General features: G+C 39.1%; 12 protein-coding genes, 1 long non-coding RNA gene and 1 pseudogene across 25 annotated transcripts; 8 read left to right on the forward strand and 6 right to left on the reverse strand.

The window, feature by feature from the left end:
* Window positions 1–243: 243 nt before the first annotated feature.
* LOC103991090 (GDSL esterase/lipase At4g26790-like) lies at window positions 244–2,351 on the forward strand. Its single transcript, XM_018828973.2, has 3 exons — window positions 244–925; window positions 1,477–1,969; window positions 2,045–2,351. Exons 1-3 carry the CDS (start codon window positions 554–556, stop codon window positions 2,236–2,238), a joined length of 1,059 nt encoding a protein of 352 aa, XP_018684518.1. The 5' UTR covers window positions 244–553; the 3' UTR covers window positions 2,239–2,351.
* A 1,559-nt stretch (window positions 2,352–3,910) lies between these two features.
* LOC103991088 (uncharacterized) lies at window positions 3,911–6,098 on the forward strand. The gene is made up of 3 exons (XM_009410449.3): window positions 3,911–5,253; window positions 5,344–5,623; window positions 5,705–6,098. The coding sequence occupies exons 1-3, from the start codon at window positions 4,438–4,440 to the stop codon at window positions 5,839–5,841; spliced, it is 1,233 nt and encodes a 410-aa protein (XP_009408724.2). The 5' UTR covers window positions 3,911–4,437; the 3' UTR covers window positions 5,842–6,098.
* A 1,049-nt stretch (window positions 6,099–7,147) lies between these two features.
* LOC135643406 (probable plastid-lipid-associated protein 2, chloroplastic) lies at window positions 7,148–9,422 on the forward strand. Its single transcript, XM_065160300.1, has 3 exons — window positions 7,148–7,616; window positions 7,689–7,887; window positions 8,983–9,422. The coding sequence occupies exons 1-3, from the start codon at window positions 7,207–7,209 to the stop codon at window positions 9,286–9,288; spliced, it is 915 nt and encodes a 304-aa protein (XP_065016372.1). The 5' UTR covers window positions 7,148–7,206; the 3' UTR covers window positions 9,289–9,422.
* Window positions 9,423–12,215: 2,793 nt separating this feature from the next.
* Window positions 12,216–17,612, reverse strand: LOC135643639 (pyruvate dehydrogenase E1 component subunit alpha-1, mitochondrial-like). Its single transcript, XM_065160850.1, has 8 exons — window positions 16,835–17,612; window positions 16,671–16,750; window positions 15,563–15,640; window positions 13,203–13,298; window positions 13,040–13,111; window positions 12,870–12,923; window positions 12,709–12,774; window positions 12,216–12,479 (listed from the first exon to the last, which is right to left on the reverse strand). The coding sequence occupies exons 1-8, from the start codon at window positions 17,595–17,597 to the stop codon at window positions 12,435–12,437; spliced, it is 1,254 nt and encodes a 417-aa protein (XP_065016922.1). The 5' UTR covers window positions 17,598–17,612; the 3' UTR covers window positions 12,216–12,434.
* A 3,028-nt stretch (window positions 17,613–20,640) lies between these two features.
* Window positions 20,641–33,164, forward strand: LOC103990541 (dynamin-2A). Its single transcript, XM_009409725.3, has 22 exons — window positions 20,641–21,126; window positions 21,338–21,388; window positions 21,484–21,604; window positions 21,730–21,822; window positions 23,352–23,413; window positions 23,515–23,632; window positions 23,785–24,127; window positions 24,914–25,061; window positions 25,269–25,370; window positions 25,463–25,582; window positions 25,920–26,003; window positions 26,108–26,235; window positions 26,820–26,904; window positions 27,054–27,186; window positions 27,997–28,073; window positions 28,173–28,229; window positions 29,242–29,383; window positions 29,453–29,610; window positions 30,225–30,338; window positions 30,431–30,498; window positions 31,971–32,143; window positions 32,522–33,164. The coding sequence occupies exons 1-22, from the start codon at window positions 20,986–20,988 to the stop codon at window positions 32,767–32,769; spliced, it is 2,766 nt and encodes a 921-aa protein (XP_009408000.1). The 5' UTR covers window positions 20,641–20,985; the 3' UTR covers window positions 32,770–33,164.
* A 632-nt stretch (window positions 33,165–33,796) lies between these two features.
* Window positions 33,797–41,850, forward strand: LOC108953411 (uncharacterized). 10 transcript variants are annotated; one of them, XR_010497989.1, is made up of 8 exons: window positions 33,797–34,502; window positions 38,384–38,557; window positions 38,686–39,033; window positions 39,274–39,377; window positions 39,920–40,051; window positions 40,159–40,296; window positions 40,443–40,699; window positions 41,641–41,850. XR_010497989.1 is itself a non-coding variant. In XM_065158706.1 (2 exons), exon 1 carries the CDS (start codon window positions 33,977–33,979, stop codon window positions 34,475–34,477), a length of 501 nt encoding a protein of 166 aa, XP_065014778.1. In that variant the 5' UTR covers window positions 33,797–33,976; the 3' UTR covers window positions 34,478–34,502; window positions 36,812–38,377. The 10 variants fall into 10 exon arrangements, 1 of the variants encoding a protein (XP_065014778.1); XR_010497986.1 differs by having other exon boundaries at window positions 38,686–38,809; window positions 38,896–39,377; XR_010497984.1 differs by having other exon boundaries at window positions 38,686–39,377.
* A 2,080-nt stretch (window positions 41,851–43,930) lies between these two features.
* On the forward strand, window positions 43,931–49,971 carry LOC135643453 (probable receptor-like protein kinase At5g18500). Its single transcript, XM_065160433.1, has 8 exons — window positions 43,931–44,476; window positions 45,711–46,394; window positions 46,498–46,602; window positions 46,855–46,977; window positions 47,306–47,476; window positions 47,553–47,682; window positions 48,498–48,707; window positions 49,498–49,971. The coding sequence occupies exons 2-8, from the start codon at window positions 45,730–45,732 to the stop codon at window positions 49,630–49,632; spliced, it is 1,539 nt and encodes a 512-aa protein (XP_065016505.1). The 5' UTR covers window positions 43,931–44,476; window positions 45,711–45,729; the 3' UTR covers window positions 49,633–49,971.
* Window positions 49,972–52,631: 2,660 nt separating this feature from the next.
* Window positions 52,632–70,475, reverse strand: LOC135642016 (protein MODIFIER OF SNC1 1-like). 3 transcript variants are annotated; one of them, XM_065157775.1, is made up of 9 exons: window positions 70,274–70,475; window positions 67,435–67,513; window positions 64,487–64,561; window positions 64,357–64,401; window positions 64,063–64,223; window positions 63,569–63,665; window positions 58,395–58,472; window positions 56,643–58,273; window positions 52,632–55,588 (listed from the first exon to the last, which is right to left on the reverse strand). In XM_065157775.1, the coding sequence occupies exons 4-9, from the start codon at window positions 64,388–64,390 to the stop codon at window positions 53,222–53,224; spliced, it is 4,368 nt and encodes a 1,455-aa protein (XP_065013847.1). In that variant the 5' UTR covers window positions 64,391–64,401; window positions 64,487–64,561; window positions 67,435–67,513; window positions 70,274–70,475; the 3' UTR covers window positions 52,632–53,221. The 3 variants fall into 3 exon arrangements, with proteins under 3 accessions (XP_065013847.1, XP_065013846.1, XP_065013848.1); XM_065157774.1 differs by having other exon boundaries at window positions 63,848–64,223; XM_065157776.1 differs by lacking the exons at window positions 64,063–64,223; window positions 64,357–64,401; window positions 64,487–64,561; window positions 67,435–67,513; window positions 70,274–70,475 and adding an exon at window positions 63,830–63,991.
* Window positions 70,476–73,928: 3,453 nt separating this feature from the next.
* LOC135642020 (transcription factor JAMYB-like) lies at window positions 73,929–75,215 on the forward strand. The gene is made up of 3 exons (XM_065157789.1): window positions 73,929–74,157; window positions 74,335–74,464; window positions 74,566–75,215. Exons 1-3 carry the CDS (start codon window positions 73,986–73,988, stop codon window positions 75,080–75,082), a joined length of 819 nt encoding a protein of 272 aa, XP_065013861.1. The 5' UTR covers window positions 73,929–73,985; the 3' UTR covers window positions 75,083–75,215.
* Window positions 75,216–75,642: 427 nt separating this feature from the next.
* On the reverse strand, window positions 75,643–77,776 carry LOC103991086 (probable glycerol-3-phosphate acyltransferase 3). The gene is made up of 2 exons (XM_009410447.3): window positions 76,735–77,776; window positions 75,643–76,651 (listed from the first exon to the last, which is right to left on the reverse strand). The coding sequence occupies exons 1-2, from the start codon at window positions 77,395–77,397 to the stop codon at window positions 75,800–75,802; spliced, it is 1,515 nt and encodes a 504-aa protein (XP_009408722.2). The 5' UTR covers window positions 77,398–77,776; the 3' UTR covers window positions 75,643–75,799.
* Window positions 77,777–78,144: 368 nt separating this feature from the next.
* On the reverse strand, window positions 78,145–80,837 carry LOC103990536 (uncharacterized). Of its 2 annotated transcripts, XR_010498118.1 has the most exons (3): window positions 79,829–80,837; window positions 78,734–79,525; window positions 78,145–78,406 (listed from the first exon to the last, which is right to left on the reverse strand). It is a non-coding gene; the product is annotated as an uncharacterized LOC103990536 (long non-coding RNA). The 2 variants fall into 2 exon arrangements; XR_010498117.1 differs by having other exon boundaries at window positions 78,734–80,837.
* A 3,149-nt stretch (window positions 80,838–83,986) lies between these two features.
* On the reverse strand, window positions 83,987–87,116 carry LOC135642850 (ubiquitin-conjugating enzyme E2 32-like; annotated as a pseudogene).
* Window positions 87,117–87,724: 608 nt separating this feature from the next.
* On the forward strand, window positions 87,725–111,702 carry LOC135643371 (lon protease homolog, mitochondrial-like). Its single transcript, XM_065160220.1, has 20 exons — window positions 87,725–88,244; window positions 89,759–89,824; window positions 95,719–95,907; window positions 96,003–96,068; window positions 96,146–96,187; window positions 97,136–97,258; window positions 97,992–98,090; window positions 98,337–98,402; window positions 98,497–98,583; window positions 99,267–99,306; window positions 99,424–99,595; window positions 101,048–101,172; window positions 102,553–102,683; window positions 102,788–102,892; window positions 102,994–103,107; window positions 106,735–106,902; window positions 108,625–108,726; window positions 109,437–109,679; window positions 110,042–110,560; window positions 111,165–111,702. Exons 1-20 carry the CDS (start codon window positions 87,906–87,908, stop codon window positions 111,342–111,344), a joined length of 2,976 nt encoding a protein of 991 aa, XP_065016292.1. The 5' UTR covers window positions 87,725–87,905; the 3' UTR covers window positions 111,345–111,702.
* Window positions 111,703–111,955: 253 nt separating this feature from the next.
* On the reverse strand, window positions 111,956–114,628 carry LOC135643372 (DNA-directed RNA polymerases II, IV and V subunit 9A-like). Its single transcript, XM_065160221.1, has 4 exons — window positions 114,485–114,628; window positions 114,310–114,385; window positions 112,625–112,783; window positions 111,956–112,243 (listed from the first exon to the last, which is right to left on the reverse strand). The coding sequence occupies exons 1-4, from the start codon at window positions 114,511–114,513 to the stop codon at window positions 112,163–112,165; spliced, it is 345 nt and encodes a 114-aa protein (XP_065016293.1). The 5' UTR covers window positions 114,514–114,628; the 3' UTR covers window positions 111,956–112,162.
* Between the last annotated feature and the right edge of the window lie 2,383 nt (window positions 114,629–117,011).

Below are 117,011 nucleotides of genomic sequence, written 5' to 3' on the forward strand. Positions count from 1 at the left end.
TTTCTGACACATGAAGAGGGTGCTAATCACCACCAATTTGTGGGTGATGAGGTTGGAAATAATGCAACGGAAGCAATTTGCTCGTTAGCTTGAAATCACTTCGAGTGAGATGTTCGATGCAACCTGCAACTGAGAAGACTAAATGCAAAAAATATACGTTGGATCTTCCCGTATCAGTCGGTGAGAAGGAAGCTGGGAGATTATAAACATCAACGTCTGCAACACTGTGCCAACAAGTACCACAGACTTGAAGAGAATTGAAGCTTCATCGAGAGATGGAATCGACTGGGCCATGCAATGCAATGGAGTTTTACTGAGTTACTAGCGAAGCACTTGTGCTTTGCACCAGCTCGAGGAGAGACACTGAAACATAACAGTCCAATAAATTACTTCCCTGTTGTGGCACAGTCCTCTCCCTCTTCTTCCCTGTTGTGGCATTCCCAGCTTCATTAAATGACCAACCTCTTAAGACAGCAGCAGCAGCAGTAGCAGCAGCCCTTTCTTTACCAGCTAAAGCCACTCGATTTCCCCCCTCCTTGCCGCGCCTATCGATATGGCCACCACCAGCTTCCCCAACCTCTTCCTGCACCTCCTCCTCTGCCTCTCCTCGCTTGCCGCGGCCTCCGCCCGCGTCCCCGCCGTCATCGTCTTCGGCGACTCCACCGTCGACGCCGGCAACAACAACCAGATCAAGACGGTCCTCAAGAGCAACTTCCTCCCCTACGGGCGCGACTTCACCGGCGGCCTCCCCACCGGTCGCTTCTGCAACGGCCGTCTCGCCACCGACTTCATATCGGAGGCCTTCGGCCTCCCGCCGCTTGTTCCCGCGTACCTCGACCCGGCCTACACCATCCGAGACTTCGCCAAGGGAGTTTGCTTCGCCTCCGCCGGCACCGGCCTCGACAATGCCACCTCCGACGTGCTAGTAAGTCGGTCCACTTGTGCATGGCATATTAATTTCTACATCTCAATGCAGTAACAGCAAAAATATGAGATTACACGGAGTGCCAGCAATCCGAAGTGGGCACATAGATCATCAATTTGGAGACCATTCTTCATGGCAGATACCATTTCTAGGGTGGTGTTCATGAGAGGAATTGCAGCGGCAGCCTTCAGATCTACAGTTTCGCATAGTATCTATCTATCTTATTTTTGTGCTTTCTGAGAGAGCATCCTTGTCAACATGGTTGCCAAATTAGTAGATGGATATCGCCTTTGTGAGAGCAGCCTACGGCAAGCGTTTGAATCAGGACGCCCGGCAAATGCCTGTGCCAGCCTTTAGTGGCAAATAAGTGCCGGCTGTCCTGTTAGGTGCTCTGAGTCAGTGGAATCCATGTGCCTCGATGCATGCCTCATTTAATGGCCATGAAGTCGAGCTTCCTCGATGAAGTAAAGTCGGTAGATCAACGACACATCCGTTTCTATCATCTGGAGATGAACTAAAGCAAGCTTCTTTTCTTGATTACTTGCATGCAGTCTGTGATACCATTGTGGAAGGAGGTGGAGTACTTCAAGGAGTATCAGAAGAAGCTAAGAAGACACGTGGGGAAGGCACGGGCGAGGAACATCGTAAGGGAGGCAGTGTACGTCGTGAGCATAGGCACCAATGACTTCCTGGAGAACTACTTCTTGTTGGTGACGGGGAGGTTCAAACAGTTCACCGTGGAGGAGTTCGAGGATTTCCTGATCGACCGCGCCGCCGACTTCCTCACCGCCATCTACAGGATGGGCGCCCGCAAGATATCCTTCACCGGACTCAGCGCCATCGGCTGCTTGCCGTTGGAGAGAACCACCAACGCCCTCCAAGGTGGTGGCTGCATCGAGGAGTACAACAAGGTGGCCAGGGACTTCAACGTGAAGCTGCAGGCGTTGATCGCCCGGCTGTGCGCGTCCTTGCCCGGGCTGAAGCTGAGATACTCTCCCGTCTACGACAGCTTGCTTCGCATCATTCGTAGCCCTTCTTCCTACGGTGAGTAATTGGGTCGTGCATCGGATCGACTGAGCAATGAAATCTAAGAGACGTGTGTGTGTGTGTGTCGTTCAGGGATCGAGAATGTGGAGGAGGGGTGCTGTGCCACAGGGAAGTTCGAGATGGGGTTTCTGTGTGACCAGTGGAGTCCATGCACATGTGAAGATGCGAACAAGTACATCTTCTGGGACGCGTTCCACCCCACGGAGAAGATAAACCGTATGATGGCGAAGCAGGCACTGAGGACTAGCTTGGCCGAGTTCCTATGAAGGCCCTCTTTCTTTCTGGTTTGGTTCGACATGGAAATGTATACGAGTACAATCGTTCCTTCACCTACATTTATATATCATTCATCAACCTGGAATCACATTCTTCCGGTACTGATACCGTATGCTCCATTTTGTGGATCTCGAGATGCGACGGCAGCTAATTATCTCGGTGTTTGACCTTTCGTTGAGCTCATGAGTTCACGCATGCAGCGAGGTCTCGATGCATGGCTTCTGTAGCTGACCTCCATCGAAGGACACGAAATGAAAGCCAGCCGAAAGCGGCAGGCAAAGCTTCTTGTCTTTCTCGATCACTGCAGACACGAATCCCTTTTCTCTCGGGCACTTTTAGTGCGGTTGGCGTCTCTATGCGTACGCAGCATGTCAAACAACATGATACGACCACGTATTCGTATGGTTTGTGTCACTGTCGATCGTCCCTTTCACCCGAAGCAACAAGCCATGGAAGGTTATGGTAGTGAGTTGGTTCCGTTCCACCAGGGGAGGCCTCTTCCGACGCCACACCCTCGTCTATCTTCTACTGTCTGATGTTTATATATATTGTCAAATGAATTCATCGTATATTCAAGCCATCAAACACCCTCCGATACAGTCAGTCATAAAGAGACTAAAAGGACGAGAACAGGACATGGTGGGTTGAGTTTCTTCAGTAATGTACACACACTTGTTCTTAGACATCAATGCAATAACTCTACTGATGCACTAAGATGGACACTTGTCTTATCCTTGTTGTCCTCTTATCAGCATTGAAGTGATTAGATTTGAACACACATAAGTGGAGTATAATTCCTATCTTGATTTTGAAAGATGTACACACATTATTTGTGCAGCACTATTAGAAGACAACACACTTTATCATATGAACTTCACCTTCCATGCATTAGAGTCATCAATATTGAAGACGAATCATAAAATAATACTCCATTTAATTCTCTAATATCACCTTCACCACCTATAATGTCTTAAAGAAGGAAAGATAAAGTAGGAAATATCTTAGACAAACAAAATAGATGGTATCATAGAGAGATCTCTTGGCAAATGATATATAGACAATTGAATTCAGATTGTACATGAATCATAAAAGAACTATGACAAGTCAAACCTATGATCGCGCGAACATGTCATGTGGTAGTATGAGATGAATGCTTTTAGATTAGGGGGAGTAGATTGAAACCAAGATATATTTCATATTTATACCAGGCAAGGAAAGAAAAAATGTCTAGATAAATCAATAGTCCAGTTCAACTAACATATTCACATTGTCACATAGCAACATCCAATATAATCCTATTTTAATTTTTTAGATTTTTTATTTTTTTAAAAAGATAAACACCGAAGATGAGATTTAAGTCTATGACCTAACGATAAACTATCAAGATCTTTATCGATCAAGCTGATTGAGACCTTCAAAATATGTCAGATTTGGTTTTAAAACCTCAACCCTGGCTAATGTCTAAGGTATAAAAAGAAGAAATAATATTCAGTTTCCTATATTGATTATGAAGAAGTAAAAAAGAAAAGAATAAAGAAAACGATTATTAAATTACAAAATAGGAATACAAACAAGTAGGAAAATTATCTAACAAGACAAATATATAGATTTATATATTCAAACTGCCACATAGACAACATCTCATACAATCCTGCTCTTATTTCAATAATAATTATAAAAATAACAAATAACAAATATGAAAGTATATCTTCTCGAAAGAAGACAAGATATAAATTAATGTTATATGTATATGTTTTCATCCTTGTATTTTCATCCTTTCTATTCTTGTACTTGGGTCGATACAAAGAGACTATAAGACCATAATTTTTCAAAGCCTTTCTCCCTGATTGACTCGGTAAGCATTAAATGTGCAATACCTTTTCTTTTATTACAAGAATAAGATTTCTCTCAATCGTGTTTTCTCGATTCCTCAATTTGTTTTTATCTTCTTTTATTATTACTACTTAATCCTTCTCTGTTTCTTCCGTGCATCAAAGATGACCGTTAAAGGTTGTCCTATCTCATGATGATTCCTTCTCCTTCCCGGGGTTACTAACAAGACGATTCAAATCAGTTTCTGTTTCTCTGTGTTCTTCTTCTTCTCCCCTATGTTGGCGATCGTTTCTCACCGTGCACAACTCAGAGGTCAATACGTCGAACACATCGAAAGTTAGGGAGTAACGGCAACGATGGAGTCGGAGCCAGCGGCGCCGCTCCTCCCGGCGATCGAGTCGCGCCGCGACGACGAGCTTTACTGGCTCCGGTCCTGCCTCAGGTGGATGTGTCAAGACCAGTCGAACGCCGTCCTCGCGGTGGTCTCGTGGGTGGCCCTCTTCGTCCTCGCCGTGGCCGTCCCAGCCATGGCCCACTTCATGCTCTCCTACCGCCGCCCCTACGACCTCGTCGTCCAGCTCTCCCTCACCGTGGCCGCCGCCCTCTCCTTCCTCACCCTCTCCGCCGCCACCCACCGCTATGGCCTCTGCCACTTCTTCTTCCTCAACAAGCTCCCCGGCCAGAGCGCCCGCGTCCGCCTCGCCTACGCCGCCCAGCTCCGTAGCTCCTTCCGCCTCCTCGCGCTCTTCATCGCGCCATGCTGCGCCGCCGAGGTCGCCTACAAGCTCTGGTGGTACTCCTTCAGCGCCATCCGGATCCCCTTCCTGGGGAACCGGGTGGCCACCAGCTGCGTCGCGTGCGCGCTGGAACTAGCATCGTGGACCTACCGCGCCGCGAGCTTCTTCGTGGTGTGCGTGATGTTCCGGTCCATCTGCCACCTGCAGATCCTGCGGCTGCAGGAGTTCGCGGTGGCGTTCCAGGCGGAGTCGGAGGCGGTGGCGGTGCTCAACGAGCACCTCCGCTTGAGGAGGCAGCTCAAAGTGATCAGTCACAGGTTCCGCGGGTTCATCCTCTGGGGGTTGATACTAGTGACAGCGAGCCAATTTGCGGCCGTCTTGGTCATCACCCGACCGCACTCCGACGACAACCTCTTTAACATCGGAGAGCTCGCGGTGAGTGGTTGATTAATTTATATAAGTAGTTGAATTCCACGGTGAATATGAGAGGAAACTTAAATATGCATTTGGTGTTCCTACTTGCAGCCCTGCTCAATTGTGCTTGTGACCGGCATGCTTATCTGCCTGCACAGTGCAGCAAAAATAACCCACAAAGCTCAAGCCCTCACAAGCCACGCCGCGAAGTGGCATGGCTGTGCCACCGTCGAGTCTTTCTCTATAGACCCCGAGGCAGCCTCTGAGGTCATCACCGGTGGCGACGGTGACTCCGACGAGGAAGAGGACAGCGAGGAGGACGAATTGGAGGACACGAAGATCGTACATCCTCATGTCCACACCATTTCGTTTCAGAAGCGACAAGCACTTGGTTGAGCTCATTTAAATCCCATCCTGCTTGTGGGTTTGATCACATAAAAATCTGACTCGATTCTTCTTGGATTGGTTGCAGTGACATACCTGGAGAACAATGGGGCAGGAATCACCATATTTGGATTCACGGTGGATCGCTCCTGGCTTTGCACCCTATTCACGCTTGAAATTTCTCTGTTCTTGTGGCTTCTGGGCAAGACAATTGGGATCTCCTGAAGCCATATCTTCTCCTTCATTCAGCTCCTTCTTGTTCTTCCTCTTTGTGTGTGTCTGTACAGTTTCTAAGGTCTTGTATATATAAGCTGTTGATCCATCCCTTAGCTGCTGTCCAGTTTCTCATTATGTTTACGACTTCTGTTCCTCTATGTGGTACTTGGAGTCTGTATACTACATTTTCTGAGCTGAAGGTTTTATACATGTAAATATATACCAGTTCTCACTAAAATATACAATATTACTCGGTCCTCACACAACTTACTTCTTGACAGAAATGGGATTGGCATTACTTCTGATATACATATATCATTTGGATGTTTAGTTTTCGAATTTCTGTAAAATCTTTTTGTTCTTGAGTTGTTCTAGTCATTTATATGGAGAGAGTAGCAGAAAGTAATTATTAGGTAAATATGTAAGTTAGTATATAATGAATATCATTTAATTTTTATCTCATACGATAAAATTTATATTTAAAATATTGGTCTAGAAGTAAATAAATCATGTCCATCTAATCAAGATTAATGATTTGAATCTTATTAAAGAGAATGTCATCCAATTCAGTTAGTAAAAATTTGTGACTGCTAATATAATTTTGAAGCTTGGGTTAACATTGGGTTGGGTGGGACTTATGCACATTATCAAGTCCAGATAAGGATGAAATGTGGATTGGATGAGATCTACACACACACACACACACACACACACACACACACACACACACATATATATATATATATATATATATATATATATATATATATATATATATATATATATATATATATATATGTGGATTGGATGAGATCTACACACACACACACACATATATATATATATGTATATATATATATTTATATACATATATATATATATATATAACCAATTTGACTTAAGTTTCATAAATAAATAATCAACATGATATGACAAATACAAATCTTACCTCATTGTATTTCTCAGTTTTCAGGGTTGATGCCTCACGTGAGCACGTGCGCCGCGAGATGTTTCTAGAACGATCGACTTCAGAAAATATCCGCCCCGACCGATTGCGTAGCGTCCTGCCACCACCCAAAACAAAGAAAAATATAAAATTAGCTTCCGGTACGTTTATCTACACGTTTATACTCCGACCATTGTGAAAGTCGACTCATAGTTGGGTCCCGCACAGGCTCCAACGAATCAGAAAGCAGGTATTCAGAACGTACGTGTAGGAAATAATTGTTTTGAAGTACTCGTTACCTCCTTCCACGCGTTGCGCAGCTAGTGGATGTTAAAAAGTTAATATAACAACCCACCCGTATCAATCGCCCAACGAAGAAGACGGTAAGGCGAGACCGCAAAGGCGGTCGGCGTTTCAAGAGTTGCTCCATGTCTGCGGTGGCGTCTTGGAATCTCTTGGCCATTAAGGCTCCCTTCTCAGTGGTGGCTGATGGCCGCCCACACCTCGCCCCCAGTGTCCTCCACCTGAAAGCCCCCACCTTGAGGGGCATCGGGATGCAGCTGCTAACCCCAGCCCCGTTCCGAACCCGCGCGATGGTCGACGACGACGAGCTGGGCGAGGAGGGCGGCGTGGCGGTGGCGCAGCCGCCGGCAGTGAGCGAGGCTGGCGAGCTGAAGAAGAAGCTGATTGATCTGCTGTACGGGACGGACCGGGGGCTGAAGGCGTCAAGCGAGACGAGAGCGGAGATCCTGGAGGTCATCACCCAGCTCGAGGCCAAGAACCCTACGCCCGCACCCACCGACGCCCTCGCCCTCCTCAACGGCAAATGGATCCTCGCGTAAGATTCCAGATCTTGGATGAAATCCTTCTTCTCGCTCATTCTCATCGATCAATTTGGTCGCGGACGCAGTTACACTTCGTTCTCGGGATTGTTCCCCCTTTTGTCGTCGGGGCGGCTGCCGGAGCTGGTGAAGGTGGACGAGATATCGCAGACTATTGATTCGGAGAGCTTTACGGTGCAGAACTCGGTGAAGTTTTCGGGGCCTCTGGCGACAACCTCCGTCACCACCAATGCCAAATTCGAAGTCCGTAGTCCGAAGAGAGTGCAGGTATCCTGTCTCCGACACTCCCCATGCCATCCGCAGCCTCCTAATTCTGCAAAACATTGCTCCTTACTTAATGATCTGCAAGAGTTCAATCATGTCATCAATGATATGTCTGCCAATCAAGAACGTTTAGGTCCCAATTGCTAATGAGAATTTGATTTGGGAGAAATCTCACTGGAAATTATCTCTAGCTCAATTCTTACAAGATTTAATGATAAAATCGAGGGCATACTATATTTCTCCTCCTCCAGATGTCAAGCAGTTCGCTGGATTCTAATTGAGATGGTTGCAGAATACTGCGTTCCCCTGTTCTCTGACAAAATCAATCAATTAGTAGCAGATAAATCTATAGAACAATAAATGTAGAAATGGAAGAATTTTGAACTTTCTGTGATTTACAACAACAAAGGGGGCCTGCATCTTCTAAGAAAATCTTCTTCAGGTCAGGAAGTGCAAATTAGGGTTGTTTTGTATTATCAGATCACTGCTTGTGTAAAGTTGGTATTATCAAACTGTTTATGACTAGTTATTAGTGTTCTTTGGCTTTGTAGAATGTTCTTGCAATTAGCAGTACCTGTAGTTAACTGGGTGAATCCTCAGATATAGGATGGAGATCCAAGTTCTTTCTTTGAAAGCACTTGACTAGATTAGGTTTCTACATCATTCCCCTACCTTCCCTAACAACAAAAACAACACCGAAGAAGGAAAATAGGAGGGTAAAAGAATGTACTGGGACATGCAAGAAACCAAAAAAATAAAAGCAAATTATATCTTCTCATAAATGTTTTAGATTACTCTTAATGAAGGCCTTGACTTGTTAGATCATAGGACGTGTATTAAAATGTATTCATGAGTATGTAGTTTTTTGCTTGCTACCAATTGATGTGGGCTTTCTCCTTATCCTCCTAGGTCAATGCTAATCCTCTTAAGTCTACACTAGTGTGCAGCTTGAAGATTTAAACCAATGAATTTTGACTCACTTTTACATACCATCAGAGAAACAAGATTGTACCTGATATCTTGGATGTTATTTTCTTGTTGCCTAGTTCCACCTTGTTATATCATGACTCATGTTGGCATGTTTACTGCTGTCTCCAGATCAAATTCGAGGAAGGCATAATTGGAACCCCACAGCTAACAGATGACATCGTTATACCTGACAAAGTAGAGTTCCTGGGGCAGAATATCGACCTCTCTCCGTTCAATGGCGTCATCAGTTCCATCCAGAATGCAGCAGCATCTGTGGCTCGGACCATCTCAGGACAGCCGCCGCTAAAAATACCAATAAACAACACTAATGTTCAATCCTGGTTGCTAACCACCTATCTCGACGAGGAGTTAAGAATCTCAAGAGGCGACGCTGGCAGTGTCTTTGTGCTTACCAAAGAAGGCTGCTCACTTTAGGCTTGTGCAAGTGTGTTTATGGTGCATGGAGTTTGGTAGACTATCTAACACAGATGCTAGTGGGAAAAATAAATGTGAACAGGATATATGCCCTTTCAGTTAATAGTACAAATTAAATGTGCATGGTTTTGATATGATGGAGCTATAGATAATAATGTTGTGGATTATGACTCGAGGCAGCGCAGTTGTGAAATATATGTATGTTAACCAAAGCCACAGGGACATGCCTCGTACTGAAGAACAATAAGAAAGACATGGTGGTATTTTGTGCAAAAAAAGTTTCCAAGGATTAATCTATCAGGTGATCTAAATAACTTCATAAATTATGCTTAAGACTTGTCCAACAATCTCATGTATGGTGTTAACAATACTGGTATGGAATTTGTCTCTAAATTTCTAGAGGAAAATACACCATGATAATCCATGATTCTAAGTTCTGAGAAGTCACTGGATTAGTAGTCAAGTTCAAATTCAAGTAAAATTAGTGCAGTACCCTATATTTATCATCGTGCCAACTATTCCTTGTTATGTCAGACGCTAAACACGGACTTACCTTTGCTATGAAGAGACAGAAAGAAACATCAAGCGGACGAAGAATACGAACCTCTCACTTTGATCCGGACGTGCTCCAAAGCTGATAGCGACCAGACGAATCCACCTCTTTGCTTCATCTGCAGTCCTTATGTCGTTGTCTCCGACCACCACACGAGACATTCCCCTGTTGAGGTAGGCCATTTGTCATCTCGAATCCACCCAAGTAACATGAAGCCAACCTAATGGACCTGTAAACGTTACTCCTCCTGCACGAAGCAATCACGAGAAGGAATAAACGCACCCCTTCCATATCTGAGGTTACTGCACCCAACACCTCTCAGCTTTTTGTATGCTGCTCGTATGTATGTGTCATTATACCCTGAGTTGGGTCCCTCTCGTTGCACTCGTGAAGCATCTCTACGGATGTTTGTCTCGAGCCGTCTCTTTTTCTCCGAGGACGCCACAAAAGTAAAGCCGATCCGTGATCATCCATAAGAACATACCGAGGAGATATGCAATCATGTCCGATTCCCACGTCATGATCAATGGCACCATCTGCGACCCTCCTGCCGAAGCCACTTTGTGAACTGGAGCAGTTAGGCTCACGTACAAGGCAGGACTAAAAATTGGGAGTCATAATAGCAAACACCTTGAGGGCGCTCTCTCTGTGGCTTGCGGCACAAGTTGAAACCGATAACGGCGCACCCCACGCTCATCATTGAATGTTACTATTACTCGGGCGCGGGCATACGCAACGCAATTCCCCATCAATGATTCCTACGAGGCGGATATATAAGCCTTGGGCATTCCCCTTCCACTGCAGATATCCCTCCGAAGCCCCAACCAAAAACACCAGACGAGTGAGTGAGCTACTTACTACTCATGGCCAGGCGCAAGCACGCGTCCATGCGCGAGAGATCGACCGCCATCTCCGGCAACGTGTTCAAGGCCTCGGTCCTGGCGCTCGCCAAGATGGCGCTCGGGACGACCCGGGCGGCGCCCGCGAGGATCGCGCCCGGCGCCCCGCTTCCGCCTCCCACCGCGAGGGCCATGAAGCTGGTGGAGCCCGAGAGCCGCTGCGCGAACTACTTGATGGAGCCGGGCGACGAAGGGGACGGCGTCGACGGGAGAGCAGAGGCCTACATCACGAAGGTTCGGGCCAAGCTTTGCTCTGATAGCGGTGGTCGTTCCCCGCCTCCCACGGCCATGTATGCCGCTTACAGTGCTGGGTAGTTATAGGTAGGGGAGACAGGATGCCTGTGTAGTTCGTTCCGGTCGCTGCTGTTCGTGTCACCTTGTTTACCATATCCATGTCGTCGCAGTGATGTGGTAGGACGCCGAAGCTTTATGCTGTCTACTGATGTGTGTTTCGACTCTGGTAGTAATGTTTCCATGTCTGGGAAAGTATACCTATCTGTCGCACGTGTCCCGTACACGTTTTATTGGTGCAGATGCTTCCGGCTTGGCGTCTCTCCCGAGTTCCATCACGAGAGGGCACTTTTCCCACGCCACATACAAGTGACAAGGAAATAGAGCCCCTGAAAAGTAAAGTTCTTTATCTGTCATATAAAACTAAGCAGGAATTTTCTTTTTTGTTTAGGAAAAAAGTATATACGACACGAGATAAATCTGGTAAGTGGAATAATTACCATAATAAAATTATATCAATTTCGCCATTTCCAATTACCAGATTAAGAGTCGGTGTCAATTTTTCGTTTGCTTCGAAGGACCAGCCAATCACCGAGCTAATACGCCATCCATGAAGCGGAAGCCTATATGTAAATTGACGAGCCAATCTTTTTGGGGTGAACTCTCGGAAAACAAAAAATAAATCATAAGTTTAAATTTTTTTCAAATAATATCTTAATTTTTAAAATTCTCTCAAAATATTTTTTAAATAATCATTCTACTTTTATCGATAACTATCCTTATGGAGACGAATAAGATTGACATGAATGTTCGTGATATCCATGAGATTTGATAAGGGTATAAAGATGACAACGACACAAAGAGGAGGTACCAATGGTCCAACGAAGATAAAAATAAAATGATCTTTTCACATATCCAAAAATGCTTTATGAAAATTCTTTAAAGTTAAGATGCTATCTAAAAAATTCTTAAAAACAAAAGTTTTTTTTTTCAAAAATTTGCTCATCCTTTTTTTATAATTAGCATGAAATTTATACAAAGTTAACAAGAAAATATACTTAATTTAACAAATAATTTCACGTAAAAGCACAGATAGAGAGAGAGCCAGAGAGAGAGAAACCAATATAAGATGCCTTGCTTCCCCTAGAAGGGCTTCCGCTGAGAGAAATAATCGTCGTTCTTGATTGTCCAAGCCAATAGGAAAAATAGTTGGAGGTACATCGGAAGTATAAAAAAGATCATCAGGAAGTAAATCTAGCACATGACTGTAAATTAGCTCAGTTTCAAGAAATCTTGACATCCACAGATGGGTTATAATTGAAGAAATGCACAAGGAATGGATACATCTAGAAAAGCTCTGTTGGATGCCGAAATGCACACCAATCAGAAAATTTCAGTTTCCTTGTTTATTTTTAAGAGCTTTCATGAGAAAAGAATCTTCATTGTATCAATGTTTGCTTGATTCATGGAAGAACAGCTTTCACCTCCTTCCTATCAGCACCAAACACCTGTAAGCAAAACGCAGTGTCAATCCAACTTTGCAGCCAAAAAAATATTGCTAAGAAAATGCATATAGAAGTTAGCAATCTTACAAGATTGATTATATACTTGTAAATAAGTTTCAATGAGCTAATTTGTGCCACAATGACAATAAAGATGAACTAATACCGTCCAAAGCTCACTCAGAGAAATAATAAACACTAATTCCTTCAGACAACTACAAGTATGCTCACTCACCTCTGCACCAAAACCCTTTACATATACATTGGTAAATAGCTCAGAAGGATCAGGCATTGGGATTTCCTGAAAATTGGAGTAAGAGAATCTGATGAGCGGAAGGAAAATGTTATTTTAATCTTAATCCAAACATTATAGCCGAATTCCAATATAGTAGGCACCTTCGCTTGAGCAATGGCATCGTCTACTTCCTTCCTGACTTCTTTCTCGATATCCTGCACAAACATTTGTAGAAGAACATATTGAATATTCCAGTGGTGAGAGGGAGTATGACTAGCCCTTATTTTGTGTAAAGGCTCCTTTAGAAAAATGTTATAGGGATATGTACTACCTTGAGATCAGAGGCAGTGGCTACCTCATTGGACAATATCAACTTCCTGATTCTTTCAATAGGATCACGCTCCTACGAGTGGCATAATCAACATATATTGGTAAAAGACTTGCATGAGAGGAATCAATCCCATGGATGGCTCCAAAAGTCGAATCCAACTAACCTGCCTCACGCCAGTGATCTCATCACGGGTGCGATAAGTGCTTCCAGGATCTGACATGGAATGACCGTGGTACCTGTACGTGTCCATCTCAAGAATCTGCATGACGAAACAACAAATGAGAAAAGAAAAAGAAACAAATCATCTCCTTGAATGAATAAAAAAAGAAGCATAAAACTTTACATACAACCTCTATGATTACAGTACATGTTTTACAAGCTATGATCTCGTACAAGAATGCTAGCCAAAATTTCTAATCTGCAAATGCCATCATGTGAAACAACTTGTTTCCCAAGTATGTTAATCATGTATCTGTTGACTGGTGACTAATATTCATTATAAAAAAAGAAACCCAGATGATCCCTGGACAAACAGGATATCCATATTTGTTTCCCTAGCAGGTGTGAAATATAACATGTCCATGACTATACAAAGTACATAATAAATACGTGTAAAATTCCTCACAAAGTAGCTTAAGTGATGTGGATCTTGATAAATGGAATATTCTTTCATGGCTCATCGAGGCCTTTGGTGCAAAAAATTCTCACCTGTCACATCACTAGTATCTCGGGCAAAATCATGAGTTATACAAAAATACATAGTAGCACCACTTACTTCTATTCCTATGATACTTCAGTATTATTTGAAACTGAGCATAAAGGACACACAGAACACAAGCATTAAATGTTCTTTGCTTCTGGCAACACATCAGGTCTTATTCATGATTTTCGCTTTATGTCTATGAGGACAGCACACGAACAGTTCTACTAAAGGAGTGATAAAATACAGAAATCTAGGTACTCGGGTCCAAGTAAAAAGAATAAAATGAAAGAAAACATCCTAGATCAAAATGCTAACTCACAACCAGAGAATCCTGAACTAGAATATAGAAACTTTTACATACTTTCACTAGTCTGTGCAAGGATGGATCATCAGGTGAGCAAAAGTGTAATCACTTAATATTACATATTTTGAAGGTCTTGCAATGTCAATGATGGAAATTCATGGATTGCATTATTCATTAAATAATTGTATCTCTTTGATTAGATGGTATCAGTTCTAGTAAGTGGTGTTGCACTTTGATGTAGCCGGGGATAATTCTTCAAGTATGATGTGTATAGCTTGTGAACATCATCTCTCTCTCTCTCTCTCTCTCTCTCTCTCTCATGTTGTTTCAAAGCTCTTTTCCCCATCTAACAAATATCGATTTCATTCTTTATCACAATAGATGTTGATTACCAAATATTCCTATTTATGGCAGCTCATCCAGATGTCATTGATTATACAAGGTGCATAATGAATCGATCCTTCATGCCTTTGCAAATTTACAATTATTTATAAATCATAAAAAAGGTTTTGGATGATTATGATGACAATCAAAATATTACTACTTATGTCAATACCAGTAATAGGAATGATAAGTTCAAAATACCAATCTGGTATTGATTGTGGCAATCTATTAAACCAGTAAGTAGTGGTCAATGAGCTTCAAAAATAAAGTTAAAATATTCATTGAAGTTCATGTGCTACATGGCATGCCAACATATTAGTCCAAATTAGGACCACTAGGCAATAGAAACCATTAGCTGTGTTGGTGCCGGCATTAAGATTTGATGTCTCAAATAAACAACACAAAAGTTTAGCAACTTGGTTACATGTAAGCTTGAAAGCTCGCATACTTGAAAGCCAGATGGGAACAACTAGTTATTCAATCCTAAAGAAGTTGCCCTAAAAAAAGAGGAAAAAGAATAAAAGATGCACTAACAAAACAGTATGTATGAATAGACTATTGAAACAGTATGTATAAATATGTAGGTGAGAATATCAAAGGGGTAAATTTCCATTTGGCTTGTGAGTACCTCCAGTTCCTCAGCACTTGAGACCAAAATTACATACCACATTCTTCAATCTTCTAAACTAATTTGTCCAATTATAAATTCTAGTAAGACCAGAACATGTCTCTGACAGATGATACATCTTCAAATGATGAAGCAGTAGAATGGGAGGAAGAGAAACATGTGCCATAGAGAATAAAAAAACATCAGACCAACTTCCTGAATACATAGTCAGAGAGATTATGTCACAGTTTTAAGTTTCATGAATATGACAATCAGAAGATTAAATGGTAATACACAGATAATTGTTGTATCTGGAAGCTTCAGAATCTATCACCTTAATGAAACATTAGTGTAATTATCTTTATTACTCATCATTCTCTGTATGTACATTAATAGGTCCAATCTGAAACAATAAAAGATGCTTCCAAGTCATAGAAAAAGAAAAAACCATTTTTGAAATTGATCTCTAAACATGTGGAAAACTTCTAGCTGAATGAGAGTTAAATTTAAAAGGCTAACACTCACAATGGGTCCATTTTGCAAAGCATACTCCTTTGCAAATTTGCATGCTTGCTTAACAGCAAGAACATCCATTCCGTCAACCTGTTCAGGAAAGCACTGTATTATGAGAAGATAAACTAATTTTAAAACATTGATTCTTTTCAAGTAATATACTCTTAGTTTTAATCCTGACAGCCCCTTTGATGATAGACACTAGATATGCCATTTTCCTGCACAGCACCTAAGACACTTGTGATCTATTTTCAAGGCAAACATATTTTGCAAAATATAGAATCTGACTTAAGTCAACCAAACAGACAAAATGTGCTGACTACATGTAGTAATCATAATCAAACATGTGCAAAAAATTGATGTATACTGATCCTGAACTACTGTGGACACTAATGAGGACGTTATACACACTATGATATTTCTGGTGTGCTCAATCATGTCATATACTTAAGTGCCAGTTCCAACACCACCACCATGTTCTTCGGTTTTGTGTCATGGAATCTGGGAACAATAGGCACCAGCATGGACCTATACACCAAGACTTGATCGTACACGCAATAGAGATCCCTCACATCACCCTATCCTCTCAGGACTCTAACCCCTGCTTATCTCTCTTTTTGAAAATGTATAAAATATATATGCTCAAAGAAATCAATAAACCATGCATGGTTAAGAAATAGCACATTCATCCTTGCTTTTGATGACATATAACAGAGCTCTCTCCATGCCTTGATCTCACATAGCAATTACCATCATTATATTTGTTTGAATGCCTTTTTGGATAGTTTACACTCTCTTGTTATATGCAATTTGTCATCATCACCAACTCCTGTTTCCTTCTTAACCCGATATATACACTGCTGTTCTACCAAACATGAGAAAGAAGCGAGCGAAAATGCTAGTTCTCATTGCACCATTTATTAGTTCTTAGTAAGAAGTAGAATCTCTTGCAACATAAAACGAATTTCTGATCAAGCAATGAAATCTTATATATCTACAACCGATTTAATTTTGATTGATATATTAACACAGTCTAACTTGTGACATCCAAGGGCATATTTCATTTATGATATAAGATGAATGATGTAATAGAAAATAACGAGGATTTCATCCAAGTCACCTTCAAACCAGGGACGTAATCCCCTCTTTTGTAATAGGCAGGGCTCTTCGCGGCCCTCCATTCGGCTGTTCCCATTCCATCTGCAAAAGTACAAACGCAATTAGCTCATCAACAAAGGAAAACCTCGTTTTCCTTCCACCCGCGCCTAGTCATCTCGTACTCACAGTGATTGTTCTCGCAGACCAAAATGACCGGCAAGTCCCAAAGCGCCGAGATGTTGAGGGCCTCAAACAGCTGTCCTTGGTTCGCAGCCCCGTCACCATACAACGCAAAAGAAACGGTCCCCTCCTTGGTGTACTTCTGGGCGAAGGCAAGGCCGCATCCAAGCGGCACCTGGGCGCCAACGATCCCGTGGCCACCGAAGAATCCCGAATCCTTCTTGTAAAAGTGCATCGATCCGCCCTTTCCCTTGGAGCACCCGGAGCGGCGGCCCATGAGCTCGGCGTAGGACTCGACGAGAGACCCTCCGCGGGCGAGGAAGATGCAGTGGTCGCGGTAGGCGGTGATGATGGCGTCCTTTTTGGTGATGGCCGCCTCGAGGCCGATGGCGACGGCCTCCTGGCCGTCGTAGAGGTGGCAGAACCCGCGGATGAGCTTGGACTTATAGAGAGAGTCAGCGGCGATCTCCATGCGGCGCATCAAAGTCATGTCGCGGAAGAAGGAGAGCAGCTCGGAGGGTGTGGTGTCGACGAGGCGCGAGGGTGGCTCGATCTTGTGCCCAGTGAACGGGACGCTGGTCTCGACGGCGATCGGGGGCTGGCCGCTAGCGGATGAGGCGAAAGGCCGGAGGAGGAGGTGATGGTGGCGGAGGGGGAGAGATGCTGCAGAGAGGCGGCGAGCGGCGGCGGCCATGGAGGAAGATGGAAGCCGGAGGATCTGCGAGGAAGGCGCAAAGAATGGAAGGTGGAAAGGCTTTTCTCTGCACATGGCGTCGTCAAATATCTGTCAACGGAAAGGTTGAGATGCCCCATCGGACGGCTGCAGTTCACCCGTCAACAATAGTCCTGTTACGGCAATAACGCATTTTGCACCGCAACAAATCACCAAAACAAACACTCAATCGATCCGAACCGTGAAACCTTGGTTTCTGGTATATCGTACGGTCTGCGTTCTTTGGTATTCTTTTGGGTGTCTGTGTTTTGTTTTTAGAAATGAGAGTCGAACAATGGTTTGGCGGCCTTTGGGAAGCAGTTTGGCCAGTTGAGACCGTAACCATAAGCAAAGAATAACCAAGTCGTATAGGCCAACCCCATTAATTGAGGTCAAATCAGGGTTTGCAATTATTTATGTTTTTTTCCTTTCCTCGGTGTGCTTTAATTTAAATAATAAAAATTTAATTGGGGCAATTACAATTTGGTAGCATTAAGACTTGCCAACTATTGGGCGATGGATTTAATTCGTTAGCTTTGGCAAATATGTCTTTTCATTTATTCTTTAATCATTGATTTTAAAAAATATTTTTAAATATCAAAAAAATAAATATAATTTTCTAATATTACTCTTGCATGTAATTTTTTTATGTAAGTCTTTATTAATCTTAGAACGAAGGGACACCAATAGCTATATTCTTGATATAGTTTTTTGGATGATATTGGATTGAATTCCTTGATTTCTTGATATCTCAATTAAAACATACTTAGAAGTAGACCTTCGTAAATGTCTTAAAAAAAATCATATCATATTCAGAGGCATAAATTACTAAGATTCAACTCTTCCTAACCTAAATCATAATTATCATCAGGAATAACTCATTCTTTATCCCATAATCTTTTACCTTTGAATGATTGTTTAACGACTTGGGAGTCAACCTTTTGCCACCTATCATTTCATAGTTGGTTAATTTTTTATCTACTATTAATGTTCTTAACCAAGCCTTCGCATAAGTTGAACCAACGAGAATTCCATGATTAGTCATAATAATATCGATTCCACTAGGATCTTGGTTATGACAAAACACTTTTGATGAGCTAAACTAGTATATTAAAAAACTCATCTCACCATAGGGAGTATTTAGACCACTAACTCTAATGAGTACACTGGACATCCCCCACAATCATAATTATCAGGAGAGAATAACACAGGTTGAAAGAGGAAGAGATTGAGTATTTAAATCGATCACGATGAAGTTTTGATTGTCATTTAGAATTATCAAATAAATCTTTATTAATATTACGAGTTTTATTTATATCCTATACCTTGATGCCTTCATAAAATTTAGTTAACCCTAAAGGACTTGTTATTGATCTACTCTACCTTGGTTAGCTTCACGAGAGACTCTATAACTTCCCTTAGGATCATCGACCTTTATGTCGGATTCAAAGCTTATTTGAAGACAATTAAGATAAGTATTTGATCATGGATGTCTTATCGATATAATATAATCGTTAGATATTTAATTGTCAATCGACTTTATGTAATGATGCTAATATACTACATGATCCTAAAGTTTTGAGGTGACCTAAGGAGGTACAAACAATATTATATGACTTTAATATCTCTTATATAAAATATGATATTATTAGTCTATCAAATAAATTTAAGAGGGCCTACACCTCGAAAAGTCCCTTATGGAGTCATTTGTTAAGACTCTTCTAGATCTAAGCCTATAAGATCACACAATCGAAATTAATGTTATTATACCATAAGAGCAAAGATATGAGCCTGATGATTTTTTATATAGTTAAACTCAAAAATATTTGCTCAGTCATCAAATAATATGTTTGACATTAATCGAAGAAGTATGTATGATACAACATCAACACAATATAAAACCCCACCATCATTCAATTCATCAAAATTCATGCAAGTTCCCCTTAGATTGCTAGTAGATAAATGTTAATGATTAACACATGATTTCATAACTTATTGATGATTGAGTGATGCAAATAATTGTTCTTAATATTTAACACAATCTTAAACCAATGATTATCCATCACACTATATAAAAACCCTCCATGTGCAAATTTAGAGGGTGATTAAAATCTTCAACTTCTTACTAACTTAAGTATTATATGAGTTTTATCGAATATACTCGATATAGTTTCTGTATTATATCTAAGTAAATCTTCCTAATCTTTTGACACATCAACCTAATGTATATTTGGAAGTAAATCTCAATTAACTTCAAACCTCTGTATGTGTTGAACAATCGGAATATATTACAACAGTTCAAACCAAAATTTAAACAAATTTTTAACCGAATAATTTTTTATTTATACATATATATATACATATATATTATTGTGATAGAACAACTTAGGAAAAAAAAAGCTTGCCCGTCAACAATTAAAATTTATTAAGAAATTGTGGTAACTATTTTAAAGAGCAGAGTCTAAGATATATAGGTTCAAACACGTGTGTCAATTTTGGTCTAGAACTAATATAAGATATATTAAGAAATTAGTCTTAAATATCTGCTGATACTATTAGAATTGACTATAAATCAGAATTCAGCTAAAGAGAATGAACAGTAAATTAGAACTAACAACTATTTCTAACTCCGATATCGAGAAGCATACCATTCTATTGTCGATGAAGTTAAGCCAATGATGTTTCTCTTTTATTATTATTTTTTTTAAAAATAAAATATTTTAAAAAATAAGCTCCCATTTTCCTTTTTTCCTAAAAATAATATGTTACATGGCAATGTCTCATTTTTATAATAATTTATGATGCGATATTACCTCAATCATTCAAAAACATGATATGCTGCCACGCGTGTAATTTTACCCTATCCTGTTCAAAACAATGATACCAGCCTCCACGTGGCCGTCAGGCTTCTGTTGGCTTCCGCCCTTCGATACGGCGAGGGAAGGAGATCTCTCCGTCCACAACACTATAGGTTGCTATCAAGCTCAATTACGAATCTTAAAGCGTTTTGGACGCCGTCCAACTCCATGTTCTCTCGTCGAAACCCCGTGTTTCGTCTAATTAGTCGCACGGTCCGGTTTATTATTGACCGTGCGCATCGCTTCTAAAACCGACCCCCTTCTCTCATTCTTTCGTCTCGATTCGACCATCGAGGAAGGAAGAAGCTGTTGTGTGGCGGTGTCGCTGACGCCACCCTCCACCCTCCCTCCCAACACCCGATCTCCCATCCCTAACGCGTGGAGGATTCAGATCTTGATCGCCCCCGATATCTGTTGTCTGTCTGGTTTCGTTCGGTTTGGGGTTTGAAATCGAGTTTCAGATCCGGATCTTGCCACCCGATCGGGGATTCTCGTGGATTCCAGCTCGAAATCCGTGAGCCCAGGGCCCGAGGGTTGGTCTTTGACCCATCACTGCCGAGATACGGAACTATCTTGCCTTGCCGTCGATGGAGGCAATGGAGGAGTTGAGCCAGCTCGCGGAGTCCATGATGCAGGCCGCCGCACTCCTCGCGGACGAGGACGTCGACGAGGGATCGACCAAGCGGAGGACGTCCACCTTTCTCAACGTCGTCGCTCTCGGCAATGTCGTAAGTCCTCCTTTCTTACCCTAATCTTTGTCGCTTTCCTTTTTTGGCCCTACTTCATTACTCTTACCTTAATCTCCCAAGAGGACGCACAATTATTTGCTTAATTTGGCAGTCCTTTGGTGAATTCCAATTTTAGGGTTCAATCTTAGTCTATGCTTGTTGCTTGTTTCTTTTATCTTTGCTTCTATCTTTCTTGTAAACGTGATTTCAGGGTGCTGGCAAATCAGCAGTGTTGAACAGTTTAATCGGACATCCCGTCCTGGTATTGGTGAATTCGAAATTAGAATTCTAGAGTTTTTTAATTGTTTCATCTTCTATTACCCACAGCCTGCTGTCAAATTAACGATCTTACTGCAGCCGACAGGAGAAAATGGTGCAACTCGGGCTCCTATAAGCGTTGATCTGCAAAGAGATGGCTCGCTGAGCAGTAAATCAATTGTTTTACAAATTGACGGCAAATCCCAGCAGGTTTCTGCAAGTAAGAACCCTTGAATCCGTCGAATGAACTTCTTAATTAATTTCGATGTTACAACTTGAGGAGTTTCTTCATTTGCAGATCGGCTATATAGTCTTAAATTTGACACAATATTTTGTTATTCTTAGGTGCTCTCAGGCATTCCCTCCAGGACAGGCTAAGCAAGGGCTCAGGAAGGAGCCGCACAGATGAAATCTATTTGAAGCTTCGGACTAGCACAGGTTTACCAATTTCTTCTTCCTTTGCTGTTGTTTTGTTTATACTCACTGTGCAGAACAGTTATAGTACTTTCTTTAGGTCTATTGGTGAATGGTTGCATTTTCAATCTCTTATTTATACTTTGAATGGTTGATTTATTGTGGCATAGGTACTTTTGTTGCACCACTTTATGCTACCACTGTTTATGTGTCAGCTTGAACATAGTGTATTCTTTCCATCACTCTTTACTTTCTGCTTTTAGTGAAAATTATTAACGTGGTCCTGCATATAGTTCATGTAATTTGTTTGCTCATGTGGTGATTAGTTAATTACTTCCAAGATTTTAATGTTTTCTTTCTTTTCTTTTTAATTTTTTGGTAAATGCATATGTTTTAGCCTTTCAATATATTTGAAGAAGCCTATGATGTACTCACATAGTGCATTCAACTCCAGTGATATTTTGCCTTGATTCTCTAAATGTCATTCGTCTCATATTGTATTTTCTACGGAGCTTGATGTATACAATTTTGAGATCTTGGTTTTGTACTTTTCTTTCGCTTTATATGAATTAATTTATATATACCAACAGTCTATGATATATATTACTTGCGCATGTATGTTATCAACAAGAGAAGGTATATGGTGCTACTTTGGGATGGTGGTCATCGTTTCTTGTTTGGTGTCGTCTGTTAGAAAATATCAATTTTTTTCTTGATGATATCATGCACTTATATGTGAAAAATTACAAATTAAAAAAAATCTATAATCACAGGTATATTTTGAATAACTAAACTTGAAAGTGTAACATGGAAAAAGTAAATAGTAAAAGTAAGCGGGGGCTAGTGTGAAAAAAGATTGGATTGATAATAAAATATCATATTTAGCAAGGAGAGGAGAGGGGCATTTTTCTGCCTCATCTATGTGTGGTTTTAGGACTGATATCAACTTTTGGCACTCAGAAACTCTGAATGACAGAATAGTTTTACAGAAAATTTAATTTGCTGAAGTCATAGTATATCAGAATTCTAGATGAACTTTGAGTGAAAATGCAGCTGTAGGTTGAGAGTAGAATTTGAAGGATGGTTTGTCTTTTAAAGAATTATTTCTTAATCTATGCTCAAGATATGGGTTACTGCTTTAATTTGTTTACTTTGGATTGGTATGTGGCCACTTTTCACAGCCTTCACTAGTTCACTGATAAATCGAGTTGATGTACAAGATTTGCATATTTTAGTAGATTTAGTGGCATAATATAAGATTTGAAACATTTCCTTCAATTATAAGAAGCAAGAGTGAACATCTTTAACTCAAAGTTTTGGCTTCATTGATTGTATTCTCACAATATTACTTTTACACCTTTTCCTTATTTGATCAGACAGGTTACATTTTAAATGTAATTTTCTTGTATGACCGGGGTCACAAAGTCTGCTTGCAACTTGCACTTTTTTGGGGATTCTTTTTAGTGTTATTTAAGATATTTCAGTCTTTTTTATTGCATAAGTTGTTCTTCAGTAAGTTATACTCACAGCTGACATGTTTTTTATTCTGCCAGCACCTTCGTTGAAATTGATTGATTTACCAGGCTTAGACCAACGGGCTATGGATGATTCTGTGGTAAATTGCTAGTTCCAATTGTATCTGCAACAAAAAAAAAGGCAGTGCTAAGTCTTCTTTTCAACTTTTTGGCGATGGGGTCGTAATATATCTCGTTTCAGGTCAGTGATTATGGGGCACATAATGATGCAATATTGCTTGTTGTAGTGCCGGCTGCTCAGGCACCAGATATTTCTTCTTCTCGTGCTCTTAGACTGGCTAAAGAGTTTGATGGAGAAGGTTACTGCTGCTTACCTTATAACTTCATTTTTTGTGGTCAAATTTTGAGCTTGAACTTGTATGCAAAGCCTGACCATAGGGCTTTTGTTGGGTTGTCTTCTTTCCTGTCTTAGACATTTGACCTGCATCTCATCTGCTTTCGTTTCTTTTAGGGACAAGAACAATCGGTGTAATTAGCAAGATTGATCAATCTGCCGGGGACCAGAAAACTCTTGCAGCAGTTCAAGCTCTTCTGTTAAATCAGGGGCCAAGGAGTGCTGCCGATATTTCTTGGGTTGCTCTGATTGGTCAGTCTGTTTCTATTGCTTCAGCACAATCTGGATCAGTTGGATCTGAGAGCTCACTTGAAACTGCATGGAGAGCGGAGACTGAAAGTCTTAAAACCATTCTTACTGGAGCTCCACAAAATAAGCTTGGCAGAATAGCATTAGTTGATACTCTTGCAAAGCAAATACGTAAAAGAATGAAGATCAGGCTGCCAAATCTTCTCTCTGGGTGAATCTTTCTTTGATATACTGTTACATATTTTTTGTTGCAAAATAAATATATGAATTTATTATTTTATACACAGATTCAGTTTTTTTCACAATTTTTTTAGTGCCTCATGAAAGTTGAGAAGCAACGTAAAAGATTCATGCATCATTTCTTCTGATAATATACATATTTTATTTATTGGAAACAGCAGTGGAACTGTGTGGATAAATCAATGGTTTCAGGCGTGTCAACCAAATATTTTTGTTGAAATTAATCTGTGAATCAGTGTCGATGTTGTTTTGCTTTTGTGCTGGTGCTAATATTTCCTTAAACACATATCATAAATGGAGAAAGCTTGTTCGGGTTCTTAGTAAATGGTAGTCTTTTTAAGCGTATTGGATATATTAATTTATACAGATATTAAATAGTTTGAAATTTTAATGCAGAAAGACACTGCACTGTATTGTCTGTCATACTCTTATTGTTGATATGTGACTGCTACGTCTCCATGTGTATCATTTAAGAAACTATGAAATCCTTTCCTTATGACATATTCTCATTATTTTTTGTCGAGCTATTCTATTTTATGATATAAATGTAGTTTGAGATAGTTTTTTTCTTTCATGTTTTTCATAATTGAATGTGACTGGTTGTGGACTTCATGAGACACAGTGCTGTTGGTTGATTTGTTCAGTTTTTGAGTTTAGTATTTTTCAAACATAATGCATTTTCTAGATATTTTTGCTGAGGTAAATACAGGTCTCATAGATGTATATGAAATATATTTAATTATCTTAATTCTTGCAGATTACAAGGTAAATCCCAGAATGTGCAGGATGAGTTGTTTAGGCTTGGTGAACAAATGGTGCAGAGTGCAGAAGGTACCAGGGCTATTGCCTTGGAGCTTTGTCGGGAGTTTGAGGATAAGTTTCTGCAGCACATTGCTACTGGTGAGGTCAGTGGTTGTGACATATGTTTGGTTCTTTCTTTCTTACTATTTTTTATGGTTTATCTTAAGCTTGTCTCTTAAAATCTTCTTTTTTATTTAGAAGGGTTTTTTGTCACTGTTTCAGCAAAACAGAAAGATGCAATTATTTCTTTATAAGATCATCAAGTAATTTCTTCTATCTATTACATAGCAAATGTTGCATTTCATTCACAGGGTGCAGGTTGGAAAGTTGTTGCAACTTTTGAAGGAAATTTTCCCAACAGAATAAAACAGCTTCCATTGGATAGACATTTTGATATCAATAATGTCAAAAGGGTAAGGTTGCCTCTTGGGTATTCTTTTATAATATTATTTTACTTCTATGGATGTAATCTTATTGCTCTGCATGATCCGATTGTATCTTCTAGATTGTGTTGGAAGCTGATGGTTATCAGCCATATTTGATATCTCCAGAGAAAGGTTTGAGATCTTTAATAAAAGGAGTTCTAGAACTTGCAAAAGAACCATCACGCCTTTGCGTAGATGAGGTACTGAGCAATATTTTTGGATAGTCTTTCTAGTTGGTTTGGCCATATAGATTTTACATGGCAAATCTCTTCATGCCATGATTAGAATTTGCTGCTTATGCTTTTGAGTTTTGTGGAAATTTATTTTGGTTTTATTGCAGGAACTTATGTGCATAGATTTTAATTTTTACTTGTTTTTCTTCATATACATTCTCCTTCTGCATTTTTTCTCTCTCTTAACAGTTTGCAGTTAGTTGTAATTGTTGAACTTGCTTTAGATGTAATTGTCTCGATAAGTTAATATCATGTCATTATGATGGCAACTTACTATGTTATGTTTAAAATGGCTGTCAAACAGGTGCATCGTGTTCTAGTGGATATAGTTTCTGGTGCAGCGAATGCTACCCCAGGACTAGGCAGATATCCTCCATTTAAGAGAGAGGTACTCTGCTATTACTTTGCCCTTCTGATAATCACGATCTTGTTACTTCATGGACATGATTATCATTGACTTTCTGTTGTTTGACATTTGTTCTTTCTTAAAAGGTGGTTGCAATTGCATCTACTGCATTAGAAAATTTTAGAAATGAGGCCAAAAAGATGGTGGTTGCATTAGTTGACATGGAGCGTGCTTTTGTTCCCCCACAACATTTCATCCGTCTAGTCCAGCGGAGGTTTGTTTGTTTCAATAATTTATTCATTATTGATTGGTGAAAAACAGAAACAACAAGTTAAAGATCTTCACTTGGGTGAACAATTTTGCATGTCAATTTTTAAGTATTACATATTACCTCTATTAAATTTTGTTATAATATGCATGTTTTGCTTTTATCAGTTAGAAGGCCATTTAAATAGCAAAATGCTAATTAGTGCTTGTCAAACTCAATTGCTTAATTTGACACATGCTCTTTAAATTAATTGCTTTTTCTTCAGTGAGGAGCCAATTTTCAGAGGTGATATATTATGCTTTCTTGATTGTAATAGGTTCTGCAGCTTCTTATGAAGTCTTGTTTAATAAATCTTCAAGCCTCCTATTTTTTGGAGAAATCTGCCTGGTTTTACTTTTTAAAACTAGTTACTGAGTAGATGATGTTGCTTATAGATAGTGCAAATTAGTAGCCTTTTTTATTTGAGAAAGCTCAGCTAGTCTTCTTGGTAGAAATCATGCTTGAACATTTTTACAGTCTCAGATTTTTTGAAATATGCACATATTTTTAATTATTTTTGAAATATTCTAAAATAAAGTATGTTAAATCAGAATGGATAGGCAGCGCAGGGAGGAAGAGTTGAAGAATCGATCATCGAAGAAAGCAAATGAAGCTGAGCAGGCCATTTTGAATAGAGTTAGTTTCTGGTCTTTTTGTTAAGAAGTTGGCATCCTCTAATGCAGGCTTATGGACTTTTGCATCTCAAATATTTGTGATTTCTGAAAAGTTTCGAGTTGTAATTATCATTTTTAATTTATCATGGCTACTTCTGTTGCATCCTCTAGGCATCAAGCCCTCAACCAGGAAGTCAAGGTGGTAGCTTGAAATCAATGAAGGACAAATCAAATCAACCAGAAAAAGAAACAAAAGAGGGCTCAGCCTTGCAGATTGCTGGACCTTCTGGAGAAATAACAGCAGGTTAATTCACAATTTTGTGGATGTTTGGCTTGGTCTGGGCAAATACTTTTTGCAGTTTATTGACAGACATCATAGTTTCACTTCTGGTCCATTTACATTTTACAGATTACATCATTTCAGGAGTTTCATGAGATTTTTTTTATGATGTATACCTCATGAATATTGCAGCTGCTTGCCAAATGTATATGATGTTTTTCTGAAAGAATTTGAAATATATATATATATATATATATATATATATATATATATATATATATATATATATAATGAGTTAATATTTAGATATTTTATATATAAATACAAGTGTACAACCAAGATCTTGTTCCAAATTGTAGCCGAGTGCTTACAATATCTGTTCTTTTTCCGTTAGTTCTTTTGGTTCTATTGTTGTTTGATTCAGTAAATAAATGATGATATCTTTTTGATAACAGTACTCATTGATCTAAATGTTCTACAATTTACTATTTCTCATCATCTTGGATGAACCAAATATTTTGAAATTTTCACATTTGCTTGTTACTTGTATGCCTTCATTTAGTTATGGCTGATATAACACCTTTCTGAAACTTAAACTTTAATTGACTAGTATATACACCATTATAAGTTATCTTTCAGCCATTGTTCCCATTGCTTTCAGATTCCCAATTTATTTCGTAACACAGATTGGATGGTCACTGTAATGTGATTTACATTTTATTAGCATTTCTTTATATTGACAACCTAGTTTCCAATCGTGCACAGCCTGAAGTGGTTTTTTTTCACATTGAATTCTGTTAAATCATTTAGGGACTAATTTTCATTTATCTATAGGGTTCTTACTGAAAAAAAGTGCAAAAACAAATGGCTGGAGCAGGCGATGGTTTGTCCTCAATGAGAAAAGTGGAAAGGTTCAACTATGAGCTTTATATATTTTGCTATTTGCTTGATGCATCTGCAAGTTTTATATAAATTTTTTTTTCTGATTAGATCAACATTTTCTTTCTTAGCTTGGATACACTAAAAAGCAGGAGGAGAGGCACTTTCGTGGGGTTATCACATTGGAGGTACTACTATTATCTGTATAATATTCTTATTTCAATTATAAAAGCAAGCTTGTCGATATCAACATTGACAAAATTGACAGCTAGAATCCACATATGAAAGTGCAAGTTATCTGTCAGGTTTAATTGTTTCGCTCTATCATTTAATTGCATGGTACTACTGATAAAATAAACTTGAATGATGTTCTTAATTTATTTTCACTTTTTTTTTTGTTTTACTAAATATCTTTAGTTGTTTAAATTTTTTTCTTTACTGGTAATGTCAGTCGCTTAAAATGTAAAATTAACATTTTCTACATGTAATTACATGTGTGGAATTTTTTTTGCATGATATAGGATATTGCTGTTACGAAAAACTTGAAGCAGACTAGTGCTACAGTATAAGAGTTTGGTGTTTGTACAATTACATGCTGCATTACATGTGACTAGCTTTTACAAAAATTCCTGATTATAAGTAATAACTTAAATATCCATATAATTTGAACTTATTCAAAAGAAATTATTTGCGACGACTCCTATACATAGAGATAATTACTGGAGGAAGAAATTTGATACTCTTCCAAGTCTGCTGACCATGGTTGAATACCCCTTAAATGATGTGAAGTGTAGATATTTAAGTCAACAATCATCACTAATGTAAATAACTAGTTTATTACAGAATTACCTGGGATGTATGCATCATCTGAGAATCATAAAATATTGGACTTTTATTTTCCTTGCAAAAAAGGTTTCTTGAACTGTATATAACCATCAATTTGGTACGAAAAGGCATATGTTATATCCAATTTTCTTAGATAAAAAAAATATTGACTAATGATCTCTGTTGCTCAAGTCATGTGTTCTGAAAGGAAGATTTCAGTTTTTTCCATGTAATTTACTACTTGTTTGTTTCTGATAAACATGAATGTAGTGCATTTCACTTCGTGCTAGATATGTGTAGGGAATCATGTTCTATTAGCCTTTAGGTTTGTACCTGTACATGTTATTTTTGCTAAAAAGTGAATATACTCTTCAGGAATGTAACGTTGAAGAGTTCTCTGAGGAGGATGAACCTCCTAAAAGTTCGAAAGACTCCAAAAAGGCAAATGGACCAGAAAAAGACCCAACTCTCATCTTTAAGATAACTAGCAAGGTTGCATACAAGACTGTTTTAAAAGGTAACTATGTTGTGCTTATCCTAATTTGTGTTATTTTTGCTACTAATCATGATTTTGTTGTGTTTGCAGCCCACAGCACTGTAGTGTTAAAGGCTGAGAGCATGGCTGACAAAGTTGAATGGGTGAATAAGATACGAAATATTAGTGGACATTCAAAGGGAACTCCCTCGAAGGGGGCTAGTGATTCTGAAGCTGGTCTTAGACAAAGCCATTCTGATGGTTCACTAGTAAGTTCTCCAAGGATGCAATACCTACTTTCCCAATTAGGGAGGAAGAAAGAATTTATATAGAGAATTCAAACACCATGCAAACTGTGAAACATCTATTATCAGGAAATTCTAAACTTGCTAAATTACTGTAAGCAACTTTATATTTTTTCTCTGTCTCTATCTATGGATGGTGAAGCTACCTTGTTTTTAAGGTTTTTGTGTTGGATGATGATATTGTTCTCAGACATGCATAACACTTAAAATCTGGCCATATCAGCATTTTAGACTTAGTTTTCTTGCATGCTGTGGGTGGAAGCTTGGTACATCGACATTTTTTATATTTTAATCATTAAAACAATGCATAGTCAAAATTGGTATATTTCTCTTTGTGTTTTCATGTGTATTTGCGCGCCTAAAAAAAAGTGTGAACCCAGTTCATATTTGCTTCCCTGCAGACATGAATTTATGGGCTTATGTTTGTGCTTATTGGCCTGTCATTTGAATGCCTTTCCTTATTGCTGATTAAACAATTGAAGTTATGCCTAGACCTAATTTTGCACTTTAAATGCTTTTGCAATACATCAGTAGTTGTGTCGAGTTTTAGGACTTAAACTAACATGCGGATATATTAGGACACAATGTCTAGAAAGCCGGCTGATCCAGAAGAAGAACTTCGATGGATGTCTCAAGAAGTTCGGGGTTATGTGGAAGCTGTCTTGAACAGCCTTGCCGCAAATGTTCCGAAGGTAAACTATATTGCTTTTTTGGCCTGTTGTCCACCAGCTTAACAATTTAAAGCATTGTTTATTTTTATATTATGTTTGTGTGTGTTGAGCAGGCTGTTGTGCTTTGTCAAGTTGAGAAAGCTAAGGAAGATATGCTAAATCAGCTATATAGCTCTATAAGGTTGGTTTCTTGCCATTCTTTTAGCATAAGGTTGGAGTATATGTTCATTAATTAGATTGAAAGAATATAGTATTATTGGGGTAAATTATACCACTACTCCGTGAGCCCTGGTGCTGGTTTTAATTGGGTTCCTGAACTTCATTTTTTTGCTATTTGGCTTTCAAAACTAAACCAGTGTTGCGATTAAGTTCTACTGCTACTGCCAGCTTGTTCTCAGAATCTTTTAACGGAAAGATGTCCTGGCTGCATGGTAAGATTGACCAGCCAACCTGGCATACGTTTGAGGAAGAAAAGTTGTTCAATGTATCCGTACTGCTTGGTATGTCAGGCAAGTGAAGCCTGACATGCCGCAGGGCTTGGTTCTTGAACCATATCAGTTTGGGTTGAACAACTTTTCTCATTGACATATTCACCAAGTTGGCAATTCAAATTCTACTATGCAGCCAAGTCTGCTTCAGAAGTTACGACTTGATTGAAAGCTGAAAGCCTGAAACAGTAATTGATGTTTAGGGAGTCAACTTTTAATTAATCATAATAAGAATTGGATGTTTAACTACTTCTGGTTTGTTGTAAAAAAAGGTTGCTGTTGCCTATTTTGATGTCGAATCTATGCTTTTTTTCTAGTCTTATTATTTAGTTTTAGTTTTTCAAAAACAAGAAAATATTATTAAGTTTGGCTTCACTCTAATTGCCATATTCAGCAAACAACAACAATAAGAATCATTGGTCCTTGTCATTCTGGTTTCATATGCTACCAAATGCAAGAAGTTAATCGTTATGTTTCCTGCTTCTAGTATCTTCTACAACACTCTCAAGCTCATGTCACCTATTTGCCTGTTTAGGGGGTAACCTCCTAGGTTTTCTCCCTACTTGCTTGATGAGTGTGTGACTGTTAAGGTAGGTTCCTATGTGTAACAACATGTTCTGCTTATTTTTTCCTCGAATTGGAGTTTGGTGCCAACTCTGAATCTAGCTTACAGCTGGTTAAAAAAAAAAAATCTTTGATCATGCTTTTTTACTTCTCACTTACATTATCTCTATGGGAATAAAGTTTGGAATGCTGACGATGGTAGCCAGTCTATATATGGTGGAGCTCTTTTGGAACCAATAAACTATAGACTGTTACCTGAAGATCCATTCAACTTTTCTGTGATTTTCTCACTGTAGGTTTAATAGTTACAATCAAGATTAGACTTATGGATTCAAATATCATTATGCCCACCATACTAGTTGTAGGTTGGGCTGGTTTGGTGCTATTACACTGAACTGTATGCCGACTTATACCGTCCATTATGCTGAAATAACAACAATAATAAAATAATCCTACATGGCATTATTTGAATTGTATACACTGTTATTGGTCCTTTGTTTGACCGGCATTTTAAACAATAGTTGTGCTTGTACCTCTCAAATTCCGCAACTTCCAGAATTTATTCATCATATATTTTATAATGGGATTGTTCTTTGTTTAGCGCTCAAAGCACAGCAAAAATTGAAGAACTAATCCAGGAGGACCAAAATGTGAAGCATAGACGAGAAAGGTTCCAAAGGCAGTCATCTCTTCTTTCAAAACTTACACGCCAGCTAAGCATCCATGACAACCGTGCAGCTGCAGCTAGCTCTTCAGATGGTAGCACTGGAACAGGTAATATTTCATAGCATCTGTTAATAACTGCTTTGCTTAGCCCAAAGTTGATACATAAAATAGTTCATTACTATGGGCCCCAGGCCTTGCTTCGTGAAGAGGTTTAGTAGCTAGCTCTTCCTAATTAATTTATTTTCTTGTAACATAGCTAACTCATTGTGTATCATGAAGATTATTGTAATCAGTATCGAAGAAAACACTGCAAAATTGATCTTTTGCTGTAATGAATTATGACCAAAGTTTAGTGTTAAATTTCATTACCTATAGAATATTGCCTAATCTGGCCAATATTTATTTATTTCCTAATACGAAATTCACTTTACATGCTGGACAGACTGAGATTGGAATGTAAATATGCTGTGTCTGTATCAATTGCAGAAAGTAGCCCAAGAACCAACATTTCTTCAGGCGATGATTGGAGATCAGCATTTGATGCTGCAGCAAATGGATCTGTTGATGGCTCATACACTGGGTCATCAAGATCCAGCAGCAGCAATGGGCGGCGCCATGGTAATCCAACCCAGAATGGCGATGCAAGTTCAGGCGCAAACTCTGGTAGCCGTCGGACACCAAATAGGTTGCCACCTGCTCCACCACAAGGCGGTTCATCATCGTATAGATACTAAGTGGCTGGTGGTGTGATTGGGATTAGATATACTATCCATCATTGATGAATGCAAATTACCTATGTGCTTTGGCATTCTTTTCAGCTGATTCAAGCCACAGAAGATCAAAAACAATCTATCGTGCTACCCCCGTTGGCTATGGTTCCATTCCGTATGCAGAAGCCTTTTATCTATCTGAAAAATACACGATACACCGACCACACCGACCACCGGATCTTCCTGGGGTAGCCTGTTTTGTCATAAGATTGGCTTTGCTGTTATTCTCCCACCTAGTTATTAGTTGTAATAATTCATTGCAGTCTCGAGGTTTTGATTGTCTGAGCTCGTGGTACAATGCATTGTATCTAAAAACGTCCTTTTTTGAGAAAACTTATTATTCATCTGTTACGTTTTTATTTGGGTTTTCGTTATGTTTTCATTCTTCATTGTCTCAAAAGTTTCGGCCTCTACAACGGTGGGATGGGCATCCAGCATACGTAGCAAACTATGTACATCACCATTGTTCTCTCGATCAGCATCAGGGTGTGGTCTCATCTAGAAATCTAGACTCAAATGTCACATATAACTTTGTTAGATATGGAATCCACTGTAGCTATGAGACAAAACAATCTAGTATTTAATCAGCCTTTCCATTACTCGTGTATCCGAGAGGTGATAACCCAGCAAAAAAACACTGTAGACGTTTTTTCTGTAAGAATCAAAGACAGGTGCAGTCGTGTTCCGTATTTGAGGCATGTAAACGACGCACCTGGGGAGACTGGACTGAGTCTTATCTAAGCTAATAAAAGAAAACAGTTTAATATTTTGTGCTGTACCCATCCATGTCCTCGTTGTGGCCTTGTAATGAATGAACAACGGTCGGTCTCAGTAGTAGCATACAGAAAACAAAAAAGCAAAATCACATTCCTCTCATAAAATTTGTATTATTATACTATTAACTATAAATTTAGTCATAGTTGATTGGCGAAATCTGCGGAGGTTTCGCGGGTCTGCCTTCACAGATAAAAACACCGTCCTCTCGTCCTCCGCTCCTCCATTCGTTTCCACCCCATCCACCCGTTGCGACGCCACCATCACCCCTCCTACAGCTGTTTCCATCTCCTCCCTCCCGTTTCACTCCTTTCCGCTTCTTTTTATCCCCACCTCCCCCCTCTCTCCCTCTCTTCAAGAGAGGAGAGAGGGGTGGACCGCCGTCGTCGCTGATTTCATGGGCTCGGCCAACCATTCGCCGAGTTCAGACAATGCAGCGATGGCCACGGCGGACGAGATGTTCTCCAAGCGCGGCTGCTGCTGCTTCTTTGTGCCCTGGCCTAACAAGGCCTGGGAGAGGATAATGCCCCCGGCGTCGGAGCGGACCGACGGGGTCTGCCCCGCGGCGAGCCGGCGGTGGTGGTGCAGAGGATGGAAGGCTATCCTCAAGGTGCGGGAGTGGTCCGAGCTCGTGGCCGGCCCTCGGTGGAAGACCTTCATCCGCCGGTTCCGCCGCCGGCCCCGGAACGGCGGCGGAGGCAAGCCCGGCGGCAGGTTCGGGTACGACCCCATGAGCTACGCCCGCAACTTCGACGAGGGGCAGGGCAGCGACTCGGACGGCGACACCGTCCGGCGGGGTTTCTCCGCCAGGTACGCCACCCCGCCCGCGTTGGCCAAGTCGTCGATGGACTTGGGGGGCCTCAACGACGCGCCGCTCCTCGTCGGCTACGCCCACTGAGGAGGAGGAGGACGCCGATTTTGAGGTCGGAGGAAGGAGAGGAGTTTGTTTCTTGGTCGGCTGATTATTCGTTTTCGAATGCGATTTCTGTTCGTTATTTGTGTTTGGGTATTATTTATTACGTGATGATTGGAGGGGAGAAAAATAAAAGCAGCGATAGGTTTAATGGGTGTGATTTTTTTTGCTTTTCCCAAGGAACAAAGGGTCTTGTAGTTTCAATTAAAACACCACTCCTCACTACTTATTCCATGAATTTTCTTTTATTCGAGGGTCGAAATGTCTTCCCTCCTTCATGTTCTTTATTCTTTTCATGGTTTTCTAAAATAGCTCGTTTGGTTTTACATTTTAAGGAAAGATTGGACAGTTCAAATGGAGAGGAGAGGTGAGCTCAAAGTTTTGTTTAATCATAATACTTTATATGGATCGTATGAGTGTTGGGTAAATGAGAAGGTTTAATTAGATATATAGAGTTAGCAAGAAAGATAGAACAAAAATTATTTATAAAATTATTAGGTGGAGCTATAATAGGTGTTAACATGTGATAGGGAGACTATGTGGGTAACTACGTAGATGATGTAGTTAGAAGAAGAGAAATAATTACAACAATATAAAGAGCGATAAGAAAACATTTAAAGAGATTTTATTAAAAATTATAAATAAAAAATTAAATATTCTTAACTTAAGTTAACGATATAAATTTTTATTGTGGTTTATGTTTTTTTTTTTTTTTTTTTTTTGCATAGGCATGTGGTTTGGTATAGCTAAGAGTTAAAAACTAATAACGAATATATATATCACTGATCATATCTCGTCAGGTGAGTTAACAGAGGAGAGTAGACCCCAACCAGCAATATATTTATCACTAATCATCCTCCTCCTTCGAACGTTGGCTCTCATGAAGAGTCTTTTATTGGCCGAAGATGAGACTGATGTGGAGGAATATATTTAGACATGCCTTGTCAACAAAATAAGGTAGGGCAACAAAAGTCAGAGGGACTTTTGGAACCGTTGCTAATACTATAAAAGGCCATAAGAGATTATTTCCTTAGACTTCGTATCAAGCTTGTTGGCGGTAGGTGGACTTAAATCGATACTCGTGATGGTCGATTGGTTTTCAAAGTATACAAACATTTATTGTTGCACCTCTATACTGCTCAGTAAAGAAGGCGGTCAAGTTGACGATGAAGAATGTGGTAATGTATTAGGGAGTTCCACACAAAATCATCAGCAATCGAGATGTGCGATTCTTAAGATGATTCTGGATCGAGCTATTCAAATGGTTGGGATCCAAGTTATGCTTCTCCATAAGCCTCCACCCTTAAATAGATGACCAAACTGAAAGAATAAGTTTGCTCCTTGAGCAATATCTTCAGCACTACATGAGTGCCAACCAATAAGATTAACTGAATTTGTTGGACATAGTCCAATTCTTCTATAACTTACAGCGGAGCTCCACATCCAACAAGAGCCCCTTTGAGATCATTACTAGATAGCAGTTGTCAACTCCTTACACCTTAACGATCGATTATACTAGAAGTAGCTCATCAATGTAACACTTTACAAAAGAATGACATCGAAACATAGATATTCCCGAGTACACTTGGAGAAGGTGACCAAAAAGATAAAGAAGTAGGTAGATCTTGAAAAGCAACCATACGAGTTTAAAGTCAACGACTTGGTGCTGGTGAAACTACCACCAATATTATTGCAGTTCTTTAGCCATAGAGTGCACAAGGGACTAGTGTGTAAGTATGAAGGGCCCTTCCCAATTATCAATAGGGTAAGCAATATCTCCTACAAGTTGCAATTGTTAGTGTGCATTAAAATTCACAATGTCTTCCACATAAGCAACTTGAAAGCCTATCACTTAGATCCACAAGATGCTTCCTGAAATGTTTTAACTTGGCTACCCCACCAATGCCTCCTACGAAAAACGAGTCAAAGTAATTTTAGTGGATTGCAAGATAAAGCTACCCAAAGGAGCAGAGCAGATCAAATGCTTGGTGAAGTGGCGAAAGCTTAATTATAGGATCGTTTGTAACTTAATTTGGTGAAGTTGGGAGTCTAAAGACACCTTGTGACACGAAAAAGCAATCCTTAAAGCCTACCAGCAAGCCTCAACAAGGGTGTCAATAGTTTAATTAGGAGATCGTTTATAAATTTTGTTTGCTTGTACATATGTTTGGCAGTGTGTTTTGTCTTGTTTATGTATGTTTTTGCTTGAAAAATGTGAGCAAGAACAGTTTACAGAGCTATAGAGCAATCGCTCATCAAAATGGGCAAAACTATTCCAGAATGGCTCAATTTTTACATATCATGGCCTGTTTTTTGCAGGTTGTGGTGTTGTCATCAGCCATTTTAGTTCCCTAGCACAACTCGACACAAGGCTAGATGGGGGTTTGGGATAGTGTTGAGCATCGATTGGATTCAGAAGTTTGTACCCTAGAACCAATGTGCTCAACACCATGTGAGCAATCATTTATGGACTTGCAACTATTCATTCTAAAGTTATTGTTTTCGCTTTCCTCTCTTTTTTCTCTTGCACACCAAATGCTTGCTAAATTACTTATAAGGCTGCCCTCTTTGCGAGACATTGAGACTTGTCCACCACTCGTTTTCTGAAATAATTAATTTGCTCTTTTACAGGTCCTTCGGGACCTGAGAAAGATTACAACTAGGCTAACCCTTTGTAGAAGGATAACGCAAGGGTGCTTCATGACTTAGGCAATTCCAACTAAGTTTGTGACAGTCCGATGAACTCCTAAGCCACTTCCTCGGCCACATCAAACTCTTTGCGGGAAGCAGCCTAGAATCAAGTTGGGCTGATTCGGACATCATCGATATCCACCACATCATAGACCAAGCCTTCTTTTTCCGAACTCTTTTGTGGCGAATGAATGCAGTGAACACAGGCTATGCAATGGCAACTAATAAGAATTGGATGAAAGCCTAAAACCAAGGAAGTTGCAGCCTGTTGTATGCATACAGACAATGGAAATGAGGATGTGAGCACACAAATTATAAGATCGAGGGAGTATGTGCAATTGGTAATCATGATGTTTCTACCATTAAAGCCATACAAAAAAGATCCAGGGGAAGGTTGACAGGAAATGATACCAGTGGTACAAAACTGCAATTGACAGATCCTACTGGGTTCTGTCCTTTCAAACACAATTATCAAAACAAAAGAGAAGAAGTTCAAACTAATACAGAATGCATTTATAGAAATTAGATCTTCTTGGGCTACAAGAGGTCACAGAATTATGACAGATAGCTGGAAGGATGTGCAGATAAACATGATAAATGACTTCCTGGTATCTGGCTCAAGAGGAACATTCTTTTTCTTTGAGTTGATACTTCTGATGAAGTAAAAGAAATGCTAACAAGACCTTTTAAGATATTGGGCAAAGTTATAGAGGCAGCAGGTGGGGGAAGGTGGCACAGATACCAAACTGATTTTGTTTTCAACATTTTCAGATCTTTTTGGTAGATGAACTGGAATTTTCTGTTCCCAAGTCAAGAATAATCTTCTGCTGGGCTTATGTGATAATCACAGAAAACACTACATGCTACAAGGCTCCTGGGAAACTGCTAGAGGAAATGAGAACAAGTTTATTCTGGACACTTTGTGCTGCTTATTCCCCTGTTAAAATTCTGGAGGATTTTACAAATTTAGAAGCGGGTCAGAGAGCGCCTTGAGAAAGGAAAGAAGATAACTAGGCACATACCAACCAAATCTGGTTGTTAAATCTTGTGGAAAATAATTTACAGCTGCCAATGGATTTCTTAAACCATTTTTCAGAAGGTTTATGACTAATTTTCTACTTTGTTATGATGCTAGATCATCAGTCTGCTTCCAAAAAAAATATTCCACTTTAGTAAGTGTATTTCATCCTGATTGGGCAGATCAGATGGGGGAAATGGAGTTCAACATTTTGGAAGAAGCAGATCTGTAAAGAAGCCTGTGAACCACCCTTCACAATAGTTGAGCAATGATATGTTGTCCATACCATCACTCTATAATGACACCTACCGAACTAAGCTTGCTGTTGAACCTGTCTGTGCTGGTGATGAGCAGAAGTATGGGCCATTTTGCAGTGTTTATGGATGATTATTCACATGAATTACTTTCTGAATCCATCATACTGCTACTGTCCACTTATGATGCTTGTGTTATACTTGTTTTGTTTACATTTGGTACATTCCAGAGGTCCTTCATGGCTTGAATGAATGCGTAACCTGACTGGAACTAGATAATGGAAAGTGATTTATTTCTGCTGCACAGGTAATTGATTTGTGGATATTGGTCAACCAGCCTTGCAAGATGATGAGGTAACTCATGGTTCTTTCTTTCTTGCTATTTCTTCTGTTGTCACCATTATCCACCATTTGAATTTGTTGCTTAATTCTGGATAAAGATACTCTCTATAACGATATGGAGCAAGCAGTGGCACAAGCGAGATCAACAAGTTTGAGATCTTCAATGGAGAGTCAAAGAAGGTCTACACAGATGTTGCATTACCTGAAATGTGCTGCAACCGATGAAGATGACACTGGTTTTTATTTTCTTCATGTTAATTTGGAAATGAGATTTTGATGAACTCTAATTGGCCATTACTGACTGAATCTTACTGCTATGGATTATTGTTTAGTGAGAGTAATAATGTAGATCATCTGCTAACCATTAGCTCGATGTAATTCTATCAGATTAGAACTTTTTAGAAGAAATACTCAGTTTTCTTTTCCTCCATGTCGGTCTTGCTCCTGATGTCTGTGTTTTGGATGGTTAATACAAGGTTGCTCCAGGGAAATAGAAGGTTAAACACTTAAAATACACTCTGAAGTTTCTGATACCAGAAAACTGGAGGGTAGGATTTTGAATGATGAGGGCTTCTAAAAGGTAGTGCTCTGCTGCTTAGCAACACATATCACTAATTTCTGAGACTTAAATCAGATTTTTGTACCAAGAAAAAAAAGGAAAAAAAATTAAAGAAATGAGCTGGTAAAGAGCTGCAGGTTGTCCATAAATTAGATGCTTTCAGGTTTCATACCACTTCTGGTCCCAGTTTTCCACACTTTTATAACCAAGTACATCCATTTAAAAAAAGGGGGAAAAATCAAGCTAAAGAACTGTCCTATTCAAGTCCATAGGGTATGTTTTAATCTGAACTGTAGAAGAAACTTTGATCTCCAGAGTCTTTACCTCTGGAACTGACCATAGGATAATCATGTGTCACGGATTCTATAGCATGATGCTGAAATTTTGGCACTTCACAATCTTGTGACATGAGAACTGTGGCAAGGTCTTGTAGCACTGCTCTTTCTCCCATCTCCTTGTTTTCTTCTCTCAATGTCATAATCCTTTCATGGCCTCTTATTAGCTTTACTCTTTCTTACTTGTAGACTGAAGGTGATGTATTGTCAGTGCATTTCTTCTCTCAGGATACTTCGATAACATCATATACTTGGAGGATAGAAGCTGCTGCAACAAGTCAGCTTTATGCACTCATCAACAGAAATGCACATGCACCTCTTTTTCAGCCAAATGGGCTCACTCTATATAGTAGCAGCTTGGTTGGCCTCTTGCTCTGTCTCTATTGTCAATAATCTAATGGTCCCCATGGTTGTTGCTCAGCTATATTTTACTGCACTTAACAATTTCATGTCCTTTGCTGCTGCAGTTGCAATGAAGCTCATAATTTAGCACCTCCTCCTGGCTGACAAACTTTGAACAACCTATCCTGTACTTTCATGGATGCTGGAAAATATTGTGTAAGCAAACTGAAAGTTTGGTGGCTGAATGAATCACAAAGAAGTAGGTACATGTTTTGATGACCTTCTGCTGCTCTGTCCTTAGCCTGAAGTGATGTTGCTAATAACAGCCCCTTTTTTTTTATCTCAGTGTGCAATGAACTGCATCCTGAAATCATATCCTTTTTCTGCCGCTGACAGTTTCTTGCTGCAGGGTCTGTGGTTGGTTGTAGCCATTAATGATTCCAGTATAATCTGTAGCTGGTGTCCTCTGTAATAACTATTCAAGCTCAGTTTGATCCACAACCATAAAGAGTGCCACCTAATGCTCAACAGCCAGCAACTGTGAAATGAACTCTATCTGCTTCCAGTAATCATTTTCAGAATCTCTCTGCCCATAAATTGTGAAATGGATGGACAAAGTAAAGAAAGCCTGAAACTGTGAACAGAGACCAAGTCAAACAAACTATGGTAAGCCAACTTCACTAATGCATATATTTTTGTATACAAGTTGCATTTGCATAATTCGACATCATAATTTGTAAAAATTATGTTGCAAGATTAGATTAAAAGGGTAAAAAAATATGAATACATTTTGGATGACTAATTTTCACTAGTTAGATGAAGAATGCGCATATCGCGTTGTGATATCAATAGCTTATTGTTTCTTAAAGAACTATCTGGTTTCCAAGTTTAAATTGGACTGCTAGAAGGTCTGAGTAGAAAATAAATTTGTAATTGTAAAATTGCAGTGATCAGAAAACAAAGAAATGGTTTTTTTTTTCTATGATTTTGGTAATAGATAGTATAATCATCATATCTCATTACTTGTGTGCCATTACAGCATGAGATAACACCACTTACATCAACATCAAGATCTTCCTCCATATAAACTACATAATCTGGGCCAGCAAGTCAACAATGGCTTACTTGTCACGCACCATATACTAATATGGGAAGTTTAAAGATTGGAAGCAATCCTTTTCTCTTCTTCTCTAAAGATGCTCACATCATCTATTTTGGCTCTTTTTTCTCCAAGCTGGAGAACAAGATCATGGGAATCCATCATGCTGGGCCATCACTGTCTTCATTGCTTTGGACGGCAAAGTATTGTGTTGTTATGCCTGTTTGGAATCCACTATGTGATAAAGCCATGTTTAGAGAGGGCATGATTTGTGGCACCCAGAAGACTTTGGTATTGCTTACTTTTAGATGTTGCAATTGGTACATCCAAGGGACAAAAAGACCCACACCATCTTAATCCATAACATACTGGTGGTTGACCATTATTCTTCACTGAAATATTATCCATGATGGCATAGAGTAAAGATGTTCCAATTGTGAACATATCTTTACTACAGAATGATTGCATTCCAAAGTTGAGATATGATTTTTCTTTTCTTCTTTCTCAGGGCCCTGAAAGGTAAAGGTGGAACAATTAAATAAGCATGACACTGTGCTGCCCCAGGAACTGCTGCACCAGAGCAAGCTCATTGAAACTTCTTGAGAGGGATAAACCACACACATCATGCTCTAATCCTCTATTGTTGTGTTTGCTTAAATACTTGCACAGTATGACAACTTTAGCTCATGTAGGTGCAAACTGCTCTTTTGTTATTCTACACTGCAGTCTCTTGAATTCCATGCATGCAAATACATCTCTTCAGGTACATCTTCCTAAGAAAGAAACCCCATCCTCTCTGGCTGACCTAAGAATGATGTGTGTTGACATGATGTATCTCTGTTAGCTAGGTCCTTCTGTAGGTAAACTGTAGTGGTAGCCATACCTCTCTCTCTCTCTCTCTCTCTCTCTCTCTCTCTCTCTCTCTCTCTCTCTCTCTCTATAATTGAGGAAGGAAACAGAGTTTGTTGACTCATGAGACTTGCAGTTGTCCCAACAAATCATTCAAAAGATGGATTACTAAGCATACATTTAAGGATTCATCTTCCAAATGATTTGGTCTCTCATGATTCATGTCCAGCACCACCACTCAGAGATTTCTGCATAGATGTTCATGATTTTTTTTTTACTTGTTATTGAAATCAAGCATCTGAATCAAATTCCTTGAACTTAGTTGGAGAATTCTAAATGCTCTTTGTCATCAACACTGCATACAAATTGTTCCATAGCAATCCTGCATGAAAGCCACACTCAACCTACTTGACCTGTTCATCAGCTCTACATTTCAAGTTCATATGCAAGATTAGGTGAGACTAATGGCTCATTCTGCTGCTAATCAACTCCCATCTACCCCACCCCAGCTGAATAAAATACCCATCCGACCAACCAACATCAACACCTTCTCCATCCCCCACTCTTCTTCTCCTTTGGGGATTAATTAGCCAGTTCATGACCACTCTTGGCACTTCAAACAATTCATTCCATCAAACAGATGGCGAGCGTGGAACATATGGGTTGGGTACAAAGAACTCAAAAGGAGTAGCTGACATTTCAAGATACATTGCTGTCATATGCTGGTACTACTTCTCAATCCTTCACCATCCTCCTCTCCTCTCCTCTCCCTTTGTTAGCTCCACCCTTCAATTCCCCCAGAAAAACACAAAAATAACATATAATATGAAAACGAATCCAAATCAAAAGTCAAATGCTAGCATTAAAACCTTGGCAATTATAATTAGATACTCGAAGGATCCAATTTAAATCATAATCAAATCCCTTATTAAATCAGACACTGATTTCTTCTTAATTAAATTATAACGAGATATTGATGGGAAATTATAATGGTAGAGCGTGATATCGAGTGGGGATTACGCAAGAGATCTTCGAATTAAATGAAAATGATCCATCTATTTTGAATTTTTCTGATTTTTTTTTCTTGAGATGTGTGTTGTGCAATTATTAATAACATGCATGCATGCCATGCCCTCTCTTATAGCAATCAGCGTGGGAAATTAATTGCGTGCTCTTTCAGGCTATCTTATTTGAGTTTTACTTTTATTTTTTTAATATTTAGTTCGATAATTTTACCACAAATTGATAGGGATGAAAATAAGTAGGAAAATTAAGGTGGAGCCATCTAATATTGTTTTGATTTATCAATAATGACAACGAATTAAAATTAAAATTTGCCATCTCTCTTATATTGAAGAATTAGGGTTTAAATCCCATTTATGCATTATATATATATATATAGCATTTCCATGCTATTTATTTTTCTCAAGGCTTCCAATGACTCAATAAAAAAAAGAACATAATATTAAAAAAATAACAGAAAAAAGGAAAATGCAATAATTTTCTAAATTGATTAATTTTAAAAGTTCGAAAAATAATTTTTAATCTTGTTTATGTTTAAAGCTACTATAAAAAATATAATATTAGAAAACATTAAGATGATGATTTTACTCTTTAATATATCATGCAACACTACTAAATGAGGGAGGAGAAAGAGAAAGAGAAGGTGAAAGTCATGTGACACCATATGATGGGGCGAATATAACGATATAAAATGATAGAAGAAAGGATATTTATATAATTATAAAAATTAAAGGTACTATATATATATATATATATATATATATATATATATATATATATAGAGAGAGAGAGAGAGAGAGAGAGAGAGAGAGAGAGAGAGAGGGGTATATATGGAAAAACAAAAATAGAATCTTTTTCAGAAAAATCGTCTGTATATGAATTCCAAAAAATAAAAATAAAAAAAAGGATGACAATTCCATGTCACCTCTTCTGCCAACTCTTTTACTGCAACCAGAAGCATCGCCTCCTCCTCCACTTCCTCCTCCCTAGTCTCCTCTCCACCTCTTCCTCCTCCTCCACTTCCATTTGCCACCTACCGTTGACAACTCCATCTCTCCCTCTCCCTCTCCCACCTCCTTCCTCCTCCTCCTCCTCCTCCTCTCTCTCTCTCTCTCGCTCATGTGTACCATTCCCCTTTCCTACTACAAATCCAAGGCGCTACCTTTGTTCCTGTGCAGCTTCTCCTAGAGCTAGATTCAGGGCTAGGGTTTCAGGGGAGGAGCTTCTGTAGCCTTCCAAAACTCTATTCCGGCTTAGATCTGAGGCGCCGCTTCTTTCCGACAGCTCTGTGAATCGTTTCTTGAAGCCTCTCTGTCTCCCGGATCTGATTCCCTGAGGCAAATGGTGCCGTAGCTTTCGACATCTCTGGTGGCGCAGCTTCGCTCCGTCGGCTCGCTTCTTGGCTGAACCTTTCGGAACGGGGGACGGAAGGGCCGAAAGATTGGATCTTGGTGGAGATCTGGAGATACAAGGTATGTATGAGAGTCGATGGACCCAGATTTGTCGTGCCCTGGCTTGATTTCGTGGAAAAAAAATTATTGCATGTGGCGTATGGGATAAAACCATGTTCTTTTCTTCTTCTGGGTGTTAATTTGTTATTGTGGTGCGAGAATCTAGATTTGGAGTGCCTGTTTGGTGTTTCTGTTTCCTTACTGATGATGCTCTTGGAAGCAGTTAGTAGTTCTTTATTGAGTTGAACTTGCTGGTAAACTTGATGCAGGAGTTGGTTAAGGTGGAGTGGTTTCTCCATCTGTGATTTTATAAGACTCTACAAGACTGAATAATGGGAGAATGTTAATATGTACATTGAATTAAGTAAGGAATATTTCTTCTCGCTTTTCTTAATTCTGAATTTAACAGTATGGAATACTTGCAGATTCTGGTAGGTCCATTTTGACCAAGTTAAAATGTTCTGGAAGTTGATTGTGCACTCAATTGTTGTGTACTTCTTTTTAGTATAGGATAAAAGAATAAGAGCTCACATTTTAAGAGTGATCTGTTATTTCAGCTGGGAGTTATGTGTATGTGTGTCTGTGTGTGTTTTGTGCTTGCTAATTTTTGTTTCCTTCTTTATATGCTTGTCTCCACTTTTGTGTCTTTGCTTGTCACCCTCTCTTATAAGAGGGTCGGTACGATTATGGATATCTTCTGAGCATTTGCCGTGCTATGACTGTAATGCTTGCCTTAAAAGTTCGTATCTCGTGGAAATAAATGATAGTCTTCTCATCCCTATTTTAGGCCCTGTTGTGATAGGTAGCCTATGTTTTGTTTTTTCTTGAGTTCCTGAATATTTTCTACTGAATAGATAGCTTAAGCGTGTGATTTTTTTTTTTTAGTATTCATATGTTCTCCTTCAGTTTGTGCAACTTGAATCCATGAGAACTGTCATGGTTTGTACTGGGTTTATAGGATACTACACAGACCATGTTGGAAGTCTCCTAGTTATGATGCTGTAGGATGCTTCTGTAATTACTTTCATGATGTAGTTCCTTCTTTCTTATTACTATTCAATTGGAATTCGTGTATCATAAATTTTTTATGGGTTGGATGAAATATTTTCAGTGGATATAAACAGTTGTACTTCTATAGCTGCCTTGAAAGGACATTTGCATAAGTATAAACCCCGCATTTTTTATCATTTATTTCAAATAATTATCTGAAGTGGTTGGAGTTTTACGCTTCATATTGGATTTTTTTCTCTTGCAGGAGCTTTGCTATCAGAAATATGTCATCTCTGAAGGAACATTTATATGATAAAACATTTCTTTTTGGCCTCAAGTTGTGGGTTGTAATTGGGATAATTGTTGGGGTCTCCATATTGGGTGTTCTTTCCATTCTAGTTATATGCCTTAATGCTAGGAGTCAAAGAAGGTCAAGGAGGGCTTCCAACAATCTTCCAGTTAGCCAAATACCACCGGTCTCAAAGGAAATTAAAGAAGTTAGGGTTGAACAAGTCTCAGCTAATGATTTTGTTGCACGTGATGGTATTCTGCTTACAGTTCATGATAAATCCAATGAAAAAGAAACGGACAAGGTTATGGTCCATTTGGGCTTGGGCAAATCAAGGCATGCTGATGAGAACAGTCATTCAGGCTCATTTCATTATATAGATAAAGATGGTAGTTGCCATTCTGGTGATGAAGGAAGTTCAGGGACAGTTGCTGTACATAGACAATCTTCTTACCGTATAACTGCTCCGTCACCTTTGACAGGCCTCCCAGAGTTTTCTTACCTTGGCTGGGGTCACTGGTTTACCTTGAGGGACTTGGAAATTGCAACCAATCGTTTTTCAAAAGATAATGTACTTGGGGAGGGTGGTTATGGTGTTGTTTATCGAGGACAACTCATCAATGGTACTCCAGTAGCAGTTAAAAAGCTTCTTAATAATCTGTACGCCTTCTTTGCATAATATTCTTTAAATTTGTAACATGTTTTTTTCATTTTTGATATTATGTTACCGCTTGAAATTTACCTCTTGGGTGTTTGATGACAGAGGACAAGCAGAGAAAGAATTCAGAGTTGAAGTTGAGGCCATTGGTCATGTCCGCCACAAGAATCTAGTACGCCTTCTTGGATACTGTGTAGAGGGTACTCAGAGGTACATTTCTGTTAAAACCCTTTATTCTATGGTCTCTACTGTGTTCTACGTGCTGCATGTTACATATGTGGTTCACTTCTGTCGGTTCCAAGTACAAGCCGCCATTTTTCATATTAAATGTCAATATTTTGTAACTAAATTACCCAATTTTAGACAATGTTAGAGTCTGGAATTGGATGTTAAAACTTGCTAAAACTTTTCAAGAATGATCATCCTAACTTGTCGTTTTGGTTGTATTTCTCAACAACTCAGGATGCTAGTTTATGAGTATGTGAATAATGGAAATCTAGAACAATGGCTTCATGGAGCTATGCGTCAGCAGGGTTCTCTTACCTGGGAGGCTCGCATAAAGATTCTTTTGGGCACTGCTAAGGCGTGAGTTCTTTTCTTTCTTTTTTCCTTCAGTTGCTGCTATTGCTACTGTGTTATTGCTACTGTGTTCTTTCACTTTTAAGTAATATTTCATAGTTCTAGTAAGGATGACTCATGGCCTTGTTTTTTTTATTTCTTAATATGCCAGATAACTTTAGAGTCCTAAATCTACTTCCTTATTGCATCATATTGGGCTTGACTTTTATTTAAGCTTTGTTTTTAGTTTTTGAGCATTAGAACCTTCTGGTTGTCTTAACTATGTTTTTTGGCATAATATGAAATGCCATTTCTTGCATTTCTAATCTAGTCAGAGTTTACATGTTTGTGACAGTCTTGCTTATTTACACGAGGCCATTGAACCAAAAGTGGTGCACCGAGATATCAAATCCAGTAATATATTGATTGATGATGAATTCAATGCTAAAATATCTGATTTTGGTTTGGCCAAGCTTCTAGGAGCTGGTAAAAGTCATATCACTACTCGGGTTATGGGAACCTTTGGGTAAGTATTCTTCACTGTTAAAACCACCAAATTATTCATTTTCATGGCTTAGCCTTATGGATTCTCCTATTTGCAGTTATGTGGCGCCAGAATATGCAAACACCGGACTGCTAAATGAAAAGAGTGATGTATACAGTTTCGGTGTTGTTCTTCTAGAAGCAATTACAGGGAGAGATCCTGTAGATTATGGGCGCCCCGCAAATGAGGTATTTATGGGCGACTGGTCATTTCAATCATGTTTAGTCATTACGAACAAGTTAAGATGGGTTAACTCCACGTGTTCTGCAGACTGCTGATAGTTTACTCATTGATCATTTCAGTTATCTGCATTCATTGGGCTCTATCAATCTGATTTCCCTACCTAATTGCTTCAATTTTAATGTCTGGATGTGACAGCTATTTCACTTAATCAATAATAGTCATTGAATTCTTTTTGTATTTATCAAACTTTCCTTTGTCACTTCTATTTAAAATCAGTTGTGCTAGACGTGTTTTTATAATTTTTTTTCGCAAAAATTGTTCATCTTTTCTACACTTGCTGGTCTTGTTTAAATTTGACTGATATTATGTCTAATTTTTTGACTATTTTCTAAGAAGATGAATGGATAGGTTGAACTATCATTAGACCCTGTTGAACAAGGGATACGTGAATTGATTTTTAGCCTTCTGTAATATGACCAAGTTCTTCCAGTGCACTGATTCATAATATGGAAGTTCAAGCTTTTCCTACGATATCCTCCTTTAGTTGTGCACCCAAATTTAAGACCCATAGCAAAAGTATCATGCTCATACTTTTATGCTTGCATTGGATCTCAAGGAGATTTTCTGATGGATAAGGTGTAGTGTGTGCAATTAAAGAGGTCAAGAGTTCAAATCGTGTAGCGTCGTATACACATATTATGTAATGGTTGATTGGAAGAACCACATTTAAAAAAATGTGCATTGGTAACGCAAACATTTATGCATGGCATTATTTTCACTGTGCACTTTTCACTTCAAGTTATGCTTATTGTTATTGCAGGTAAATCTAGTTGACTGGCTCAAAATGATGGTTGGGAGTAGGCGTTCAGAAGAAGTAGTGGATCCAAGTATAGAGACAAGACCATCTACAAGAGCACTTAAACGTGCCCTTTTGACAGCTTTGAGGTGTGTTGATCCTGATTCGGAGAAAAGACCTAAGATGGGTCAGGTTGTCCGAATGCTGGATTCTGATGAGCCAATACCTCGTGAGGTATGATTATGTCGGCTTTATGTTTGATTTAGTTTTTACCATTTGCGAAGCAAAATCGTGGCTTTTAGTGTAATTATCTATGCAATGTGATAAAATAAGTGGAAATGTAAACCTCTTGCCACAAGGTTTGTGTGACTAAGCACATTTTCAGAAGAATGACCTTTGTATATTGTAAATATCATTTTACTGAAAGAGAATTTAACAGCACTCTTTGATTAAGGTCTGATGGTTTGAGACCCGATTGTGATTATATTTTTGGACCTCTCATTCTTAAAAGGCATTAAAGTAGTTTCAAAACGGAAAAAGCAAAACTAAGACCATGGCAGTTTTGTTGAAAGGAGACAAATGCTGTATTGTGCATTTCCATGCATCAAAGATATTACAGGACAATGCCATAGTATTCCTGTGTATAATCTACAGGTTCTCATGGTTGTTTACTACAAGTACATTTGAGTAAGGCTGCTAACACATGTTGCTTTCTGACTACATTTTAAACAGCTCAAATTAGGCATGATGTTAAAAAGATTAACATGCTACGTTTTGGTGCTTGAATCTTGTAGTGTGCCTATTACGTAGTTGGTTGGTGCTATATCCAGTGGTGGTAGTGCGGGACTCTGGTCTCCGGTAGTATACAATGATGATGTATGGTTGCATGATCAAGATGCACAATGATCTGTAGGGATGTTGGCATGAATTTTAATCGATTAGAAATGCATTTGCTTTATGTTAGTTATGAAACTTTTGTTATGACATGGAACCATTTTAGTTAAACGTACTTGGGAATCTGCAGAATCGGAGACATCGACGCAACCGTGCTGGAAGCATAGATATGGATTCCCAGAGGGAGAGTTCTGACACAGATAAAAGTGACAACCCAGACTCCAAATACAGCAGCAGAAGGAACAGATCATCTTCAACCAATTGAGATTCTGTAATCTCGGAAAAGATTATCTCTGCCTGATTGCTTACATTCTTTTCACCAGCTGCTTCCCCAGACTGCAACAACTAATCATTTCTACCACTCTGTCAACAACGCCTCGAATTCAGATCAAGGCAGCTGTATTATCCATGTATTTTCACCTTATTTCATATTTTGTTGAAGGGAAGATTGTATTGTTGTATGTATGATGCTTCACAAGTACTTTAAACAGTATGTGTACAGGGTTTTAGCTTCTCGAGGGATGTGTGACCTTTTCCTGAAAAAGGGAAATGTTTCTTTGAATTGATTGCTTTGAAGAGAACTAATACCTCCTGTTTCATTTCAGGTTGTAGAAGTTTGTTTCTCAGAGCAATTATCCAAAAATACTAGAAAACTGTGATTATTCTTAAGTTCAGCATTCCAGTTGCCTAAATTTACTGCATGATGATGCAAAAGAGCAATGTGATTAATGTCAATTATGATCTCTAGATCATGGTATGTAATTTCGAATAGTACTGTTCAATACAGGCAATAAGTATCGGTCTGATGGCTATCGATGCGCGGGCCGTCGTTCGTTACTGAACATTTAAAAATAAAATATTTAAAATTATTCGATAACAGTGGTACAATGCTTCAACGATCAATTTGAACGATCATATCAAATTGATCGTTGGAGCCTTTTTCTCATAATATTTAAATCTCTTTTTTTCTTCTATTTCATTTCATTACATTTTTTATATTCTCTTAAACTATCTTAATTTTTTTTTTCTCACGTTTGTGATCTTCTAAATTTTACAAAACAATGATTTGTGAATTGAATCAAAACTAAACAAAACAATGATGAATTGAATCAAAACTAATTTGGAAAGATTAAGAGGAAAAACTTTCTAATCTTATCTTATGTTTACATAAGGACATTCGTAATGGACTAAAATACGAATCTTGCACAAGATATTCTTCAAAGCCCGAAAAAGATACCTAATTTAATGTTATGCTATTATTATATTTATTTCTAACTTAAAAATCCTATCCTAATTTTTTTTATTTTCGAATGATTTTATACCTAAATTAGGTGTACCACTCAGTACGCCCTAGCGTACCGCTCGGTACACGGTATCATACCGTACCGAGCCAACCTCAAAACATCGGTAGGGTATAGGTATTGTATACATTGCTTTAGACTCCATTTTATACTGCACATAACCTATCAGACATATGTTGTACCTCAATGTAATCATGGATTCACCTCATGATGTAATTAAGTACATCTGTGACACATTATGCAATTAAGTATTTTTCTGAAATTTCAACAGTAATATCATGGATTCACCTCATGATGTACTGCGTAGCATTCGAGGTCTGTGGCTTTTGATGTCTAAAATGAAGTTGCATAAATGTTGAACATGATATATGATATTTGATTTAAACAATAACGATGTTGGGGACAACAAAAGTTCAAATGTTATTCACTTATTTGTCTCGACAACAATTTACCCATTCAAAATCTTGAAAGTTTCAGATGATTTAATCGGACCAGTAAAGTCCCGACGATGGTTTGTCTTTAGCCCTATTTGTTTAAATATGAATCCTTCCGAAGTTTGGAATTATAGTATATTATAATATAATGAAATTATGTTATAATATATTTATTTAATATTATTAAATTTTAAAATATTATATCATAATCCAAAAAAACCTGTGAAAAAAAGAATTGATTAGTTCAAAAACGAATAGCAGACAACTCTTAACGTCTTGAAGACGAAAGCTTTACAAATAATTCAATAAGCATTTAGCGTGAAAAAAAAAAGAATTGAAAGAGAAAATAAGTACTTTACGAGGTAAAGTAACAATCGTAAATCCTCAAAGGAGATTGCTTATCAAATATCGATGGAAAGTTCTCGTAAGCTGTGCATGCAATTTTATCATTTTCTTTTTGGTGATGAATAATGGGTTTGATCGCATGAGTTTACCACCAACTCTGTTGATATCTTCCCAAATATATGAGATGAGATTTCAAAATCTCAATACTTAGTAATAAATGAGTCGTATGGCTTTTCGTTATCCCTACTGAAAATTCCAAATCTGATGACTCCTAGGCACAGTAACTTAACCCAAGTGAATTGCTTGGCTTGACCATGGTTATAACCGATGATTCCAATCCTACGGTAAATGAAATCAAAATCCAATTTGTTCCGAGCGATTTTAATTTTCCGATTTCTATCCCATCATTTTTTTTTAATTCTTATTTTGTATTTTTCCCATTAACACATAATTTTCATTTTCATTTTTCAGTCGATTTAACATCTAATATTTAATATTGTATTCATGGAATAGAGTATGAATTTAATTTTTCAGTCATTCATGAATTTTTATTTTTCAGTCGATTTAATATTTAATATTTAATATTTATAACATTTTTCAGTGGGTTGCGGTTCTTTGGACGGCGCGGTCAGACTGACTATTCATGAAATAGAGTAGAGAAGAATAAAAACAATCGAAGAATGAAAGACTTCAGTTTTGAAATAGGAGTCAACTAATTCCAATAGTCGAGTCGTCTAAACGTAACAAATCTCGACCCAATTGCATCACCAAAATTCCTTCTTCAATTACTAAAATAAAGAGTAGCCGTTGACTTTGAAAAATTAATCACGTGCATTGCACGATCTAACCATCCAAACCCCCTGTGTACGAGCAGGTAATCCCCGTCATAACAGGATTCAGAATTCAAGTAAAAGCTTTTGTATTCTATAAATCATAGCTAAGAAAATGAAGTGACACCAACCAAGTCATAGATACGACGACCACTCTCGTTTCCTTATTCTCATCATACTTCCTTCTCTTCGGAACTAGGATTACTAACCTACTCTCTTCCAACACACACACACACACCATATGCATGACAAGCAACACATGTATCTAAGTGCGTCAACCAAAAGTTCTGATTGATAATCTTCAAAACAAGTAGTAGACTTGATCCTTACTAGCATCAGTAATCCAACTATTCATAGCAGGAGAAAAAACGTTGGGTAAAGCTCTAATGCAAAAAAATTACAAAACAAGGAAACACAACCCAGTCATTTAATCTAAAGGCCTATTGCTGTACAAAATTCAGCATCAAAAAGTTCACACATATTGGACGAACAGTAATTAACAGTAGAAGTGACTAAGGGCCACAACAGGCTTTCCCATGGAAACGAATTCGCCTTACCTCAACGAGATTTGAAGTGGCAACAAGTAGCAGAACCAAAATCAAGTCGCCGGTGATCCATGCAATCTCATTGTAAGACAGCCTGCTCCAGCTTCATGGCACTCCCAACCATGTCAAAAGACTAGGCGCCAAACCAAGACCAACCATATAAAGCATCCAGGGAAAGAACAACCAACTGGATGCTTGGTGCCTATGAACTCTGATTCACATGTCACTTACCAAGCCTTCAGCATGCTGCTCACAAGAATAGGATCGACTAAGACTGGATATCACTCAAAACACCTGAAGTTTATCGCTTTAAAATATTGCTTACAGACAAGCATATAGGTGGAAAATTTTGGGGCACATTAAAGTGGTTATAAACCCACTATGCAGCCATCACACGTTTCACTCTTCACCAACAAGAGCAGTTGCACCAGTATTCTGCTTGAAGAAGTGACTACGGTTTCTTGTTTGACTCCGAACTTGTTCCCTGTACCTTTGTTTGGAAACACGATGAACCAGTGCTCCTTGATCAACACTGAAGTTTGACTGGCATAAATCACTTGGCTCACTAGAAGAACCAATTGGCTTATATTCAAGATGTGCATTGTTCTTTGGCCTTTCTTCATTTATCTGAGCATTTAATTTTCCAGTAACTTGTGCCAAGTCCTTACCCTTATATATTGCTTCCTGCACTCTGTTAAAATGCCCATTGTGGTGTCCACGTTGGTGCGGAGGAGATACCTTACTTTCATGCTGAGCATTTCTATTTCCTGGAGGTACATCATTATCTGCAGCCATCACCACGTGAGAACCATCATCACGTGAAGGATCAGTTTTGGAGCCTGGAGAAGTGAATTTCTCAGTCGTACCATTATGACAAGAAATTCTTTGTCCACCAGTGTCCCTATTTTCCTGCTTTTGATTTCGAAAATAAGGCCGAGATTTTGGTTTCCAGTGACTATGAGCTCTGATATGCTCACCACCTATATTCTTACCATCACCTGCCATAGAAGTTCTTCCATCAGTGTCATTTAGATCTGAGATGGGAGTATTGACACCACTTCTATCATCTGTTTCACTCGGCAAATGGCCATGATCAAGAGCAACATAATTGCTTCCTGCAACTCTGTGAACTTGCTGATGTCTTTCCCTGCTTTTCTTTCCTTGGTCCTTAGTCACAACAGGAAGGACAACTGAATCTTTTAAGACAGAATTCCTGCTACTCTCCGGTCCAAATTGTTCTGGTAATTGAAGATGCTGATCAGAAGGCTTGTCAAAAAGCTTAGTAGCATCAGAAGAGTTTAAGCTTTCATTCAAACTCTGTAAAGGTAAAGTTGATTCAGTTGAACTTCTCTGACGCCAAGAGGCATGTGCCATCCCTTGTTTGGTACGTTTATTCTCTCTGTTCTTTTTATCAGCAATGATGTCTGTTCTCCTACCTGATGACCCATCCGATTTACTCATCCCAGCACCTTTAGAATCTAAGCAAGGCTTCTCAGGCATGTCACCTGACTGATTAACATCAGATGAAGATTTTTGTGTGTTTTCTTGCTGCAATAGTTCTTTGGCTACTGGTCTAGGAACATATCGCTCCATTTCAGCCCTCTTTGTTCTTGCACCATTCATATCATGCTCATTCCTTTCTGAAGACTGATGGTCACTTCCTATAATACCACTCTGGCTGCTTTCCTCATATTCTTCATTCTTGTTTCGAGGCTTTATAGGTGCCCAGATGACAGTCTCACTTCCATGGACCTTATCCATAGGCCTATGAACTTGCTGGTTTCTTGCTGGTCTTCTGGGAGCATGAGGCTTCCAGTGGTTGCTCATCCTACCATGAGCTCTAATAATTTTAGAACACACTTGGTGAGAATGTATACCATCCTTGGAGTCTTGACTTTCAGCATTTCCAGCAGCAACTTGGGCAGGAACAAATAAAGTTTCTGCAACCAATGCTGGGGAATGAGACTGGGAACTTTCACATAAATGTTCTTCAACATTTTCATCAGAATGTGCATAAGAAATTAAACTAGAGCTCATCAAGATGTCATCCTTGTTCTTATTCCTTGGGTTTCTACTGCTTTTCTTCTTATACTGAAGATAAGGATCCTCATTGTTCAGCAACTTATCATTAATTGGTGCAGGTGTATTACCCTCAGAAGAATTTTCTGAGCTTCTCTCAAGCACAACCTCATCTAGATACTCCGAGTCCATATTTTCCGCCATGATTGGCTTCTTATCTGAACTTTTCTCCAGTGGGACTTTCTGCCTTCGTCTGTAGCCCATCTGCTTGTGCTTAGACACACCACCAACATGAGACTCTGTACTAAAATTTTTGTTTGTAACATCTGTAGTCTTTGTCTCATGCTGCAGATCCAGTGGCGGCCCATGAAAAATTGCAGAATCTTGGGAAACTTCTCTTGGGGTACTTGAAGCAGAATTCAAGTGCAAAGAAACTAATGTTCCATGTTTTTTGTTCCCACTATCAGTTGCCAGTACCAATGTCTCAGTCTTCCCCACAATATCACCCGGAGGGTTACTAGTTACAACATTAGTTTGAGAAGCAATATCAACTCCAGAATCTTCTTGATGCTGCACATTACCTTTTCGTGATAAGGAATTCAATTTTTGTTTCATGTTTTGTGCCACTAAGCATCTGTTCGGTTCTTCTAAATTTGCAAGACCTTTTGCCTTTTGTTCCCTCGTCCTTTCTTCCTCCTTTTGCAGCTGTTTTGCGCATTGAACAGCTATCTCCTTCACTTTAGCATGCTAAAAGAAAAAAAAAATCCAAAAAATGACTATATCATTGACCCAAACAATTAAGACCACAAAGAAACAAAAAATAATTGAAAGAGGAAGACACGTCTTTTCCATTTTCATCCAGATTTAACCAAACTGTCATCATAGATAACATTATTCTATGCAGCATTTAAAATTTATTATATAACAAATGCTATGTGATGTCCTTTTTATTTAAATGCGCTTAAGCTACAATAGATTTCTTTTGCAAAAATCATGCAATAAATACATTACGAACAAGCCAGACATGAACATACAAACTGCAAGTCGCCAGTGGAATCAAACTAGTCAACTTACTGAAAACAAGATGTATTTTCGCTTGTCCGGAAAACATGCACAAAGTATCCATGACTCTATCTAACCAGAAACTGCAGTTCAGAATGTTGTTTCTTTTTAACCACTTTTTCTTTCCTATATCAGGTAAAACTTGTTATGAAAATGCTCAAATAAACAACAGTGTTTTAAAAAAAAAATGATAAAGCTTCTTCTTTCTCACAAAATTTAACAACACAGTAATTGAGCTTGATTTACCATCAGATTCATGCATATCAAGGATAATCTTACAACCTTGATCACAATGAGTTTCATTCCATTAGGACCAAGAACATATCCTCCTTGCAAGGATGATTACTACAAGCAAAGTTTATTTTAGTACAGTAATGTGCTTTTTAAAACCATATGCATTAACTGCTTTCTAATAAAACAGAGCATAATAAGACAGCTGCTCTTCAAGCAGGCAAATCTCATGTATGCATGTGGATATCCATATATGAATTGTTAAATTGTGACAATAAAAAAATGTTAAAAGGCTTGAAAGAGAATGTTCTCTATGGTGCCTAAACCTCGCAGTTGGAATAAAAAAGAGGAGGAAAAAAAACATCTTCTTTGAGGCAACACATGAACTTTCATTTGGCAATTAAATGGAAAAACTATCCAACTTAGAAATGATAGTTGTTATAAGATGGTTATCCCCTTCTTTACATTCCAAACAATTACCCTGCACAAGCCAGGGAAAGTTACATACCTGGACCTTGTGATCAATTGAATCTGATGAGAATGACAAAATGGCCTCCTTAGAAGGATTATTATCAAGAATCCCTGTGACTGGGCCATCCACAGCCAATTTCTTGGGAACAGCAGAGGAACCTCTACCAGGTGGTTTTCTTGCGGATCCAGTATCAACTTGACTATCTGATCTCGATATAGCATGATAATCACCCCTAGTTCGTGTAACATGGATTCTATTTGGAACATGAAAATAAGCTGCCTCATCAGGTACCCAATAATCAGGCTTCACCACATCAATATCTTGTAATTCTGCTGGGCTAGAGACAATTGCTGAGTAAACAGATAGCTTTGGGCTACAAACTACAGTTGAGGAGCTGTACTTAGAGGGAACAGGCATTGCTGTAGTACTTGGTGTAGGAAAATCTGAAGAACTCTCCTCAAAAGAAACAGGCTTAGCAGAAATGATGGACGTAGAAGCATTTTCAGTATGTGCAGCATTAACTTCTGCAGAATATTCGGGTTTGGCATTGACGATCTTTGGTTGTTTTGCTCCCTCTTGTCTAGATGGCACCTGTCCAATTTCAGTGAAACTAGTAGCATTTCTAACTTTGTTATTTAAGCCTTCTATCTTTTCAATCAGCACTGAATTCTTTTTTATGACTGGATTATGTTTCTGATCATGAACCATTGGAACTGCAGTATCTGGTTCTCTCTTCAGTATGCCATTAGATGTTCCGCATGGATTTTCTTGTAAGTTAGTCATGACTGGAGTTGAAGTTTGGCATTCACAATTATTAGCTGGCTTGGATGGAGCTTGCTGATCAGTTTCATTCTTTCTGCTAACTGTAGAGTGCTCGCCCTTCTGCTTGGAGTTGGAAATTCCTGGTTTGCATTTCACATCAAAATTTGCTGGAGTGAATTGCTCTTCTTGCAGGTGATTACTTTCCAAGTCACCATGTTGTTTTACCAAAACCATGTTGGTTCCTTGATGAGGAACACGAGCTGTAACTGATAACATCTGCTCCCTGGTTGTTTTTGAACCATCTTCACAAGGACTGTTCTGAGACTCTCCTGAGTTAAAAGTTCCATTACGATTAGAATGTTGGTTATAGACACTAGGTTGAGTAGCCAAACCCGCTGAAGGGAACTGTTGTCCACCAGAACTGTAAATGCTTGTTTGACGATAATTATAAAACCCATCATAGGCAGGAACCTGGTAAGGCCCAGGTCCAGATGGAACAATAGGATGACTAGGAAACATGTATGAATTAGGAAGCATTTGGGGATGATATGTCTCTCCATTGGTAGGATAGTAGTTAGCTGGTCCAGCTCCTGGTCTTAAAACAGCCTCAGAGTTAGGCGGGAACGGACAGCACACAAAAGGCTCAACAGGATAACTACCCCGTGGAGCTGCTGGCTGGTATGGACCACCTATTGTCCCACCTCTATACCAAATTCCATCAGTAGGGTGGACTGGAGGACCATGCCAAGAATCAAACTGATGAGACTCCATTTTTAAGCTTTGGGATGGCTGTGCCTGCTGTGGGTTATTCTGGCAATTCATATTTAGTCGAGAACCACCTTCAGCATACAAATTTCTGTTTGTCCTGAGAGTATTAACATTTTCATGATCCATGAAACCATCCTCTGGAATTCACAAAGCAGATACCCATTGTTATAAAAGGGTAAACAAACTACGAGAACATGAAAATGGATGAATAGAGCAGTTCTTTTAGGAAAATTGAACACTTATAGGATCTGAACTCACCATTGGAAGAAAGTTCCACCTTTATATTGGGTCTGAATTTACCAGAAGTTGCAGTAGGATGTTCTTGAGAACTGTGACCTGGTAGTACCATGGATCAAAATACCATATTGGCAATGCGGGTAAATTATACCACTCTACTTATAATTATTCATACAATTATCTTTAGCACCAAAAAATTTAAGCAAAGTATGCCCCATCATAATGCTCAATTTTAGACAAACAAATATAGAAAAAAAACACAAACAGAACACATGATGCAAACCAAAAAAATGCAAGCAGTTCTACTAAACACCCAAAGAGGATGTATCACAATTGATTCAAAAATTTTGATGTAAAAAAGATGAAAATAAAAGACTATCAGGATCCACCTTGATCTAATATTGTTGTGACCTACTTAATAACAAATCTTGGACTTCAAATTAGTCCCTGGTCATGTCCAGGTAGCTATAGTCTCAAACAATTCCAGTGTCATGGTGCGTTCATTCTACTGTCAGCACCATCTCCAAAACTCCCTTGTGACTACCCAACTCAATATCTACTCCAAATGTGCACTCTGTAGCGGCTATTTATTACATTTCTGCCAGATTACTATACGAAAAAAACACTGTTGATGTATACACCACTTGTGATATAGCAACTTTGCAGTTAAGCTTATAATGGTTTCTGTCATGACACTGTGCCACACATGTGAGATGGCTAATAAGCAGGTTACCCTGTCCAGTCACCTACTCGTGGCCTACAGAACAAATTGCCTTAAATTTAATCAGACTTAAAAATGAGAGATATAAGAGTAATTTAAAAGAAAATAAGCCCAATTAGTTCTTATTTCTATCATACTTCATGACATTGTAATTGCTTCTATTGCTATTAGATGAGTTAGCAACTGTCACTAACCACCAAAAAGGGCCATTGGAAAATAGAGACAAGAAACACTACAGCACGGAGATTTATCAAAAACATGACATCAAATAGCAAAAGAATCAAAAGGAGGAATGCATCTTACTGAGATCTCCCCCACCCCCCTCTCCCTTCTTCCAATTGTTTCCTTTACCCAAATGTGCTCCAATGGCATCTGAAACACAACCTAGGGCCTTCATGCCCATGTTCTGCAGTTTGCTGACAAGAGGTGGTTGACAAAATTGGTAATGTGCTACATACGGGCATCTCAAGGGTGGGAAACAAAGCAATGCTTCATGAATGGTCAAATTGCAATTTTTACTTAAAAAATAATTTTTTCCAGTGTTCTCATTTCAAAAACACTTGACTACCAATCATCTTTTAAAAAATTCAATCAGAACTATGAAGAATGGTTCATTCAATTTCCTTTTAACTCATGAATCAATCGGCAACACTATAAACAGCAATTTATTTTTTTGTTTTTACTTGTAACCTTATGCACAGTGCACATTCCAAACAGCTAACAACAGCTTCAATCATTCAAGTGGTTTTTTGTTAACTCATATCTGTCAAATCAAATGTTACTTGGTTGCTTTATAAATTTTTAGAACAAACACATACAGAAATCCCTGATGTAGTGATAATACCACTATCCTAGATATTATAGTGATTAGTGAGCAAGGTATGCAATTTCGAATGGTACCGCCCAGTACGGGCGGTACATACCGGTCCGACAGCATACCGGTACGTGAACCGCCCGCTGCCGGGAGGAACGTTTAAAAGCGCCCCGTATCGGACGATACGGGATAATATCGGGTGGTAACAGTCAAAATAGCGAGACGTTTAAAAGCGTCCCGTATCGGACGATACGGGATAATATCGGGCGGTAACGATCGAAATTTTGACCGTTACCGCCCGGCACAGCTCGGTAACGATCAAAATCGACTGTTATCGATCGGTAACAGTGCTACGGTGCTCCAACAGTCAAATTGACCATTAGAGCTCTTTCTCATAGTATTTAAACCATTCTTCTCCCCTATTTCACTCCATTACATTCTTATACTCTCTTAAACTATCACAAACTCTTTTTTTCTCTTAAAAAATAGCCTAACAATTCAAATGATTTTTCTATAGATATTTTAATATTTACATAAGGACAATCCGTAATGGACTGAAATACGAACCTTGCATAAGATGTTCTTCAAAGCCCGAAAAAGATATGTGATATTATTCTTACCTAATTTACATTGATTTTGCTAAACTTATGCTATTACTATATTTATTTCTAACTTTAAAACCCTATCCTAACTTTTTTTTATTTTCAGGTATTTTCAGAGGGTTTTACACCTAAATTAGGTGTACCGCTCGGTACGCCCAGTACGCCATACCGTATCGTACCGAGCCAATCTCAAAACACCGGTACGGTACGGTATTTCATACCTTGCTAGTGAGTACCAAATTACTAATAGGACCACCAATAAGAATTGGATGACAAAGTATTCAGAACTAACCATTAATATGACTGGCTGTTGACTTTTATCTATCACTTATATTCACTCACCAAACTTGTTCCTCAGCATTGTACTTCATCAGAATTTCATACTATGGATAGTTGGATACTCCTGTTAACCACACTAATTCTCTGAGATCAAAATAATTCTTGTAAGTTATACAAACTAAGCAAAGGTCTTTATCAATATGCTTTTACATAGTTGCTGAAGCAAGTAGAGAACTTCCATTGCTAAGCACAGCATACGTGGAAGGCACCCAACAAAAAAAAAAGAACGATCATTTATGAAGTGCTTAGATCAGTAGTTGAATTAGAACTGGCTGAAACAAATATTGGACAACTTAAGAAGTTTATTTAAGTTTTAAACATATAACAGTTATAACAGAACATTACACAAAGATCTACCCTTCACAAATAAAAGAAAAATGCTTCATGCAGTTACATCAAGGTTGAATTTGGTAAAAGACTAGAATGAAAACACTAAAATCTGGTGAATCAGGTTATCGCTGAAAACAAGGATTGCAATTTTGGTCCGTACCAATGTACTGAGCCCTTCTCGATATGGTACGTACCAAGACATACCAACAATACACCAAAAATCATTAAAAAATCATCAAAAATACCTGAAAAATAGAAAAAAGTTAGATTAGGATTTTTTAAGTTAGAAATAAATATAATTTTAGTATAATTTTAGCAAAAATAATGTAAATTAAAAAAAATAGTATTACATATCTTTTTCGGACTTTGAGGAGTAGCTTTATGATACGTTCTAGATCGTCCTTCCGTTAATATTGAATTATCTACAAAAAAAAAATTGAATTGTTAGATTATTTTTTATATAACTTAAACTTTAAGATTCAAATGAATTAAGTAATTAATCGACGGATATACCTAGTTCTACTATCAAAAAAGAATGACGGGACTCCATGGGCAATGGATCGGAGACCTTGATCCTATGTATCTGCATATCAATATGATATGTTTGTCGAACCCAATCCTGAAATTGATCCAACGATATATTGTACTAATACATCGTCATTGGTGCATCAATGTGGTGATGATCATAGGCTGATCGTCGTGAACCACATGTGTCCGAGACGGCTCCTAAGTCATGATGAATGTGGCATGTATTGGTGCAAAGCATAATGAATGCCAGAACTTCTACTTTCACTACTGATCTGCTACTCTGTATCGTAAGATCGATCATCATACTATTGCTCGAAGAAGTATAACCAACTATCACCATACTGTTGTTGGTCGTAAGATTCTCCATAATACGATAACTGTGAATACGATGAGTTTCGCTCTGTGTCTACGTCATGTAGGCTCTGTCGCATCTGCTTAAAATCATCCACTAGCTTCCCTTTCTCGTTTCGTGCATAAACTTGACTTGTACCTCATCAAGCTCCATGATTTGACTCTTGGGTGGCATGTGTAAAATATGATTCCTTGATCCATGCACCACCCTCAAATTTTGTAAACGAGACCATCGACTCCCCAACGTCATCACCATCATCGGTCGAGGCACTGCTGTCCACGTCACTACCATGTCTGTGGACTGAGCGAGTTGGTGAATGCGATTACGAAGGTGTCTCGTCGCCCAACTTGATTCTTTCCAACGGTGCAGTTGATGCTACTGTCTTCCCTTTTACCTTTGCCTTTGCCTTTGTACGCTGGCGAACGACTGTGACAGTTAGGTGAAATGAGTTGAAAGCGGAGGGATTAAAAGATTTAAAAACCCTTTTCTAAGCCTCAAATAGGCAAAATTGACCGGTTTAAGTCGGTAACGATCAAATTTTGACCGTTACCGCACGGTACAAACCTTGTATCGTCCGATACAAGGTCAAGTGACCGATACCACCCGATAGAGGGTGGTCCACATACTATTATCCTATCGGACCAGTATATACCGCCTATATCGGGCGGTACGCATCAGTACAACAAACCATGGTTGAAAAGTAGATGAGTTCAAGAAAGTATCCTTTTCTTAAGGAGTTCATTATACTCTCCATTTGTAGTTGTAATATAGTAGGAAAGCTTGTTCTTGGTAGGTTCATTTGTAGCTGTATCATTCTTCCTTCACTTCAACTAAAAGTTAATATAATTTTTGACCTAGTTCAATGTTTCTTTAGTTTTACTATCAGTTGAAATTTGAAAGTAGAAAATCACATAGTCAAGTTATTATTCTTGAATTCTTTACCTTTTTTAGACGACATATGAAGTTGCCTAAACGAAAGCCGCAAAAAGGAATGACCTCTCTTAAATTAAAAACTTTCAAGCACATTCTGACCTGAAGAAAAGTATAAACAAAAACCCCTAGGGTACTTTACAAAATCGAAAATGAGGAAAGGCCTCATGCATGAGGCCCCCACCAATATGAGACCTGGGAAGAGTCATGATACATAATCTTACCCTTGAAAACAAACCATATGTCTTGACTATTTGGAGTCCACATGGAGTTTTTTTTCCCACCATTGAGATTTGTTAAGAGAAATATCAGAAATTTTGCATAACAAGTTATAAATTTTTTTAGGCAAGATGTATGTCAATGACGATGCATCCAGATACTACAAGAAGCCGTCCTAAGATGACATGAGAATCATTATAAGATTCGCTACTGTTACTCTAAAAGAATTCACTAGTGCATTAAAAAAAACTCAATTTAACAAGATACATAGCATACAGAATGTTAGGTTAAGATTTAATACACTCTCAATACCAATCCTTCTGCTCCAAAAGATTTGAAAGAATATAAAAAAATAATCACCTTGCTGACTGTGTGTCTCAGACTTCTTATCAGAGCCTAGTGTTGGAAAATCGCCAGAACTCAAGGAGAACTTGTCAGTCTTTGATGATGCACCTCCCTAAAAAGTACATTACATGCCAGAAAAAAAAGTTATGTGCCAGAAAAAAGATCAAGTCTGAATTCACGATACAGAAAAAAGATGATACTTCTAACATCATCTTTAAAGCACATATGCAGATGTGGCAGAAAAAAGCCTATCAGAAATTTGAGTATTAAACAGACTGGCTGTTAGGGGAATACGAATTTCTCAGCAGTTCTCGTAGGCCCCCATGCAACTGCAGGATCTGCTGAATGCTCTGCAAATCGAGAGAGGTGAGAGCTACCAGGCCTCGTCTCTGCACTTTGTGGACGAGCTGCCATTGGTGTTTGGTTTGATGGCAATGATCCAGATGCTGTAAATGGACGTAAATTTGAACCCCATGCATTGGGGGAAGGGTCTTGGGACCTATCACTACCTGCTGTTGATGGCCTCGTACCACTTCCACCAGATGATGGACGACCACTATAATGACTTGGTGAACCACTACTTCCATCAGTTTTAGGTGATAGTAGAGTTGATGAACTCCACACATTTGTACTTGCCGAAGATGGTCGGTTTCCCCAAGTAAGAGAACCCCTAAAGCGTGCAACAGAAGTCATTATTCAGGTCAATAAACTATTAAGAAAAACTCAATTGAGCATAAAAATTTACAAAAAGGCCACAACATGGAATACAAAAAGAATTCAATGTGATGAAGCAATAGGCTTACTTGGGAACGATTTCCAAGTTTGGGTCAACACCATTGTTCTCCAACCTTCATAGGTGATCAACAAGATTAATCAAATGTCACCAAGATGCATAAAAAGCTTTTGTCTCAAATACAATAAGAAAACTTTTACCTTTGACTTGGTAAATTGATGGGTTTTGGTACTTTACCCAAAATAGTCATGCCTGATTTTCGAGTGGAAGCCCATCTAACAAATAATCATAGAGTTTCACATTTAATAACCATAGCAAGAGATTTACTCATAATGATTACTGAAAAGAGAAACATCACAAGCTTCGGATGATGTATTTTAAGAAAACAAGATCATTTTGGTACCATGATGACAATATAAGTCAGAGGTAAAATATGAACAAGTCAGTTGAACATTTAATGCTGATTTAAGGTTGCATATAAAAGATATTACATATGGTCATGCTCTGAGAATATATTCAGACAAGGTACAGTACCGAGTAACATGAAAAAGGGGTACTTATGAGTTTAGGTTTTCAAATAGCATATAAAGGTTCAAATGCATGAGCACTATACCAACCATTAAGCATTCAAGGTCTCATCATGTAAACTTCAGTGACCAAAATAACACACCTCCATTAAACATACTATGTGCGGAAATGCAAATGCACATCCATATGGCATGAGTAGAAACACGTACAATATCTAATAGAAGGGTAGATCAATGAACAAGGCCCAAACAACAAAGAGTCTACAGAGGATCAACGTACATATCCTTACCCTGTAAGGCAAATGGAGATATTGGTTTTGTGACTCAAACTATGGTCAACCAGGTCACAAAAAAGGAACCTTACCACGACGCTAGACCTCACTCTCTAAACATGTACATTTCATATACATACAAAGTACAGATCAGATGCTCAACTAAAGAAGCTATGGATTTGCACAAAAAGCTACTGATTAGCTATAATAATTAAAGATACGAAAGATGGTGACGTCGATTAGTTGAACTCTGAGATAGCTGCTTCCGCAAGTGCTGTATCTTATTGAATGTGAATCAATCCAATTTGGTTGATTTCTCCACCTTACAGCCAAACTGGAGTCATTTGATGAAAACCAGCTGATATTAACCAAACTCAGCAAATTTAAACCAATTCCAGCTGATTTTCCATGTTATCAACCTCAAAGAAGGAAAGAGAGAGGAAGTTGGCAACTGCAACAGGAGGCAATCAACGAGGAGTAGAATAAGATGAAAGTTGAGAAACCAAAAGAAGAAAAACAAATTGTAATTACAAAAGGAGATATTGTTGAACTTGCCATCTGCAATTGTTATGTTCATAATTTGTCATCCACAGCCATGCAAGACAGAGAAAAGGGTGAGGAAGAAGGAAAGGACGACTCTTCACCTCTTGAAGAATTATGAATATCATAATAAGGGAGAGGTCAACGTGTACATATCCTTACCCTGTATGTGGAGGAGAGGTTTTTTTTTTACTCGAACTATGGTCAGCCAGGTCACAACAAGCAACCTTACCACAACACTAGACCTCACTCTCTAAACATGTACATTTCATATATATACAAATTACAGATCAGGCGTTCAACCAAAGAAGCTACTGAATTAGCTAAGATGTGGCCAATAATTAAAAATATGGAAGATAGTGAGGTCTTGGTATTTTTACATATATACACAATCCAATTTGCAAGTGCTGTAGTGAGATCTTGGTAAAAATACGGAAGGTAGTGAGGTCTTGGTATTTTTACAGAAGCAGCCAATAATTCTATTATACAGAGACATTACTAATCTGTGTTACCATCTTCCATATTTTTAATTACCAAGACCTCACTATATATATACCAAATTACAGATAGCTGCTTCTGCAAGTGCTGTATTTTATTGAATGCAGATCCTGGTACACATATGCTAACCCATATATATCAGCCAAGGCCAATCCAATTTGGTTGATTGCTCCACCTCATAGCCAAAATGGAGTCACTTGATGAAAACCAGTTGATATCAACCAACTCAGCAAATTTAAGCCAATTCCAGCTAATTGTCCAAATTATCAACCTCAAAGAAAGAAAGAGTGAGAGGTGGCAACTGCACCAGGAGACAATCAAGGAGGACTACAGGAGGCAATCAAGGACGAATAGCATAAGATGAAAGTTGAGAAACTAAAAGAAGAAAAACAAATTGATCAACTTGCCATCTGCCATTGTTATATTCATAATTTGTCATCCACAGTCATGAGAGAGTGAAAAGCATGAGGAAGAAGGAAAATATAACTCTTCACCTCTTGAGGGACTATGAATATCATAATAAGGGAAATGTCATAAGATTTGAAATCAACACCGAGTCTCACAAGAATTCTCTTTAAAGAAAGTCCCTATCTTTGCGTTCAAAGATCTACAAGGCATGAAAACCATAGTGGGGTCCATTGTTATTTTCAATTTTCGGGCATGTCTATTTTGAGAATTTTTGTGTAAACATACATATATACACAAGAATTATCTACTACAGTAATGTCTCTGTATAATAGAATTATTATTGATTTTCATGTAACAATTTTAAATAAAGTACACTCTGTTTTTTCTTCTTTATCATTAATATTTTGTTTTCAGTATTTATGTTTAAATTTCTTTTTTTTGGAAGTTGGATACTTAATAGAATATGAAAATTGAGAGGTTTTTTATAATAAATTTTATATGTCACATTCGTTTTATTTTTATAAATTCAATTTAAAATTCAATAATTTATTGATTGATCCTAGTCTTGCCAAACTGAACTGATCCAAACAATACCACCAAACCCAAACCAAAACATGTTATCCTTGTTGCTGTATATTTTAGAACCAAATATCCAAATAATACGTCTACAGAGCTTCTCTTAATAATTCGTGGCTCAAAAGTCCACATTTGCATGAGCAGAAAAGGTTCACTAATAACAAATTAATAGAATGCAAGAAACTGAAAAATGGCTATGCTAAAATTATCCAAGAACCATCATGGAGTTTGTTGGCAAATTAGTAATGCACAATACATGATACTAATGTCATGCAATATATAATCAAATATAAACAAAAATGATGATGATAAAAGTAAAACCTCAACCTTCGTTCTCCTGCCAGGATACTCGATGCCATATGACAATAAGAGCAAGTGGATCATCAAAACATATGCAAATCACTACCTGAAAAAATAAGTTTCCTGATAAGATAAACAAACTGAAGTATTTATTCAAGCTTACTCATAGGAATATCTCCAATCACATACTTGATATATCTTTATTAAAATAAAGAAAAGTCAAATAAAGCTTCAAAGTTTAGGCTGTTTAGCTAACCTAGTAATATAGTCCAAATTTTTTAAGAGGATACAGTAAAATTTTTATTTAACAAATCCCTCATTTAAGTATTGTTTTTTATTTAAAGAAAATTTACATCATCAACATTTTCAATTCGACATGCAAATCAAATCATAAAGGACAGCTAAAAATTATTCCTTAATGTTCAAAACCTGTAGCAAACTAAATCTTCTAGGTTGGTTATAAGATCAACCAATCTAGCATTAAATTTATACTGCTCTCCTAAAAAAATTTGAAAAGTAGTTTTCACGCATATATAGTTGCACATTTATATATAAACCATTGGAAACATAAAACTTCAGGCAAGCATGGATCCCAAAAGGATAATCCAATGTGTGCAATTCTAATAGTTGCATATTAGTCTTATAGGAGTGAAACTGGTTAGACATTGAACAAACCATGACCATATAAATGCTAATTAGTAGATGTAAGTTCACATACAAAAATCAAATGAGCATTATTTTCATTCAAATTAGCTCAAAAGCAGATAATAAACAAATAAAATGTGTGACAAATAAGGACTCGGACCAAGTTTAAGGCATATATAGATTCATCAATGATATATGTTGCCAACAATGATCGAGCACAAGTCAATGATATTAAAGAGTGAAAAAAATAGAAGAATTATATTCAGTCAGTTTCCAAAAGTCTAGATCCATTTACAAGATGGCAATTTGATTGAATTCATATATGCAAATTATCTTTAACGAGAATCTGCAAAAAAAATGTGGGAAAGAATCTGCCCTATGACATTCAAGTTGTGGATTCACAATATGATCAGAAAGTCACTTATAAAATGGTTCATCATAAATGTTCTGCATACAAGTTTGTTGGCCATTCTGATCAAAGAGAGAAAAAAATAATCAAAGAAGAATGGAAAGGAAAATTAAAGAAGCAGTTGAAATCGAGCCCATATATCCATAGAAAATGTTGATAGCAAAATTTCGATAAAAATATGGGTATATTATGGACACACATTATAACCATATCTAGTTCCAGGGATGATAGGGTAATGTGGATACCATCAAATCAACTCACTCATACTCAAAGACTATTGTACCACCCGAAATGGTATGGTACAGGCGGCACATACCAATCCAGGTGTGGGCCAGTATGTGGACTATCCCCTTTCAAACGATCCAGTTAAAATAATAAAAAAAACAGCAAGGAAGTAGCCTGATTCGCCTTACCAATCCGTACCAATGTACCGATCAGCTATTGGTACGATAGGTACCAAACTGTACTGAATTATACCAAACATACCGATACATGATACATAGGGGCGTACCAATGTATCACTCATACTGATCCTTTGTCAGACCAGTACATATCATCCATATCGAGCGGTACACTATGGTATGACGAACCTTAGGTAGTGGGGCCCATCCAATCCATCGTTAAAAAAAGAAAATAAACCAAATTAGGGCTCGCGAACACAAGCCCTCTTCTCACGTACGATGCCATTTCCTCGTCGTTGTTCCTTCTTCTTCTCGGGTACACTCCCACCTCTTCTCCTCCTCCTCTTCTTCCTTCTCCTTCTCCACATACTTCTTCCTTTTTCTTCCTCCTCCACCGCTTCCTCTTCTTCCTTCTTCCTTCCTCCTTCCTCCCTTTTCCTCCTTTGTTCCTCCACGGCCCCTTCCTCTTATCCCTCTTTTTCTTCCTCTGCAAAACACCGGCACATACTAGTGTACCATATGTCGATACACAAATACATGTCGGTATACCATATATCAATACACCGGTACCAACCAGTATTGTACCAGTCCAACATATCATGAGTCCAGTACCCGAAACAGCGAACTTGCACATACTTACAAAGACCAGAGCTTAAAGATATTTATGAACAAAAACCCTGAATAGCAAAAGTTAATTGTACAGATTGGTCTACATTAGATGAAAAGGACAGATTGATTTATATGCACACCTGGAGATGCATTATCTCCTGATCAGTAGGACAACAAATTAAAAAGATGAAAAGAAACAGGAAGTTGCGGGAATATCTGTATGCAGTATCTCCTGATCTGCACCAAGAGAACTATTGGCACCGCATTTCTACTCCCTCCATCAGTTATTAACAAGTTCTTGTTTCAAGACGAGTAGGCTCAAAATGCCTAATAATTAGTTAGAAATATTATGGGAATTTTGTCTAAGTGGCAGGATCTTTTCTTTCCTGACAAAAGCAGTAGGACCTAAACTACATGAACTTACTACGACAGTAAGTTAGAGTCAGATCTAATAGACAGAGCCACGGATGAAGGGACGAAGATCATACGAGAAATTCCCAACACTTGTTAAGGATAAATGATTCAAATTCACACGAAATAATAAATTGAAGAAAAGGACTTTGAATCTGCAACAAAATTTGATCACTGTAAGGACATCGCCACCACAGTTGCACGATTTCGTCAAGAACAACCGGCATCGCAGAAGATGATCAGTAGGACAAACACAATCAAAGATGATCAGAGGGAAGATCGATAATAAAAGCTGATAAACAAAGTCCAATCCTTCGTAACCTAAATCGTACGACAAATTCACAAAACGAACCGTTAACCCTAGAGCAGAAGAGGCATCGGAGACCCATACCTTGTCGAGCCGTTCGAGACGGCGAGAGTCGCTCGAGTTATCCGCCCCGCGGCGGGGGGGGAGAGGGAAGTGTGGGGGGCGGGGACGGGGTCGTCGGCGCGGTCGAGGAGGGATCAGAACAGCCGGCAGACAGCCGGAATCGCCGCCGAATGAGGGCTAGGGGAGACGAGGGAACGACAAGAAAGAGGAAGCGGGGTGGAGCGACGACGGCAGGGTGGGCTACATATAAAAGGAAGGATGGGCACGTGGAATCCATTTAGTGGTGCATCACCATGTACCGGCGCGATGCGGCATCATAAGATGGGCCTGTCTGCTTTTTACAGGCGCACGGGAAGCGCATGATGGGAATCCTACGGACCTTGTTGATTGCCACGTACTCGATGGCCCATGATGTGGGTTGGGACATTTCAATCTTTGAATTAAAAAAGAAAAATAAAAATTCTAATTAAATAAAATAACAAAATAAATAAATAGAAAGCGTATGTAATAATTTCATTAAACCTATCTCATCTTGAATTGGCCTACAAAATTTCCAACATCCACATGATCGAATCTGTTTTTATCATTAAACCAAGAGATTATAATTTCATTCGAGAATAATTTTTTCTATCAAACCGGATAAAGACTTTGATTTATTATTATAAAATTCCAATTATGTCTCGATGAAGTTATGTGTAAATTATCACATCAGATCGGATTACGATAATTGATAATGGATCCTAACACTATTTATGTAACGTTTGAGCTATGCGATGTATTATTATTAATTTTATCTTAGGTTTTTTAAATCAATGATCCATATCCAACGAAGTTATCTTACAACATCGAATTATGATAATTTTGAGAATTTTTTTATAAAAAAATTAGTATATGAAAACATATATTTTCTATGCACAAAATGTGAAAACATAAAACAACATATGGAAAGAAAAAGTAAAATATGATATTTTTCATGAGAAATCGCTGCTTTTGTGCGCCGTTACTATATAAATATGATAGTATGCATCACTATATAAATAAAAGAACAAAAAGGAAATACAAAATAGAGATAATAGAACTTATGTCATCGTAATGAAATAAACCTACAAACTTTCTGACGTATGCCATTTAGAATTTTTGGATCCATGTTGATAAGTGATATTTTGGTCCTGGCCACATTACAATCGACGTCACGCCATGCCACCGCTAGGTCAGCAAAAAGAGCACTCTCATGCGCCAAGCCAAGACTCATACCGAGGCATTCCTCGGTATGTCCTGTTTCGCGTGTTCCGGGATAGTGACCGCATAGAGATACCTCCTTGCCTCTGAAGGATCGGGCGTCACGTCAAATCCGTATATGATCGACCTCGTGTAGTATAAAAACCTTTGGTCGGCACTTGGCCAAGAGCGAGAGGCAAAAAAATAAAGAATCAAGCACTAACTCACTCATCGAGAGGCCAAAGTTAGCAACCACATGATAAGGGCTTTCCGTGTAGGAGAGCGGTCATCCACCGAGACGCAACCGTAGAGGCGCCTTCCTCCAGGTGGATCTGACATCTCGATCGGCGCCTAGGGCCTTCTGTCCAAGAGAGCAGACACCCCCGGAGCATGATCGTCCCGACTAAGAGACATCAACGAACATCCCCGCACCAGCATCCCGACGTATGGTCGATCAATCTCGGCGATCCGTTCGACTGACAATTTGACTCCCGACATCGATCCGTGGATCAGGCCGTGCTGACTCATCAGTCACGATACATCAGTTCACCAACACATGTAATGCCAAAATTTACAAATATATAAATATAGAAGTTGATAGTGAGGTCTTATAATCTAAACAACTATACAAGAAAACTCATTGCGAATGCATTTGAAAATATCAAGCTATTAGAAATCTATTTCAAACTAAAATAGCAATCTTCGACCTTCGTACGCTCGTCGATGTTTCGGTTGGGCCAAATGCAGGACCGGACCGGACCGGACCAAAAGTAATTGGGCTTTCGGCCCAACCAGAACCTGATTCACGTGCAATGCACATGATCGTAGCCATTTGATTACGGTTCAGTGTGGAGGTCTTTTTTGGATGCAGAAGTAAAAAACAACTTATGGTGGGTGATAAAAGTTTATTGATTGTACAATTAGTACATCGATTCGGAGTCAACTAATGTCTTACTCCACGTAGGTGGTGATGGGTGAGAAGATTCCGAAGTTGAGCTCTAAAGAATGATGATGAATCTTGTAAAATTATATTGGGCGTATTCATAGGATTCTTATTGAATCTCAAATTAGTTTTTTAATTTTATATATTTGGATAGTTATCAAAACCATAAACGCTAAATGTGTTAGAAGAGAGTCGAAAAAACATATTTGAAGAATTTTTTTATGGTTTAATATTGCCTTCGTTGACGTTTGATGAATCGTCGATAAGGTTATAACTTTCGAAAGGCGATAACATATTGATTACGCTACAATAAGATATTCAAAGTCATATAGTGATGAAGTGTTAATCATGTGAAGATGATGTATCGATCACATGATGATGAAATGTCTATCATATCACGATTAGATTGTTGACAATATTTATTTTTTTATAATATATATTTCAATTATACGCGATATCAGAACAACACATTTATATATACCTTTAGAATTCAGTGACTAATATAATTCATGGATATTATTGAAGAGCATTTGTATATACAGGAAGAGAGATCACGACGTGTGGGGCTTATCTCTCTATGTTTGACCCAATGGCCATAATTGAAGAACCCTAGCGCTCACAATTTCCTGGCCATCGTTCTCAGCTTTATGTGATTGACTTGGGGATATGAGACTTTGAGGCAGTCACTTGTTGGGCATCCCACAAGTAAGCAAAAACAGTGTCTATAATGACACTACTATCTCGTGCTAATTTTGCATAGAGAGAAATCTCCTTCCCTTGATCTCTAATTTGGTATCAGAATCAGATTATTCCTACAGCAATCCTTTAATTGAATTGGAAAAAGAAAGAAGAAGAGCCAGATTTTTCCCCAGGAGGAAATAAGAGTGTTCATTCACAACTGTAAGATGGGAATCATGAAGCCATTTAATCTTACTACAGCTGACTTTTCCGTGTCACTCGTCTCACCGTCACCTTCGTCCTTGTATAGCTCGCTTTTGGAGGTAGGGAGACCACGAAGCGTGGGTTCAAGCTTTCTATGTTTGATTCGAAGTCTCATGAAACTTTGAGGCACGCAACTCTGTGGCGATCGACCGCATGTAACTCGCTTTGTGTTTGATTGAATTGGAGAAGCAAAAAAGACAGGCCACGATCTTTATTCGAAAGGTCAAGGTGGAAAACATGGAAAACCATCATATTTTTGGATGTGCACATCGAAGAAATCGAAGGTTGTGAAAGAAAACAAGAACAGTAATGGAATGTGCGGAACGATGGGGGTGAGAAGAAGAGAAGATGAGGATACAAAAGGAAAGAGCCAAAGAGAAGTCAGAGTTAGAGACCTCCCCACACTGTTTAGCTTGTCGAACTGAGCCCTACTTGTTGACTAAACACTCGTCCCGTTGCCGCTTACTGCACGTCCATCACACACCTCGTTTCCCATGCTTGTATCCTTTTCATCTGATAACTTCGATCTTGTCCCCGTTCATCCATCATCTCTCTTGTTCGTCCTTGAACTTCCAGTCAAACTTATCCTTTGCTACGTAGTTATCAAAGCAGAAAGACCATGAATTAGGAATGGAGGTCCATAAAAGGCTGCTTGCTTGGGACGCAGAATCACCACCAAGCGAGGAGATGGAGCTAGAAGAGCTCAGAAGAGGGCCGTGGACTGTGGAAGAAGACATCGTGCTCGTCGAACACGTCACCGAGCATGGCGAGGGCCGATGGAATGCCCTCGCTCGTCGTGCAGGTACGTACCTCGATCAGCCTATTTGTGTTCGTGTTGTACTCGTTGAGCTTTAAGATAATGGAACTCTCTGTATCACTGGCATGTATCTTGTCAAGGTATTCATGATCGTAGAATGGCGTCTAACTCTCTGTTCCACATGCCCGTACTGATGTGATCTGCCATCCTTCTTTGGAGCAGGTCTGAAGCGAACTGGAAAGAGCTGCAGGCTTCGATGGCTCAACTATCTCCGCCCGGATGTTCGGCGTGGTAACATTACTCCGGAGGAGCATCTTCTCATCCTCGACCTCCACTCTCGCTGGGGAAATCGGTAAGCCATACTAACCTAATACATACAGCGTACATAAACACTGTATATACATCTATACGATATGTGTTACGCACTTATATGGTATGTCTATCCCCGAACAGGTGGTCCAAAATAGCACGGTATCTACCGGGCAGGACTGACAACGAAATAAAGAATTACTGGAGGACTCGGGTGCAAAAGCACGCCAAACAACGCGACGCCGGCGGCGCAGCGCGGCGTCGGTGGACGCCCTGCCTTCCCGAACCAATCCATGCGGCCTCCTGCGTCTTTCCTTCCGCCTCCTACGTCGGCCCCATCGCCGCCCCGGGCCATCCTCCACCGCCCTACTCGTTCGGGCAGCCGGAGCAGGCGATCGCGGCATGCAAGGAGACGGCTGCGTCGTCGTCGTCGTCGACGACGTCGAAGGACTCGATTCCGATCACTGAACAGGGCGGCGGGATGATCGAGGGTGGCGAGGAGATGCTCGGTGTCGGTGGCGGTGGGGATGGGTGGGCCGAGTCCCAGCTGCCTTGTCCCCTGAATCATGACGAGCTTGAGAACGTCGGATGGGAATCAGAGGGCTTGTTGAGCGGTGATTACTTGTGGGCTGTGGATGACAGTTGGTCCATGAATCAGTAGATCTAATTGGATCTATCGTTGCAATTCGTCATGGAGCTGACGATCGAACGAGACGATCATAAGAGCAGTTTTATGTTTGCTTAATGTTACCAGACTTAGCAGGAAGTCTACCATGGCCTCCGCCTGTTTGTCATATTGTCCGGCCGCATGATTCACCTGCATGCGCATCGTCTCCCATATGTGTGGATGTGATGGAAGTAGCAACGAGTCCCCACACACTTGAACAACAAGAGCACGGCATCTTGCACTGTCCACTCTCACAGTTTCTACGATTATCCACTCGTGCATGGGCTGGCGATACGCCTACGTGCTCCTGCACAGCGCTTGGCGTTTCTTACCGCCCACTTTCTACGCACGTTTGGGCTTCAAAGTGATTCGCGATGAGGTAAAATTAGTCAACAAGGGTTGACTAAGTATCAGCCCGATGGAGACGGATCCCAAGTCAAACATGAGCTTTGACCGATGGAATTATGAGGTGCCAAGTTGGAAACGTGCTTCTAAGAAGCAACGCGGGGCGTGACATTTGGTTCATCCGATATATTTTATAAGATGATAATTAATTTAGATCATAAAGACTTTGATGGTTTATTATATCGTTTTGATTCGATAATACATGTATTTTGTCTGCACAGTTGTCAACGTAAAAGTGTTTCTTTTCTACTACTGGTTATAGGGGGGGAGGGAGACGTGGAGCTCCATCGGCCCTTGGCGTCCCTCTCAAATACTCCCATCGTTGCTTGCGAGCATCAGATACTTATCTCTCCTGGTAAAGCTAGTGCATTCGAAACCCAAGAGCTTCCCAATCTCTCCCTGGAGATGATTGGCGATCTCGCAGCTGCTGCACTTATTCCCATCGATCCAGCCGGTGGCCACCTTATCCATGAGCTCCACCACGTAGCGAGGAAAGGGATTCATGAGGAAGCACAACGGGTCCAAGAACTTGAGCTTGCTGGTGCTCGTGCCGTAGAACATGCTGACACGGGACTCCAGTGCCACCGGCACGACGTCCTCGCTTACCTCCGCGAACAGCGGGCTGAACCGGATGAGGTACGGTTCGCGGCAGGTAGTGCCCTCGGGGCACACCACGAGCGCCCCTTCGTGGAGCAGCTTCTTCATCAGTCCTTTGTCCTGATCCCTGTTCCTCGTCAGCCTGACGGTCCTTATAGGGGACAGCATCTCGCTAATACGGCTGACACTGTACGTCGTTGCAGTGACATGGTGACCGAGAGCAGCGGAGATGTAGAGGGGATCGAGGAGGGTGCGGTGGTTGCTGATGTAGAGCTGGCGCCGCGTGGCTTGATGGCTCCGCGGTGAGGTGATGACCCTCGAGTGCATGCCCATGAAGCACAGCAAGGGGACGGAGAAGATGTAGGGGAGGAAGATGAAGATGGCAGCTCGCGCGATGGCGAGGAGGAAGGCGAGGGGGATCCACAGGAACATGCAGAGGGTGGAAATTGGGGTTGGTCTAAAGGCTATTCTGCCATCATGGAAGATGAGGGGCTTGGGGTACTCTGTTCTTGGTAGAACACGCCATTTTCTCTTGTCTGCTTCACTCACCAAGTACACTTCCTGCAACGAAACAAATGTGATTTAGTACGTAATAGGTTGTGCCGGTCGTGTCTTCGTGGAAGATCTTATAGGCTTCGTCTAACCTTGCAGTGGGAGAAGAGGGGAAGATGAACAGAGTTCGGATAGCCTCCAAATCCAATAACATCGGCTTCCCTTGCCTTCTCTCTTCCCAACAACACCTTTGAGGCCAGACTGTCCTTCTCCATCAACCCGGTGTAGTACCCACCAAACACCTTCAACTCCCTCCCCACCGCTACCTCCACCTCCAAATACTCCCTCAGAAACCCTTCCACCATAACCGTGGGCATTGCGCTGACGCACACCTTCCTTTGGCTCCTCCTCAGGATCTCAAACCCTTCCATGCCGACGTCCTCCAAGAAAAACTTGGGCAGCACAGTCCTCCCTAACTTGAACTTCTCCTTCCTCAGCCCACAGAAGCAGACCACTACCATGATCCTTAGCCTCATCTCATGGCCGAGACAGGCAATCACAGGGTACAATAGCAAGAGGAGAAGGGCCCTGAAGAACCCTCCTGCTTCCATGGCCACGAGCATGAAGTATGGGAAGATGGAAGAAGACCTCAGAAGGCCTCCCTCCATGTGACAAACTACGGTTTGGCCAGAGAGCTTATCAGGTAGAGGAGGCCACTTCTGAAACCTTATGTGGGTTGCATGGGCACTTCTGAGTCTCCGCAGAAGAAAACGATAGAAGTAGGCAAAGAACTTGGAGAAGGACTTCGATGCCATCTTCCTCTTTTCTCTGTGTCTTATCTAGCATGAGATTGACAAGGAGGCGGCTGGCATTTATAGAGCCATTCGGACCAAATGGCTGGCGAGTTGTTCAAACATGTCTACACTGGCCATCGCGGTTCTCTTCAGGGCCCTTTTTCCCATAGCAGTTGCAGCGAGAAGAGTCATCCATTGATCATCCACGGAAGCAATGCAAACATGACCCACCCCGACCTAATTCTAGTTAGGACATTGATGGCGAGTAGGACTCCGTGGAAGTCTCGGTGGCGAGACGTCCGCCATGAATCGAGCAGATCAAATGATTGTGATGTAGGCGTTAAGACACCTCCATGGGAGTTCAAACATGGAGAACGTGGTGTTACTGTAATTTATCTCTTGATCAACTACATCTCACAGGAAAGAATAATGGATGATGGCAAGGAAGGGAGAGGGAGATATTGCGCATAAGAATAAGAAAAAGATGAAGGCTTTGGCTCATAGGTTGATTGGTCAAACTGTCAGATATATATAGATCACATCAGTTATGTAATATGAGTTTGTAGCGTCAACATGAATTCTTGATAGTAATTGTAACTGGTCTTGCAAGCCTGTTCACAAGATAAATACAGAGCAGAATGAGAAACTTCAAAGGATGACTCTTTGTTGCAATCATCCAAACCTTGTCCTACTCTTTATATGAAATTTCAAATCTACTACACAACAAGATATCCCAAGGAATTTATTCCATCATTCATGTTGACTATAACACAGAAAAGTAGTTAGGCTTTTATAATTTGGAGCCCAGTTGTAGTTGAAATGCAGAGTTCTTCTTTCCAAAGTACAGGAATTTGGCTAACAAAGAGACACAAAAGTCCTGAACTTAAAGCAGAGTAACAAATCTGAGGGCTGTATTAGCGCTGGATTCTTGGATCATGCTCGTTACTCTCATCATCAGGCCATCATGTACTATCTTCATCTCTTGTGCTGGTTGACTTGTGAAGCCGGAAGTTACGAGGGAGTCATTTTCCTGCTGAGTTCAGAATTATGTTCATAGCCTAACTAAATACTTTCATAACAACTATCTGAAGGTCATGCCACAAGAGAGTAAAGAGCAAAGAAAAGAGGTGGAAAAACAACACAAGATGTGGCTTTCAAGAATGAAGGATTTAGTCAATGACTACTAACAACCTTGCTACTGATTAAAATTGTTTAAATTTCTGAAACATGAACCATTTTTCTTTGACACTGTCACATAAGCCACACACTTTGCAATATAAATATCATAATAGTCTGAATTTTATCATAGCAGCATTCCACGCTGCATAACCTGCAAGCAACTTGAAAGAAACCTAACCTTGATCACTTATTGCTTGGGCTCCACTGTGAGTGAATACTTGGCTGTCCTCCAGTTGACCAAGGAGAAAAAACTTTGGTACTAATCTTTATAGAAGACAAGGAATCTCTTTGTATCATTCTCAAGTTGAGTCAGCATAAAGACTTTTCAACTTTTATTCTTGATTATGAGGAAAACTCCATGAGGCCGGATTTGAATTAGCAATGCAGCTACCATGTGGCTTCTTTGGATGGCTTCCATGCAGCAGAAAACCTATGTACTTGGCAAAACCACACCACCAGAAACGTGGATTGCCATAAGATGAAACAGATGAGCCAATTTGATCAGCTGGCACAACTCAATCAACCATAATCTCGCCAGAAAAGGAAGGCATAAAGCAAAAAACACATGATAATGATTTGGAGACTGGATGTAGATGTCGCTGCAGGCTCTGCACCCCACTGTACACTCAGAAAAGTATGTTCTTGGAGGGGAGAAATGAAACGTAGACCTCTTGAGAAGTCCGATGGGGACTGCACTTGCATGTGGTAGCTTCTGTTGCACAGATCCACAGCCTGTTCTTGGAGGCTTGATAGTTGGTAAAAGCTCAGTTTCAGATTGAGACAACTCATGATCCTGTTGCAATGGCAAATCAGAAATGTATCATCATGAATTTATGATGGCCAGTTAATGCGCCAAAGCCATTCATGCATATAACTTGATGACCAATTTGCTTGATTTTTTGCAGTGCCAATAAACCTCCCTTGTCCATGGCTTTGGAATCTATACATCATGAAAAACTCCTGATGTATCCTGTCCAATAGCAATGACAAACTTCAAGCCAAGATTCTAATCAGATGAAGCCAATGACCCAGTCGATGGCTGGATGAAAGATGGAGGGATGTTTAAACGAAAGATGGAAGCAAGACAAAATGATAATATATAAATGCTCAGCTCTATATTTCTATCCAGCAGATCTATTTATATTTCTATCAACTGAATAAACAGTTTCAGTTAAGGCTAACTATGCAAATGGTAGTTATTGAACCAAAATCTGAATCACGGGCACCCATGTGAACCTGATCAGTAAACACTGGAAGACTTTGTCATGCTTACACTTCTGAAAAGGTAAGGAGATCTGCAGTGAGGTTTATCTTCAAATTGATACACCAGCTTGTGTTGCCCCTCAAGGTACTTCCTCTCAACTGCCAAAATCTTTTGGTCAGTATACTGTGTTATTGAAGCATTTCTTCAATCAGTTACATTATTTGACATGAAAGCTGAAGAGCAAAATGTCATGATAGGAAAAGGAAAGAAGAGAAGGATAGGAAAAGGACAAAGATAATCAAATTATTCTACAGACTGGAATAGTTTCTTGTAACAATATTGAAAAACAGAGCAGCAACATGATGACATGATAAAGTGAGCAGGGAAAGAGAGGCTCTAAAGAGAAGCCCAAACTCCATGTGGAAATAATCAGTTGATCCCATGGACAAAACAAATATACAGCTTCAGAGCAATCTACAGAACATACACAATTCAAAATGCATGTGGAATCCATATCATATATGAATCAGATAATGATACTTGTCGGATATTTTTCAGAAGCAAACCAAATAGAACAATTAATTATGAATTCTTTTGCCAATCAAGGTATAATTTTTAGAAACTTGACGATGTTATCTCAAAGAAAAAGCATGAGCCAACACCAGTCAGAATCCTCTCGTCTCGCAAGCGCATCTAATTGGAATGTAGATAACAAAGTTGAAACTAATAAAGATCCTGTTACTTTCCTTTGACATGACAACAGACAAACATAAACTTCAGCAAATTCAACACGAATAAGAGGGATCAACATATCCTTTCCATTCGACAAGAAACAGAGTGATCACGATATCCTTCTAAGCAACAAATCACGAGGTGTGTTGTAGAGGAAACCCATCGGACGAAGAGATGGAAAGAAATTTCTGGGATGTTGATTGGAGTCGACCGGATTCAGACTCTTCTTAGTTCGAATCCGGGATCCAACCGGGGAGCTCGCCTCCATTGCACCGGACACCGAGGAACCCTAAACCCTCTTCCGTTGCACGTGATGTCGAGCTACCCATTGATCCGGAATCGGGATCTGTGCGGCTCATTCAACGCGTAATCTGCGTCCGTCACGCTTTACGAATCGTGTTAGATTCTGATTCTTAAGTAAAGGCCAACCCAAAAACCCAAGCTGGCGGCCGAATGGCCCGAATATCCAATCTTATTGGGCCGGATCGGGTTGTATTGGGTTGGGTTGGAATCACGAATCTTCAATTGAACATAACATGGATTCGATCCGGTTTACAGAAAAGCCTAACCCGACCCGACATCGAATCCAACACGAACCTGACACCTACGCGGTTGATCCGTGGGACATTTGACAGCGAGCTTTGGTCGATTAATCGTGGTGTTAGTTAGTTAATGCGGTCATTAAGAACCCTACATTCGCAAATGTGGACCGATAAGAGGATTCTATAATCTCATGCACATAGATAAGAAAACATAGAACTCTTAGATCTTTTCTCATGCTTTCCCAACTGGAATCCAAAGAATACATGACCAGAGCACAGCCAACTCTCATTCTATACGCAACAGTCCACGATTTAATTGGAAGACATGTATCGACGAACGTCTAATTACATTCCCCAAAAAAAGGAATCATTGAGCTCACAGCGTGATACTCTTCGCCACTGCCACTGCAAATTTACAGCAGCAGGAGGAGGAGGAGGAGGAGGAGGAGGAGGAGGATCGACTAGTTATCGGAAACCTTCGGCGACAGTTCATCGAGCAGGATCTGCATCACCTTCACCTGCACCTGCAGGCTCACGATGTAGTTGGCAGCCTCACGGAAGAGCCCGTCGAGCTCCTGCACGGAGGGGCCGTTGGGCACCAGCTCCTGCAGCACCTCGAGCTTCCTTTCGATGCAGCTCATGGCCTTTCTGCTTCGTGCGGTTCTCTTCTTCGAGATCAATGGCTTCCCGGTCCATCTTACGGTTGCACCACCAACCCTCTTGGTTCTGGCCATCTGCTTCCTTCCTCCGAGCACTCGGGCATGCATGGCCGGAGAACCAAGAGCAAACCTTCTTGAGATCGGCGTCTCGTCGCCGATCTTTTTGGCTTGCAGATGTAAATGGATGTCTCAAGAAAGAAAGAGCGAGCGAGAAAGATGGAGAGAGAGAGAGAAGAGGACGGATTGCTACACGACCCAGTAACACACAAGGAAACTTATATATAACTGCGTGTGTGTGTGTGTGTGTGTGAGAGAGAGAGAGAGAGAGAGAGAGTGATGAGGTGGGGAGGACAGGGTTTGCTTGCGTCAAAGATCATGTTCTCCCAACGTACTGCACATGCATGCACATGATCAAATAAGGGAACAGTGAGGCACCGGCCACCGCTGTTCCCCGCGCCCCACCTCCGTGACCTCGCAAGAACACCCTGGATTATTCCCTCTCCCTTTCGGTTCACTGTATTCTGATTCATGGGCCTTCATCTCCTCCCCCGTTCCAGCTCAATATTGGAGGTGACAAAAGGATTCCCATCTTCTAGCTAGGTTGGCTTGTCGAAGGAGAACTACTTGGGTCGTCGGCCACCTTCACTTTGTGTTTTCCTACAGGGGACCATGATGGGTTTCGAATGATTAAGATACAAGATGTTGCAGCACCTCTGTACATGTTTGCTGATGTATGTGGAAACAAGGGAGAAAGAAGCCTAAATCTTGCTCACTGGGGATTAGGATGAGGGGATGTTCCCTTGTGACCAAGGTTGAGATGATGTGCGACTACTTTGTTTCTTCTTCTCTGTGAGATTTCTTAAAGATCAAGCTATATGATGATGTAGCAGCTTGTAGAAGCTTTTGTGGTCGTCATCTGCTCAATATATTAGTTTAAGGGGATGGACTGGAATGGACCAAGCAATCATGAATGTTTTGATGACTAAGAAGTATATGAGCAATGAAATTAGTGTAGCATTTTGTTGGACATGGATTATTAATTAACCAGATTTATGTTTCTCTCTCTCTCTCTCACTCACTCATTCTCACCCAATTCTAACACTTCACACTATCTTTTGGGTCGCATTAACACATGCGATGACACTTCATGTCACACTGCTGAGACTAACTTTGTGCCAAGTTACCAAGCTTTCAACCCCTATGTCTGGTGCAAGAAAAGGATATCCCAGACTTTTGACCTAGTGAAATCTAGCCAGGGCTTTGGGGAGGAAATGAAGCTTAGTTAAACACACAGATGAAGTGGCAGCCAAGTTGAAGAGTAATTCTGAAATAGAATGCATGTAAGAACATCTTCTTTCACAGTATCCAAGTGAAACAAGACTCATCGTTTAAGGTTTGACATTGATGAGTCTGGATCTCCTGTTGGCCATGAGCAACTGGTGCTGGAGAGAGCTACCAGATTAGACATTATTTGTATCATACCAACATACTGTGTTATTGTCTTCAAAAAAATGGAGACACTATACAGGTGAATTACATAATGTCACGAGCAATCAACATAGTAATTTTTGGACTTTAAGAATGTTTTGTTTTATTGATCTAAGAACGCAAACTGCAGATTGTTTGTTGTCATTGCTGTTCAACAAGTGACGGTCAGCCAAAGCTACAAGGAAAAGACTTAGCCTTGCAGAAACCTGCAGAATGGTCAGCAGCAAACCAAGAAAACGACAATATTAAGGTGACGGGCATCAGAGACTCTTTGAATTGCTCTCTGTGAGCAAATCATGATGCTTGGTGGCTTGAATGATTGCTGCTCCTATCTGGAGGTGTCTTTTATTGCTCATTGAGGACTCTGCCAATGAGTGCAAGTTGGCTTCTTCATCCACAAAGTTTCTTTCAACCTAAAAAGAAACACTGATCTGATTACAAAGGAGACCAACAAGGGTAAAGAAAAGGGAAGATCACTACTTACCAATAGCTCATGATGTGTACTGGAAAACAAATTCTAATGGTTGGCTTAGCAAGAGAAAATTACCTCAATGACTAATTTTTGTGCTGACCTCTGCATTAATTCATACTGAAACACTTACATGATGTTTTTTACGGAGTCAGATTGATCCTCTCAGTGTTACTGGAGGGAAAGAAAGCAAAGCAATGTGCTATCTTCTCTTCTCAGTGCTGGCTGGAATTTACTGAACATTCTGAATAGCAATTTGAACCATCAATCAACTTATGATTGTCAAGCTGTAAAATTAGCTGGAAAATCCATCACATATTAAGCAGACCATGTAAAATTGCATCAACATTGTTACCACCACAATGCATTGAGGGCATTCATTAGAACAGAGTTGGTAGGGAACAAGATTATCCACTGACTCGTGGAATATGAAAAAAATATGCATGCCATCTATGGCCAGAAACAATGTTAACCAAACAAAAGTCAGAAAAAAAGGAAACAAACATTTTATACTGCAAAATATTATCATGACCAAGCCGTGCCACAAGACATACAAGTCTATGATGCATCCATGTATTGAGCATGCCCATTTGACTTGAGAAACTTCTATACTAAGACTACCATGATACCGGTGGCCAACCCGATGGCAGCCAAAGTGAACAAGCATTCATCTAGGAGTGGCATCTGAACCCTTGCCTCACGTCTCTGAGGCTGCTCATTCGTGACTGTTGCTGGTACCCTTCTTGAAATCTTCACTCTGAAGCTTATTCTTATGTGGCCAGCTGCGGCATTTAAATGAAGTTCCCTCACATCTTCTACAGGCCTATCTGGTTCTGGGACTGGGGGCCGCTCAACTGGTGCTACAGCTTCTGAACTAGTAGGATTTGTTTGAGGGTCCTCACTCAATGGAGCAATTGGTTGTTCATTGATGGTTAATGGCAATGACAGCTGAGGAACAATTGGTGGTTTGCTAAGCATGTACTGATGAATCTAAGTCTAAATCAACATAAGGATCATTAACATCAGATCAAGTGATAAAATCTAATTCAAAAGAGATCAGAGTATACATCATCTATGAGTTTCTGCCACTCGGGTGCCAAATCTGGGAGTTGCTTCCCGTGACCTAATGGCAAGAACATGCCTTTCTTCCTTTGTGTATTCTAGTGACCCTAATGCCCCATCAGGTTTTGTTGACATGAAAGCAATTAGGGCTACTGAGGCTGTCCGAACTGAAAAAGCAAGACAAAAGAATTGCATTAATCAAAGTATTTTAATAGACCGATGGTTTGTGAAAAAATGGGGACATATAGTGAATTGAATATGATATAAATGCAGTTTAAGCAATTAAGTGGCACATTTTATTTTTAGATTTCTCGAAAGGTCCTTAGCACTTCTTTGGCTACTCTCGGAAATTGGCGAAATATGGAGGGAAAAGATTTTATTTTTATTATTTACATAAAATTTCTCTCCTCTTCTGTTCTCTAATTTTATCAAACCAAACATGAGAAAATATTTTATTTCCCTTCATTTCTCACCTTGCATCCAAAAGGAAAGAAAGTAAAAATCTCTTCTCTTTTCTCCAAGAGTTATTATAAAAAAAAAAAAAAAGATTGATAGGCTAAGTTACAATTTACAAACTGGCTCATGTACAAGTTGCAAGCGACAATCAACATGACGCAAATATTTACCAAGAAATTAAAATCTTGGTCCGGTATCAGTTTTAACAACCGATCAGACTGACATGAAACCTTGCATTCACCCATAAGCCCATTCAACTCCACATATCACTTCCTATGCAAAACTTGCGATGAAGAATCTTGATTACCACATTTTCATGAAGCAAGATCAACCACTTGTCCAAATGTAAAGAGCATGAGTACATTCCACAAACCAAAATTTGAACTGTAGATCCATAATTTAGGCAAAAATTCCAACAGAATAATTATTATCCACAGTAGGTAAAATGCCAAATGACATGTTTATAAACAAAAGCAAATTAGCATAGCACAAAGCTCGTGTAGTATACTAACCAGGAAATAAGAGCAAACTACGAAAAATTGGTGCTCGACTGCATCAATTGCTGCCAAATAATAACATAAGCTGGAGTACAATGAGTACATAATCTTTTGCAAATAAGGCAACAGATACAGTTCTGATTAACAAAAAATGTGGGAGATTAGAGGCAAGCAACAAAATAGGGTGCAAAAATATATGGGAGAAACCAGGTTGAGATCAAAGCCAATTTCACCCACTTATGGTTTTAGAAAAATAGCATTTAACCCACCTACAGTTAGGTCTGTCCATGCCATGGCATGTCAGTATCCATCTGTAGTATTACCACATGTGATAGCCATGTGAATTGGGTTTTTAATCCCTAAAACGGTAGTAAATCTCAAATTTGATGGAACAAGGAACCTAATTACTACTACAAGGAGCTTTATCCCATCATATATAAGAATTGGTCTCCAGACCCAACTCCATGTGCCTTTTATGCATTTAGACATAACAGCAAGCAGGTAACGACAAGCCTTCGAGTGGAGAGACCTAGGCCCAAGTGGATTTAAAATCATTTCTTAAACCATGTGCTGGCAGTATGAATTTGTATAACACCACATACGGGCAAATTTTTATTTTTCTTTCCATAAAGTGAACCAATTTATTGCAACTATAACCAAAAGATATGTAATATACATATGCTGTAGTTTCTAAAAGTGGTATTTCTACAATAATTTATGAAGTGCAATTAGAAACCTAATCATAGGCCTCCATTATCATGGTTCAGAAGATAATCTTTGCATCCACGATAATTCCATTTTAGAATGAATCACCATAAACATGTCATGGATCAGGAGATAGTGTAAACACGATGGAACAAAGAGTGGTTGTGCATCTTGTTTAGTTTCAAACTCCTTCTTTGCTTCCAATACAAGATTGTTTTAGAATGAATCACCAAAAATATGCAAGGAAATATACATAAAAATGTGGAACATACCACTCCATGATGCTGTCAGTGTTGAGGATGACGATTTGATATGCTTAAGCAAATCTTCGTTTGTGTTTTGGACCGGCCATTTGGCTGAGACGAAGATTGGGGAACCAATTAAACGAATGAGAGACACAAATATGAAAATACACAATTTCATGAAGAGGTTATTGCTAAGAACAAAGCTTACAGTTAGCAACATGAACGCAGGAGGTTTAAAAGGGTAATCTGCCGGTAATTAGAATCTCCCATGATATACCCCTCCCTCAGAAGAAGGGCAACTGAGGGTTAGCGTTCCGGTCAGGGATTGGGAATCACCACCTCGAGCGGAGGGCTCATGAAGTCATCAGAGGCATTGGATTGCATCTCCTTCATTTCCTGAAGGATCCGCTTTACCGCCGTGTTCTTCCTGTTGTACTTCTCCTCCGCCATAATCCGCCGGAGTATATGCTTTTCCTGCACTCTGTAAGGAGGCGCAGCTTCGGACGCCAGAGCATGGATCAATTCGATGTATCGACCAACGTTTTTTCGGCACCTGTCCATTTGGACACACGCTTACGTAGGCCACGTGGTGGAGTATGATGGCTCAACTGCTACTAATTGTGTTTGCTAACTTGTAGCCAATCAGGTAGTTCGCCTACTGGTACGTAACGTTACATGTGGGCGTCGGGTTCGGCTTCCCTGTCCGATGCCAGACAGGGTTCGAGCTATTCCAAGCCAACGATCTGCGTAGAAGCCTGTTACGCGTGGGATCCACCACTAGAGTGAGTTAGAACCCGTCTGAAGCAGAACAGGTGATCCTCACCCGATTTTAACTGGCTACTCCTGGCGAGCTCTACTCTATCAGCCAACCCGAGCTCGCTACCTAGGCCGGGACACCAAACATAATATCTTACATTTGCGATTTTTTAGATTGGCCTCTGAACTCGGTGCCTTGCACGCGTCTAAGTCCGACTCAGAGAGTTCCGACCCGGGATAGAACAACCGACTCGGCGATTCGCTTCAGTAACTAAAATCGGATGCGTTTGTGATTTCAAGGAAGTTGTCGGACCGTATCGCAATTGGATTTCCCTAGATTGCGGCTCCGCCGCCGAGCACAACAAAAGGGTTTAACGAGGGTTTTCTTGGCCGAGAAGTTTGCCAGGGTCGCCGCCCCTGTTATAATGATTCCTCGCGGAATCTATCAATAAACGGCTCAATCCGTCGCAAGAACCCCCGAGAAGAAGGAAAGCGTTGATCTTGGTTTCTGGGGCCGTGGATCCCTGGTGACCCAATGTTGAAGGCGCTCTCTTCTTCCTGCTTTCAAGGCCGATTGAGGCTTTCGGCCAGATTTCCGTCGGCCGCTGTCAATGTCGGCGAAGGGAGGTCGCCGCTGCTTCGTGTGCTGGGGTCCTTGACGAGCCGACGCGGTGGAAGCTCGGTTTTTTGGAGAAAGGCGTTCTTTTGCTCGGAACCTGACGATGGTTCGGAGCCGGCCGCAGAGGTGAAGGCCGAGGAGGAATCTGAGGCCACTGCCAACGTCGCTGCTGAAGGTGGTGGCGCAGAGGAGGCTGATTCCAAAGCATCATCGGCCATTGTTTCAATGAATCCACGGCCCGAGGACTACTTGTCGGTCAGTGTTTTTCCAATAAATAGAAGCAAATTCTTGCAATTCTTTTGGCAATAGTTTGGTGCCTGGTATTGTTTTCTTATATCTTACCGTCGTTTCACACGGACTGCCACACTTGTTGATTTTTTTCCCTCTGAGATATTTTATCCTATGATATGGATATGGGTGAATTGCGCTAGGTTTTATTCTTAGAGTATGTTCTCCATACACTGGCAATCCTCGGAACCTTTAACAAGTTCTATAGGGTTGTAGTTGTATTAACGCACCGACAGGATTTGTAGTCCGGATTCAAACTATGTCAAGAAATCTATTGAAAAGCAGCCCATTGCATGAACTGAGTGTGCAAACAAATTAACAAAGTAGATAATTATAATTACATGGTTCTTTTTACATGTGGAGAAGAATAAATAAAGGAAGTTCTTTCTTTGCTGTAGTTATCCTTTTTTGGAAAATTTCTTCACCACAAGATGTTTCTTTGGAAGCAATAAGAAGAATACTAAAGGATCACTAATGGGAGAGGAAGAATTTGCTAAGGTGCTACCAAGGCATCTTCATATTGTTCCATCGTCAGTATTGTTCTGCCATCATCACCGCCATGGCCAGTATTAACCGGATCATTATTATCATCCAAACTGTTGGCCACTATTACCAACATGATGGCATTTCCATTAGTGCAACCACCACATCTTCAGTAAGAGAACTAAAGACACCACCCTTATACCTATTATCTTATAGTTATTATCTTATAGGTTTTCAAATTCTTGAATCTTGATGGTAAATAAAGACAAAAAAAGAATTAATTCTCATTTTGTGCCATTTTTGACATTTGAATTTTCATATTCATACTCAAGACCCAATCAACTTATACAAGGCTGAACTTGATCTAGACTGTTGTAGTGCTTATGTACTGTATGAATGGGTGTGCAAAATCTGCTACCAGCATGTGTCACCAAAATGATGACTTTCATGGTCATATAAAGATGAAACCGACCTAGACTGGACAAGTTTCATCTAAGCCAAAAACAATAGGTTAAAACTAACCTTGACTACTGTATCAGCCTTTTTTGTTAACCTAACGCAAGGGGGTATCTACTGAAATGAACCTGTGCATAATGCTGACTAGGTCAATCATGTCTTTGTTGAGCTGCATGTGTCTTGTTGAAAAAAGAAATGCTTTTGTGTTTGGGATGTTTTTTGATCAATTTGTTCGTGTTTCTTCAACTTATACTCACAGAAACAAGCAGTTGTCTAGAAGTTATAATGACAATTAAGTATGCCATGGTTTTGTTATCGTCCTTGATTGTTATTGTTTGATTTGTTTAACATGTGTGTATTCCTATGTTGATTTATTGATTGTGCCCTATACTGAAACTGAGTTCCTGGCATTTATGTGTGGATCACAATTTATACCTGTATCTGCTCATTTTCAGAATTCATCATCTTATTTACTAATTGTACTGGTGTATGCCTAGATGGCTAGACTAACAAATTTTCTCATTGATGATATTGTGAAGCAGGTTATAGCATTACCACTGCCACACAGACCATTGTTTCCTGGGTTTTATATGCCAATCTACGTGAAGGTGCAGCAGTTTCTCATCAGATAACCATAAGATTCCCAGGACTAATAATTTAGCTTCCTTGTCTATATAGTCTGGTTTGTTATGAATAATTTATGATACATTTGCAGTTAAGAAAATTATTTTTTAGCAGTTCCATGATTCCATCTCTTGATATCAGTGGTTATTGCTTATCTTTAATGTGTATATTTTTTGGATTAGATTAATTGATCTGTTATTTAAATAAATTGGTTGTTTTTGGCTGCTTGGTTTCCAGCCTGCCATAATTTTTTTTCTCTATCAGTAAATTTGGTTTGTATTGCTTTGATATGATATATGTAATTGTAAATATGGGCATGTATCACATATAATTTACCTTAGACTATTTCAAATTGTGATGAAGAAAACAAAAAAATGAAACAACTGAAAGCAGATATGCTTCTATGATAAGGTTTTCAACTGTGGACTCCCTATGCAAGTTGTACACTTGCATGATAACTGTTTTTTTAATCTTCAGTAATTATTGTTAATTTGTTTACATTTTTACTTCCTGCTCTGTGAGTCAGGGGCTCATAAGTTGCCACTCATTAAGATATTAATCTTCCAACATTAGTATTCCTATACCTAATAATAAATTAATAAGGTTGATACTTGAACAATGCGTACCTTGGAACTAGTGTCAAATTTATACCAAAAATAATTCATTTTTGTTAAAAAGTTGAGCCTCGTCTTTTCCCTTTTCTGATGGAACAAGGCATTGCTATATTTGCTAATATAAAAAATTTACTAATGGGAAATGGTGTTCTGCTGAGTGCCTTCTTGTCACGGACAAACTTCTAAACAAGATGTTCGATGTAATGCTTATGTGTGTCCGTGTCTTTTGGCATGTTCATGCCTTGTGCAGCATGTAAAGGGGCGGCCGAAGGCTTAATAGTCCCATTTAATTGGGTTGGTGGCCTCTTTAGGCTTGTAAATAAAGGTTGTGTCATGTGGACACGCGCGAGAGCTTTTCGGTCTGTAATGGACCATTTTACCCTTTGTTGTGTCACTGTTCAGAGCTTGTAAAGTCTGTTTGTAATTTGCTTTGTCTATGAAGTGTTTTTCGGACATGTTTGCTTGTGGATCCCGTTTGAGGCGTTCTCTTTAACCCGTTCTCTCTTTTGTTGGTCCTAAGGGACAATGGGAGGTTTCGGGGAGGCTGACCTTTGCGGACGGACGCGCAAGGGTGCCGCACGACTTAGGCAAAACCAGCTAAGTCCGTGTCATATGGTATCAGAGCGGGACAAGCACTCATAGAAACACTTGACATGCAAACGTGGGGGACCTAGCGGGGCTGCGTTGAGGGCAGTCAGCAACGCGCGACCGTTTGAGGGAAAACGGGCATGGAGATGTAGGGAAAAGAGTCGCTCAGAGGAGCGGGCATCTAACATTGGCATTCAGAGGAATGGCCAACCCTTCGCGCAAGAGGCACCACGAGAACAGGCAAGCTTGGAAGAATGCGGAGCGCACAAAGGTTGGGATGGCTGAGTTTGAGCTACGGCTCAACGTTGACAACTTTACTTGATGGTGCTCAAGGCAAGCGAGGCGCTTGGCAAAAGGACGAGACCATGCAAAGTGGAATGAGTTGCTCAGCGACCGAAAGAGTTGTGCAAAGCTCACAGAGGTGAGGGGAATTGCTAACTCGAAGAATTCGGTACTCATGCATGGGCTTGTATGCGGACGATGGATTGTTCGTGGCCATCCCAAGGCAGTCGAGACTCGGCGCTATGGAGCATTGAAACTTTCTCTTCAGCATGCGAAGGATACGTCCGGAGGAGGCTGAAGTGTGCAACGAGTTCAGCATGTTGCTAGGCCTTGAGGGGTGCAGCGGTGGCTGTATTGACGTGGAGGCGCAATCTAGCAAGTGCGTTTGCAAGAGGCAGAACAATGCACAGTTTGTTCAGCAGATCGGAGTAGTCCAAGGGGATGGTGGTCTCCGAAACGAAGAGAGATGTTGCTCCAACGGGACAGTTATCCAGGAGGGATAAGTCTCGGCTCTCCAGAGGGAGAATCATGTGAGACGGACTTCACATGTTGAGGAGGAGTACCTCACAAAACAACAACTCCACGAAGCTCAATGGACCGAGCAAGCAGCGAGGAGTTGTCACATGATCTCGCTCGAGAGAATGCATGGGTGGATGCATTGCGAGATCAAGTGGGGGAGCGACCTGAAGCAACTTAAATGAAGGCACACTTAGAGTCGATGTGGAGATCGGACTCAAGGGAGGGCTGACCCGTGGAATGGTGGGCGTGAGGGCCACCAACAACTCAATGCAAAAAACGAGGAGCGGAGCAACTTGGGGGTAACTTGGCGAAGTACTCAAGCCGCTTGAAGGGAGCCAACATAGAAGTTGGAACATGGAGCAGAGGCATAGTGCTTTCCTTAGACAGAGGTCAAGGACATGAACTCTTGCAGAGGCAAGAGTAAGATCATGTTGTTCCATGGGTCCTTCATTCTGACGGAGCAGACTCATCTTGCATGGTGCCAAAGACGAAGGGAGCTTCGGGGCACATGCACCTTATCTCGGAGGAGCATTTGATGGAGGAACTAAGGCGACTCAATTTGCGGAGGCGAAGTTGAGTTCAAAAGGCCCTAGCACGGGGCAAGAGGACGCAGAGGCAGGTACTCTTGAAGAATATGCCACAGTGTTGCCATTCGAGTTGCCGTGAAGGAAGCAGTGCGCAACGGAGATTGTGCTGGTAGGGGCAGAGGCACAGGATCCAGGCAATGGTGCACAAATTACAGCGAAGTCGATGGACTTCGGGAGCTACTAGGCGACGGACTGTCCTAGAGCGGTGCTTCATCTAGGTGTGACCCAAGAGTGGGTGGATGAAGGTCGATTGCCAAAGGAGCGAACAAAATCGAAGGTGGAGGAGAACCTGCGATGTATTGGCAGAGGCCATACATGGAGGGTTCACAATTCGAGTTTATTCCACAAGGATCAGAATGCAATGGAGATGTCACCAGGAGGCGATATGGTGCAGCGGATCGTGGTGGAACAGTTCGTGGCAATGCGACACACACGACATAGTCCCGTGAGGGATGAGATCATATGGAGGTATGATCGGGAGCTACTGGGAGCTCCGCTTTGGTGAACAACACGACGGCAAGAAGGGCTATGGATTCAAGGAGTGAAGGCCATGGTACCGCAGAGGCGGGTCTTCCGTGCGTGCATCGAATTTTGCATCGGATGAAAACCTTGGTCATCAGCATATGGGGGCTGGGTTCCACCAAGGGAAAAGTTTGAATGCAAGTACCAGTGAGTTCCATGGGAGGAACTTGATCATGCAGAGGTATGATCGAAGCAGCTGGAGAGTTGGACTGCTCCAGAGCTAATATTCACTTAAGGGAGCCCGACAAGTCAGAGGACAAGGTCGAGTAAGCGAATGTTGCTACCAAGGAAGCTAAGGAGAACAGAATTGGTGCAAACTCTACAACGTGATGGCAGAGGCCATGCATGGGAGTTGCAGTCTGTCTTTCCATCGACCAAACAGACTGCTTGGAGAACACAGAGGTGTTGAAGCAGGGGGTCGAAAGGGGCGAGGAAGCGACGACGAGTCCAGAGGGACTTAGCTACCCAAAATCAAGCAATCAGTTAGAATGGAGGTGGACTCGGAGGAGTGTCACGGAGGCATATCTACTGATTGTGAAGAAAAGGGATGGAGATGCGAGGCGATGGATAGTAGTGCCATGGGCATGGCAGCGCCATGGTACCGCAGAGGCGGGACTTCCGTGAAAGTCATTGATCCCTTGCTCTCATGGAGGGAGAGCGCTTGGTCGTGAAAGGGGCCGAGGAGGTGGAGAATGCAGAGGCAATCTTCAAGTACCGAGACAAGGCTGAAGGGCAGAGGCCGAAGAACTTCGTAAGACCGGTGTCAACAAGTTTCTCATCAAGATAGCTGTAAGTGAAGGACTTCGGGTCATGCAAGAGTGCACGACCAAGGAACGAAGCAAGCAGTACGCGGTGCTGTACCTTTGCTACTCAGTGGAGTAGGCGGCAGGGTTGATGGAGAAGACGGTACAATCCCAGAGGCGACCTCATCTATCGGAGAATTACTCCAAGTTGGGGTGAAAACTTCCTGCATTCCAGAAGTTCAATGGCATTGAGAAGGTGAATCACAGTAGCTAACTCAACGCAAGGAGTGCAAACACTTCAAGTGCTTCAGAAGTGTGAGCAAAGAGCAGGCGAAGGCCAGTAACCAGCTCGATGCATGAAGTACAACCTCGAGGAGGCGGGCGAAGTCAAGTAACCTTTGCCTTCTCAACTCTTAAGAGAATGGGCGAAACCGAGTACCCCAGTTCTCTTATTTATCCAGCAGAGGAGCTCTGCACAAGTTCAAAGACCCTTCGAAGATAATGGAAGACAATAGTTGTCAAATCCTCACCAACGGTGATCAGTGCTACTGAGAGTAGATTGTCCGCTTCATTTCCCAACGAAATGCCAATCGAAAGCGGAAGTGATGCGAACCTACTTGGATGCGACAACTAACTGAAAGAAGAGTCAATGAGCAGATTTTGTGGAGGAAGGACCCAAAACTTCAGAAGTTTGCGAGATGATGCTCGTTAAAGCTCCAACAAGCATCCACCCAGTTCGAGCAGCATGTGGAAATTTTGAGAAACTGGCATAGTAAGAATGGTCTTTTCCTTCATTTGGTGGATCCGCAGGAATCAATAAGGATCAACACAACTCAGCCAACCCCACACCAGAGTCAGAGTCATTGGCGAGTTGAAGCAGCATGGCGGATCAAAGGTTCGACTACTCAGAAACAACAGCGGAGAGCAGCTGGGAGCCAGGAGGCGCATTGCAGCTGGAGCAGAAGATTGAAGACTCAGCAAAGGCGAAGAGTTGCAGTGTTCACAAAGGCTTCGACGAGGACGTCGAAGGGATAAGTGGGGGAGAATGTCACGGACAAACTTCTAAACAAGATGTTCGATGTAATGCTTATGTGTGTCCGTGTCTTTTGGCATGTTCATGCCTTGTGCAGCATGTAAAGGGGCGGCCGAAGGCTTAATAGTCCCATTTTAATTGGGTTGGTGGCCTCTTTAGGCTTGTAAATAAAGGTTGTGTCATGTGGACACGCGCGAGAGCTTTTCGGTCTGTAATGGACCATTTTACCCTTTGTTGTGTCACTGTTCAGAGCTTGTAAAGTCTGTTTGTAATTTGCTTTGTCTATGAAGTGTTTTTCGGACATGTTTGCTTGTGGATCCCGTTTGAGGCGTTCTCTTTAACCCGTTCTCTCTTTTGTTGGTCCTAAGGGACAATGGGAGGCTTCGGGGAGGCTGACCTTTGCGGACGGACGCGCAAGGGTGCCGCACGACTTAGGCAAAACCAGCTAAGTCCGTGTCATTCTGGCATGGAAAATGCTATCAGTGTGTCACGTCATAGCTAATACTGCTTTTGAAATGAGAACAATTGCTGGTCATAAGGTCAAGGGAACATTGGAATGATGTCAGTCATCAAGTATTCAAGTCAACATGTATTTTCTCTCTGCCATTGCATGTTGTGGCAAGTGGGGCTGAAATATAGCCAGATTATATTTTGCCAACTTTGTCTTTATTATTAAATTAGGAATGACTTTGGTTATATAAATGCTTATCCATCACATATCCATAACTTTATCTGAATTTGATTATCCAATTTTTTAAAATTGTGCTTATGGATATTTGTACTTTTGAATCAGGGTCAAAATATGTCAAAAAACTAACTATATACCGAAGTGTTAAAGCCACCTATATTAACCTCGACAACCTCAACTCTGATTTTATTGAAGTTGTCCGATGCCTAGATGCTTGAATCTGCTGTCGTCTTATCTTAGCTAGTAGATGATAGCTCATGTATTTAAGATGCTCATGGATCTTTTTCTAAGTTTCTTTGCAGGATCCCAAATTGTTAGCGGCTTTAGTGGAAAATCGTAAAAGATCAGTGGCATATGCTGGTGCTTTTCTTCTTAAGGATGAACCAGAAATTGATGTGAATGTTGCATCAGGAGAAACAGACAAAAGTGTTTATGATCTTAAGGGAAAGGAACTATTTAAGCGTCTGCATGAAGTTGGGACCCTTGCCCAGGTATATATGTTTAGAACACGTATATATGGCTATGCGGTGGAATAATTTGTATGCCATCTGCTAATGTTCTTGCTGTCTGGCGCTTGTTTTCACAGATAACTAGCATACAAGGGGATCAAGTAGTGCTCATAGGTCACCGGCGATTGCGGATCACGGAGATGGTGAGTTCCTTTTGTAAAATTGACAGGCTTGGGGTGCTCAGTTTTATGACTTTTTATAAAAAAAACACATTATGCAGGTTGATGAGGATCCACTTACGGTAAAAGTTGATCATCTAAAGGTACATCAATTAGCTTCTTATTTGTTTTTTAATCTTGGATGGAACTTGATAGTGATATTTGTTGCTCTCCTGATGACATTTTCATATTGTAGTAACGGCATCTAGTGTTCATTTATTAGTTCTAGCTTACTTTCACATTACTTCATTTCTCAATTTAGCTGGACTTTTTTTTTTCACAAATCTTAACCTCTTACATTCAGAATCATTTGATCACACTTTTCAGTTGGCATTTTAGAGATTTTACACTTATTACGGAAGGCCAAAACTGCTTAGAATTAGTAATCCTGCAAGCAAAACATAGGCGTGTATCTTATCTTTTCTTTTTACTGCAAAATCATGGCTTTCCTGCTAAAAAAAGGAAAAAAGACATTGCTTTTGCTGTTAAATGATGAAATAAGAACATTACTGTTTTAATATCAAGCAAGAAAGCCAGTGGCATTTGGTCTCTAGTTGGTTTGGTTTATAGGTATTACATAGGTTGAAAGACTCTGGCCAAGAAAAATATATGTACGTTTGAGAACATCCATTACTATTAGCAGAATGTGCCTGCTCGTTGTTATTTCTATTTCTTTGGCTAATTCATTAATCTTTTTTATTAGCTGATAATCATTGCTTGGATAAGCTAGTCATCTGATAGCATCAATGCAATTTTTATGTTTTATTAATTTTCTTGTTTGATGCTGTGGAAAGTTGAAACCTGCTATCGTTGCCTCGACTATTGTCAGAATCATACAGGAATTGTTGGTAGTAGTAAGGTTTCTGATTTACTTTGATCTTCTTTTTATCGAAGCAAGATGGGAAGTCCAACAATGTTGGTTGTTCTGATGTTTCTAAGAGAAACCATCAAAATTTGATCTTCCACGTGACATTTTTCTTCTTGATGTCATATGCTATTTCATACGTGATACAAAATTTGAGTTTCTGTTGTAAATGTGTTTCTTTCGGCAGGAGGAAGCATATAATAAGGATGATGACATTATAAAGGCAACTGCCTTTGAAGTCATATCGACATTGAGAGATGTTCTAAAAACAAGTTCCCTTTGGAGAGATCATGTCCAAACATATACACAGGCAAGGTCTATTCAATTTATTTATCTGTGTTTCAGCTTTTCTGCTGCTTTTTATTCTTATAGAAGTTTCAACTTCATGTCCAACCATTATATTCCATAACACTTTGCATTAGACAAGTTATATGAGTTTTTTTGCTTTTTAAAGAATGAAAATGTCAACAGCATAACCTGGATAGCGGGACACAAGAAATTTGTGCAATAGAGTACCATATGGTCTGTCTTCACAATCTTGCAAATTTTAGTCTGTTGCAGTAGAAAATTATGTAATCTCATGGATTATTGGATCTTGATCAGAGTTGTGTTCCACAGCTAGGCACATCTTATTGGGTGAAGGTTTATTAAAGTCTAGGTTTGCTGTACCACCTAAGTTGGTACGGTATGGGTTGTACGTACCGGTCCGACTTGCCCTCGAGACATGGCTCGCCTGAGTCTCCGTTGGCATGCCCTAGTGTACCGTATGTTGGTATACCGCTATAGACCAGTACGTGTACTGTACCGATAAATCTCCGAGATGGGTTTGGTACCCGAAATGGTGAACCCTATTTAAAGTCATTGCGTATACTGTCATTATTTTGAACATGGTCTCCTAGTTTCCCATTTGTGTTATATGATTTTAGTTGGCTTAGAAACTATGTACCGTTGATTTTTTAGCCTTGGGTGTTGTGCTTCCTACAGACTAGGATTGATGACAATACTGAATTGTAATTGATATCTTCTGTTTGTAAAAAATTCAGCATATTGGTGATTTCAATTACCCAAGGCTAGCAGATTTTGGAGCTGCTATATCTGGAGCTAACAAACTATTGTGCCAGCAAGTTCTTGAGGAGCTAAATGTATGTAGAATTTTGCTGCCAAAATTTTCTTACTGTTGTTGGATTAGTAGTACAATATTGTGATCCAAGTATGAGACTGCCTTTAGACATTGCCTTCAGACTCTTGCCAGGGCTGCCTTGTAGAATTGCTAAATGAAAACTTCTGAGGGCCCAAAACTGTCACATACTTGGATCAGTTTATGGCTTGAGTACTGTCTGCATTCATTTCTTCTGAGTTGCAATATCTTAAAACTATATTCTCACCAGGTATACAAGCGCTTGAAGCTGACACTGGAATTAGTCAAGAAAGAAATGGAGATAAGCAAAATACAGGTACAACATGTTAATCTGACTTCTGTGTTTGTAATTGAATTCTGAATTCTTGTAGAGAGAAGTATAAGTTCCATTTTAAATGCTTTTGTTCTAGGAATCAATCGCAAAAGCTATTGAAGAAAAAGTAAGTCGCGAGCAACGACGCTATTTGTTGACGGAGCAACTAAAAGCAATAAAAAAGGTAGGTTGCTACTTCCCTGATGATTCAGCAGCAGGGTGCCAACAGTTCACCCAATTGAGGCAATAATAAGTTCTGATCAAGCCAAAGATATCAAATAATTTGGCTTAGATCTTGGTTTGTGTAGTTTTTAAACTTCAGATGAGTCAAAATATTCTGTTTCTTAGATTGCTGGAGTTATTTTTTCCTGATGTACCATTGGATTGAGCTGTATCTGGTTGCTTGATTCTGGTTTGCTTTTTTCTCCCCCCATCTTTTTCTTAGGCAACACTGGTCTGCATTAATTTTTTGGTCTCTGTAATAAGTTCTTGTTTCTATTTTCCTAATCCTGAACAAAATAGGATTCTTGTTTAGAGATATCAGTAGTTTATTAAAAGCAAATAATTAGTCTCCTGTAGATGATAATGTCCTTCTGGTGTAGAACTATTTGGGTACATCTCTAAGTTCCTCAATATGTACCTTCTGCTATTTTGATTGCTATTATTCTTGAAAGTTGTATGTTTCATCTGAAATAGTTAGGTACTTCAGTGGTGAGGGCATTTGTCTGATACTGTGATTATCTCCCTTGTCAAAGTGAGGCTTGTGAGCATGTTAGAGATAAAATGGTTGTTGTTTCTGTGGTTGAATGTGTAATGATATATCTTCATCTGAAATTAATGATGTATTAAAAAACTTGGCCTTTATAGGAGCTTGGCATGGAGAAAGATGATAAAACAGCACTGACTGGTTAGTTCAGAATATACAACATTGTGTTGTACTTGAATAGATGTTTCAACTTTGACTAGATTTCATTTACTGTCAAGTACTTTATTGAACCATAGCTTTTTTCTTATTTATCTGCAGCAAAGTTCAGGGAAAGGCTTGAACCAAATAAAGATAGATGCCCTCCCGATGTTTTGCAAGTTATAGAAGAAGAGCTCACAAAATTGCAGATGTTGGAGCCTGTTTCTAGCGAGTTTAATGTAACTCGTAATTACCTTGATTGGCTGACATCACTTCCTTGGGGAAATTACAGGTTTCACTACAAAGCATTAATATTTCAGACAAATCCTATATCCATGCCACATCTTATACATACATTCCTTGTATTGGTTGTACTTCAGCTCTTTCTTGTGCATAGACATAGCATGTTTTATGTGCTATTTTGAAAGATTTATTTTTTTGTGAAATGGGAGCATACTGATACATTTCTTTGGGAACGAACCATTCTGTTATAGTTGGCATGACAATCCTTGCTATACTTGGTTGTTTTCTTAGCCATTTTCTTGTTATCTATGTGTTTGGTCAACTTTCTTCTTGTTTCACTTGGACAATTTTTAATGAACAATGCTAATTCATACTTATTTGTTGTCATTGTCACTCATTTAAGTTGATCATAGTCCCTGCCTACTTTTCTTTTTCTTGTGTTGCATCATGTTGCTAGTATCAGTCGATTCATCCCAGTCTGATTCATAGGAACCAGTTTCCAGTTATTTAATGAAGTAAATAGATTAAGCAGTTTTTGCCGGTCTCAATTGATATCCAAATGCCGGTTGAAACTTGAAACTTTTTGAATTTTTTTATCTTCCAAGATTTTAGGACTTTTCCTGAATTTGAGATGCCACAACTGGGGCTGCGGTGGCATGATTAGAGCTTGTGTTTGAAGGCACTATGAGAAGAGGAAGAATAATTAACCTAATAATTTATTTCATTTAAATGTTTTCCTTTTTCTTATTTTCATATCCAATATTAATTGATTAGAGCTTGACACCAGAAAACTTGACTGGTCCAACTGTGATCAGTACAAGGTGTGGTATTTAGAAACGATCCTTGGGCCCTGATGCTTTTTGCAAGGAACTAAATCTTGCTACCAACCTTATATTGGCCCCCTCTCAAACCAGTATGGTATCTTGGTACCGTATACTATGGTGTACTGTGTATCATTATGTGGTTGGACCATTATGGTAAGATCAGTAGGATTAGTACCACATCAATTTTGTTGGCTTCTCCAAAGGCTTTGATGTTTCTGCTTTTTCAGTGGTATACTTATTTGAACTTGCCTTGCCTCCGATGTCACAAATTCATCTAGTCATTTGAACTTATTCAATCACTCTACGAACCCTCATGCTTCTTTTTTAATTGTGCTCCCCCTGGCACATTGTTGGGATGAGAATATTCGACGTAATTGATGTCTTATTCCCAAATCATGATGTAGAATTCTCATTGACTGAAAAAGATATGCAGTAATCAATTAATTTATATGATTATATTTATACATGTGTTTCTTTTTTGTTTGCAGGTACTTCAATTTATGCTATGTTCTATAGCTCTTTGCAATTGATCAGTGTGTCAATTCAGTGAACTGAAAGCATTTAACTGTAGAACTTAGCACTTTGATTTCTCTTAATTTCTGTTTTGAATTTCTTTTATTTTGGTATATAATTTTGAAGATGTTTATATGTAACTCTATCTTGCTTAATACTTGCAGTACTGAAAACTTTGATGTCCATCGAGCTCAAAAGATCTTGGATGAAGACCATTATGGTTTATCAGATGTCAAGGAGAGGATCTTGGAATTCATAGCTGTTGGAAAATTGAGAGGGGCCTCACAAGGTTAAACCTTTTTTTTTCCTTGAATAAAGTAGTATTTACTTATCATGCCAGTTTATCTTTGGTTCTTGTTTTCCTTGTACCTTATCATGACATTTTGGGTAAGAAGAAATGCAATTTTTTCCAATAATAAGATTTAGTTTGTGTGGCAGAGCTTTGATTGCTTTTTTTCTCTCTGGATTCAGATTGGTTATATTTTTTGTCTTTCTTTTTTTTTTATAAATATCATGTTAGACTCATATGTGGTTGATGGCAGTGCATTTCACACTTCCTAAAAATCTATAGCATGTCTATCTTCACCTCCATGTCTTCTGTTTTTTGGTTTATCTCTTCATTCTTAATGAAAACATCCATGTTATATAATGTTCATGAGCATGCCCCTATTTTTTCACAAAACATACTCTTTATGCTTTATTGAATTTTTGAGTAGATTTTATTTCAGAACTTTTGTTACAAGTAGTGGATTGCGAATTTACGATGGATTGCTGAAGAAATTCTTAATAATTAATTTCATCATGTTATGGCACTTCTTTTGGATCAATAATGATTTTAGCTATGAACCAAGGATTTTAATTTCGAATGATACTGCCCGTAGCGAGCTGTACGTACTGGGTGGTATTAGCCGAAAGAAGAGGGAGAAGAAAATGGAGAACCTGAAAATCCAGTGTCGCTCTCCCTCGACGATCCAGATATGTAGTCGCCCTCCCTCGTCGGACGCCGCAGATGAGATGTCGCCTCCTCCTCATCTGAGGCAACGAGGCCTCGGCATCGTCGACGACTTCTTCTCGTCCACGCGGGGAGAAGAAGCCTCGACGACGTTGCGACGAGAAGAAACCGAGCATCGTCGGGAGAAGGAAACCTCGGTTTCTTCTCCCTACGTTGGCAGAAACATGAGGCGACGTCGCCTCATCGCCCTGTTTTGCGCGGCGCGGACAGAAACACGAGGCTATGTCGCCTTGCTTTGCGTGGGGAGTAGAAACCGAGGTACGTCCCCTTATTGCCTTGTTTTACGTGGGGAGCGGTTTCTTCTCTCGATGCGGGCAGAAACACGAGGCGACGTCACCTTTTTTTTTTACTTATATATATATATATGTATATATATATATATATATATATATATGTATATATATCGAGCGGTACATCAAAACGTACCGCTCGATATACTCGTACTGTACCATACCGAGCTGAGCTTGATACTTCGGTACGATACGAAATTGCAAACCTTGCTATGAACTACTTACAACTTTGGGCTTCACCCTGGTTGTTGTAGGGAATCAATGGTTGTTTACTTTTTGGTGTCATTATAGTATGAAACAGCAATTTGTTCCTGAATTTGTTTTGTTTATAATATTATTTAAGAGATCCAACCTTTTTGAACTTCAGGAAAAATTATATGTCTCTCTGGGCCTCCTGGAGTTGGCAAAACAAGTATTGGCCGCTCAATTGCACGTGCTTTAGACCGCAAGTTCTACAGGTTTTCTGTTGGAGGCTTGGCTGATGTGGCTGAAATCAAGGTGAAAATCAACTATATCTTGAATATGAACATTGTTAGCTAATCTTAAAAATCCAACATCAAGCTTATTGGTACACCTGTATATATTTGCTTCAAATTCCCCAGGGTCATCGCCGTACATATATTGGTGCAATGCCAGGAAAGATGGTGCAATGCCTGAAAAGTGTAGGAACAGCTAATCCACTTGTTCTGATTGATGAAATTGACAAGGTATTATTCTCTCCTCAGGGTGTTTGTGTGTGTGTGTGTGGTGTTGCTGAGATGAACTTTTCTTCTAACAAATTCATGTGGTTAAATAAATGTCACAACAGTTGGGAAGGGGGCATGCTGGTGATCCAGCAAGTGCTTTACTGGAGCTTCTTGACCCTGAGCAAAATATAAATTTTCTTGATCACTACCTTGATGTTCCAATTGATTTATCCAAGGTTGGGCACTTCCGTCTGTGAACTACTTTGTATTTAACATGCTTGGGTATTGTTAAATTAAGGATTACTTCATGGAATGTATTAGTTAAAATTTTACAATGCATGTTTTTTCTGATTTCTGCTGTACTTAGGTTGATCTTTTTGGGAGTACTGTATTACAAGGTTCGCAATACCGTATCGTATCGGTATTTCGATCTGGGCTCGGTACCAGTACGGTACGGTATACCGAGCGGTATGCCCAGGTGTATTGAGTGGTACACCTGGGTGTACCGAGTACTGTAGCACTGCTACAGTGCTATAGTATCCTGCTACAGTACTACAGTACCTCGGACCGGTAACAGTCGGTCCACGTACCGAAAACCTATCGGACCGGTACGTACCGCCCGTACCGGGCGGTACGGCTCGGTACGACAGACTCTGCTGTATTATATCTAGTAATCAATGGTCCATGAAGGATAGTAGGTAGGCCTAATAAATATAGCCAACTAGCCATTGCGTGCTTAATGACTTAACCAATGCGATTCTAGTGAGTGAATGTTGCTATGAACCAAGGACTTAAATCCTGATTCAATACCACTTTTTGTAACCAGTCAGATCAGTTTGATATCAGTAGTTATTGTGGTACACCGACCTGTACCATGCGGTATAAAAAAAAAAACAATAAGAGAAACAAATTGTTGGACTGGTAGTGCCGACTGGTCCAACCAAAATTTGATTCCATGCTACGAACCATGAATGATTGTTATGTGAATAATTTTCTAAAGATATTGTATAATGTTAGTGAAAAACTGCACTAGTGAAATATTATGGTTGCTGCACTATGAATTGATAATGCAATTCTTTATATGATATCAAATGAGTAACTTCAGTCTGTTTTGTTAGTTTGTTTTGGTCCTTTTGGATACTTCGTATATGCTATGTTAGACTACATCAAATATCGTTCCAAATTGTTGCTTGATAAGGCTACCCACAGTAAAATGTGTTATGTTCAGACTCTTGCAGCCTTAAAATTCCATCTTTGCCTCCCACCACAAAAGTGTCTGTCTTTCAGCACAGCCATTCCTCCATTACACTATATGCTCACTTTGTCATTGGAATCAATTCTGGAAACTGTTTTGCAGTTATCCATCTTTTTCTTCCCTTTATCCCTCTTCCCTACATTTGTTATTCTCCTATTGTTTCTTGAATAGCATAATTTCATCAAACCTACCTGTCAAATCGTCTATGATCTACATTGCTGCTGATTCCAATTCTCTTGGTTTTGTTTTTTTTCCCTCTATTTTTGTGGATATAGAAGTATGAAGAGGAAGTGGAGATATTTTCTAGTTTAAAAGAAGGAAACAGAGATGGGATTTACCTATAGTTTTGTTTTTGAAGGAACAAGTGAAATCTATGGATGAAGATCTAAGGGATAAAGAAAGGACTTAACCAGCAGCATTTAACAAGCTTAGGGCTTCAAAATTTGATAATTTAATTTCTTTTGTTGCCTTAGTTCAAATTCTTGTTTTTTATGTTTGATTTTTAATGAGATATTCTATAATGATATTTTCTTTTACTAATTCAAGCGGGAAATGACGAGTTGCAAGTTTTTCTTGTAGGATTATAATTGATGAATCATTTAACCTTTTTTTTTTTAATCTATGTTGCTTTTCATATGCTTTGATTTTTAAAGCCTAAGTTTTGCCAGAAAAATTGGCTAAGCAAATGCTACTTAAAATTCTATGAAAACAGCCTGTTAGTTGAGATTTTCCAGAAAATTAGCTGTTCTTATGCTCTCTTATAATGTAGCACTAAAATGAGATCATGGTTTCTAATCCAAGTTCAAATTTTGGAGGTTATAGCATGGCTTATTTTATAAAGCTCTTGATGTATGGGTAACAGGAAGAATATGTACTCTTAGGAATTATGGTCATTTTTGTCCTTATGTTGATTAGAGTAGATGGATCACTTAACTTCTGTAGCTATATAGTTTGCAAGTTCCAACCGATAATTTCATGTGTTGGAAGACATTTTGCCTGTTTGGAGCTTGTCGAGTTATAATTTGCTCTGATGATTGGGTGTAAAATTGCTGACAGCTCTGAACCAATGATCACTTCTACCATTTTACATCGTGTTGCTAGTTTCCTGCTATCACTCAAAGATAATTATCAACACAGCTTTTAAATGAGGTATTTGTCTTCTGAAATAACTCAAGACAAAATCCTCAATGGACAATTTACCAGTATTTTAACCAAGTAAAAAAAAATTGTCTATTTAACTTTTTCTTAAATTATTTTGTTTACATAAAAAAATAAGGTTTGAAGAAGCTGCATCACCAGTGAGGATGCTGTCAGAGTATGTGTCTACAATTCCATGCACTAAAATAATGGCATTTGAAAATGTGGTTTAGGGTGCGTTTGAGAAATGAGAATATATTTGAAATGTGGATTGAGAGCCCAATGCAATGCTCATTTATATTATAAATTGGTGTTTGGTTAATTTTTTTCAAATCACATCCGGCCTAGATGTTGTATCGAAAATGTTCAAATGCTGATATTACTTCATGGTAGCATTAACATTTCAGCATTTGCAGGATGCAAATATAATTGTTCAAATTTCGAAAGTGCCCTAGAACTTTATCTAAAATTACAATATTGTCAAAATGATCTAGTGAGAAACCAATGTGATTTATATTTTCTATAAAATGAAATTTTATTTATTTATTTTTAAAGATTATTTGTGAATTTATTATATGATTATATATTTTTGGGCCATATGAAATTTTTTATAGGATTACATACATACATTTTTTTTATTTACTTATTAATTTAAATAAAAATATGTATTCGTTTTTAAATAAATAATAAAAATGTTAAAGGGTAAATTTACCACAAAATATTCAATAGACGTTTGAAATACAATTTTACCAAGCAACACTTACGTCAATAAATGCATATTTAAAATGCTGTTTTCATTTATTGCTTACTAAACATTCAAAGCATTCCACAATTGCACATTTATTGAAACCATTTTCTCGAACTGTACATTAAAAATTCAAATGTGTTCCCAAACGGAGCCTTAGCTTATGCAAGACAAGATTTAGGTACATGGATGATAAAACGTCATGTATCCTTTTGTTAGATCTTAGATTATACGCATTATGTCCTTGTATTCTTTTTGTCGTGTAAGTAATTGTCCAAATTGGATTGTACGTGGTATGAAACCGATGAAGAATAGGTGTGAATGCATACAAGTACCATTTTTTCTGTATAAAACATCTAAATAAATTGCTGATAGTGGAAGCTAGAGTGAACCCGAAATCTATTTTATATAGGAACTTAGGATGGGCGTCTTTTCATTATTTTTTTCTTCATTAACCAGTAGAAGATGTGATAGTCTGGAATTTACAAATTTGATTTATTGTTGTTGTTTTCCATGCTTAGATATGACAGCTGCATATTATTCATTTTTCTTATAATCTGTCCTTCGTTAATAATATGAGGGCCATGTTATTCCTTTCTTCTGATCTTTTTACTTGGTTTTTCTGAATAGCTGGTGGTGTGGTGTACTATTTTGTTCTTAACAGATTTTCTGCACTTACATTGTTTTACCTGGATGTTAATTGACACAAATTTTTTGTATGCATAGGTTCTATTTGTTTGCACAGCTAATGTAACTGAGACGATTCCAAATCCTCTCTTGGATAGAATGGAGGTTATTAGTCTTGCTGGCTATATCACTGACGAGAAGATGCATATCGCTAGAGACTATTTAGAAAAGACAATTCGTGAAGCTTGTGGCATCAAACCTGAACAAGTATGATCTGACTTTATCCCTTGGCTATGTTTTCCGTCATTCTGCTTTATTTCTTTAAATATTCTCTGCTCGTGTTTTTGTTGGGCAGTGTTTTGTCTGCTTGTTTTGACTCAGCCTCTGTTGATACTTCTTTTCTAAACCCTAACATACTATATTGTATCCATGCATCAACTCAAATTTATTTTGTACCTTGTGTATATCACATATTATATGATAAATGTTTTACATGTTTATACACATTTTATACTATTTAGGTGTTTCATCTGTCATTATATATATATATATATATATATATATATATTTATATGTATGTAATTAAATTGAAAAGAAAAAATAGGGACACCGTTTAGATTGAAAAGAAAAAAATAATTAAAGAGGAAACAGTTTAGATTGCAGAGAAACAAGAAGAATAGGGACAATCGGAACCTTTAATATTAGTGGCAAAGCTAATGTAAGTCAAAAGGGGACCATAGTTTGGCTACCTTGACTCGCCCAATGACATTGTAACATTACTATATAAACTATATAACTAAACAAATGTATATACATATGATCCTCCTCTAACATCATCTTTAAGAAAACTATATAATAACTGATCTAGTCGTTAGTGAAAACGGAACAACTAAGTAATACATTGCAAACGCAATTCATCTGATTAGGTTTATGATAATACTTCAAAGGTTCCCAAGATTTCTCATGCATGATTACTTCATTGACAAACTTGACCTTTTCTTGATTTCAATCATTTTCATAGACTAATATAATTAAACTTATTTATTGTGTGTTATATCATAAACTAGACTTTTTATCACAAGTAAATTTCTCGGCTTTGACCAATTAAGAGATAAATTGATTAAGATCCCACCGCACCTCTTTTCTTGTCTTATGTGCACTGCAATATTACAATCATCACTGCTATTGTACATTGATGTAAACAGTAAAAGGCACAAAATGATGCATAACTCCAATTAGAAGTTAAAAATGTCAAAGGTAACTGTACACAACTACTATTGTGCTGAGTGATGCATAATTAAAGTAATTCACATGGATTCCAATTTAAGACCCTTCATGGGGCTTTCTTTTATAACCATCTGTGGTTGCACACCAATAAGTCTTGATATGCTTGGAAATGGTTTCTTATTTGCTACTTTTGTTTGTTCTTTCATACTTCTAGATCTCTTTCATGTTGATCAAACAAGATCAAACAATTTAATCATTTTCGCACAGTAGGTAGAAAAATAGATAACTGATGTTTTCTTTAAGATATAAACCCGCCCAAACTTTTGAGATATTCACATGAACGTGAGTTCAACACTATGTTTGGATTACAATGCATGGTTTATACTTTATAGTTTATACATTACAAGACATTTTAAAGACACTACACAGTTATTTTTTCTTATTAAGTATTGGACAGCAGAACATAATCATAATGTCATGTGAACAGCAATTTTCACTAGATTGATGTCATGCCAGTGTTTATAGATATGAAATATTTGGGGCATTCAAGTTACATGTTTACACGTTTAACTTTAAAGTGAATTTGTTTTCCTCAACTGTTAGATTTGAGACTTTAATACCGTTGTGTCTGATATACAAGGGAATATTTCATATTTGCTAATAGGATGAAATTGGTGGAAGCATAATTCATGTAAAGTGTATGAGTCTCATAACTTTTATTTGCTATATGACAACTGGATGAATAACCTCATTCATGTACAGGTAGAAGTGACTGGCACTGCACTCCTCTCACTGATCGAGAATTACTGCCGAGAAGCTGGTGTTAGAAACCTACAAAAACATATTGAGAAGATATACCGAAAGGTACATATTTTATTTCTTTATAGCAGAAAAGAGATGTGTTGAAGTCTTTCTTGTCTAGTTCATCTTTCCTTTTTCTAGAGAGGTATTTCCTAGTCTTTCCTAATGCATATAAATTCTCTATTAGTTTTACATAAATTTTTAAAACTGACATGGAGTTTGTGATATTTGCATACATTTTACTATGAAATGTGTCCAATTGACCATATCTACATTCCAATATTGCCCACATAGAATATAGTTGAAATTATTAAATGTTACATATCAATTTTGCTGTGTTCTTTTACATATAAATTTAGAGAAAGACCTAAAAAGATTTTAATAGAAACTATAAATAAAGATTTAAATACTCTGAACTTAATTAAGCATATGCTTTTTACATATCTCAAGAGCGGCAAAAGATCCATGTAGCCAACCTCAAATAGTTGGGACTTACGACTTTGTTGTTGTTGTTGTGTTCTTTTGAAGCCTTTGAGATGTATATGCTCCTTTTTTAAGCATAACTTTGTTTTGCAATTTGCATCCTTTGTTGCATTTCTTATGTTCAGAGTTGGCTACATGACCACATAGAGATTAAGCACCTGATTGAATTGTGGTATCAACTTCTGCAACTGCTGCTGTTGCAGTTTGGGGGCCTGTAGTGACCAATGGTTTTCTTATATGAGTTTATTGGATTAATTAAACTCTAATTGTGATGTTTTACTATTTGCCAGATAGCTTTGCAACTTGTCCGCCGAGGATTGTCCAATGAACCAGAGGTTGATTCTCAAAAAATAGACCTCCAAGAGTCAAGCAGTACATCTGAAGAGGCAGTTGAAATTGTTGGAGATGGTCAAATCGGCAAAAATATAGATGCATCTGCCTCAAGTGTACAAGCAAATGAAATTGTGTCTGAAGAAACGGAACATGCAACTTCTCATGATGCTGCTGTTGAATCTTCAGAAGAGCCTGAGCAGGTAGCAACAAATCTTCTCTACTGTCTAACTATTAAAGGGATATTGCATTTTTTCGTTGAAGTTGATGGACTATGACAGACACTTATTTCCCTTATTTATTTGTGCATTTCTGTGATCATGGAAGACACCCATCTTCTTGCTGTCCATTTTTATACACGTCAGCATATGTAACATAATATCATAATACCCATCTTTCCAATGCAGGAAATGATTTCTATACACTTCAGTATATGTTACATAATATCAATGAACTAGTACAGTTTTAGCTAACTCCATGAATTAAACAAATGTATAATGTATTAAACAAATGAAGAGAGGATAGACAAACCATGTATTTGACATCATGACTTTGGGATTGGCAGGTGGCGAATAAAGGAACAAACAATGTTGGCGAAGCAGTTGGCAGTGATGTTGATAAAGTTGTCATAGATGTGTCAAACCTGGTTGATTTTGTGGGAAAACCTGTATTTCATGCTGAACGGATATATGATCAGACACCAGTAGGAGTTGTTATGGGTCTAGCATGGAATGCTTTGGGTGGCTCAACATTGTACATCGAGACCACACTAGTGGAGCAAGGAGAAGGAAAATGTGCTCTTCATCTAACAGGTCAGCTTGGAGATGTCATGAAGGAAAGTGCACAAATAGCTCATACAGTTGCCAGAGCAATATTACTGGAGAAAGAGCCAAAGAATCAGTTTTTTGCGACTTCCAAGTGCCATCTGCATGTACCTGCAGGTGCAACTCCAAAGGAGGGGCCGAGTGCTGGGTGCACCATGATCACATCAATGTTATCTCTTGCCTTGAACAAACCTGTCAAGAAGGACCTTGCTATGACTGGTGAAGTCACACTGACTGGACGAATTCTTCCGATTGGAGGGGTATGGAACTAATATTATTTATTTTTGTTAGCATTTTCCCTGTCTTATCATTCATATATGTATATATATATATATATATATAATATAGGTATATATGTATATATAATCAATTATCATAGAACTACCTAAGCCACCTCATTCATCCAACAGGAAAAGGATTTTGTTATGTCTATCACAGTGAGATATCCTTTTGATCTTTTCTTCCTGTACTTGTTCATAATACTTTAGAGAGCTTGTCCATTTATGCTCATGGCACTTTTTTAGTGGCTCTTGTTAATTTCTTTACTATGATAGTTATGTTGATATCTAACACCTATTAAGTTAGGGCTACTTTGATTTTACGAGAATGCTGTCAGGTCAAACTTCAAACCACCCTTTTATTGTGATTGTCCTCATCGAGTCAGTTGATCAAGAATGCAGTCTGGTCATACTTCAATTTTCTACCTTTTATTTTGACTATCTTCACTGATTCAGTTACTATTTCATGTTTGTCGTGAATATGAAACCCATTCCTATATGCATCCTTTGTTGTCACATAGTATTTCTGCTTCTCCCCTACTTAATATTTCGTTTAAAAATTTGTGTTATTTCCAAACTTGAACAGGTGAAAGAGAAAACAATTGCAGCAAGGAGAAGCAATGTCAAGACGATCATATTTCCTTCGGCTAACAGAAGAGATTTTGACGAGCTTGCTGATAATGTGAAAGAAGGCCTTGACGTCCGCTTTGTGGATAACTACAACCAAATATTAGAGCTGGCTTTTGAAAGCGAAGATGCAAAATAATTGGGTACAAAGGCTTTGCATTTGCATCGACATCCATCAGAATCTTTTTGACCTCAGGTTCTTGCAAAGTATCGATGTCAGTTACCAAAAGCAGTACATCTCACAGCCACAATCTATTAACATGTGCCTGATCAATGTGGCCTTTGGAGCTTTTATTTGTTGCCTCAAGGATCTTGGCACTTTGGACCTTTTTCCCATATAAAACCCCAATCCAAGGGTGGGGTGTAGATTGTAGTCAATCATACACATCCATTTTGTTGGCGTATCATTATTTTACCAAAAAAGAGGCTTATCGAACCACATGTTCTTATTTCGTAGGAAGAAATTATTCTTTGCTAATATAAGCTTATTCGAACAATTTCCATTGCCTTTTCACTGTATTATGAGTCGGTTACAAGTGTCTAATTTTCTTCGGGTGTGACTTATTGGAACGATTTTTCATTGCTTTTTCTCAATAAATATCTCTCAGTTTCAACTGTGCAGTTTCAATTGTGTAGTTTAAACTGTATCTCAACAATATCTATGTGGTTTCACCTTTGCACAGTGAATTGTTGCACAAATAATACAAAATAATAGAGGTTAAACCGCGTGGTATCTCAAGGTTTTCACTGTGGAAGGAAGGGAGAAAGACACTCCCAACAATTTATTAGGCATCTAAACAACTGTTGCGAGTGATTTAAGTTTTGAGTCGTACACCACTGTGATCATCACCTCATTCATAATGCTCCTTAATCACCATCCATAACCCAAAACTGTTCATTTGATTCGTTCCTTCACCGAGAGATGAACTCAAGCCTCAACATTTACATGTGATCCCATCAATCTCTCCATCTGTAGCCACAGCTTGGATTGCAGCAGACAAAAAACAGCGTCATTCCTTCCTCCCCTCGAGTCGTTGCCTGAAAGAAAACAATGACACTCTCCCATTAGGATGACAAGAACTGAACCAGCAAACATGTCTTCCTGAATTTCTCAAGTACTATCTGTACTAAGACTTTGGAGGTGACAAACTAGTCTGAGAATTTGCTGATAGTGTTCACGAATAGAAATCTTTTCTAAAACAAGTTAGAGATGACAACCAACTCAAGTAATGCTATCATCTTTGGTGTAATGGAATAATCACTTGCATATCTCAAGTGGGCTGTAATCTTTGCTTCCCAGCACTGATAGATACTGTGTTGTTGTGCCTATGCATCGAATATACAAACCGAAGGCCAAACAACATTGAGGAAAGCCAAATAACATACACTGAACAGAAGTTGCAGAGGAGGCATCATAACCTGGAAGAAGACAGCTTCGGGATGGTTGCAAACGGCACACTGTACAGCTCTGGTACGAGGAAGAGTTGGGTCAGCTGCCACATCCTGCAGGACTTGTGTGAACTCTACAACAGAATGATGTACCACATTTCTATATACACAGTTGTTGTCAGCAACCTCCTAAATTCAAGCATAATATCAATATTTTTGCCCCCAAAAAAATGAAATTTAAGTCTGTATTGATAAGAAAGCAATTCCATCTATATATATATATCATGGAAACAAATGCATTAAGCAGTAGCAATTGTTACTGCAATCTTGTTTGCATGTATCAACATTAAGAAGTCACAGCTATTAACTGCTCAGCAGAATATTTCTGGTTCCTCATAATTCCATGAATCAACATTACTGCAATCTTGATTGCTCATTCAGTTATGTAGGACTGTAATTAAGGGTAAACATGGAGATTACGGAATTATTTTCTGACAATTGAGTTATAACTTTCGTTTTAATGTTTCCTAAAACATAGAAAAATACAAACTACTCCTTTATCACTGGCAGCAAAAGTTACAAGTTCATGGTATCCATGAAGCAACAACAACCTTACTTCCCGAGTGTTCCTGACTCTTGAAAACACTTGAACTATAATGCAAAATGAAAATTTCTCGTCGAACGCAGATCAGATCAGACTAAAAATTTCTACTGTGCATGAAAACTTCTCAAGTTGATAAAGAAGTGCTAAAACTACAAAAATAATAATGCCTTTCTTGATCAACCTTGAAATGTAACCTCGACGTTTCGAAAACCGAATTTTATTTTAATCTGTCTTCATCTCATATAAAGAAAAGGAATCTTCCTGCCCTTAGTGCAATGCTACATGTCGAGAAAATTAATACTTCCGACCATGCACCATGCTAGATCTCATTTCGAATGCTTATCTACTGTGAATGAGAATGGAATAATTAGACTCAACACTAGAACCATTTTATCAACTCAACAAAGACATTTGGATCTAGAGACCTCTTAGATCACCTTTTAAAGAGTTTATAATGCTGTAAATTACTAAACCCAACTTGCCAGATAAATGGTTGGGCATCACTAGTCGCGCAATGGACGTATGCTCAACACGATATTTCCAATTTCCAGTCCAATTTATGGCTGACTTTTAATTCCTGAGTGATCTTGTTGTAGCTATTGAGAATACCTATTGTCTTTAATGTCGAGGAAAACATACAAAAAAAATGATGTCTGAAATATAAAACACATTCCATGTCCCCGTAGCATCAGAAATTCGAAACCTAATCGCATAATCAACCACTCCTCAAGAACAATTCAAACATTTGGTTCAATAAACATGAACAGATTGAGTTTTGTTTATTCTCCAATAAACATGAACAGATTACTGGTAAAACAAGAATCATCAATCAGCCACAGAGAAGATGTGAAAACCAAGTTAGAAGTATTATAAGCAACCAAATAGCTGGTTATTACATTTTCAGACCAGGGGAAAAAGAATCTTGACACTGCAAGTCATGCAGATAACTAATATTAACTCTCTTGCCAAACATACATATGGTGTAAAACACAACAAGATATAGGAGGAGCATTTTAACAAATACAGCTCAAATTTCATCCAGTTTTGCTAAATCCAAGATCAACCTTGCATTAAAAATCAAATAGGATAAATATAATGTCATGAAAAAGACCTGATGATCACAGTTGCGGCAGGCATAAAGGAGGACCTTCTGCTCCCTGTCTTCTTTTGGGTACAAGATATTGTTGCTGTCAGCGAAAGATGAATTAAGACAGAGGAACATATAGGCATCTAATGTAATATAAACGTGATCGTCACTCTCCCAATTAAACAAGTACTGAACATACCATTCACGGCAAAACTTCATGGTACTCATGGCTGCTTCTTTGCTCTTCACCCGTTGCTTTCTGTACCTGATTGCACTTCTGCTGGTCACTGATGCAGTGTATGGGGGAAAGGAGGTGATATGACTCCTTTGCAGAGAAGTTTGTTCTCCACTAAAAAGGGACAAACTAGAACAATATGGAGAATCTTCCTATAAAGATGCCAATTGGTTTGAGTAATAATCTATTAGGCTGTGGGGGCATAAAGGAGGGATTGGTCCTTTTGCAAACAAGTTGTCATAATCTTTTTGGTCCTTTATTGGACAAGTTAATCATGCATATATTGTATATCTTGAGGCTTGAGCTTTGACTAATTATTCAAGATGACTTAATTATTTGGCACCTAAAAAGGCCAACATTCAATAGAAATTTAGAGCTCAAAGTTCAGAACACAGGTTTACCACATAGACAATATATTCCACAATCCACTAAGAAAACACATTCCACCATCCACTAGAAGCAAAGTATCTTTGTGTTCAAGAATAATACCACAAAAAGCCATATCTTCTTTGTATTCAGGAGATATGCTTAGTTGCAAAGCACCAAAACTAATCCTTCATCTGGAGGGTGCAGTTAAATAAACATATAATAAAAAATGTAATGTCTTGCCAAAATGAAGCAATTTCAGAGGTAACTTTGAGGAGGATGAACAGTGTGCATGTCATGATGGAGGAACTAGCACTCTACAGAGTCATATGTTGTCCTGGTCTATCATCAAAGCTGTGATCCATCACAAAGTCATACATCCTGTGTTCTGCTAATTAGAAAATATGTCCAATATTTCACTGGCTTGTTGATATTGTTCATCAGCCAAAAGTTAAAGGAACCAGAGCAAGAAATATAGAATGTCCTACAAGGACTTAAGAGCAGCATGTTAGATAAAGTACAATGATATTTGATATGCATGCAATTATGTGTCCAGCAATGCTCATATAGATTAAATAAGACAATCAATACCACTAGTTTCTGTCTGTGCAGTAGGCAGTTAACATTAGGAACAGAAAATAACCAGACAATATGCAAGAAAAAGAGACTAACATTCTTGCATCAGAAGCATCAGATACTTGTTCAAATATTTCATGGCACGAGTGTGTGGATTTGAACCTGACACTGCCTCACCCATAAAAAAAGGCCCAGTTTGCACATATAACTTCAAGACATGATAGCAGTAAAAAGAAAGAAAAATTCTGGATAGCCAACTCATAGGTTTTCTGTCAATCATATAAATACACCTTCAACTCTTACTCCAGCTGCTAGTCTAATCTGAATCACTACCAGAAAGCTGACTCGGGTTCATATTCTTCAGATGATGAGGTATTATATCTCCTTCTCATATGTTTTCTTCTTCCACTTTGCTCAGAATTGATGAACTGTTGCTGGACTTAGTCCCATGAGATGAAACACTCAGTATCTCATGAAGACCGAATCCTCAGTGCTGTCATCCTCCAAAAGATCACCATATAGCTGGCCCTTTATTCTTTGTGACATTCTTTTCAACTCAATCTTCGTATTGTTTCTTTCATCCTACAGTTCAATCTCAATATTTCAAGTTGTCGAATTCACAAGACACCGGAAGTACCCTATTCAATTTGGGTTTCTCAAAACGGGTCATGACATGCTGATCCTTTCATTGTTGCCATCATAGTGGTCATGACCAACCACTATTGGCACCGAGATGTGCCACTAGCAGAAGAAGGTGGAGCTTTTGCATCCTTTCCCTCGCTCAGTTTCACATCTTTCTTGTGCTCATCAGATGTATTTGGCACTTTTGTGTGCTTTCTTGCCATCAACTCGCCTCAATATTTTATTTATTTTATTATTTATAATAAAATAATAAATATTTTATTATTTTTTAAGGTGTTGTGAAAAGGGAATGTATATAGTAAACTTCTTGTACTTCCAATACGGCAGAGACAGGTAGGGAATCAAATAAAGAACAGCATCCTGCTCTTGGAGCTGTAAAACAAGAGAGATCAAAACCTCTGATAGGATGAATCTCTTAAACAAAGAACTAAAGTTTCCAAAAAGGTGAAATAAAAATCTAGCTTGTCTCAACCAGAGAAAATGGAAACCAAAATTTTACCCGAACGAACAAAAAGGTTCGAAAATATGTGATTTTTGGCCACACCATGCCCAAGCAATCGATTGTCACTCGAGTGCCTTCATTCATTAGCAAAACGAAGAAAGCATAAACATAAGAAGAATCAAGATAAGCAATAATTTCAAGGCCTAAAACTCCATCCAAAACAAAAACTAGTTTAGTTCCAAGAACAACCATTTCGCGGAGGCAACGATCCATCGGATGACAAACTTAACAAGGGAAGCATCGAACAATCGCTAAACAAAGCAAGCATGGATATCGCATATTGGATAAAATCAAGGAACAAACCGATAGGATCACCTTCGACATCCTATCACAAACGATCGTCGCGCACCTGCAGCAACTTTGTTCAACGAACCTCGTTTTTGCATACTTGTACAGAGACATTGT

The sequence above is a fragment of the Musa acuminata genome, chromosome BXJ3-7 (genome assembly GCF_036884655.1).
Source record: "Musa acuminata AAA Group cultivar baxijiao chromosome BXJ3-7, Cavendish_Baxijiao_AAA, whole genome shotgun sequence".
Lineage (NCBI taxonomy): Eukaryota > Viridiplantae > Streptophyta > Magnoliopsida > Zingiberales > Musaceae > Musa > Musa acuminata.

Bases quoted from the DNA above. Each gene is read 5' to 3' on its own strand.
- LOC135643406 (XM_065160300.1), top strand. From the start codon at position 7,207: ATGTCTGCGGTGGCGTCTTGGAATCTCTTGGCCATTAAGGCTCCCTTC. The intron at 7,617-7,688 runs GTAAGATTCCAG...TCGCGGACGCAG, and splicing joins AACGGCAAATGGATCCTCGC to TTACACTTCGTTCTCGGGAT. The intron at 7,888-8,982 runs GTATCCTGTCTC...TGCTGTCTCCAG, and splicing joins GTAGTCCGAAGAGAGTGCAG to ATCAAATTCGAGGAAGGCAT.
- LOC135642016 (XM_065157774.1), bottom strand. From the start codon at position 67,466: ATGGCATCGAGTATCCTGGCAGGAGAACGAAG. The intron at 64,224-64,356 runs GTAAGCCTATTG...TGCACGCTTTAG, and splicing joins AACTTGGAAATCGTTCCCAA to GGGTTCTCTTACTTGGGGAA. The intron at 63,666-63,847 runs GTATTCCCCTAA...TGTACTTTTTAG, and splicing joins CGAGAACTGCTGAGAAATTC to GGAGGTGCATCATCAAAGAC.
- LOC103991090 (XM_018828973.2), top strand. From the start codon at position 554: ATGGCCACCACCAGCTTCCCCAACCTCTTCCTGCACCTCCTCCTCTGC. The intron at 926-1,476 runs GTAAGTCGGTCC...ACTTGCATGCAG, and splicing joins ATGCCACCTCCGACGTGCTA to TCTGTGATACCATTGTGGAA. The intron at 1,970-2,044 runs GTGAGTAATTGG...TGTGTCGTTCAG, and splicing joins TCGTAGCCCTTCTTCCTACG to GGATCGAGAATGTGGAGGAG.
- LOC135643639 (XM_065160850.1), bottom strand. From the start codon at position 17,597: ATGTGCAGAGAAAAGCCTTTCCACCTTCCATTCTTTGCGCCTTCCTCG. The intron at 13,112-13,202 runs GTTAGTTGGATT...TGCCACTCGTAG, and splicing joins AGATCACTGGCGTGAGGCAG to GAGCGTGATCCTATTGAAAG. The intron at 12,924-13,039 runs GTAGTACATATC...ATGTTTGTGCAG, and splicing joins CCACTGCCTCTGATCTCAAG to GATATCGAGAAAGAAGTCAG.
- LOC103991086 (XM_009410447.3), bottom strand. From the start codon at position 77,397: ATGGCATCGAAGTCCTTCTCCAAGTTCTTTGCCTACTTCTATCGTTTT. The intron at 76,652-76,734 runs GTTAGACGAAGC...GTTTCGTTGCAG, and splicing joins CCCTCTTCTCCCACTGCAAG to GAAGTGTACTTGGTGAGTGA.
- LOC135642020 (XM_065157789.1), top strand. From the start codon at position 73,986: ATGGAGGTCCATAAAAGGCTGCTTGCTTGGGACGCAGAATCACCACCA. The intron at 74,158-74,334 runs GTACGTACCTCG...TCTTTGGAGCAG, and splicing joins TGCCCTCGCTCGTCGTGCAG to GTCTGAAGCGAACTGGAAAG. The intron at 74,465-74,565 runs GTAAGCCATACT...ATCCCCGAACAG, and splicing joins CACTCTCGCTGGGGAAATCG to GTGGTCCAAAATAGCACGGT.
- LOC135643371 (XM_065160220.1), top strand. From the start codon at position 87,906: ATGTTGAAGGCGCTCTCTTCTTCCTGCTTTCAAGGCCGATTGAGGCTT. The intron at 103,108-106,734 runs GTTGGGCACTTC...TTGTATGCATAG, and splicing joins TTCCAATTGATTTATCCAAG to GTTCTATTTGTTTGCACAGC. The intron at 110,561-111,164 runs GTATGGAACTAA...AAACTTGAACAG, and splicing joins GAATTCTTCCGATTGGAGGG to GTGAAAGAGAAAACAATTGC.
- LOC135643372 (XM_065160221.1), bottom strand. From the start codon at position 114,513: ATGAGTACCATGAAGTTTTGCCGTGAATG. The intron at 112,784-114,309 runs GTCTTTTTCATG...GCTTGAATTTAG, and splicing joins GCCGCAACTGTGATCATCAG to GAGGTTGCTGACAACAACTG. The intron at 112,244-112,624 runs GTTATGATGCCT...GTTTTCTTTCAG, and splicing joins CCGAAGCTGTCTTCTTCCAG to GCAACGACTCGAGGGGAGGA.
- LOC103991088 (XM_009410449.3), top strand. From the start codon at position 4,438: ATGGAGTCGGAGCCAGCGGCGCCGCTCCTCCCGGCGATCGAGTCGCGC. The intron at 5,254-5,343 runs GTGAGTGGTTGA...TCCTACTTGCAG, and splicing joins TTAACATCGGAGAGCTCGCG to CCCTGCTCAATTGTGCTTGT. The intron at 5,624-5,704 runs GTTGAGCTCATT...GATTGGTTGCAG, and splicing joins TCAGAAGCGACAAGCACTTG to TGACATACCTGGAGAACAAT.
- LOC108953411 (XM_065158706.1), top strand. From the start codon at position 33,977: ATGGGCTCGGCCAACCATTCGCCGAGTTCAGACAATGCAGCGATGGCC.
- LOC135643453 (XM_065160433.1), top strand. From the start codon at position 45,730: ATGTCATCTCTGAAGGAACATTTATATGATAAAACATTTCTTTTTGGC. The intron at 46,603-46,854 runs GTACATTTCTGT...TCAACAACTCAG, and splicing joins TGTGTAGAGGGTACTCAGAG to GATGCTAGTTTATGAGTATG. The intron at 47,477-47,552 runs GTAAGTATTCTT...TCCTATTTGCAG, and splicing joins CGGGTTATGGGAACCTTTGG to TTATGTGGCGCCAGAATATG.
- LOC103990541 (XM_009409725.3), top strand. From the start codon at position 20,986: ATGGAGGCAATGGAGGAGTTGAGCCAGCTCGCGGAGTCCATGATGCAG. The intron at 25,371-25,462 runs GTAAGGTTGCCT...TGTATCTTCTAG, and splicing joins ATATCAATAATGTCAAAAGG to ATTGTGTTGGAAGCTGATGG. The intron at 30,339-30,430 runs GTAAACTATATT...TGTGTTGAGCAG, and splicing joins TTGCCGCAAATGTTCCGAAG to GCTGTTGTGCTTTGTCAAGT.